General features: G+C 51.9%; 24 protein-coding genes across 24 annotated transcripts; 13 read left to right on the top strand and 11 right to left on the bottom strand.

Moving 5' to 3' along the window:
• The first annotated feature begins 20,056 nt into the window (after positions 1–20,056).
• Positions 20,057–22,029, top strand: P884DRAFT_252155 (RTA1 like protein-domain-containing protein). Its single transcript, XM_069440717.1, has 4 exons — positions 20,057–20,090; positions 20,206–20,495; positions 20,709–21,260; positions 21,431–22,029. Exons 2-4 carry the CDS (start codon positions 20,277–20,279, stop codon positions 21,776–21,778), a joined length of 1,119 nt encoding a protein of 372 aa, XP_069293471.1. The 5' UTR covers positions 20,057–20,090; positions 20,206–20,276; the 3' UTR covers positions 21,779–22,029.
• A 180-nt stretch (positions 22,030–22,209) lies between these two features.
• Positions 22,210–23,529, bottom strand: P884DRAFT_212319 (Lactonase, 7-bladed beta-propeller-domain-containing protein; the record flags this gene model as incomplete). Its single annotated transcript, XM_069439140.1, has 2 exons — positions 22,210–23,017; positions 23,144–23,529. The coding sequence occupies 2 exons, from the start codon at positions 23,527–23,529 to the stop codon at positions 22,210–22,212; spliced, it is 1,194 nt and encodes a 397-aa protein (XP_069293472.1).
• A 1,746-nt stretch (positions 23,530–25,275) lies between these two features.
• On the top strand, positions 25,276–26,067 carry P884DRAFT_169296 (uncharacterized protein; the record flags this gene model as incomplete). The annotated part of the gene is made up of 3 exons (XM_069437299.1): positions 25,276–25,437; positions 25,561–25,790; positions 25,923–26,067. Coding segments are annotated over 3 exons (537 nt in total), but the record flags the coding sequence as incomplete, so codon positions are not given.
• Positions 26,068–27,254: 1,187 nt separating this feature from the next.
• Positions 27,255–28,491, top strand: P884DRAFT_319389 (uncharacterized protein; the record flags this gene model as incomplete). The annotated part of the gene is made up of 2 exons (XM_069445354.1): positions 27,255–27,332; positions 27,456–28,491. The coding sequence occupies 2 exons, from the start codon at positions 27,255–27,257 to the stop codon at positions 28,299–28,301; spliced, it is 924 nt and encodes a 307-aa protein (XP_069293474.1). The 3' UTR covers positions 28,302–28,491.
• On the bottom strand, positions 28,419–30,716 carry P884DRAFT_265152 (sugar transporter-like protein). Its single transcript, XM_069441915.1, has 3 exons — positions 30,204–30,716; positions 29,113–30,046; positions 28,419–28,959 (listed from the first exon to the last, which is right to left on the bottom strand). The coding sequence occupies exons 1-3, from the start codon at positions 30,628–30,630 to the stop codon at positions 28,704–28,706; spliced, it is 1,617 nt and encodes a 538-aa protein (XP_069293475.1). The 5' UTR covers positions 30,631–30,716; the 3' UTR covers positions 28,419–28,703.
• A 580-nt stretch (positions 30,717–31,296) lies between these two features.
• P884DRAFT_273341 (uncharacterized protein) lies at positions 31,297–32,245 on the top strand (the record flags this gene model as incomplete). Its single annotated transcript, XM_069442580.1, has 4 exons — positions 31,297–31,338; positions 31,483–31,663; positions 31,703–31,752; positions 32,036–32,245. The coding sequence occupies 4 exons, from the start codon at positions 31,297–31,299 to the stop codon at positions 32,243–32,245; spliced, it is 483 nt and encodes a 160-aa protein (XP_069293476.1).
• Positions 32,246–33,105: 860 nt separating this feature from the next.
• Positions 33,106–34,517, bottom strand: P884DRAFT_252168 (uncharacterized protein). Its single transcript, XM_069440718.1, has 2 exons — positions 33,991–34,517; positions 33,106–33,878 (listed from the first exon to the last, which is right to left on the bottom strand). Exons 1-2 carry the CDS (start codon positions 34,326–34,328, stop codon positions 33,437–33,439), a joined length of 780 nt encoding a protein of 259 aa, XP_069293477.1. The 5' UTR covers positions 34,329–34,517; the 3' UTR covers positions 33,106–33,436.
• A 558-nt stretch (positions 34,518–35,075) lies between these two features.
• P884DRAFT_100610 (uncharacterized protein) lies at positions 35,076–37,004 on the top strand. Its single transcript, XM_069437020.1, has 2 exons — positions 35,076–35,125; positions 35,185–37,004. Exon 2 carries the CDS (start codon positions 35,417–35,419, stop codon positions 36,872–36,874), a length of 1,458 nt encoding a protein of 485 aa, XP_069293478.1. The 5' UTR covers positions 35,076–35,125; positions 35,185–35,416; the 3' UTR covers positions 36,875–37,004.
• Positions 37,005–37,752: 748 nt separating this feature from the next.
• On the bottom strand, positions 37,753–38,902 carry P884DRAFT_265155 (uncharacterized protein). Its single transcript, XM_069441916.1, has one exon. The coding sequence runs from the start codon at positions 38,446–38,448 to the stop codon at positions 38,047–38,049; it is 402 nt and encodes a 133-aa protein (XP_069293479.1). The 5' UTR covers positions 38,449–38,902; the 3' UTR covers positions 37,753–38,046.
• A 2,737-nt stretch (positions 38,903–41,639) lies between these two features.
• On the top strand, positions 41,640–42,247 carry P884DRAFT_273346 (uncharacterized protein; the record flags this gene model as incomplete). The annotated part of the gene is made up of 4 exons (XM_069442581.1): positions 41,640–41,676; positions 41,772–41,922; positions 42,015–42,094; positions 42,135–42,247. 4 exons carry the CDS (start codon positions 41,640–41,642, stop codon positions 42,245–42,247), a joined length of 381 nt encoding a protein of 126 aa, XP_069293480.1.
• A 90-nt stretch (positions 42,248–42,337) lies between these two features.
• P884DRAFT_281121 (uncharacterized protein) lies at positions 42,338–45,422 on the top strand (the record flags this gene model as incomplete). The annotated part of the gene is made up of 7 exons (XM_069443502.1): positions 42,338–42,382; positions 42,735–42,994; positions 43,115–43,918; positions 43,959–44,186; positions 44,241–44,318; positions 44,447–44,705; positions 44,754–45,422. 7 exons carry the CDS (start codon positions 42,338–42,340, stop codon positions 45,420–45,422), a joined length of 2,343 nt encoding a protein of 780 aa, XP_069293481.1.
• A 1,029-nt stretch (positions 45,423–46,451) lies between these two features.
• Positions 46,452–47,447, top strand: P884DRAFT_319421 (uncharacterized protein; the record flags this gene model as incomplete). Its single annotated transcript, XM_069445355.1, has 4 exons — positions 46,452–46,695; positions 46,802–46,890; positions 47,067–47,185; positions 47,220–47,447. The coding sequence occupies 4 exons, from the start codon at positions 46,452–46,454 to the stop codon at positions 47,257–47,259; spliced, it is 492 nt and encodes a 163-aa protein (XP_069293482.1). The 3' UTR covers positions 47,260–47,447.
• Positions 47,448–47,742: 295 nt separating this feature from the next.
• On the bottom strand, positions 47,743–48,352 carry P884DRAFT_252169 (uncharacterized protein; the record flags this gene model as incomplete). Its single annotated transcript, XM_069440719.1, has 2 exons — positions 47,927–48,352; positions 47,743–47,827 (listed from the first exon to the last, which is right to left on the bottom strand). Exons 1-2 carry the CDS (start codon positions 48,157–48,159, stop codon positions 47,743–47,745), a joined length of 318 nt encoding a protein of 105 aa, XP_069293483.1. The 5' UTR covers positions 48,160–48,352.
• A 767-nt stretch (positions 48,353–49,119) lies between these two features.
• P884DRAFT_265160 (uncharacterized protein) lies at positions 49,120–50,365 on the top strand. Its single transcript, XM_069441917.1, has 3 exons — positions 49,120–49,142; positions 49,202–49,744; positions 49,937–50,365. Exons 2-3 carry the CDS (start codon positions 49,407–49,409, stop codon positions 50,112–50,114), a joined length of 516 nt encoding a protein of 171 aa, XP_069293484.1. The 5' UTR covers positions 49,120–49,142; positions 49,202–49,406; the 3' UTR covers positions 50,115–50,365.
• Positions 50,366–52,068: 1,703 nt separating this feature from the next.
• On the top strand, positions 52,069–52,812 carry P884DRAFT_265162 (uncharacterized protein). Its single transcript, XM_069441918.1, has 2 exons — positions 52,069–52,520; positions 52,597–52,812. The coding sequence occupies exons 1-2, from the start codon at positions 52,342–52,344 to the stop codon at positions 52,700–52,702; spliced, it is 285 nt and encodes a 94-aa protein (XP_069293485.1). The 5' UTR covers positions 52,069–52,341; the 3' UTR covers positions 52,703–52,812.
• Positions 52,813–54,266: 1,454 nt separating this feature from the next.
• Positions 54,267–56,209, top strand: P884DRAFT_303578 (uncharacterized protein; the record flags this gene model as incomplete). Its single annotated transcript, XM_069445046.1, has 2 exons — positions 54,267–54,720; positions 54,783–56,209. 2 exons carry the CDS (start codon positions 54,267–54,269, stop codon positions 56,207–56,209), a joined length of 1,881 nt encoding a protein of 626 aa, XP_069293486.1.
• A 1,349-nt stretch (positions 56,210–57,558) lies between these two features.
• P884DRAFT_319427 (concanavalin A-like lectin/glucanase domain-containing protein) lies at positions 57,559–59,295 on the top strand (the record flags this gene model as incomplete). Its single annotated transcript, XM_069445356.1, has 4 exons — positions 57,559–58,895; positions 58,984–59,007; positions 59,127–59,142; positions 59,222–59,295. Exons 1-4 carry the CDS (start codon positions 57,654–57,656, stop codon positions 59,293–59,295), a joined length of 1,356 nt encoding a protein of 451 aa, XP_069293487.1. The 5' UTR covers positions 57,559–57,653.
• A 327-nt stretch (positions 59,296–59,622) lies between these two features.
• P884DRAFT_252180 (Pyruvate/Phosphoenolpyruvate kinase-like domain-containing protein) lies at positions 59,623–61,203 on the bottom strand. Its single transcript, XM_069440720.1, has 3 exons — positions 60,710–61,203; positions 60,561–60,613; positions 59,623–60,399 (listed from the first exon to the last, which is right to left on the bottom strand). Exons 1-3 carry the CDS (start codon positions 60,962–60,964, stop codon positions 59,808–59,810), a joined length of 900 nt encoding a protein of 299 aa, XP_069293488.1. The 5' UTR covers positions 60,965–61,203; the 3' UTR covers positions 59,623–59,807.
• A 1,671-nt stretch (positions 61,204–62,874) lies between these two features.
• P884DRAFT_303581 (uncharacterized protein) lies at positions 62,875–64,714 on the bottom strand (the record flags this gene model as incomplete). Its single annotated transcript, XM_069445047.1, has 2 exons — positions 62,875–64,587; positions 64,658–64,714. The coding sequence occupies 2 exons, from the start codon at positions 64,712–64,714 to the stop codon at positions 62,875–62,877; spliced, it is 1,770 nt and encodes a 589-aa protein (XP_069293489.1).
• A 1,429-nt stretch (positions 64,715–66,143) lies between these two features.
• Positions 66,144–68,381, bottom strand: P884DRAFT_212333 (uncharacterized protein; the record flags this gene model as incomplete). Its single annotated transcript, XM_069439141.1, has 2 exons — positions 66,144–67,153; positions 67,322–68,381. 2 exons carry the CDS (start codon positions 68,379–68,381, stop codon positions 66,144–66,146), a joined length of 2,070 nt encoding a protein of 689 aa, XP_069293490.1.
• An 898-nt stretch (positions 68,382–69,279) lies between these two features.
• Positions 69,280–70,529, top strand: P884DRAFT_252191 (uncharacterized protein; the record flags this gene model as incomplete). Its single annotated transcript, XM_069440721.1, has 2 exons — positions 69,280–69,749; positions 69,861–70,529. The coding sequence occupies exons 1-2, from the start codon at positions 69,642–69,644 to the stop codon at positions 70,527–70,529; spliced, it is 777 nt and encodes a 258-aa protein (XP_069293491.1). The 5' UTR covers positions 69,280–69,641.
• A 114-nt stretch (positions 70,530–70,643) lies between these two features.
• On the bottom strand, positions 70,644–86,138 carry P884DRAFT_232674 (non-ribosomal peptide synthetase). The gene is made up of 6 exons (XM_069439857.1): positions 86,103–86,138; positions 79,830–86,037; positions 79,652–79,725; positions 71,598–79,584; positions 70,950–71,534; positions 70,644–70,849 (listed from the first exon to the last, which is right to left on the bottom strand). The coding sequence occupies exons 2-6, from the start codon at positions 86,025–86,027 to the stop codon at positions 70,709–70,711; spliced, it is 14,985 nt and encodes a 4,994-aa protein (XP_069293492.1). The 5' UTR covers positions 86,028–86,037; positions 86,103–86,138; the 3' UTR covers positions 70,644–70,708.
• Positions 86,139–88,489: 2,351 nt separating this feature from the next.
• Positions 88,490–90,205, bottom strand: P884DRAFT_212375 (L-lysine 6-monooxygenase (NADPH-requiring)-domain-containing protein; the record flags this gene model as incomplete). The annotated part of the gene is made up of 3 exons (XM_069439143.1): positions 88,490–88,567; positions 88,647–89,238; positions 89,313–90,205. The coding sequence occupies 3 exons, from the start codon at positions 90,203–90,205 to the stop codon at positions 88,490–88,492; spliced, it is 1,563 nt and encodes a 520-aa protein (XP_069293493.1).
• Positions 90,206–90,963: 758 nt separating this feature from the next.
• On the bottom strand, positions 90,964–91,700 carry P884DRAFT_273356 (uncharacterized protein; the record flags this gene model as incomplete). Its single annotated transcript, XM_069442582.1, has 6 exons — positions 90,964–90,999; positions 91,091–91,154; positions 91,195–91,259; positions 91,302–91,356; positions 91,431–91,597; positions 91,638–91,700. 6 exons carry the CDS (start codon positions 91,698–91,700, stop codon positions 90,964–90,966), a joined length of 450 nt encoding a protein of 149 aa, XP_069293494.1.
• Between the last annotated feature and the right edge of the window lie 13,071 nt (positions 91,701–104,771).

Here is a 104,771-nt window from a genome sequence, read left to right on the forward strand (position 1 = left end):
ATCAACGGAGAGAACAGCTATTGGCGGTTTAGCTCGTTCCTCCTATCGTAACGTCGGTGTCGTTATACCGCTTCTTCTAGAGTCCGTAGTGGTCTATCTACCACTACCTATCTCTTACAGTAGATCCGTAGGATATGCCTTCCCTTAAGTATCGTCTGCTCGCGATCCTTGCGTGCTCCTTATCTCGCTAGTCAAATATAACTCCATTTAGGGTTATAGGTAGCTACTATTCTTCTAGCTAATATCCGGGTCGTAGTCTTTGTATTATAGTAGTCCTAGTATTATGTCTTTATCGTCGCCTATATTTATAATACTAAATATAACTACTATAGTCTTCCCTACTATAGTGATATCGATCGGTTTGGTCTCCTTATATACCTATTACGTTAAGAATGGCCCTTTGACTATACTATACTTCCGTTTTATCCTCTAGGGTATCTATAGCTAATTTATAAGTGTCGGCAAAATCAGGTTTATCTCTGCTCTACTATCTACTAGTATAAGCATTTCGTACTGCTTCCATTATACTATTATCTATAGTCGCTTATCTTGTTGTCGTCGTCCAAAGATTACAGCGATTTCCTATATTTCTGCCGGGAGGTCTTGATATAGTAGTCTCTTACGCTAGTTCCTCCTATATTACGCTACCACTCGCTATTATATAGGCGTTAATAGTTTTTAGGCCCCTCGAAGGGCCCTGACCTATTTCCTAGGTTAGTACTAACCTCTTCGATTGTTCGGCTAATAGCGGCTTCGTTAATCGTTCTCATTTCCGTAAGCCATTAAGTACTTACAGCTTCCTACCATTAGGTCCGTTCTACTTTTCGTCATATAGTCTATAGCTTTATCTGAAGCTCCCGAACTCGCGATTTCTTTTCGTCCGTGTAATAGAGACAATCGTTGCTCTAGTATAAGTCCTATATGTCTTGTCCTATTCTATAGTACCTAGGCTAGGCTTATCTTAGAACTACCATAATGCCTTCTAGACTTTAGGTTTCGATCTTCCAGAGTAATTTGGCCGCTCTATTTCCTGTATTGTAGACCTATTCCATAGGGTATAAACTTCCGTCCCCGTTTTCCTATTAGGTCAGCTAGTAATTATTTTCGAATTTGTCGCGGAAGTAGTATTAGCATTCGTATACTATATACTAGAACTAGGGTACTTATATATATACCTTATATCAAGGGTATAATCGCGTAACGTCGCTTAGAAGGTATTAGAATTCTCTTCCGAATCCTTCCTACTATATATAGACTATAGGTACCCTAATGCTAAAGTAGGAATGTTTCTTCTAATAGCTTTCCTATATATATTTGTCTTTTCCGCGGTTCGTATATATAAACTAGTACTCTAGGTTCTATACATTATAGCTAAGTTACTAATCGTTAAAGTACTTAATATAACTATTAGGTCTATTATACGTCATAGGCTATTCCCCTTTAATAGTTTCTATAATATATTAGAGTTCCCTTATTTTATCCCTTATCTCGTTACTCTACTAGGTAAGTCAAGTTAGGCATCTATCTCATTTACGTAGCTCTGTATTAAGCCGAAAAACTTCATTACGGTACCATTCGATCCGTTCCTAAAGGAACAAGATATTTGGTCCGGGTCAGTCGACTCCTTAGGTATCGGTCGTCTATAATCTATCCTATCTCTATATAACTATAAAACCCTATTGCCTCAAGGCTAGGAGAATCGAAATCGGTGGCGTATACTCCCCTGCTATATCCTATTTGGTAATGCCTGTCTCGGGGTCTATAGTGACTAGTTCGGAGTACGGCGTCTATTCGTCTTTACCGTTATTATCATATTCGAGACTATCTATATTACTATCCCTATCTTTATAGCTTGTAGCTACTACTTCGACGATGTCCTTGGTTTTGTTAATAACTGTAGTTTCCTTTCCTAGGACTGGTTTCTAATCTTTCTTCGGGCTTCGACATTCTTGCTTATAGTGTCCTTTCTTTCTATAGTTATAGTAGGTAGCGTTAGACTTGTCTTTGGCCGTCTTCTTCTTGTCTTGTTTCTATATTACATCTATATCTATAGCTCCAGGATACGTCCCGTACAAGGTACTAATATACGCTTGCTTTTTCTTGTCGTTAGCCTTAATTATAGTTTTGTTCATTTGACCTCGTTTCTACTATTCCTATATATAGAGCCGATCGTCGATTCTAATAGCCTATATGATATATTTATCTAGAGTTTTAGGCCGGTTATACTTATATAGCTTATCTTTAACCTTTTCCTTTAAGCCGTTATAAAATAGTTATATTAATGCCTTATTATTAAGCTAAGACTTAAATATATCCTATCTAAACTATATAGTATAGGAGGCTATTAACTTAGTCTATCGGAGATTGGTAAGCCTTTCTTACGTGTAAATCTTCTTGTCTTTGTCGCTAAAGACCTTTCGAAGCTCTTCTTCGAAACGGTCGTAGGATTAAAAGACTGCCTATATAAAGGCGTCTCGGTCGTCCTCGTCTTCCTTAGTAAGATAGTCATTCTATATAGGTTCGAACTATCTAAGTACCTTGCCCTCTAGTCTTGTAACTATATAGAGGACTTTGGCTTTATTATCTAGAAACTTGTCGTTATTAAGCCGGAAGTAGGATCGGAGGTTTATTAAAAACCCTATAAGATCCTCCTTGGTTCCTCCGTATTTACTAAGTGGTTCGATCTTAATATAGCTTGCTTTGGCAGTCTCGAGCACCTTGATTTTGGCGTAGGCCTCGTTAACCAATCTCTACGAGTGCTTTTCGCCGTTCTCGAGTTCCTTGATTCGAGCTTAAGTAGTCTTATCTCTTTAGTCTAACTCCTAGATTCGCTGCTAGAGCTGACCAAGCTAGGCGAGCAGTTATTCGGCTGTGACGTTGGTAGCCATGTCGATATCGAGGTCGAAGTTACCTCCGTTCTGAACCATGACAGAACAAAGGGAGTAATAGTAACGTGTGACGAACCTAACTTAGACTTCTTCTAAAAGGGTTTAGACGAAGGTAAGTGATGTAGGGCAAGTATATAGATCGTCTAAGGGATTTGGTGAAGCTAAAAGGTTTATAATAATAGAGTTGTCTCTTATAATAGTGTAATGCTGTTAGAAGTACTGTAATTGTGAGGGCGGTTGCTATCACTGGTGAACTCTAGAGTCTACTATAACGAGTGACTATCTATATATATATATAACCTTCCTGGATTACCTTGATCAGTCCTTGGTTAGTAATCCTAGTAAGCTGCTTATCGCGATTAGTGACTTTACGCTGATCTTGGTGATCGTAAGCTAGCGTATGGTAGGGCTTATAGTGCTCCCTATGTTATAATTGGTTCTTCCTGTCCTTTCGGCTTGATTGGCCTATCTATGCTGGTGGCCTAGGCGGTATCTATATGTATATTTCCGTGACATTATAGTAACTATAGATAAGCGTATAATATTTTATTTAACTACCTTAAGGAAAGAAAGAGGGGAAAGTAAGTATAGGTGCTGGAAGGGGATCTATTTCCTAATATAGGGGGTATATATATGCTCCGGTTAGGGTTTGGTTAGGCTTCGGGTTAGAGCCTAACCGGGTCCTAAGCGCGTGCCCTATAAACGCCTTACGAACGTATATAGGTCCGGTCCGAAACCGGGTATAGCCTGTTATCGATTAGCCTAGGTAGAGCCTAGGCCTATAATAGGTTAGGGCTTTAAGGTCCTCCTATAGGCTCGTATTCTATATTATGACCTCCTATAAGGCCTATAACGGTATTACCTTAGCTAATAGTAGGCCTCCCTAGGGGCTTATTACCCCCTATTATAGTCCTATAGCTACCTATGCCTAGGTAGGGCAAGGGGTAGCCTTAAGGGCTTCTTTAAGCCCTTTTTTGACTTCCTTGGCTATAAGTTCCTATAGGTTTGGAACTAGGCCTATAATAGTAGTTATAAGGCCCTATAAGAGCCTATTAGCGAGGTCCTATACCTTACCCCGTTTAGAGCTTAGTATAAGGTCAACTAGTTATACGATAAGACCCTTTAGCTCCTTAATGTCTAGGGTAGGGTAGGCCTATAGTAGGCCCCCCTTTGATTAGCTCGAAGCTATAGGCCTCCCTACTTAGTGGCTTGGCAGTAGGCTTTAAATCGACATTACGTTTAGGGGCGCTAGGTGGTCTGTACGGTGAAAATTTTAACAGTCGTATGAGGTACAGTCGGATTGTGGTCGGGTCTAGTTCCTACGCCTGCGATGCCTGTTATATGCCTGTAACGGCTCGCGCGTGGTTGAAAGTGGTACCGTTGGATAGCGTTTTCCGAGAGCTTTCCAGCGATGGTAGTTTCGTGTGTTTTGGTAGGGTATTCGCGAAGATATAAGAGTTCTCCTTTAGTAAACCCTTTAGGATTATATAAAAAGCTTAGAGAAGAACTTAAGTTTATTAGAACTAGAATAAAGACTTACTATAATAAATATAAGCTTAAGAGACCTTGCCTAGAGAGGGGAGACAAAGTCTACCTAATCTTATAAAATTTATAAACTAAATAACTAAGTATAAAGCTAGACTTTAAAAAGATTAGACCCTTTGTTATTAAGGAACAAATCTTAATATCTAACTATTAACTGTTATTACTATTATCTATATAGTTATAAATAGACTTTTTTTATATTTTACTTCTTAAACTAGTACTAAAGAATGCCAAAATTACTATAAATATCAAAGTAAAAGACGAAGAAGAAGAATAGGATGTTAAAAAAATCTTAGATTTACAAATCGTTAATAGAGAACTATAATACCTAGTTAAATAGCTTAATTTTAGACTAGAAGATAACTTATAGGAACTAATTAAGAACCTAAGTTACCCTAAGAAACTTTAGTAATTCTACTAGAGGAACCCTAATTAACTAAAAGTGATAGACTAGAGACTAACCTAAAATCGGCTAGTAAGGACAAATCTAAAGGAACTTTAGGATATATAGTATCCTAAAGCTACCTGAAATCGGCAGATAAGCGAAACAGGGTTAAAGAAGATATAGTAACCCTAGAAGCCTCTATTATCGCTACCTTAGCCTCCTTATATTCTACCTGCTCTAACTCCTCTATATTATTAATACCCTAAGCGATAGCTCTTATTATCTTCTTAAACTATATTTATTTCTATTTCTAAAGACGAAAGACCTACTCTTTAGTAATTATAAGCTTATCCTTAAGTTTCTAATATTAAGCTGTAATAGACTAAAGCTATATAGGAGAGATACTAAGAATATTATAATTTAAACGTTTATTATAAATATACTTTATATACTAAGAAGAATCGGTTTTTGAAACCTCGTATAAACTAAGGCCTTTAGACTTATATAGTATATAAGGATATATCGTTAAAAGATTATTTAAGGAAAGAATCGTAGCTAGGAGATAATTAGTATAAAGAGTTAATATAATAGGCTTAGACTTTGACTTCTTTCTTATATAATTAGTTATCTTAGTAATATTATAAAAGGAAAAGAGGAAAGGGACTAAGGAATACCACCCTATATAAGCAGGGGGTATTAGCGCTATTTAAAATAGACCTAAGTCTTTCAAGGACAGAAGACCTAGAAGAGGGGCATCGTATTACGATTTAGCTATATAAGGTAACCTAACAAGGTATACAGAGCTAATCAGGAACTATATTATTATTATTATTATTATTATTAATCCTATACCGCTATGCTAATAAGCATACTAGAGCCTCTCTAGTTATATATAAAGGAAACCGTACCTAATAGGCCGGATAAAAACCTCTATCCCTCCTTTAACGCCCGATCTAGAATACTAATACACTATAAAGAAAAGGAGAAGTAGCTAGTATAGCCCTAAAGAGGCCTTCCCTCCTAGTCTAGCCTCCTCGTAAGGCAATATTCCGGGAGCCTCCCTAGGTCTATTAGCCACTATAGAACCCTCCTTACCAAACGATAGTTACAGGTCCCTATACCCCGTAAAACGAGGTCTAGGTCCCTTTGCGACCGTATTTCCTAGGATTCCCACGTTTGGCTTCTTAGTGGGTTCGGGCACCAAATAACCAGGTGCTCTATAGTCTCCCTCCCTTGGCTATAGGCATAGTAAGGGGTACTAACCCCTAGGACTTGAACCCTAAAAAGGAAGTCGTAGAGGCTAATAGCCCCTATACGGGCCTATACTAGTAGGGAGCTCTAGGCCTTTGTTAGGCCCTAGTACCTTTATAGGCCCTCCCCTATAAAAACCAGATACGGGGGGTCCTTATTAGATATACATTATATCCTCCTACCGGCTTGGTCAGCCCTCTAATGGTTGCTCTAGCTAGCTACTACGGCTAGTTCCGTAGCCTGTAGTCTTCCTTGTATAGTCTATAGGGGGGGTCGACCCCCTCTATAGCCCTCCTGTACCTACTACTAGACTATTAACCTTGCTACCTCTAGGGCTATAGGCTTCGGCTCCTAGCCCCTTGCCCCGGCCCTTTTCTTCTAGAACCTCTAGCTAAGCCTATTATAGGCTTGTTAGATAATAGCCCTTGTAGGGACCCGGGAGGCCCCTGGACCTGCCCTAGTCTATAAGAGCGGCCGGTCGAGTTTAGCTTCGAAGTCGGCTAACCTCTTGTTAAGATAGAGGTCGAGGGGTAGTACCTAGGCTTCTATCTCAAGGTACCGGATAGGGGTAGCCTTATAGGCCCTAGTAACTACTCGAAGGGCCCTATATTAGGCCTTCGATAGTTCCTTGGCAGGGCCTTCCGGCTTACCCCCTAGCTTAGTAGGCTTATAGAAGTTCGAGGCCCTATAAGCTAGGGTACTATAGATACACTTAGTATAGACCTCGCGGGCCCGTAGCAGGCTAGGGCCTTAGGTCCTTATAGTAAGCCTAGTTAGGGTAAACTCTTAGGTTTCTAGCTTCTTGGCTACCTTTATATAGTAGGGGCCCTATTATAGCCTCTAGTCTAGCTAGACCCCTAAGAATCTAGCTAACTTCGAAGGGGCTATAGTAGTAATATCCCCTCCGGGCCGTAGGAGCTCTAGTGGTTACGACTATTGTTTCCGGCCCCTATTAAAGTAGATAAGTTCGTACTTTTCCGGGGCAAAGGCTATACCCTAGGTCTTTGCCTACTATAGGTAGGCCTCCTAAGCCCTCTATAGCTAGCCATTATAGGCCTCCTCGGCCCTCCCGAAGGCTAGAAGGTTAGTATCGTTAGCAAAGCCTACTAAACTGACCGTAGGGCTAGCCTAGTAAATGGCCTAGTAGAGGGAGGCTATATAGAGGATAAATAGTATAGGGGAGAGGGGTAACCCCTAGGGGACCTTGGCCCTTACTACTATATCCTCTGTTTTCTAGCTATCGAAGTAAAGGATAGCTACCCTATCCTATAGCTACTCCCTAACCTAGACCACTAACCACTTCGGGAAGCCCTAGCTCTATAGAGTAGCTAGTAGTCAGGTATGATTAATAGTGTCGAAAGCCCTTAAGATATCGAGCTATAGGAGGGAGGTAGCTACCTTATACCTCTAAGCCTCTTAAACCTAGGCCGTAATAAGCCGAATAGCTAGTTTAGTAGACCTATATTCCTAGTTACCTATCTACTTGGCTAGGAGAAGCCTATAGGCCTCTATAACGGCCGTTACCTTCTAGGTAACTATAGCCTCTCGTACCTTACCTACTATTAGTAGGAGCGCTATAGGCCTATAGCTACCTAGGGTAAAATAGGCCTATAGGGGTTTACTAGGCTTATAGAGGACTACTGTCTTAGCCCTCTTAAACTAGGCTAGGAAATAGCCGAGCTATAAGCTCTCCGAGGCTAGTATAGCTAGTATCCGGTAGAGCGGCTACCTATAGGCCTTTAGTAGGCCTATAGGGAGGAGGTCCTCCCCCGGGGCCTTCTATAGGGCCGTTCTAGCTAATACTACCCTAACTTTACCTATCGTAACCTCCTAGCTTATTTCGAACTTCGGCTCCTAGTAGTCGTTTAGATCTAGGTTGTTAATATCTAATAGGTCTACTTCCGGGTTTAGGAAGAACTTGTTAGCCAGTGTCCTAGCCTTCTATTAGTAGGTTATAAGCCTTCCTTCGAAGGCTAGGAGCTTTGGAGGGTTAACCAGTAGGTGGCTTTATAGCCTTACCTACCGCTCTAGCCTCTATAGTAGGTCCGGCTAGTTAGTTACCTCCTATAGCATAGCTCTCTAGCTCTTAGTCTTTATAGCTATAATAGTCTTAGCCTAGTCCTATAGGGCCTGCTAAAGTGCCTCCTATATATAGGGGTTTAGGGTACCCCTATAGGCCCTCTCTACCTCTTTAGCCCTCTTCTAGGCCTCCCGAACCTCCTTCGTCTACTATCGAGCTCGTTTACTACCTATACTAGCCTTCTTTGCTAGAGCCGAGACTATAACTATCTCCTCGAGGGCCTCTATAAGCCTGTTAAAGGCCTATAGGAGCTCTTCCGGGCCCTGGAAGACGGGCCTGGCTAGGGCCGATACCTACCTGCCGAGCCGGAGTAGGAGATAGGCTACCTTGGCCCACGCGACCTCCTCGTCTAGGCTCTTCTAGTCCTACCCTTTGCTAGCCGGTACGGGCCTATTGGTCCCCTAGAGGGAGACGTTTAGGGCCTATAGGTAGTGGTCGGACTTCCTACGTTCTGCGATATCCCTATAGGTTACTTCTAGCCTAGCCGAGGCCTAGAATAGGTCTATTATAGAAGGCCGGCCGCGTTAGTCCCCTTAGGGGGCCCTAGTAACCTATCACGGAAATATACATATAGATGCCGCCTAGGCCACCGGCACAGATAGGCCAATCAAGCCGAAAGGACAGAAAGAACCAATCATAACATAGGGAGCACTATAAGCCCTACCATATGCTAGCTTACAATCACCAAGATCAGCGTAAAGTCACTAATCACGATAAGCAGCTTACCAGGATCACTAACCAAGGACTAATCAAGGTAATCCAGGAAGGTTATATATATATATAGATAGTTACTCGTTACGGTAGACTCTAGAGTTTACTAGTAATAGTAACCGCCCTTATAATTATAGTACTTCTAATAGTATTATACTATTATAAGAGATAACTCTATTATTATAAACCTTTTAGCTTTACCAAATCCCTTAGACGATCTATATACTTGCCCTGTGTCACTTACCTTCGTCTGAACCCTTTCAGAAGAAGTCTGAGTTAGGTTCGTCATATGTTGTTATCACTCCCTTTGTTCTATTATAGTTTAGAACGGAGGTGACTTCGACCTCGATATCGACATGGCTACCAACGTCATGGCTAAATAACTGCTCGCCTAGCTTAGTTAGCTCTAGTAGCGAATCCAGGAGTTAGACTAGAGAGACAAGACTACTCAAGCTCGAATCAAGGAACTTAAGAACGGCGAAAAGCACTTGCAGAGATTGGTTAACGAGGCCTACACCAAAATTAAGGCGCTCGAGACTACTAAAGCAAGCCGTATCAAGATCGAACTACCTGGCAAATATAGAGGAACTAAGGAGGATCTTATAGGGTTTTTAACAAACCTCCGATCCTACTTCCGGCTTAACGACGACAAGTTTCCGGATGATAAAGCTAAAGTCCTCTATATAGCTACGAGACTAGAGGGCAAGGCACTTAGATGGTTTGAACCTATATAGAACGACTATCTTACTAAGGAAGACGAGGACGACCAAGACGCCTTTATATAGGCAGTCTTTCGATCCTATGACCGTTTCGAAGAAGAGCTTCGAAAGGTCTTTAGCGACAAAGACAAGAAGATTTATATATAAGAAAGGTTCGCCAATCTCTAATAGACTAAGTTAGTAGCCTCTTACGCTATATAGTTTAGATAGGATATACTTAAGTCTTAGCTTAACGACAAGGCGTTAATATAACTATTCTATAATAGCTTAAAGGAAAAGGTTAAAGATAAGCTATATAAGTACAACCGGCTTAAAACTTTAGATAAATATATTATATAGGCCATTAGAATCGACGATCGGCTCTATATATAGGAATAGTAGAAACGAGGTCAAATGAATAGAACTATAGTTAAGGCTAATGATAAGAAAAAGCGAGCGTATGTTAGTACCTTATATAGGATGTATCCCGGAGCTATAGATATAGATATAATATAGAAGTAGGATAAGAAGAAGATAGCTAAAGACAAGTCTAACGCTATCTATTATAACTATAGAAAGAAAGGACACTATAAGTAAGAATGTCGAAGCCTAAAGAAAGATTAGAAACTAGTCCTAGGAAAGGAAACTATAGTTATTAACGAAACTAAGGACGTCGTTAAAGTAGTAGCTACAAGCTACAAAGATAGGGATAATGATATAGATAGTCTCGAATACGATAATAACGGCAAAGACAAATAGACGCTATATTTCGAACTAGTCACTATAGACCCCGAGATAGGCATTGCTAAATAGGATATAGTAGGGGAGTATACGCCACCGATTTCGATTCTCTTAGCCTTAAGGTAGTAGGGTTTTATAGTCATGTAGAGACGGGATAGATCGTAGATAACCGATACCTAAGGAGTCGACTAACCTAGACCGAATATCTTATTCCTTTAGGAACGGATCGAATAGTACCGTAATGAAGTTTTTTGGCTTAATACGGAGCTATATAAACGAGATAGACGCCTGACTTGACTTGCCTAGTAGAGTGATAAGATAAGGGACGAAATAAGGGAACTCCGATGTATTATAGAAACTATTAAAGGGGAATAGCCCGTGATATATAATAGACCTAATAGTTATACCGAGCACTTTAACGATTAGTAACTTAGCTACGACGTACGGAACCTAGAGTATTAGTTTATATATATAAATTACGGAAAAGACAAACGTATATAGGAAAGCTACTAGAAGAAATATTCCTACTTTAGTATTAGGGTACCTATAATCTATATATAGTAGGAAGGATTTAGAAGAGAATTCTAATACCTTCTAGGCAATGCTATATAACTATACCCTTAATATAAGGCATATATATAAGTGCCCTAGTTCTAGTATATAGTATACAAATGCCGATACCACTTCTACGACAAATTCGAAAATAATCACTAGCCGACCTGATAAGAAAACGGGGACAGAAGTTTATACCCTGTGGAATAGGTCTACGACATAAGAAACAGAGCGGCCGAATTACTCTAGAAGATCGAAACCCGGAGTCTAAAAGGTATTATAGTAGTTCTAAGACGAGCCTAGCCTAGGTACTACGGAATAAGACAAGATATATAGGACTTATACTAGAGTAACGATTGTCTCTATTATATAGACGAAAAGAAATTACGAGTTCGGGAGCTTTAGATAAAGCTATAGACTATACGACGAAAAGCAAAACGGACCTAATGGTAGGAAGCTATAAGCACTTAATGGCTTACGGAAATGAGAACGATTAACAAAGCCGCTATTAGCCAAATAATCGAAGAGGTTAGTACTAACCTAGGAAACGGGTTAGGGCCCTTCAAGGGGCCCGAAAACTATTAACGCCTATATAACGGCGAGTGGTAGTATAGTATAGGAGGAACTAGTATAAGAGACCACTATATCGAGACCTCCTAGTAGAAATATAGGAAATCGCTATAATCTTTAGACGACGATAGTAAGATAAGCGACTATAGATAACGGTATAATGGAAGCAGTATAAAATGCTTATATTAGTAGATAATAGAGTAAAGATAAACCTAATTTCGCCGACACTTATAAATTAGCTATAGATACCCTAGAGGATAAAATAGAAGTATAGTATAATCAAAGGGCCATTCCTAACGTAATAGGTACATAGGGAGACTAAACCGATCGACATTACTATAGTAGGGAAGACTATAGTAGTTATATTTAGCATTATAGATATAGGCGACGACAAAGATATAATACTAGGACTACTATAGTACGAAGACTACAACCCGGACATTAGCTAGAAGAATGGTAGCTACCTACGACCCCGAATAGAGTCATATTCAACCAGTAAGATAGGGAGCATATAAGGATCGCGAGTGGACGATGCTCAAGGGAAGGCATATCCTACGGATCTACCGTAAGAGACAGGCAGTGGTAGATAGACTACTATAGACTCTGGAAGAAGCGGTATAATGACACTAACGTTACAATAGGAGGAACGAGCTAAACCGCCGATAGCTGTTCTCTCTATTGACAAATACGGAGTACTATAATTAGAGTAATAGGTTAAGATAGGAGAAATCACTAGTATTACTATAGACGGAACCAAATTTGTATACTATTAGAAAACCAAGAAACGAGATAAGACTAGGGAAGTACCAAGGGAGTACGAAGGACACCTAGCATTCGAACCAAAGTATCTAGAAGGATTACTAGAATACGGCCTATAGGATTACGAGATCAAGCTTAAGGAAGGAGTACGACTAAAGTTCTTTAAGATCTATTATACAAGCTAGACGTAGAACGAAGAACTTAAGTGATATCTAGAGGAGAACCTTCGAAGAGGATATATCCGCCCGTCGATATCGCTAGCAGGCTACCTAATCCTATTTATGCCCAAGAAAGACGGAAAGCTATAGTTATACGTCGACTATTAGTAACTTAACAAACAGACCGTAAAGAATCAATACCCGTTACTACTAATCTTATAGCTCTAAGATTAGTTAGTAGGAGCCTAATATTTTATACGTCTTAACTTGCCATCGGCCTATAACTATATATAGATTAAAGAAAGCAACAAGTAGAAAACGGCCTTTAGGACACCCTATAACCACTACAAGTACCTCGTTATGCCATTTAGACTTACGAACGCGCTGGTAACGTTCTAAGCCCTAATCGATCAAGCTATCTAACCCTTTCTTAACAAATTTACGGTATATTATCTCGACGATATACTTATCTTCTCTAAGACGATAGACAAACATCGGAAGTACGTAAGAGTAGTATTAGATATATTATACGCGTATAAGCTATTAGTTAACAAGGAAAAGAGCGAATTTTACGTTAGGAAGACGGTATTTTTAGGATATAAGATATCCCTAGGATAAATTCGGATAGAACCCTTAAAGGTTAAAGCTATTAAAGATTAGCTACAACCGACGTTAGTTACAGAAGTACGAAGTTTTATTAGGTTTACAAACTTCTACTAGATGTTTATCAGGAATTTTAGAGCGATCGTATAACCATTATACGAGCTTACCAAGAAAAATGCTAAGTTCCAATAGGAAGAGTGACACAAGTAAGTATTTACGTAGATTCGCGATACTATCACCAAGGATCTAGTGCTAGTACTACTAGACCCTAAGAAACCATTTAAGGTAGAAACGGACGCTTTAGACTACGCTATCGGAGGATAGTTAGGATAACGAGACAAGCAAGGGAAGCTATATCCTATAGCCTTCTTTTCAAAGAAACTTGACGGATTACGTCTTAACTATCTAATCTATAACAAGGAACTACTTACGATTATTAAAGCTTTTAAGGAATAGCGACTATATCTTAGTGGTACGATCGAACTAGTACAAGTGTATATAGACTATAAGAATCTACGATACTTTATAATGACGAAGGAGCTTAATAGACGATAAATACGATAGGTAGAATTCCTTACGGAATTTAATTTCGAGATCCGCTACAAGAAAGGCAAAGAAAACGTACAAGTAGACGCTTTAAGCCGACGAACGGATCATATAGAAGGACGAACGGAAACGACGCCACCGTTATTTAAGGAACAAATAGACAGAACGCTATACCACGAAACGTAGATACCTATAGAAGATAATCTACTCGGCTCGTTCCTAGAATATTACGTAATCTTTCGAGAAGAAAGGATTAACGAGGCATAATATTAAGTAGTACTTAGACTAATGGTACCTAGCAAAGTGGAAGAAAAAGATAGGAAACTCTAGTACCGAGGTAAAGCGTATATCTATGATAAAGACTAATAGCTATAAATGATTTAAGAACTCTACAAATCGAAACTCAGAGGATATAAAGGAGTCACGAAGACTATTGCACAAGTTAAGAAACATTACGACTTTCTACGGTTAACGGTACGAGTTAAGGAAGTTGTATAGAGCTACGACATCTATAATCGAAGCAAGACGGTACGATATAAGCTATATAGGCTACTTTAGCCACTACTAATAGCTGACAAACCATAGAGTTTAGTTATAATAGACTTTATTACGAAGCTGCTAGAATCTAAGGACATAGCTATAGGAGTGATCTATAATAGCATTCTCACTATAGTAGATTGCCTAACTAAATAGGTATATTTCTTTCCCTATAAGGAGTCTTAGATAGCTAAACAGCTGGCAGACGTGATCTATCGGCAAGTTACATTAGTATATGCTTGGCTATAAGAATAGATCACCAATAGAGACACCAAGTTCGTATCAAAGTTTTGGCAAGCGTTAATATAACGATTAGGCGTTAATAGTAAACTGTTAATAGTATATCACCCGTAGACTAACGGACAAACGGAACGACTAAACCAAGTTATTAAGTAATACCTTTATTCCTACGTTAACTACTAGTAGGATAACTAGGTCATACTATTGCTAATAGTATAACTTGCTTATAATATAACGCCAACGGAAACGACCAAAGTTATACCGTTCTTTGCAAACTACAGATACGAAGCAGACCTAAGGCAAGGACTAGAGGTTATAATGCCAAGAGCAGTAGTCAAAGTAGAATAGATATATATACTATATAAGAAGCTTAAAAAGGAACTCGAGTTTATTAGGACTAGAATGAAGAACTATTACGATAAATATAGGCTCGAGGGACCTCGCCTAGAGAGGGGAGACAAAGTCTACTTGATTATATAAAACCTACAAACCGAACGACTAAGTATAAAGCTAGACTTTAAGAAGGTCAGACCCTTTATTATTAAAGAACGAATTTCGACATCTAACTATTAACTATTATTATTGTTATCTATATAACTACAGATAGATGTTTTTTATATTTTACTTCTCGAACTAGCGCCAAAGAACGCTAAAATCGCTACAAACATCGAAGCGGAAGACGAAGAGGAAGAATAGGACGTTAAAGAAATTCTAGATTTATATATCATTAATAGGGAACTATAATACCTAGTCAAATAGCTTGATTTTAGACTAGAAGATAACTTATAAGAGCCGGTCAAGAACCTAAACTACCCTAAGAAACTAGAATAGTTCTATTAGAGGAATCCTAACTAACTATAGGGGCCGACTTAGGAACCTAACCGGCGTCTAAGAAGGAAGAAGTACCGGTAGGAGCCGACCCTAGGGACAAGCTAACTACTTCCTAGTTAATCACGCCGAAGGCACCCGACGCCTACGCCTAACCTGTCAAATCCTATTCGTCCGATATCAGAGCTACTACCCTATCCTCTTTATCCAAACCCTATATACCTCGGTAAACGAATTCATTACTCTAGTCATATAATATTCGCTTTTAACGATATAAACGCGTAAGGCGGCTTAAAGTTTGCTAAAGCAGATCTTCTGTCGCTAAAATTTCCTCCTCTAGCCTATCTTGCTTATACTAGTTATATAATATTACGATAAGTTAGAACGGAAACAAGAGGACAAATAGAAGTCACTTATAGGAATCCGCTACGTTCGGCCCGTTATAAGACTTTCCCTTATACGTATAATTCAAGTACCTCTTGGAATTTCCCGACATAATATAACGCTTCTTAGGCGTTACACGCTAATAGTTAGAATATAGCATAGTTTCGGAACTATCTCGCTTAATCGTAATGACTAAGATACAACGTTCACACGTTATATCACGACAGCGCTTCTTTACACGGTCAGTCATGGTAAACGGCAAAAGGGAGCAAGGGGAGGGAACTTATAGGAGCAAGTTACGAGAGGGAGTTAGCGTTATTTGAAACGGCCTAAGAGGGCTTTCGGGTCGAAAGCCTCGGAGGGAGGGTATCGTATCACGGAAATATACATGTAGATGCCGCCTAGGCTACTAGTACGGATAGGCCAATCAAGCCGAAAGGACGGGAAGAACCAATCATAATATAGGGAGCACTGTAAGCCTTACCATACGCTGGCTTACGATCACTAAGATTAGCGTAAAGTCACTAATCGCGATAAGCGGCTTACCAGGATCACTGACCAAGGACTGATCAAGGTGATCCGGGAAGGTTATATATATATATAGATAGTCACTCGTTATGGTAGACTCTGGAGTTTACTAGTGATAGTAACCGCCCTTATAATTATAGTACTTCTAATAGTATTGCACTATTGTGAGAGATAACTCTGTTGTTGTGAACCTTTTGGCTTTACCGAATCCCTTAGACGATCTGTACACTTGCCCCGTGTTACTTACCTTTGTCTAAACCCTTTTAGAAGAAGTCTAAGTTAGGTTCGTCACATGACCTGGCTATATGGCGTATATAGGTCGAGGTCTTACTGGTCTATAAGGTTAAGGAGGTCCCTAGCCCCCGGGCTAAGCCTATTAAACAGGTCCTAGACCGGGTAGTAGAGGTTAAAGTCGCCTATAAGAACTAGGGGGTAGGTTAGCCGAGGTAGGGCTAGTAGGTCCTATAAAAGGGCCTGTTTGCCCTTGCTATTATAGATTGACTAGAGTTCAAACCCCTTCTCTCCTAGGGTCGGAAAGGTTACCTTGTACTAGTTCTCCTCTGCCGAATAGTCCTATTGGCTAACCGGGAACCGTTTGGCTACTAGAATAGCTGCTTTGCCCTTAGGCTTGTGAACTAGGTGGTATTTCGAAGCCCGGGGGCAGTATATTGACCCTATAAACCGGTTAATCTATGGTTCCTAGATGGCTAGTAGGTTGTATTTAGCCTCCTCTAGTAGGACCTCGAGGGATTAGGAACTATAAGACCTAAGGACTAATTAGGGAGTGATTGTAATGATCGTACTTCGATCAAGGCAAGCACCTAAATAACGATCGAAGGATTGTAGTAGCAATTATATGATTAGAATCTAAGGAGGACACTTAGGAATAAGAGAACTAGATAAACTATATTAGATAGCTAGTTACTTGTTCTAGTAGACTCTAGAGTTTACTAGTAATAGTAATTATAATTATAATACTCCTAATAGTATTATACTATTATAAGAGATAACTCTGTTATTATAAACCCTTTAGCTTTACCAAACTCCTTAGACGCCTTATATATATACTTCCTACTTAATAACCCTTATCTAAACCCTTTTAGAAGAAGTCTAAGTTAGGTTTGTTATATTATTATAGAAGTAATATCGGTATATATATACTATATATTAGAACTAGGGAACTTATATATATACTTTATTTTATAGGTATAGTTATATAGCGTCTCCTAGGAGGTATTAGAACAGTTCTCTATACCCTTCTTACTATATAGTTACGTTAGTTTCCCCTATACTATAGTATAGACGTTTTACCTAATACTCTATCTATATTTATTTATCTTTTCCCTTTTATATATATAGGAACTTATACTTAGGGTTATATATATCGTAGTTAAGTTATCTATCGTCTAGATACTCGTTATAGCTATCTAATCTATTATATATTATATACTAAGTTTCTTTAATATATTCTACCGTCTATTAGAGTCGCTTAGACCATTTATAGAGTTCTATACTCCGTTGTTCTATCTCTTAGGTGTACTTGGCGAACTTAGTTAGATATTTATCTTACTCTTCGAGCTCGTCCTTAAGCTCCTTTGCTTAGTTCCGGTACCTTTTAATCTATTCTTAACGGAATAAGATATTTAGTCTAGGTTAGTTAACTCCTTAGGTATTTATAGTCTATATACCATTTCGTCTCTATATAGTGGTAATTCCCTATTATTTTAGCTATATTACAATTATATAGGGTAGTATATATTCTCCTACTATATCCTATATAGTAGTACCTATCTTAGGATCTACTATAACTAGTTCTAAGTATAGAGGATCTATATTATAATTATTACCTTTACTAGTCTAGTTTTTAGGTATATCTTATTTATTAGTTTCCTTAGGTTAGCTACTTCCTTCCTTATAGATATATTCGTTACCTAAAGCTAAGTCTATTTTATTTTCTAGGTTATCCTAGGTATAACTAGTAATAGCGATTTCGATAATATCTTATATAGTTTCATTAATAATGGTAATTTCCTTTCTAGGAACTAGTTTCTAGTCCTTCTTTAGGTTCTAACATTCCTACTTATAGTAACCCTTCTTTCTATAGTTATAGCAGGTAATATTAGACTTATCTCTAGCCGTTCTCTTCTTATCCTACTTTTAGACTATATCTATATCTATAGCTCTAGGGTATATCCTATAAGACGTACTCTTATAAATACGCTTCCTCTTATTATTTGCTCAAGTAGCTATAAAGACTTACTTAGGTCCCCTCTTTTGCTATTTCTACTTATAGATCTAATCATTAATATAAATAGCTATTGTAATATACTTATCTAGTATCTTAGGTCGGTCTAATCGATATAGTTTATCCTTAATATCCTCCTTAAGCCTTATATAAAATAGTTTTATAAGTCCTTCTTTGTTAATTTTAGCTTATAAGGAGTCTTATCTAAACCAAATAATATAATCGGTAACAAACTTAGTCTATCGTAGTTAGGCAAGTCGTTCCTATATATATAGTTTTTCGTTACGATCCCTAAATACCTTTTATAACTCTTTCTTAAATTCCTTATACAAGCTAAAGACTCTCTTAATAAGGGTTCCTCTTTCTTTGTCTTTATTATAGAGAAAATCCTTCTAGGTTAGCTTAAACCACTAAAGTGCTCTACCTTCTAATCTAGAAGTAGTAAACAATACTCGTTCCTTATTATCCTCAAATTCATCCTTATAGTAATAGAGGTAGGCTCTTATAGTAGTAAGGAATCTAGGTAACTTCTCCTTACTCCTATTATATTTACTAGGTAGGTTAAGTTTAACTTTCTTCCTACTATAGGTAGATTCTAATTCTTTAATCTTAATATAAACCTTATTAATAAGTTACTAATAGCTTTAGTTCTTAGCCTCTAGTTACTAAATATACTAATTAAGTTTAGTAATAACCTCTTAGACTTAGGCATTATAATATTTATAATATTAATAGCTATAACTATATTACCTTTATTCTAAACTATAATAGAAATAAAGGGAGTAATAATAATATATAATAAATCTAACTTAGACTTCTTCTAAAAGGGTTTAGATAAAGGTTATCAAGTAGGAAATATATATATAAGGTATCTAAGGAGTTTAGTAAAGCCAAAGGGTTTATAATAACAGAGTAATCTCTTATAGTAGTACAATGCTATTAGGAGTACTATAATTATAATTACTATTACTAGTAAACTCCTAGAGTCTACCAGAACGAGTGACTATATATAATTTCCTATCCTCCTAGTCCCTTCTTAGATCGTATAGATCGTTAATCGTTCCTTACGATCTATCCTAGCCTTTATAGATCGTTTGCTTTCTTTGACGATCCTTAGTGGATCGTCGGTTTCTCTGAACGATCCTTCTCTGGTTGGTCCTGTTGCGCCCTACCAGGTCGCCTTATGCGGCCTAATCGTAACAATGAGCAGTTCGCTACGATTGAACAGATCTACCAGGCCCAGGTTGAAGCCGGCCGTATAGAGGGCTCTATAGCTAAAGAGAGTGGGTCAGAAAGTACGGATTCAGAGGCTTCCTATATTGTGGTGGGTTGAACAGACTGTTGTATGGAAGGTTGAAGATGATGGGTGGGTGTGGGTGCCAAGATTTGCTAAGTGGCCCAAATGGGGGGTGGCCCAAAAACAGGGGTCCCGACTTATGCCTTACCGACGGAGGGCATTGCACCTGGGCCGTCCGCCCATCAGGCGCGGAATGAAACCACCTCGTCGAGCGGGTTGCGCCATTGCATCTCGTCGACGATGGGAGAAGAAGCAGAACAATTCGGTGCCAGGATTGCATGTTAGGCAGCCGCTGCACGAGTTTCTGGGGGGAAACTCTTCCTTGGCTGGCCAACCAACGAGCGGTCGGCTTGCGTGGACATTGCGTGGCCCCAGGGTGCGGTTGACCGTTGGCCTGTTCTTGGCCAGCATGTTCTGGTGCTGACAGCATCACTATTACCATCCGTCTTGAATCCTTCACTGCAGGTTCCAGCCATCGCATCCTCTATCTCAACGCCGCCTAATTATAGGGCATGGCGTAGAGTGATGATGGCTTAGCACTCTCGTGAGTTCAAAAGGGGAAGGGTTGGTGATGGTAGGAATCAGGGGTTCTCCAATATTTACATAAGGGTGTCTTACAGGAATTGACAGACAATTATTAACTTAATTAATTAATACAGCGCCCATCACAGCCTTTCTCGCACCTTCAACAAAGCTTCGAACGAGCTGAACAAAGCCCAAACTACCGCAGATGTCATTGACCCAAGCGGCCACCCGACTTCTCCGGCGCGACGATGACGAAGATTGCGTCTGGGTCGAGCCCGGCCCCAACGGCTACGTGCCCCCGAGCGAAACGGCCTGCAACTCCTACTACAACTTCAACCCCCAATTTGCCCCTGCCGTAGCCGTCGCCGTCATCTTTGGCATCTTTACTGGGATCCATGTCGTCGAGGCCTTTGTCTTTAGAAAGGTCTGTCCTACGTATTTCCCTTTCCGTTGTTTTGTTGTCGGACTTTTTGGTCTTCTCCCGAAGGAAACTTCCACACCCACCCACACCCACCAAAGAAAATATAAAATATAAAAACCAAACAACAACAACAACAAAAAAAAGAACAATAAAATACAATAGATAAAGAATGGTTCCCAAGATTCCTGCCCCCTCCCTCTTGCTGACCAATGACAGCGATACGCCTGGGTCCTCATCATGGGGGCCTTGTGGGAGACGCTCGCGTTCGTGCTGCACTCGCTCGGGTCCCGGGACCAGCAGAACCAGGGCTACTCCACGTCGTGGACGCTGCTGTTCCTGCTGGCGCCGCTGTGGATCAACGCGTTCGTCTACATGACGTTCGCGCGCATGGTGCTGTACTGGCACCCGGAGAACGGCGTGGGCGGCCTGCGCTCCATCGTCATCGCCCGCTGCTTCGTCTTTGCCGACATCCTCAGCTTCGTCGTCCAGCTCGTCGGCGGCTCCATGGCCACCGCCGAGCTCCACGGCAAGCTCGGCCTCGCTGCCGTGTACGTCTACATGGCCGGCGTGGGCCTCCAGCAGTTCTTCATCCTCTTCTTCCTGGGTCTCATGATCGCCTTCCAACGACGGTGCAGCCGCGAGCCGCTCTACGACGATGGCGACTCCGACTACGACTCCGACTCCGACGCCGCTGCTGCTGCCGCTGCCGACAAGCCAAGCTGGAGACCGCTGCTGTACGGGCTCTATGCCGTCTTGGTCTTTATCACCGTGAGTGTCCCTTTCTTCCTTTCCTTTTTCTTCCTTCGCACAGAACAAGGGGGAGACAAGATATTATTCGCGGAAAGTAAAATACCCGATTGTTTTGTTTTGTTTAATATTATTCGTTTACCTGCCTACTATTACCCTGCCTACCTGACACTCGATGATCGCAAATACAGATCCGCATCATCTTCCGGCTGATCGAGTACTCGAGCGGGTTCGGCCTCGACAACCCCATCCCGCTGCACGAGGAGTACGCGTACGCGCTCGACTGCTTCCCCATGATGGTCGCCCTCCTGATCCTCGCCGTCCTCCACCCGGGCCGCTATCTGCGCGGGCCCGAGAGCGAGTTCGTCCGGCTGTCGCGGAGGGAGAAGAAGGCCCGCAAGCGGGAGAAGAAGGAGGCACGGCAGGCGGAGAAGGAAGCACGGAAGGCGGATAGGGAGGCCAGGAGCCAGGCCAGGAGGGAGCAGAGGTCGGCGGAGCGGAGGGCAACCGGCGAAGCGAACTCATCCCTGCTTGCTTGATCGGACGCGACGGTGGTGTTGGCTGGCTGGCTGACTGGTTTGACCATGATCTCACAATGCCAGTGACGTTTTGGGAAATTGCTCTGTTTTGTCTCCTAGGGCTAAAGAAAGACGAGAGTCCGGGGTTAGTTATTATCAAGAATAATTACGATGAGTGGAATTTGGGAGGGACTACTAATTCATTATGCCAACCAAACCTGGTAATGGCTTACACATACATCATAATTACACAGATAATATATATATCGAGGTTTCAATTCAACTTGTGCCTAATTATAATTAGTGATAATGGTTAATTATCTCGTGTATTTGTGTGACTTTGTTTTTATTAGGAATACAACATAGGTCTGGGGTCATTGACTCCTAATAATTAATAATAACCGAAAGAGGCAATAATTCCCCCTTTGCCCCCTTTGCCCCCTTTGCCCCCTTTACTGCACCCAGACGACTGCGCTCAGGCCGTCCTCCTGGCCGGCGCGGCCCTTCCGGCCGACCTCGAGGTTGGCGACCAGCTTGCCCAACTTGCCGGTGTCCGGGTCGCGGGCGATGATGGCGACGTTGGACGAGGTCTGCCCGCCGACGGCGACCAGGGTGCCGTCGCGGTTGAACTCGAAGGTGCGCGGGTAGTACGAGTACGAGTTGGCGGCCTCGAGCCAGGCGAGCTCGCCCGTCTGCTCGTCGATGGTGTAGGTGGCGATCGAGTCCTGCCCGGGGCCGAACGTCTCGTCGGCCCGGTTGCTCGCGTACAGGAAGTTGCCGACGACGCGGATCTCGGCCGCCTTGGTGGTCGGCCCCCCGCTCGTGCCGGGCTCGTAGGTCGACAGCGTCTGCGTCTTGTTGAGCGCGAGGCACCCCGCTGCGGCCGCGTCGTCGTCCTCCGGGTACTCGACGTCCCAGGCCGAGACCGAGTTGCCGAGCTCGTTGACGACGTAGGCCTTCTGCAGGCCATCGGCATTCTTCCAGAACACAACGTGGCGCGGCCCGTCGCCCGGGCCGGCCTGGCCCTCGGAGCAGGCCGTCAGCTCGCCCGTCTCGGCGTTGATCCGGAACACGCGCAGGAGGTCGGCGCCCAGGTCCGGCACGACCATGTAGTTGCCCGTCGGGTCGACGTGCGCCTCGTGCGGGTGCGGCACGTCCTGGCGCGGGTTCGGCCCCTGTCCTTCCATGGTGAACTTTTCCAGCGCCAATCGCTGGCCTCCCCCAAAGGGCATCTTGTACGTCGTCAGCGTCGAGGGGGTGCTGCAAAGCCCAGCCGTCAGCCCCTTTGTTCTTCTTTCTCTTTTTGTCTTTCTTTCTCGGTGAACGATAGAATTAAAAAGAAGAAGAACGAAAACAAAATTAAAAAAAAGGTGGGTATTAACGTACTACTCGACCGTGGCCACGAAGCCCTTGCCGTCGGCGCCACCGTACAGCGCGCCGTGGACGCTGTTTCCGGTGGTCTGCAGGGTCCCGGTCAGCGTGAGGCTGCCGTCGTCGGCGATCTCGTACTCGGCGCTCGAGCCGGAGCCCAGCCACGACTCGTCAAAGCAGTACACCTTGCCCGTGTCGGAGTACAGCTGCAGCCAGGCGGGCGTGGCGCCGCACCCGTCCGTCTCGGACGTGACGGACAGCGTGCCCGTCGAGTTGGATGAGCTGGTGAGGGACAGGCTGTAGACGGTGCCCGAGAAGTGAGACGCGATCAGATTGGCGCCCAGCGCGCCCGGCGCCAGCGCCAGTGCCGCGGCGGCCAACGGTTGAGTGACTGGCGACATGTTGTTCTATGATGTTTTGATCTATTAATTACTCACTCCGTTACCGCCGAACCGAGGGTTTCGCAGGTCTCAGCCCCTCACTTATTTCTCCTTCCCGTGCCTCTCGGTTCCTTGAAGGACCGCAGTGAATTATTATATACAGGCAGGAGCGCTGTGCGCATGGGATGAGACCAGGGGCTGTCCAGGTATCTGTCTCTTTTAGCCGGAACGCGCTGCGGAGTTCCATGCCAAAGAAGGGGGGGGGGGGGGGGGGGAGAGCAGGAGGGCAAAAGGCCATGGGGCTGTGGAGCTGGGGTAGTATGCTTGCAGTATGTATGTACATAGTAATACGGAGTGCTCTGTAAGGCAATCAGCTTCAAACATGGATTTAAACGGCAGCGCCTACCCCGCGTCTCCTCCGACTCCTAGGTGGGTTATTAGCCGGATCGGCAACGGCCACGGTGCCATGCCGGGCTGCTGCCCCACGGGGGGGCGTGCCGCGATCGCGGCATAAAGCGTCACCCCTGGTCGCTGGAAAGGGAAACACGGAGCTGGGATGACAGAAGCGCACCACTCGCATTTTTTGGAGGGTTTTTTTTGGGGCGTAACCCTTGGCTTTGCCTCGTAGATGCTTGCCTTACCAAGGAACAGGGGCCAGTCGGGTAAGATATGCTGACACCAGCCTGCGAGGGCGTGATAATTGATAATTAACCGGACCAGATGCCACCACGGACTACACCTAACAGTAGTAGCCCGTGAAAACACACTACTATGGACTCGAACAAATGGAGCATATCAACCATGCCCGGTTAACAGTAACAGCTCTCTGCGTGGGTCTACTGAGCATAAGCATCTGTCGTGAGACTCGATCCTTTCTACAGTGTGACGCAAGCTCTGAAGATAGGTATCCTAGCATAATATTACGTAGGAAACCAGCTCACGGTTCATATTACCTTGAAGTACCAATACCAATTATTATTGATCAGATCCTTCTAGAGGATGCATGCATCCAATCACTACGGATAATTAGTTGATTATCGTGGTCAACAATCGGACAGTGCTTCTATGTCTGGGTGCGCCACAACTGCAACAAGCGTACTATCAAGCGTCATCCTTCCTGCTAAACAATCCGCATTAGGTTCATGAGACACAGCCCGACTAGCAGAACCGTCCCAGACGCCAAATATGATCCCCAAGACCAATGACGCTTGCTGAACAGTAGTGCACGACAAATGCGGAGAAAAAAACCTGGTTGAGGGCGAGGCAGCCCTGGGCGGAACGAGGCCTCGGGTTTGCAAAGGCAATAGTAGACATCCGTCCCTCTGCCAAGATAAAAGATTCGGTCTCCAGCAGTGGCGTTTCTTCGTCAATGGCCCATCCGGAGGTGAGCTCCGCACCTCACCCTGTACATGCCGACTCGAACGCGAGCGTAGCGGAACGGCGAGTTGGCAGGCTACTCACAAACCAAGCGCGAGATTTGCCGTCATCCTGGCATATTCATCTGATTCCGTACAACCGAGCGTGGTGCTGCTTCGAGTACGCCGATAACGTCATGCCCCCATTCCTCCCGTTTCGGAGATGCCCGAGAGCGGCTTATGACTGGGTCCGTGATCATCTACTGGAGTAACGGTATAATATAATTAGTATGCTTCGAGTGCGTGTATCCCATCATTTCCTGGTCCTTCCTTTTGTCGTCCGTTGGTGCTTTTCCATATCACATACCGACGATATTATATTATTCCACAAGAGTTGCATCGTGCTGAGAAAATGGCGACCAGGACCGGCCTCTTCAGCGGCCGCACGGCGCGATCCCTGCTGGGACTCAACAACTTGATGATCCTCTCCTCGTCGGCAATTCTCACCGGTATCCTGTCGTACTTTCTCCACCGGGGCTACAGATCAACCCACCTGGTGTACAACGAGGTCATTGTGCGTTTTAACCCTAGTCCGGCTCTTGAGGCAGGCAGTCTCCAGCCAGAAATGGGATGCAAACAGCCGGATGAGTCTATAATTAAAGAGTCTAATTAACTGATTGACCAACCGCCTCCACAGGCCGTCATCACCCTCTTCTTCTACCTGTTCGCCGTCGTCCTGCCAGCGCTCAAATCGTACCGCGGATACATGCTGCCGCTCAACCTACTCCTGACCTACCTGTGGCTCACGTCCCTCATTTTCTCGTCGCAGGACTACAGCGGCGGCCGGTGCCGCTGGAACGCGGGGATCGGGCGGATCGCCCACTGCGGGCTGAAGCACGCCGTTCAGGCCTTCCATATCATCGGATTGTGCGTCTCCAGACAAAAAGACCCCCTTCTTCGCCCAGATCATAATTAAGACAAACAATTACAAAACGCCTGGCGAGACAGAAGGAACGGTTTCGCCATCTTGCTCTGCTGACCGTCGCCGAATAATTACAGCTGCTTCCTCCTCTTCAACACCATCCTCGAGGCCCTCATGTGGGCCAACCACTGGCGCAGCCGGGAAGGAGGTGCCGGCGATCCGGAGAAGGACCGCCCGCTGGCTACCACTCCGGGTGCCAGTACCGTCGGCGGAACCGGCGGAACCGGCGAAGCGGGAGGAGCGGGAGGAGCCGGCGCCGCGCAGGCTGCGGCGTCATAAAGGGGGTTGTAGTGCAGCAGTGTTTGTGCGGGCGAGAGGAAAGGCCGAGCATCGGCTCTGGCTACTAATATCATCGTGTGGAGCAATCAGGTGCAACGTCTGTTGAGACTGCTTTCAGCCAACCGAGGTTTCCCCCTCTTCCCCCCCCCCCCCCCCCCTCTTTCTCCCTTTCGGGCCCCGTGGGGATTCGTACCGCACCGCGGCAGCCGCTGTCGAAGTACTGATTCGTGATTCGGTTTTCTTTTGCTGCTGCTGTGAGCGACGTGCTGCGGGATGGGCCTGGCCTGCGTAATAATAACGGAGGGCAAAGATATCTGTTATAATTAATTGTATCTTATCAAAGTGGCTCCCCAAAACATAAAGTCGACTCCACAGTCAGAACCATAGTAATCTATCTACGGCTAATGGAAGTGTCAGATGACGACGACCTATAACTATATTATTATGCCACAGGCTGCTATGACCAGTAGCGCTACTCTAATAGGTGCTCTGTTGCGCAGGGGCTGCCCGTGTATCTGGACGCTTTGGTTTGATCATCACCGGAATCCGGCCCGTTATTGTTGTATTTGTTGGTCGCATACGTTTGTGGAGAACGTAGCAAGGCAAGAAGAGCTTGAATGCGGAAAGGCTTGCACCTCCTGGACTCGCACTCGCATTTAACTCTGCAATGGGTAAAAAGATGATTGGTCCAACAACAACCGCGGGGTTCTCTCGAACGGAGCCCAGAACAAGACTCGCACTCGCATTTAACTCGGCAATGGGCAAACGATGATTGGTCCAACAACAGCCGCGAGATCAACAAGCCGACCATGGACGATCATTGGCATCAAACCGGCGCCGGATTGAACATTGATGGGTACGACCTTGGAACTATGTGCACTCCGTAATTACAGAATATAAAAATTGGTAGAAATGCCAGAGCCGGTCGAGCTTTTTTACTGCCCGAGTTTCGTCTCCTCTTCGACTCACCTTTTCAGGGGTATCCCGAGAAAAGAAAAAAAGTCAACCAGACCTTCTTTCTGGAGGTAATATTGAATTGTTTTCGCAATAACACCAAGCATTCACAGTTGTACCGCCATACCTACTCTCTCTATACAACACCGAGTCCCGTACTCGACCATCGAGCGGACATGGCTCCCGCAAGCATCAAGGCCATTTTCCCTCCGGCCAAGGAGCACTACCCCCACCCGCCGACAGGCGGACTCGCAGTACGTTGGCAGATGCGATTCTGCCCACCGCCCTTAACCTCCTTCCCTTCCCGTGCCTCTCGAGAGCGAGCGAACGAGCGAGAGTCTAGCAGGTTCGTCCGACTGACAAGACGGGCTGCACAGAGCCTCTTCAAGGACTCCTTCTCGCTCCCGACGCTGCTGGCGCTCGGGGGCCTCGCGCAGGCCGTCCTCTCGCTCGTGCTCCCGGCCCGGTACGCGCTGCTGCCCCTCCTCTTCGTGCTGCTCCGCACCGTGGTCGTCACCGTCCGCGACGCCAACTCGCTCCCCGCCTACACCGCCCGGCTCGGAGTCATCCCCGGCCGCGCCTCGGGCCAGGTGCCCAACCCCAGCTACGACCCCCGGGGCCCAGAGGGGAAGGAGGGGGAGGGTGAGGGGGGTAGATCGGCGACTCCGGCCTTCGGCCCCGCCCCGGCCGAGCAGGGCGTCGTGGTGCTCCACCTGGGCGCGCGCTTCAACCACCCGCTGGGGCCGCTGGGCCCGGGGGCCAAGCAGCTGGGGGACCAGTTCGAGGCGTGCAACAGAGACCTGCTGGCGCGGGCGCGCGAGTTTGGGTGCCTGGGGATGACGTCGTACCGGGGCGACGGCGCGGAGGCGCGCAACACGCTGCTGTCGGTCTACTACTTCCGCGACCTCGAGGGGCTCAACCGGTTCGCGCACGACGCCGTCCACCGCCGCGCCTGGGACTGGTACCACCGCGAGTGCCTCAAGCGCGGCTACGCCCACCTCGGCATCTTCCACGAGGCCTTCGTCGTCCCCGCCGGCGCCTACGAGACCCTCTACGTCAACATGCCGCCGACCCTGCTGGCCGCCGGCCAGGCCCACATCCGGAACGAGGCCACCGGCGAGGTCGAGCACCTGCCCACCGTGGTCGACGCCTCGTCTTCGCTGTGGCGGAGCCAGTACACGCGCATGAACAGGGAGATTAAGCGCGAGCACGTTCCAGAATGATTCGATGAGGTAGGATGCTGCTGAGGCAAAAAGGGGGGAGAGTCATTTTGTTTGTGATGGGTGACATATACAAAGAACGTCATAGCGGCAGTTCAGTACCTTACTTTGGGTACTAATAAGGCGGACACGAAAAGTCACACGCACACCAACGGGCTGTTGTTGACATTCGACAAACAACATGGATGGCATCATAAATAGCAGGACATCCACAACATGGGTGGTATCATAAAAACAAAAACCAGGATGGCCAGGGCAGACACACCTCGACTTTTGTTGGGCGTAAACAAGGGAAGAAAAAAAAAAAGAAAGAACAAAAATAACCCAGCGCCAGACTCCCCCAGAACAAAAAAGCATAATTATCCCATCATGCATTGCGCACGTCGTTGGAAATCGGTCATGACGTCACAGAGCCCTCCCCGGCAGGGTATAGGGATCTCGCTCCTCCATGGCGTAGATGTCCTTTTGGACGTCGTGCATGTCGATGTGGGCGACGGCGCCGTCGCCGTCAAAGATGCGCGCGATCTCCTCGAGGGTGGGGCCCTTGGTCTCGACGTAGAAGAACCAGACGAAGAGGAGCTCGAGGAGGTCCCAGAGGGTGTAGAAGAGCATGAAGTTCCAGTGGTGCGGCAGCCGCTCCCACGCGATCTTGTTGGTTTGGCTGCGAATGGCAGTGTCAGCACCTCCTCTCTCCCCTCCTCCCCCCTCTCTCTAGAGGAGGAGCAGAACTCTAGGGGAGCAGAACAAAAGAAAGGGGGAAAAAATGAAAAAAGAAAAAGAAAAGAAAAGACGGAGGAAAAAAAAAATAACATACTTGGATATGGCGAGGACGGCCTGGACGGTAATGTTCATGATCATCATGCCCTTGGCGCGCAGGTGGAAGGGCAGGACCTCGAGGGCGTAGGCGACGAGCAGGCCGGAGAAGCCGATGTCGTAGAAGATGCCAAAGATCCAGATGAAGACGAGCTGGGCGTAGCCGGCGCGGACGTCGAGCTCGGCCGACTTCTCGTAGACGGCGCCGGTGACGGTCCAGCAGGCGAAGGAGAGGACCATGCCGAGCATGGAGGCGAGGAAGAGGGGCCGGCGGCCGAGGCGGTCGACGGCCAGGGCGGCGGTGACGGTGACGAGGAGGTCCAGGATGGTCTTGCCGGTCGACATGGCCAGCTTCTGGTTCTGGTTGGTGATGCCGGCGCCGAGGTAGATGGCGTTCATGTAGTTGGAGAAGAGCGCGTTGCCGCTGTACTGCGAGATGACGCCGAGCGACACGATGATGGCGAGCCGCCAGCGGTTGCCGCGGGTGCGCAGGAAGTCGCGGTAGCTGGTCGAGCGCTCCGTCGCCTTCTGGATCCGGATGGTCTCGCGGATCTCGCGGAACTCGAACTGGACCGTGGCGTTGTGCGGGTCGCCGCCGGCGTGCCACTTGGTGAGGATGTGGAGGGCCTCCTGGTGGCGCTCCTTGTTGATGAGGAACCGGGGCGACTCGGGGATCCACCAGATGCCGGCGAGCTGGATGAGCGACGGCACCACCTGCACGAGCGTGATGGACCGCCACGACCACTCGTTCCGCACCGTGGCCGTGCCCCAGGCGATGCACGAGACCAGCAGCGCGCCCGCGTTCCACAGGCAGTTGTAGATGGCCGTGACCGGCCCGCGGTGCTGCGGGTGGCAGATCTCCGTCAGGAGGAGCGGCGAGGCCATCTGGGCAAGTGAGTTGCCGAAGCCGAGGACGAAACGGCCGCCCATGTACACTGCATCATCCATCATCAAACCCTGGTCAGTCGACTATGTCCCGCAGGAAACGGGTACCACTAGCGGATGTGTGTGTCCTTTTTTTTTTTTTTTTTTTTTTGTGTGTGTGTGTGTGTGTGTCTGTCTTTCTTTGTTGGCTGGGGGGAAACAACTTACTGCCGTAGCCGTTGCTAAAGGCCGTGAGGAAGCCGCCCGTCACCATGAAGGTGCAGCCGGCGATGATGGCGGTCCGGCGGCCAAAGTGGTCGGCGACGTAGGGGGTGATAAAGAAGGAGACGATGGAGCCGATGTTGAACATGTTGACGAGGATGGCGAGCTTGCTGTTGAGCCCGGGGTCCCCGGCGTTCCGGTCGTCCTGGAGCTCGGGGAAGAAGAAGCGGTTCCAGGCATCGATCTGCTGCGACGTGTTGACCAGCATGCTGTCGTACCCTGTCGTCGCGGAGGCCACCATGAGGATGACGGCCAAGCCATAGAGCTTCCGGAGATGCGGTTCCCTCGTCCAGTATACCCTCTGGAACCGCGGCGTCTCGTGGACGACCTCGAACTCGGCCGAGACCGAGTCCGGCCTGATCTTGGACTCCATTGCGGCCCGCACCCGTGTGGTTTCCCTCGAGTTGTCAGTGCGCAGCTGTCGTCTGTCCCGGTTCGCTCGACGTCGACATCGGCGGGAAAAGGTTGAGAAGCGTCCCAGAGAGAGAGAGCCTCACGGCGGACCGGGGCTGTGGGGTGGTGAAAGGAGAAAGGGAGGGGGGGGGGGGTAACATAAATATCCGGCGCAACATACCCCGAGGAGCCCACCCCGTCATGAAAGCCTGGAAAAAGGAGAGGGGGGGGGGGGGGGGGGTAACATAAATATCCGGCGCAACATACCCCGAGGAGCCCACCCCGTCATGAAAGCCTGGTTGGGAGGGAGAGAGAGGTATGTGTGTGTGTGCATGACATTGCCGTACTCCGGACTCCGTACGCGGTACGGATCCCATAGTGCATGCGCCTCCCGGAACCCCAGTGAAGGAATGGTGTCAACTAGTAACTAACGTTAGCGCCCTCCATCCTGGCTTTCCCAGGTCTCGGACCGCAAGGAGGCCAATGACGGCGGGCCGTTGGCGACAAGGAGGGTGACAGAATTGGAAAGAGTCCGGGGTGACATTGCAGAGAGAGAAGAGTGACCCGTGGAATCTCAAGCACCGAATGCGTGCTGGCGGCCAGTCTCCTCGCGCACCAAAAGGCTTGGCGAGAGGCCCAAACGGCGATGCGGACAAACCCTGCCGAGCTCAGCTACAGAAAAAAGGGGGTTTGTCAATGAAGCCCACTTGGTAACTACGGAGAACAGTGCAGATCAGCCAAATGACAGGGAAGCAAGAAGAGAGGATTCGCCTTCGCTGGCCCAGGAGGGATTGACTCGGTGCACTAATTAACTGCCTACACTTAGACTCAGTCCTCCTCTCTCTGGGCCGCCTTCGCTTCATCTCAGCCTCGAGACCAAGTTGAGGGCCGCCTCGAAATATCAGATATCAGGCATCTGCAGCCCTTTGATGGGGCCGAGTGCGGGGAGTGGCGCCTGGGCATGCGTGGAAGGGCGGGAGAAGAATCGCGGGGGGCGGAGAGGGGAAAGTGGAGTGGGTGTGGTGAACGTACTGTACCTAGTTATACGTTAGTGTACACGGTGCAGTTCCAGCTTGCAGTGCTTGATCGGTCAGCTGTCAAAGTAAGCTCGCAGACGGCCGTCCCGACAGAGCTCTCGGGACTTCCAAGTCGTCATGGTGCTGTTGATCCTGCCTTGTCCAGAGCATTTCGCTTGTGGAGGCGAACAGCAGGTTTGACGTGCATACGCACAAGGGGCTAATCTGTACAATTTACTACACTGTAGGAGATGGGTTCGTTGAGTTAATCAACGGCAAAATGCGGACGGGGTTCCGCAAGCAGCGAGTAGACTAGCGGGATCCTGTCGTGTAACTCCCAAGCCGTTTTAGTTGCGAACTTGTAACCAGCCATCAGTGCAACGGCACGGCGGGGTTGTGCGAATGAGCAACGACCAACGATCGAGGAAGTGGTCTGCCGCCAGCGCCGGTGTGCTTGAGAGCGGCGTGTGCGAGAAGGCATTCCGAGTCGCTGTCAAGCGCAGAGCACCAACGAGGGTGCAGTTGGCATGGATGGTGAGACATTTTGATGGCCTCGATTGGCAAATTGCGGCCGACTAGCGCTGTGCGCCACGGCGCGTTCCTGGGGCATGCAGTCAGCGGCCGTGGCGTCTGCAGGGGCGAGGGGGGGGGGGGAATCGAGACCTGCAAGGGCCAGACGGGCCGCTTCGTGCAAGCTGCAGTTGGCTGCGTGCATGCCGTGGCACGAAGGCAGCCAGAGTTTCGCAGTTCCCAGGAGCTGAAAAGATCGAGATGCCGTCGGCATCGAGGCGGAATGAGCTGCCTCGGGCCCGACTTTTTTTTTTTTTTTGGTAAAAGGCGGCGGGAAGCAGGGACGCTGAGCCGGGGCCGCGAGATGCCTCGACCCACTCTGGCGCCCCAAAATCGTTCAAGCAGTGCACGGATGCGATCCTTGGTCAGCAACACTAAACTAGCGTCTCGAGGACTCCTGAGTGAGATGATTGCTGCGTAAGGAATTGAAAGGAACTTTGCCCTCCACTGCTTACCTACGCTACATCGTGGAGTAGCATATGAAGTCCAATTATGTACGCTAATCGACTAATACTTGGTGCTATACGGACGTAGTATGTACAGATCTCCGGGCTTTTTCATGAAGGGAGGCTGCTGAGGGCGAAGTTCTTTTGCCTCCGTGGCAGCCAGCCAATTTCCCCTTCTAAAAGAAAACTACCGGTGGGGCTGAGAGGTCCCCGCCGCAGTGCGCCCTAGCGTCAAAAATACCTGGGGAAAAAGCAATGTGAATTCAGCCCGCTGGGTCGCTGCCCTGGCGTCGCTGGTACACTAGTTACTGTGCACGGATTACACACACGAACCCAACCCCTTGCTGTGCTCCAGAAAAGGTGAGTCTGATGGCACGGCGTCCGGGGGCCGCCTGGGGCGTATTTATCATCGAACCATCAATCCTGGATTTCAATCCTGCGATCTCCGAAGCAGAAGGAATGCACGAGTGCACAAATTGTTTGGGTAATGCAGCCCCACAGATTCTGCCAAATCTGTGGCCTGACAGGGAGTCCAAAACCGTTGGCGAGTCAAGCCTCATTTTCGCATCCTGGGCCGGGAGCGGAAACCCGGTTCTGCCAAAAAACACCACGCGGCTCGCGTGGGCACCATGTCATGTAGCATCTTCCTTCCGCGCAATCGTGCAGCATCGTACATGTACATAACGTTATGTACTGTACAGTACAGAGATACCACGACGGCGTACCTTCTTCTGTTGGGCGACTCTCGTATCATTCATATCCCACCACTCTCATCACCCTCATCACCCTCATCACTCTCCTCGTCGGGCAACAACAGCACGGCGAACCCCCAGTCGGGGGTGGCCTTGTGCGGCTTGGTCAGGTTCGTCTTCAGCCAGCACGTGTGCAGCGGGCCCTCGTCGCCCTGGATGACGCCCCATCCGGCTCCCGTGCACTTGGGCCGGGAGGCGCACTCGTCGACGCACCGGTCCAGGTTGCGCGTCTTGACGTTGCCGATGTCGACCGCCTCGCCGTTGCCGCCGTAGTCGATTCCGCACAAGCGCCTGAACCGCTTGCCGCCCGTGCTGGCCGTGTAGAAGGTGCCGTTGACCCCGGGGCACTCCACGTCGTCCGCCGCCGCCGCCCCCGTCGCCGCCGCTGCCGCAGGTGTGGTTGTGGTCGTCGCCGTCGCGTCCGGCACCCCTTGCGTCAACGCCCTGTGTCTCCTTAGCCTTGATGAGAAGAAAGGACAAGGCGGGAGGAGGAGGAGGAGGAAGAGGAGGAGGAGGAGGAGGAGGAGGAGGAGGAGGGCGTAATGGCCATATTTACCCAACCGAGGAGAGCACAGCCTGAGCGGCCTCGAGATCGCTCTTCACCTGCCGCAAGTCTCGCTGGCTCACCCCGAGGCCGGTGCTGAGCCCGATGGCGGCAACAAGCAGGAAGACAACCACGCCCAGGACGGTTAGCCCGACCCTCCGCGTAACGGTGAGGACGGTAGGGCCCGTCGCAGGTGCGCTCGTTTCTCCGGTTTGTGGTTGTTGGTACGGCACATAATACGCCGCCGGCTGGTACTGCTGCTGATAGAGCGGCGCGGCCTTGTCCTGCCGCGCGTCCGAAAGCGGACCATACTGCGCTGGGTGCAGGGGATGATCCTGACTCGACTCCATTGAGGGCTGTAGGAGGAAGATCAGCGTTGAGACGTCCACCGAACTGTGTGACTAATTAGTCCCAGGCGCTGGCGACGGCAAGTTAGGACGGAATCATGATTAATTAAATTCTACTCGACAGGAACCGACGATCGTCTCATATTTTAAAACAGCTGCTCGGGCGGCGCCGGCAGCCGAATCTCACGTCAGCACCTCAATCAACCTTAACCTTGTCTTATAGTGTAGTTACACTCCTTGTTCGTGGTAGCCTGGACCTGACCTGAAAAGCACCGCATTTGTCTCGTTTCAAGGGGGCACAGTACGTTGGTGTCCGTACAGAGTGACAGGATGGGTCGGCCAGGGCCGGAAATGTCGATAATAAGGGTGATGCGTTGTGCACTCACTACCAATTGTGTTTTTCAGGGGAGGTGTGGGCATGAGTAAGCAACCAGCTCTCTGGGCAAATCAGCTCTCTCAATTGGTGTGTGCCCTGGCTTAGATCTGTCGAGGCCTACGTTCATTAGTGGCATGGATGCGGCACAGGAACCCACGCATCCTCAAGGGTCCACAAGACGGTGGGAGGCTGCATTGGCAACACCCAGATTGGGCCACCTGCAATGAGGCCGAATCTGACTGGAGTAAAATCACACAGCCCGAGAGTTTTTTTGGAAGTCGTGTGCATCATACGGAATGTGTATGTACAGATTAATTACTGTACTTTTATACCACGCATTCGTAGTGCGGTAACCAATCACATGAACTAATGGGACAGATTAATCCATTCCTACTAAGTACTAACTACTTAGGAGAGCGACTCCGTAAATTCTTCGTGTACTAATCCGTACGACTCCGTAATAGCATTTAACAAACGTCACAGAGGAGCAACACCCCGCAGAGCGCACAGGGATCTCCGATCTCCATCTACCCTGCCTCCGCACATCACGAGAGACACCAACCAGCACGCACAGAGGTATATGTGCAGGTGTGTATGTCCGTACATGCATATATACAGATTTACGGATTAAGGACTACTGTGTGTACAGATTCATTACAATAATACGCCAGCAGTCACGCCACCATATTAATTAATAATAAATAAAACCCGAGCCATGGCGCTGCTCCTCGGCGCCAACATGCCGGCCGAGATCGTCGAGCTCATCGTGCAGCAGCTGGACCCAATCAGCCTCATCTCGCTCTCGCAGACGTCGAGGTCCTGGCGGGCCTTCATCAACCCGAACCGCCACGACTTGGTGCAGCGGCTGCTGGCCCTCGAGCTGACGCCCGAGCACGGCGGCCTGGTGCCCGTCTTTGACGAGGTCAGCCAGACGCTGTCGCCGCCCTGCGAGAGCGGCGAGTGGAAGACGGCACGGTACGCCTGCTGCGGCTGCATGAAGCTGCTCACCCACATGATGTTCGACAACCCGGCCATCCTCCGCCGCCCCTACCGCAAGCCGCCCCCGGGCAGCGTCGAGGCCCGGAAGGCCGCCGTCACGGACTGGGAGCGGCTCGAGCCCGCCGCCCGGTGGAGGCGCATCCGGGAGAGGGCCGCCCGCGAGGAGGAGGAGCGCGACCGGTGGCGCAAGGTGGTCAACCGCCGCCACGAGCCGCCCCCCAACCCGCCCGACCACCACCCCTTCGCCCTGGTGCCCCGGCCCCGCGATCCCGAGGCCGAGGCCGAGGCCATGAGGCACCTGGTCGGCACCGGCCGCCACAAGCGCAGGTGCATCGAGTGTCTGTACCGGAACGGAAACATGTCATCCCGCGGCAAGTTCCTGCACGACCCGGCCGGCGGAACGCCCGTCCCGGTGTTCAAGAGCCGGCACGCAAAGTTTCCCTACTTTCTCGAGAGGTTGTACCCGGGCCTGATCAGCCCTCCGGATCGGCTCCCGAGATACTGGAGAGCCCTCCGCATCACCTCGGACGCCATACACCACACCCTATACACCGTCCGCTGCCCGTCCTGCGGGACTTGGCAGGAGTACGCCGCCCTCCGGCAGTTCCTGTGCCACTACTACATGGGCCGCTTCGGCCCGACCGACGGTCCCGTCCTCTGCGACCACTGCCACCTCGAGACGCACCGGGACCCGGACCGGCTCGCCAAGGAGCTCTATTCCAGGGTCCGCGAATGCCTCCGCGACTACCGCGAAATGATGGAGTACTATATCCGGATCGGCTGGCGGCTGCTCTGTCGCGACTTTTACTCGCACAGGTCCCTGACCGCCAGTCCCTGGCTCGGGAAGCACCGGCACGTGGCCGACAGGATCCTCGAGGGTCTGCAGATCGCCGCCAGCTTTGACCTTTCCATCTCCCATTTCGACCGCGCCCTCGACGATCTCCGTCTCCGGTTCGAGCGCTACCGCGACTGGCTGGACACCGAGCTCGACCCGCCAACCAGGTCCGAGCTCATGACCGGCTGGTTCCGCGCCTGGGTCGAGGACTACGAACTTATCGACAGCACCTACCGCTGGGCAAGCGAGCAGATCGCCTGGCTGGACAGCCATCCGAGAGCCGTCCTCGACTACGTGCTGGAGAAGGAACCCCACCGGGTTCAGAGCCGCAAAGAATGATCAGCTCGTGACTTTGACACCGGAGGGAGTGATAAAGTCCTCCCAGCACTGTCACTTTTATGCTTGCCTGTCTCCAACGGTACCGTTAACCCCTACTCGGTTAGAGTTTAATTAACAAGTCACGTAAGTTAGACTAATTATTTAAGGTACCTACCATTTTCCGGGTGTCCGGATGATGTAACACCAGTATCTGGAGGAAGCCATCTAGGCAGGCTACACCGGCTGGCCAAGGTTACCCATCTGCTTTCCTGTCCGGCATCCCCGGCCTGCAGCGCTCTCTGCTCTTAGACCCCGGCATCCGCAATGAGCCGCAGAACCCGAGCCCGGCCGTCCGGCGCCGGAACCTGCGCAGGAACCTGCGCTGCCTAGGCTGGGAGATCCAACGTGGACAACGGACGTCAGCGAGATTCTCTGCAACGCCGGTGTCGACCTCGACGCCATAAAGGCCATCGACCGGAGCCACCACCACTTCGAACCACAACCGGCAACCCGGCCAGCGTTCCCGCCCATTACCTCGCTCATCGTCGGGCCCCGGGCTCCCCAAGAGCCATGCTCCTCCCGGCCTGCCCGACGAGACGCTGCTCGGACCACGTCGTCTTCTTCCCGGACGGCACCATGAACGACTCTGTTCGCAAGCAGCGGGTGGGTTAAGAGGGTTCGCAGGCGCTTCCTGCGCGACTTTGCCGACGGGCCGTATGGAAGGTGGATCATAGCGCGTGGGAGGCGCCACCGAGGACTCCAAGAGCCCAAGGGGGGGTTAGTGATAATAATTATTAGTGATAATTACCTTGCCTTGACCAGCGTCTCGGACCATCTCGAAACCTCCCTCTCACTTTGTGTTTGTGGACTATCATTTCATGGTCACAAGATAGAAAACGGGAGAAACAACCAAACGACTAATTATTCAATAACTAATTTACTTCCATGTTGACCGTACAGAGGAGAGCCCTGGGAAGAAACTTACGCCCTGCCCGGGACCCATGGCGATAATTATCGCACGCTTCACACGTAATTAGGTATATATCCCACAAATATGTACCTGGCATCGCTCTTTTTTGTTTATCCAGGCTCGTGGAGGTAGCCCAAAAAAGCCACCAGGCATCTGATTTTTCTTTTTAGGTTTGACTTGTTTTATTTCCAATATGACGGGGGGTGCAGTGGGAACGGGGGATCTAAACAAGAAAGAGGTATTTAGCTATACCATCGAGGTGATTGCAACAGGAGGAAAACACGGACATCAAGCCGCCCGCAGATGTGCGGTCTATCGAGGATCTGCGCTCCATCCAACACCATGCTCCGGTAGTCCTCAACCGTGCCCGGCTGCTTGAAGGCGGCCTGCGCGAGCAGCGATGTGATGGCAGCCATGACGTTGTGGTCGAACTCGGGAAAACCCGGTCGTCCGCCATGGCAACTAGGGCGTCGGGTCCGATCCTCCAGTAGTCGAGCAGCCACTCCAGAGGCACCTGGGGGGTCGCAAACATGGTATCCGAGTCGACCGTGACGACAATGTCGAATTGGATAAGCATCTCGCGTGTGAAGACAACCTCGGCCCCAGTGCGGAGCGCGGTCGGCATTGCTTGGGCGTGCGGATGAACTTGTACGAGTAGCCGTGTATCATGGCATAATTACAGGCAGCGCCTAAGAAAGCCGACGGCCGAGCTTGCTAGGTTCTCCCACGAGGGCAACCGGTTGGAGAAGATGTTCCCATCCTCGTTGAAGTCGCAGGTTGTCGAGATCAAGGATGCAAATCCGCTTCCCGAGCGGCCCGGCATGAAGGAGTTCGCCCGGCGGCGGCAAATGCTCCGTTTCGTCGTCAATGGTCGTGAAGACCGGGGCCGTAATAATTAATTGGCAGGACAAGGGGTGCCCAGATGGCGCGGATCGCGTCGGGAAGGTCATCCAAGGCCGGCGGCCCCTTTCCACACTTTTGGTAGAAAGGGTCCGCCGCAGGTTTGTCGAATCCCGCTTTTCGTCTGGGATCGCGGGTCGGGGGCAACGGAGGCTTAGTGAATGGGTGTATTGTTTGTGCAAAGCTACATACATACGGATGCAGTACGCAGTAAGGCTATCCACAGATGCAGAGATGTCTTGGTAACTATACAGTAATACTGGTGACTGCGCATGCTAAAAAGCAGTAAAAAGCAGTAATTAAATCAAGCACTTATTACAATGTTGGCTTCGTGATCGAGACCCTGTGTAGGCCTGCTGTGAACACAAGAGTGACGACCGAAAAAGGCAGGAGACGAACAGGTCGCCGCCAGGAATGCGCCATCTGAATCGGAAGCATTCCCCGTGAGTGTGCCGGGGCCGGAACGGTCCGGTCCCTGTCCCCGGCGAATGAAGCGAACCAACCGGGAAGAAGGGAAGTGGTGGCTATGGAAACACCAGTAATTACAACTAACTTGAAACTTGAAACAGACAACATTTTTTTCAATATCGTGGGCAGCGATCTGGTGGTAGGGTTGTTGTAAGGACTTGTAGAAAGTTGGCGAGGGAAGCGTAATTAGACAACTAGAACGTGATCCTGGAAAATTGGAACGCCTTCCTTCGTTCCGGGTAGTAATTACATAATTACTATAAGCAAAAAGCAAGTTGCGGCGGTTGGAGCAACGGGATTAAACCCCGGAGACAAGCCAGGCAAGTGCTTTGGCATGCACCAGCCGTCTAGTGACACAAAACCAGTGTATGGGCCTCCCTTTCATTCGTGCCCATGCGAGGTTTCCTACGGCGGGTACGTGGTCTCTACTCTGCAACTCTGAGAGGCCCATGTTCAGCACAAGTATTTGTTTGCGCCGCTATAATTACTCCGTAGAAAGCAAGAACCGGGCACGGGATCCGGCGATCCAAACACACTTCACGGCACGGCATGCTTCTCGACATAGCCACGTTAATTAGGGAAGATACCCAGGAACTCGACAATTCTCAGTAGGTTCTTATGTATGTACGGACGTACATTACAATACGACGAGGTCTTGGCATTTGACCCCTCTCTCTACAAGAGAAGCTCAGGATCGCGAGCTTTAAGAACCAGGGTTCAGACGGATTGTCGTTGACAGACGCCCTGCAACACCGCTACAGTCGGCATGATTCACCGGTGTGCCCCCGCTTGAGCAGAAACGAGCAGAAGCGAGCAGAGACCGCGTGGCTCCGACCAAGACATATGTGCATGAAACCTGAATTGAAAAGCGGTGCATGGCCGCCGCATGCACACCAAACCAACAAGTGGATTGGGAAGTTGCATGCAGTCATGTCTTAGGGTGCAATGGTCCAAATGTTGTCTCAGCCCCTTCATACTTACATACTTAGCCGAGCTGCCAAAACCATCTTTTCAAGCAGCCTGTGACTCTGGGATCGTCGGCTGCGTCGCTTCGTCGAGACCTTAGCTGACGTTCTTCAAGTCCGTAAAACTCAACAGAACAAATACGGGTACAATCACGGAAGGATGAGCGGTTACTTCAGGTACCTCGTTAGCCTCCTAGTTTTACGGCGTAGCCGGAACGCCTCGTCCAACTGTGCGGACGCCCAGTTCAACTTGAACGAGTAAATTAATCTCCCAATGCTATGGCTGACCATTTGTTGACTGCATCATCGCGCATTTGCCTACGTCGAAACTCCGGCTTGCCGGTGTGATCCTGCCATGGGCCAATCCGTAGAGATCTCGGGCTCCTGGCTGCAACATTCAAGCAATCGACGTCCTTGCTTAGCCCTTCGCTACGGGAAGGCGGTTCTGAGCTCCTTACTATTAGTATTAATTAACAGGCAATGTCGGGAACGCCTAGACACAGGATGGACCCTCCCAAATAGTCTAGAGCAGTAAAGACACGGTTGGGAATGAACGTGTGCTGAGTGCTTCGTAGTGTTAATTACGCGAATTATTTTATTCCTAGGCGCCGCTGACGAACATTAATTAGGGCACTTTCAGATGACCTCGGCCTTCGGGCTCCCTTTCCTCCGTCACCCTTGGTGGTCTTGCAGGCGCTCTTAGGCGCAGCATCAGCCGCAGCAGGGTGGCTGGGACCGAGACACCGGATGCCCACCCTGATGGTGAGGACCTAGACCCAGCTTTCGCTTGATGAGGCAAGCCTCTTGCCAATCAGATTTGACAAGACGCACGCACTTCCTCCGTACACAAGTCAGCCGGGGCCTTTGTAGCAACCAAGGGACGAGGAATTACATACTCTGCGATGGGAACGTGGAGACCATGGCGTGCGCTAGCTGTCTCCCGAACTCTTCTGCTTCTTATCGGTTTGATCATCGGTCTGTCCGAAGCGGGCTTCTACCCCGATGGCCGTCATATTATTTGGCGTCTTCCCAATTCATTAATCGGACTGGAAATCCAGATTAGTTTGTTCTTAGGGAGAGTAATTACGCCATTGCCAGCGCGTTTTCCTGGGCGCAATGTAGGTTTCGCACGATTCAGTTTTCCGCTTTTCCTTGCTGCACATGGCAAATTTCCTGATCCCTCATGACTCGCTGAACGCCTAGCAACTTTGGCTCATCGTCGAGGGCGCCGTCACCTGCTGACTAACCCTGGTCTCATGGCTGTGGCTTCCTGCAAGGCCCTACACGGCTTGGTTCCTGGCCAAACAGGAACGCGTCTTTCGCGGGATGTTGGTGTGAGAAATGCGATGTACTCGCAGATTTCGCCACCTGGCTTACGGAGAGAGAGAAAAAAAGCCACCCTAGAAGCTGCCAAGGACCGGAATCTGTGGTCCGCGCTGGCGTTCAACATCCGCGCCCAGCGCCCGCGCAAGTACCCTTGACCATGTTCCCCCCCCCTCTCCTCCCCTCCCAAAACGGGGGTGAGTGTCAGGCAATTGAAGCCAACTCTGTCCGAACGACTCATCCAATCCCCGCGAGTTTGCATGAAAAAGCGACTCCGCTAACCGGCCCGCAGACGTCAGTCCCTCCAGCCATGTGCGGCGCAGTTACCTGTTCGCATTGAGCTCGGATCGCCGCAGCGAGCGGGGCTACTGCATCACAGCTGCCATCATTTTCACGCTGACCGGGCTGATCGCACTGGTCACGGCATCAACCAATGCATCCAGGTATGCAGCCCTGTACGTCGTCCAGTATGTGTTCCTCATCGGCACCTGCGTGCCTGCCCCCCGCTCATCGTGGCTTGGCTCAGCGGCAACAGGCCGTCCCGGGGAAGCGCACTCTCGTCCTGGGCTCTAACGGCCGGGGTGGTCTCGGCGCGTCATCGGATCGCAGCCAGCTGTATGTACGGATTACTTGTGTATGAACAAACCGGCCCGAGTATGCGCCCCGGCTGCCGCGAGGGCCCTTCTTCATCCGGATGCACTTCGACGCGGCGGCGTTGGCCGTGCCACGCTGCAGTTCGGTGAGCCGGCAGAGGGCGGCGCCTCCTAATGTAAGATTGAAATCGGTTGGATCGGTATGTATGTATGTACATGTACAGTACATACAATGCCGTAGTACTGCGCAGTGTAATTACCCGACATGAATTCAAACTCTGCCGGAGTTCATACGCTGCAGATGACTCAGGTAGGCTGGTAGTGTATGCATGAGCCGAATCGGTGCCTGTAGCAAAATGCAAATGTCCTGATCGGGTAGATCGTCCCAAGCAAGTTAAGCGATGCTGATGGGCAGGTCCCCCACCCTGAGGAGCTCTGCCTTCCCAAGCCGCCCACCGACCAGCACAAAAACTTCCCTAAGATTGCTCGGGGAGGGGGGGGGCCCCTGCCTCGTTCTCGATGTTGAGCAGCAGCGGCCAATCAGCAGCTGCAACTCGATCAGTTTGGGGTGTGGGGGGAAAGGGCCCGGCTTCGTGGGGCAGGGGTCAGGAGGAGGTTTGGTCCCCGTTGGCCCCACCGTCTAACCTGATTTTCCCCGCCAGAGAACCCGACCTCGCCCCGTTCCTTCCTCCACCACGGGTACAGACACCGAAAGCTTAATCCCATCTGCCGCGCCATCATCGAGTCGCCCAGTCTTCTCGAACACCCCACGAATCCGATGCCAGAACATGCCGAGGCCGTCGAATTCGTCCGCAAACCCGGACAGCTCCTCAACCACGACGCCGTCGCCGTTTCATCGCCTGCCCGTCAATCCTCGCAGGAAGAAGGTCGCACCCGATGAGCGGAAGCGTGTGGCCACCGCGTAAGTGAGGGCCTCTCTGTTCTCTCTTGCTTCGCCCGTTTCCGTTCCCTTCCCTCTTTTTGCCACTCCTCTCTTACTGTTTCGCGCCCCGCTAACGGTGAGCCTGTTCCACGACTGCAGCTGCAATAGCTGTAATGTGCGCCGCATCAAGTGCAGCGGCGAGCGGCCATGCCGTCAGTGCACCACCGCTCAGCGCGATTGCCTGTACCCGGAGCCCGTTGAGAGGGTGACCATCCCCCGGGCCGAGCTGGAATCACTGCGGCGCCGGTGCGCGTCGCTTGAGCGTCAGCTGGCCGCGACGGAGCAGAGCGGACGCCTGTTGGATGCCGGCCAGCAGCTCGCCTCCCCCGCGGCATCATCCTCCCGCGCCGAAGCGGCCGACTCGCTGTCTCCCAATGGAGAGGTACAGCACTCCATCCGACCCGGCGGGATCGACGGCAGGATGCTTGCTGATCCAGCGGGCACTACCCGTTATCTCGGCGAGACTTCCGGAGCAACCTTCCTTGACACTCTCAAGGAGTTGATCGCCACAGCCACCCCTCTGGCCCAAGTGCTCGACGGCGAGTCGGGAGAGGGATCGGCCGGCTCCGCCTTTCTCGGCTCCGTTGGCCAGTACCAGACGCATGATTCCAAGCCGATGATGATGCCCGTCAATGTTGACCCGCTCGCTCTGCCTCCAGAGGCCGACATTACCGCCGCCCTGTCGCAAGTCCGCTACTTCGTACAGGACGGAAATGGCGCCTTTGCGAGCGGCGGCATAATGTTCTGGCCTTTTGAGGACGTGCAGCACATCCTCTCGCTCGCGTCCCTCCCCTCGATGCAGGGTCCCGGCGGCGTGACACATCCCGGCCCCCACCATCGTCCACTTGCCCTGTATCACACCGCCTTTGCCTTCGCCCGCTTGCTGAACTTGAGAGAGCCCGGGTCAGCCGTCGATGGCCAGCTAGGCGAAGTACTTTGCAAGGGCCCGGTCTCTTCTCGGCAACCTGCTGGACCGCACCACGTACACCATCCACGACATCGCCGTGCTGGCCCTCGTGACCCTGTACCTGGTCGAGAATAACCGCCGAGACGCAGCTTACATGGCCATTAGCAATGCCATGACAGTCAGCGTTATGCATGGCCTTCACAAGGGGGGTTCCGGCAACGAGATTGGCGTGAGGACCTTCTGGACCGTCTACGTCCTGGATAGGTAGGTGAGATTGTGTCGGCTTACGCATGGCCCGTATGCTAATAGTGCGTTTAGGTGGCTTGGCTGTGTCATGGGCCGACCGCCCTCAACCCCGGATGACGCCATCACACTTCCCCTTCCTCGGGAGTGCCCGTACGTATTCTCCCTACCGGTCCCGCCTGTCCTTGTGTGTGCTGACACGGTCCCAGCGGACTCCCTTCCCCTGATGGCCTCCGTGCCCACGTGGAACTGTGCAAGATCTCCGACTACATTGTGTATAGCAGCTACCGGGAGGCTGGATTGCCCGATCTCCTGACAAAGGCCACCGTTCGCGTCGGAAAGGCGCTGGAGATGCTTTCGCGGTGGCGGGAGAACCTCCCGCCCTCGCTCCAGCTCCCTGCAGACCCGTTGACGCTTATCCCGGTCGATCTGTTCACACAAGCTGCTTCATTTGGACAGGGTCCGGCCGCTCTACTGAGCGGCGCAGCCAGCTTCGGACACGACCGGGCCTGCTGGGCGTTGCACATGAGCTACAACCAGGTACGTCCTCAGCGCATCTCGACGGGAGCACGCTAACATTCGAGGCAGCTCGTCATCCTTGCCGTCCGGCCGGCAATGCTTATGGCGGTCTGGAAGGCTATTGCCAGCATCGTCTGCATCGATCATCCCTTCGATATCGAGGTTATGCAGTCGCAGATCGATCCCATCCGCGCCTGCAGCGATGCCGCCCGGCGCAACCTCCGACTAGGCCGGTTGATGCGCCTCCACAGCCCGCAGCAGAAGTTGCTCCTACCAGATCTGCACAACATCTTCAACGCGGCCATCGTTCTCACAATGCACCAGATGGTGTTTGTGAACCTCCGAACTCAGGACATAGACGATGTCGGGTGGGCCATTGAGGTGTTCGAGACGGAAGCCAAGACGGGCAACGAGTACGCCAAGGACTGTGCGCGCGTCTTACAGGACCTCAAGTACTTGGCCCAACAACTGCGAAACCCAATCCACGATCCCGACGTCAAGCAAGCGCTGCTGTCGGAAGTCGGGGTGCTCCGCGATCTGCGCCCGGACGACGCGGCCCCGGCCGACGTGATGGACGAGGGCAACGACGGCTCTGCCGCCCCCAACGGCGACCGGGACACCTCGCGGTATCAGGGCAACCACAAGGCGCTGTACCAGCGAGCGGCAACCGCCTACCAAACGCTGTCGTGCTGGTGGCATGCAGACTACATACAGTTCTACAGTTCTTTTCTTTCCTAGTCAAACCTGGCTTGGCAAGGTGTTGTTCAGTTTCGGCAAGCTAGATACCACGACATTTTCTGTTTTGTATTAAGCCATGAGAGGACTCCTGTTATGGGCGCCTTACAAGCCCCCAAAAGACCGCTTCTCCTCGACTTCGAATCTCGAAGAGTGCTTCGCATTTTGATGTACTATTGTCTGTCCATTCTCCGGACTCGATCACGTATGCGTCAGTCAGGCCGGTCGGAACCCAATCGAACAAGAATGCTCCGAATCACCACTTTGACCCGACTGTCTGGCGACTGAAGCTTGTGGAAAGTTGATGTCGCACGGCCGGACCCCACCAAACGCGGTTGTGTTCGGCTTGCTAGGCTCGACTGATTTGAGACTCATTGTTGTCTTTAACAACGTGATCTTCGGGTGGTCCTAGAAGGAGTCATGTTGTCGTCGGGATTGCCGAGCACGACGACCTGAGCTGCTCGAGACACGTCTTCCGAGCCCAGAAAGGTGGGCAGCGGGACTGTCCTTTCCTGGCGGCAGACGAAGCGGCAATGCGGTCCGTTCTTGGTACCACAAGGTCAATACCAACGGACGCTAGGGCAGAGAGCCGTACGAGTAAAAAGTGATTTGGTGGGATTGAGGTGCCGATGAACTAGAGAACAGACGTTCCGCCAGGGACAAGGCTATCGAGACATCCTTGTGTAGAGGGCGGGATTCCAGGATGCGGAGACTGGGGATTAAGTCGCGGATTAAGTTGCAGTCGAGGGCCATTAGGCGTGATCCTTAACGGATAGTTGGACTCTCGGATAGTGTGAGGACCGCGATGTGCTGGTTCGATGCCGGGTTTGACGGAAAGGGTCTCGCAATAGAGGCTTCGAGGGCCCCTGCGAGATCAGCCTGGTCACTTCCTGGTGTGCCGTGATACTGATAGTGTCCAGTCGGTTGAGAACCGCGCCCGGGCAGTGCATTCAGTAGGCGCTCGTTATCACGGCGCCCCGCCTCCTCCTCTCCTCCCCTCTCAAACTGCCACTCTTCCACAGATGCCACGCCATGAAATGCACTGTTACCCACCACTCACTCGTCGGCCCACTGCCCGGCGCTTCCATCGTAGTCGGAGCGATTGCATCCCCTGTTTCTTCCCAGGGCCGTGCTCGCCAGCTGCCGCTCACCACTCGCGTGGTCTTAAGCCAGGGCCTTCAGCTGGCCATCACACACGACTTTCACCCACAGCCGGAGACCCGTCTCAAAACCACATGCGGCGCGACTCTCGGGCCGGCCGCAGTACACGACTCGGGTCTTCCTCCCCATCGCAGGACCACCAGGCTGCCGGGAGCAGGGAGCAATCAACTGGGTCGATGCTCCCGGAGATTGGAGAGCGGTGGTGTCTTGGTGGTAGTGAGTTGCAGGGGCCCGCCCAGCGGAGGGGCTGAATTGGGTTCCAACGGGCTGTTATTTATCCTTTGACCGGATCGATGTCAAGTTCCCTACGGTATGAATGCTGCTTTGAGACTTCACTTTGTAGACACGGAATGAGCGAGCCAGGGAGATGCACATGGTCTCGACAATGAGTGGGCAAATCCTGGTTTCAGGGACAGGCTGCGTAATTACTGAAAGGTGAAAGGTGAATACACTGGGGTTTAATTAGGTGCTGTAACGCGACTACAGGAGTCGCTGAGATGGGTGGGCCTGCCAGTTCGCCGAGTTCCCGTGGTGCTCGCGCAAGCCCAGTTTGCGAACGCAAACAACAGAGTGCCGAGGAAAGCAGGCTTTCAGAGCGGTCCCGTGTCTGTGGCGGAGTCTAGACAATATCATCCTTAGCGCCACAATCACAATCTCTACCGCTTCGAGCACACCGTGACCAGCTGCTCAGGTAATGATGTTTGTGAATATGTGCATTCGTGTCGAGCACCGCTGGAAGTAGGGTGTGACGGAAATGAAGCAAGGAGGGATCCATGAACAGAGATTGGTATAGTTTCAACTGAGGAAAATAGAAACTCGGTCACGGCCCGAGAGTGTGATGGTTTAATCCCACGTGGCATAAACTCATAAGGAGCTGGCAGGCTTAGGGAGAATTTGCAGCCTTGGCATGGAAACCCCTAGCCATGGTGTTTGAAGGCGGTGTGCGCCAAGCGATTGTTACCAAGCCGGGTTCCCTTCAAGCTTGCCTTCCCCAATGTGACTTTCGTTGATAAAGAAGGCAATAATACCCTGGCACCAGAACTCCGATCCCAGACCCATGCCTGACCGAGTGGATTGAAACCGGTCACAATTCCCACTTCCGCCACCTCCGCCTTTGGGGTTTTTTTTTTTTTTTGGGGGGGGGGGGGGGGGGGGTGGGGCTTTAAGATAACCCGTAGTTGGAGCCCTCGGTGTGCAGGGGTTTCGCCGCAGCGCCGCCGTAGCCGCCGACCCCGTGGCTCGCGGTCCTGTCCCGGTCCGAATCGACGCGCGGGTCGAGGGCGCCAGCGACTCGCGACTTGTGCGGGCCGTAGGTGCCGCTGGCCGGCTTGGGACCCTGGCCAGACGATTCTTCTCCGGCCGCCGTGCTACCGCTGCTGCCGGCGCCCTGGGCTCCCTCCCGCTGGGCTGCCGATGCCGCTCGGGGCCGGGGCCGGGGCTCGGGCTGGGCCTGGCTGCCTCCGGCCGGAGGACGATCCGGATAGGGGCCGCGCGTGTGGGGGTCATAGGTCTCGGCCGTCGCCTGCTCGCGCCGCTTGGGGTTGAGGGCGTCCTTGATCGCCTCGAAGAGGTCTGACATGATTCGTGCGTTGGAATTGAAAGTCGGTTGCAGCCCGTTGCGGTCGAGGCTTGTTTTGTGAGACCCAGAGCTGTTTGTCGCGTCTAATTAACCGGATGTAGTGGACTCGTGACGTGATGTCTTTCGAAGAGAGATATAGTAGAAGGCACCTAAAATACTGCGTACACGCACATCGACCTCCCCTGTTATATCCAACTTTTAAGTACCTGTTCTTGCAAGTGCTAGTGCTAATTACTCATGTTTCTGGGATAAGTTGCTCTAGTACGGTTAGAGGAGGGGTTGAGTAATTACACAATTCGCCTATGATGTCATGGCAGATTCCGCCCAGCCCTGGACCTCTTCAAAAGTCTGGGGACCCCGCTTTGGCTCAAACTCGAAGTCGCTGACGGCGGGGGGTTGTGATGTCACGGCAGGAATTAATACCGCAAAATATACCATGCGCGTGAGCCCAGGTTGGAAGGGCATGTGATCGAAAATGGAAGGGAAAACTAAAGATTGGGAAAATGGAAGATGGGCGCTCCAAACACAGCTCAGCTGCACCGTTGCAATATAATATGCTACTTGTTGCAGGAAACCGACTTGTAATGACGAGGAATACCTCGACGATGCATTGCGTGCAGACAGTCTACGGAGTACGGATCCGTCCTTACAGAGTACAATGTGTTGTCGAAGGGATCTTCTTCTTACACTGTCCTTGCAGCAGGGGAACGGGCGGAACAGGCCGTCCAAATGCGCACGACCCGACTAAGCCCTGTCTGGCCATCTGGGCCGCATCGATGTTGGCCCAATCATTCGCACGCGCGTTAGCGCCGCGTCGGCCTGAGACATCCCCACTCGATATAACCTCAAACTGGGGCCAATGATCGTGGCACGGTCTGAGGAGGTAAAATTGACATAACAGGCATGGTGGGCTGAGACCCGATCCCTGATGGACCCTAATTCTCCCAAAGACCCCCGGGCATAAAAGTATATAATAACAAAATGTAAGTTTCATCCGCCATCTCGGTTCGATTGAATTAATAGAGTTCTCATGAATACATAGCATTGATTACTACGGATATATTAACAGAAATAGCGCTGTCCAGTCTCCTGGAGAAGTAGGGTCTACGGTTGCGTAAGTCGCGGTAATAGTTGATTACAGACGCGATTTATTAAAGTCCGTCGTTTTCCGTTCTTTTTTTTTTTTTTTCCCGTTAATTAGAGTCACCACGCGATCGAGGAACCACGCCCGCCATCAACAGCAGATAATGCAGCAAGAAACGCAACCCCACACAGACCCTGCTTCACACGACACCGACACTATCGAGACCGCACCACCATCAGTGGATACGCCACGTGATGGTGAAGGGTCCCAGGACGCCAACCACGCCCCCAGTCCGTCCCTTACGCCCGTCGAGGAGACGCCGGCGAGCCCTGTCGTGTCACAAGAACCGGAACCGTACCCGTACATGGAGCCGCAACCACCATATATCGGAGTCATCCCGGTCAATCAGCTCACCGGGGAACAACCCCAGTGGATCGAATGCCCCTTTTGTCAGCAAACAGCCCTGACCAGAGTCAGCAAGGAGGGCTCAAGGATGCAAACGTGAGTTTATTGAATCCATTATTAGTTCCCCCCCCCTTTTCTCCTTTTTCCTGGGCGGTAGCAGCAACCACCCGCTTTTGGGCTCTCTCGTGGTATAAATCATGATTACGGAGTGAAGGTTTCTGTTTCTCGTCCGTCGCCACTGACGCTTTCCCCCTCTCCGTCCCCTTCTCCCGTCCTCCCAATACACAGTGTCGGCGTCGTGCTCTGCTGCATCTTCTGCGTCCTCTTTACACCCCTCCCGTGCCTGTGCGGTTGGTGCGAGGTGTTGAACTATTACTGCTCAAATTGCAACAACAAGTTGGCCACCCGTCGAGATAGATACGAACCCCTCTTGGTGCTCGCCCCGGCCGCCAAGAAGCCGTCCTAGGGCCGCCCCGGGGTGACCCCAGGGGACGGTAGGAGCTGTCGCTCCTAGGCAGGGACACGATATAATAACGGATATTTTAGGTCTGCCATCCTGTTTGGTTAGAAACCAGAAGAGCAATATTCAGCATGGAAAACGGCATGTAGAATTGTATGTATGTACGGATTACACATCCGTATATAATGATGAAGGCCAAGGGTGATCGTTAGGTTAATTAGGTGCTTTTTTGTTCTTTAGGGATCGGTTCTCGTTTGTATAGGATAATTATCCAAAACATTGGATATTTAGGTTGATTTCACAGTAATTAATTACTGTTTGGCTTCTTGTATGTCTCCTCGATGCGGAAGGGTTTCATAAGGAATAGTTTAGACCAGGGTACAGCGGCAAAAAAAAAAAAAAAAATCACAGAATTCACAGACAAAAAGAGGACGAAAAATTACAAAAGGGCTACGTTTTGTTGGACCTCCGTCTGGTTGCTCTTGGAGAGGTCTCGCTTGCATTGCTCGGTTGATCGCTCTTAGTCACCCTGTACGAGCAAAAACAAGACTGACTTCATAGGTACTAATTACTAGGAACTCGTGATTGAGCTCTTGAATTTGCATCCGGTCATGAAAGGTCCAAGTGAAACCAGACAGACCGAGCACGCATGGCATTGCCGTGAGGATCGTTGACGGTGCTACCTACACGCCGAGAGTCCTGGCATTTCTTGACATAAGCGGCTCTGGCAATGCCTGACAAATAATCTACCGACCCCGTTTATGACATCCGGAGACCGAAATCCCTTAATACTCTGTAGATCAATGCGCTGTCTCGATTGCCGTGACACCGACGGATTGCGACCAGGGTCGTCGTGTCCGCCGTTTCAATTAATTAATTAGTGCTTGAGGCGTAAATTGTCCTGAAGCCAGTTCAGCTCGTGGCGTACCGCCAGCTCTCCTCGCTGATGTTTGTAGATTTTAATTTAACAATTTGACGACCATGTTATCATACTGGAGGATTCGAGGGGAAGACGGCAACAGTTGGGGCATTGCGATCGTGGGCGCGGACAAAATGAGAAATTGAAATGCGAACATCGCTGGCGTTTCCAGGGCTGAACGAACAGAAGGAAACCCAGTTTCAGGTGGATGTTGTGTCTGCAGGTTGGGTACGTAAGGTAACTTACCTACCTTAGGTAGGATGGACGTCGGCGCGACTCTACTCAGATCTCCAAGATGGAACCTGTGTGATGGGATAATTATCATCGCCTTAATTATCTAATTTTTCTTATGGTTAATCAGTTGATCGGCAACCATTTCCTTTCCTGCAACTCCTTGCACGTTATTGCTCTAATTAATTAATCAACAAGATGCTCTTTCCAGTCGGTTTGTTTTGTCGGGGGCGTTGCTCGGGTTGTGCTGCCTGAAGCTTCGGTCTCAGGTTCTTGCCGTGACTGCCTAAGATTCGGGGGCATTCCCATCACTGACAGGGCGTTGGTGGGCTGGTTTTCGAGCAGGGCCAGGTCGAGTCTCCCGTCTTCCGCACATAAATGGCCCCCACTGCTCAAACTGTTCAGCACGATGCACCTTGTTGTAATTATCCATGGCAGCCCGAAAAATACCGAAAGTCCAACTACTACAACAACCACCCGGAATCCGCACCACCTTGATGCAACTTCATCGCAATCCCAAGGTGCAGCATTAGCAACGTTCACGAGTACAACGCCCCTGTAGGGATCGACTCAGGATCGCCTGCGCCCTGCAACGCGATACGCTACCCACCTGTGAAGGACTCTGCCATCAGCGACTGGCAACGCAACTTGCATCCGACCATGGCCATCTGACGACTCGCACCCTGGGCCGTTTCAGTCCATTCAACATGCGGGAATTGAAACCTTTCGACGATCCTTGGCAAAGCCGTCGTCTTGAGTATGCATTGCTGCCGATCCTGACAGGTGCCCTCTCGTCGAGTGGGAGACACGGTCCGGGGATGCCATTTGAAACGCGCGATCCAAGGCAGGATTCCCTCCAGCCATCAAGGAGAGGAGAAATGGATGAGGAGCTTTGTTTGGACTAGTGTAAATCTCGGAAAGCCGTGCACTAATATCGAGGAGGAATATTGGCATATTGTTGGCAACGATCTCGATCTGGTGGCCGGCTCGGCGTCGCTGGATTAGGCAGCTGGCTCTGCCTTCCGGTAGTGGGGATCTCCTCGGACCATTGCAAGGTGGCCCCGGCGCCCGACACAGGGGGAGATGCCCATCCCAGGCCGACTGACGAGTGACGTACCCAACCCACAACGAGGGGCTGACGACACCGGCGACGCAGGGCTTACTCTGCACATTCGTTGGGGACTTCCCGAACGAGTCGCACCATGGACGAGCTGGACTGCCCCATGGCACGTCCGTACGCAGTATGGTCAGGCATACGCGGCGTAAGCGATCTATCCCAACGGCGACTTCAACACACCTTGCGTCATCCCCCAGAGCTGCTGACAACGTGCCCATTAGTCACAGCAAGCAGCGCGTCCCACGCCCTCCAGACGACGACAACCCTCCTCTCAGAGTCCCGCAAAGGGCAGACAGAGCGGTGACGACTGCTCTCTCGACGCATTGATCGACTCTCCGGCAGCTGCTGATTGGGTTGCTCTGCCCGGCGCTGGCGGCTCTGGCGTCCCACCCGCCCTCCACTGAATCAAATGAAGTTGGGAGCACCTGCTATTTCTGGGTCGTGGCCGCTGGGTCCGTCCCGGGTTGGTTGCGGTGGAGCGCCGCCCACCACTGTTAACTACACCTCCTCCAGGATAAATAATCCTAGTGCGATACATGCCCCACTTTTCTTCACTTTTTTGCAAGCCACTTACACAATCATCACACCATGTCACTCTCCTAATAATTTTCTATACAAAGGTACTTACAGATAAAATCCCTAGGTTAGGAGCCGAGTTTAGCCAGTATTCGAGTATAGGAATCCAGGTCCTATAGTGGCTAGCTCGAAGCCTAGATTTGAGCCCTATTGAGAATGTATAGCACTGGATGAAGGATTAGCTTGAACATCGCTACGATGTTCAATCGCTATGTCTTATAGGGCTTTGACTGGCTGTTCTGGAGGCGTGGGAGGCAGTACCCCCTAAGTGTCTTCAGTGCCTAGCACACTCAATGCCCTGACGGCTTACAAAGGTAATTAAAAACCAGGGGGGCAAGACTAGGTATTGATACTTTTATATTATAGAAATTTGTATTGGGTTGGTTGTATCTAGACTTCTTGGCCACTTTTCTGATTTGCGTTAGTTATGGGGCATGTATCGCACTAGGATTATTTATCCTGGAGGAGGTGTAATTTTTTTTTTCTTCTTTTAAGGATGGGCCCACCATGTGCACGCTTGATGAGAGGGCCAAACCGCCCCGACCGTCGCCGCACCGAGATCTGGGCGCGGGTTTGCCGTAGCCGAATGTTGCGCTGCGGCAAAATCTGCGGGAGCGCGCGTAATAAAAATGACTACATTGCGCAGCGATGTCGGCAACGCCGCGCACCGTTTAACAAGGGCTGGAGTTTCAAGCTCTGGGATCGTCTCTTTCCCAGAAGGGCGCCGCTGCAGTTGGCGTGTCATTGCCGCGGGCCTCCGTAACGTTATTACCTACCCCCTGTTCATAGTTATTCCCCCTGCCGTGTCAGCTGCTTTTCCTGGCAGCAGCCCGTCAGGCCGGCCAGCAGTGCGTGGCCCGAGATGACCGACCTCGTGCCCGTCCACTAACACTCGTTCTGAGCGAGCAGCTTCCCAAACCGTCCACAATGGTGATGAGACCGTCGAGCCTACCGGACAAGAGGCAGCAGAACAGGGCGCCGAGATCGGAACTTGCCGAGGCCATCCAGGCTGCTCAAAGGCCCCAAAATTGCCCCGATTGGCCGTAAGCCACCGCGTCATTGCGAAGAGAATCCCCGCCCCCAGCACCATCGAGGGACTGCCAGCGTCTCTGCGGGTCAACGCCCGATGCGGCTCAACCGGAGCTCACCCTGCAAAACGACTCACCTCACTGTGTCCTCTTATAACCGCATAGCAGCGGCCACCACGCCGTTCGGGCAGTGCCTACTCGGCATTCTGCGCGAGCACGGCACCCTTCTCCCTCGGGAACCGAGCAAGCGAGCCGAAAAAAAAAATTAAATCCCTTCTGCCCACCCGATGGCTTCGCCGAGTGCAGCCCTCGGCCCCCGGACGCCGGCGCCCGAGGGCCCCGGTCCCCTCCGCCGGTCCCTGGAACACCTCCCGACGGAACTGCTGCGGCCCATCGCCGAGGGCTTGGTCCCCGCGCGGCCCCTGACCACCCGGTTCGCCCTCCGCGACTCAGGCACGTGGGAGTTTCGAGACGCTAGCCATCAGTGGGTCGACTGGCTGGTGTGCCACAACAACCTCTTGTCCTTCGCTCAGACGTCACGGCGCATTGCCGCCATCGTCAAGCCCTTGCTTTATGACACGCTCGTCATCCCCACACCATGCGCCCTGGTCGCGCTACTTCGCCGCATGGAGAATAACCCCTCCATCAGGCCGTGGATTCGCAGCGTCACTTGCCTGGTCAACGTCGCCGGTGCCACCACCATCGACGAAGTGCACCGAGAATGGGAGAGACAAACCGGAGGTAGGTAGGGGGGCTTATCGCTGATGCACCGACCGCGACCTCGAGTGTTAACCCGCAGCCAGCCAAGTGGGACGGCAGTCGGCACGGCGGGCCCTACCAGTTCGCCATCGCCCTTAGCATACTCAAGTCCATCCTCTTGAATGCGCCGAATCTGCGGGACTTCTTATTGGCCCCCCCCGACTCCCCGTTCGGCGCCGAACACCCCGATCTGTTGGGGCCGGCTATCCGGGATGCCATCATCCGCTACCGCGCCGAGAAGTTCGCACCCGTAGCGGAAAGATTGTTCGACCTCTTCCCTTTCTCTCGCATGCGTAATCTCACGTCATTACGCATTTACTGCCACAGGGAGGATGGCGATCGCCAATTAACCCTATCCCGCCTGATAGCCGACCACGCCGTCGAGATTCTGCCGCGGCTGACGCACATCAAGACGCTGGAGCTTTGTTGCGCGTCTGCCGACCCCGTCACCGGCTCCGACATCGCGCTTCCTCCGCTACCGCACATCGAGCACCTGCGCATCTACGGAAGCCACATCCACGAGCCGAGGTTGGTTGCCCTGTGTCTAGCCTGTGTCAACCTAAAGACGCTGGTCGTACATTTTGAGACGAGTTCGACCGACGAGGACCGCGACCTATTGCCGGAAGGCAAGACCCTGAGCGATGCCCTCCTCTCGCTCTCGGGATCGCTGCAGACGCTCGAGCTGGTGTCGCTGTCAGAAGGCCATTACCTGACCCGTGGCAAGGAGAGGCCGAGGAAACCCGAGAACCACCGACTACGATGCATCCCCGAGCTGACGCGCCTGAAGACCTTGACGCTCGACTACCGCGGCGTCTTTGGCACGCTGGGCATCCTGGACGAGGATGACGGGGAGCGCTTATGCCAGCTTCTTCCCCGTTCCGTTCGCGATTTCACCCTGGTATGTGAGTGGGGTACTGCCAGGGACTGGAAGCAAACCTACCTTGCAAACCTGGACATGGTGCTCCACGGCGTCGAGTGTCTCTGTGCGGCCAGGTCCCACGAGCTGTCCAGCATCTCGCTCGCGATTCACTCGTGGCCGGCCGAGAGCCGGTTCCACAGGCGCTTCAGGCGGGAGGTGGAGAGCGCACGGCAACGCTGCGCCAAGGCGGGCATCACGTTTCGGACGTTTGATTTGCTGCCGTCGTATCAAGACGAGGACGAACCTCCCCCCACCGAGGATGATGAGGAGTTGGAGTTTGAAGAGGGGCGCGAGGAGGAGGAAGAAGGAGGAGGAGGAGGAGGAGGAGGGTTCGAGTATGCTCCCGCAGCGGAGGAGCTCGAGCTGGAGGAGGAAGACGAGGCGTCCGAATACTACTTTTCGGGCGATGAGGACTCGGACCCAGAACGAGAAGCGCGCCGGCCACCGACATTCAACGATTTTCTGCAGCAACTGGGCGAGGACCACGGGCACAGCATCGACGAGCTGTTTTATGCCTACCACGAGGATCGATGGGACGAATATCTCTTTTGAGAAAACTTTGGACGATTTCCCTCTGGACGGCCTCATCATCACGAGAGCCTTCCAAGAGAAAAGAACGAAATTATCTCGGGGACGGATGTCTGCCTTTGAAAGGCCACCATCATCACTAATTAGAACATATCCCCTCTCGGCAAGGACATTTTGGACAAGCGCTTATTATAGCACCTGCTCGTGCCTAGAAACAGGGCGGGGCTGCTTTTGTATGAGCAATCGGCGCACTTCGAGTGAGAACAAGAGGGATACCGCGTGTGGGCACTCAAATGTTCCCTCTATTGCAACCTAAACGTATGGTTATGCAAACCAAAGAGAGGAAGAGCTACCCACTTGTTTAACACCCCGCTATTATGATTCAGCACCCCGTGTGCATAAGAGCTACGCATCGAGTCATGGGGCTCGCTGGGAATTGGAAATCAATCAATCTCAGGGACCCGTTCCGAATCTAATTACAGCTAAGGAAAAGAGCACGAGCGTGCGCGAGAGGTTGCGGGGCCCCTAAACGCAGGGGGCGCCACTGCCGTACGCACATAATAACTAATAATTGACATAACTGCATACCCACTTATGTATGGTGAACGCTGTATTTACGGGTGTTTCTCAGGTCTTCGTCGCTTACACACAGACTGCGCAAGATTGGCACTGTCGGAAGAGCCAGGACTCTCTGTTTTGTTCCTGGCCGATGTGGGGAGGAGGATGGGCGGTTAAATACATAGAGCGTGGAGCGCGCGAGCAATGGGACAACCGCTAATTACGGCGGCTAATGCCAAACCGAGCTGGCGAATCTGCTCTGTCCACTGCCGACCTTGTCAATGTGGTATTAACTCGGCTCGTCAGTGACCTTTTTGTAAGGTTTCATGACATATTCCCGGCCGTCTATCACCCTTTGCGGATGAAATCCCGACTCCCTGAGCAACCCTTTAACCGATTTCCTCTGCTTGATTCGGTTCATAGTAATTAATTAAAGAACAATGAAAAAGGAAAGTGGTAGCCAATCCCATTCCTGGCTGGCAAAGCTCCTCTATCCTGTTCTCAATATAAGACTGAAATGCCACCTTCATGATATAATTATGTTTGGTACTGTCAACACGGGCACGGTATTAATTACTTCGACCAACTGCCGGGCTGTGTGTTGGATGCGCACATTCCAACGGGGACCAAGATTGTGCGAGCTAGAAGGGACCTGCAGTTTGTATATTCAGACTCCCTCTAATTATTTCTGTCCCACTGCCTTTATTGAAGCGGCTGAGCTGGCGGCCTCTTGCAGCGTTCCTCCAGGAATGCCTCGCTTAATGAATTATTAATTAGGTACCGAGCTGTGGAATGCTGACGCGCTTTTCAATTTTTTTTTTTTTTAAAAAATACCACCAGGATTCTACTTAACTAGGACGCCTGCAACACGGCGTCCGTTCCTCACGAGATTGATTTTTCTGTGCTAGCAATGGCGAAGGACTCAGCTCGCCATCTTGCCGCCGTTCTCGCCGCGGCCGCCTTAGTCGCGGTGGCCCGGGGCGATAATAACAATAATAAAAATAATAATAATAATCCTCTGACGACGGACTCGGACTGCCAATGCTACAAAACCAACGGGACGGCAGCCAGCTACTTCTCACACCACCGGTTCTTCGACTTTGGCTCGCTCCACCGGTACGTCAATGTCACGAAACCGATCGACGACTTTCGGGCCAACGCCGAGGCGCCGCCCACGAGCTCCTACTTTCTGCGCCCCGAGTTCGCCGACACGTGGGACATTCAGAGTTGGGACAACACGGAGCTCATGGCGCTGAACGACGAGACGGTCAACGACGCGACCATCAAGATGGTCAACAGCCCCAACAACATCTACATCGAGCACGACGACGACGACGACGGCGGCGGCGGCGGCGGGCACGCGACGCACCTGACGCTGCGGACGGTCCGGCACGCGGCCGGGTTCCAGTCGGCGGCCGAGATCGAGTCGCTCAGCAAGGGGTTCCACTACCTCTCGGTGCGGATGCGGGCGCGCACGGGGGGGGCCCGCGGGGCGGTGACGGCCATGTTCACATACCGGGACCCGCCGCCGGGGCAGGGGCCCGGTCTCGACGGCTCGGACGACGACGACGACGACGACGACGACGACGACGACGACGTGGCGCAGGTGCAGGAGGCGGACATGGAGATCCTGACGCGGGAGGACGAGCCGGCAACGCGGGTGCAGTACACGAACCAGCCGTCGTGGGACGACGCCGGCGACATCCCCGAGGCGACGCGCAACGTGACGCTCCCGCCCGGCCGCCGCTGGACCGACTGGGTCGACTACCGGATGGACTGGACGCCCGGGAGCAGCACGTGGTACGTCGACGGGCAGCGGGCCGCCCGCATCACCTTCCAGGCGCCGCGCGACCCGCTGCAGGTCATCTTCAACGCCTGGAGCGACGGCGGCAGCTGGTCCGGGCGCATGCCCGTCGGCGGCGAGGCTTTCCTGCAGATCAAGTGGATCGAGATTGTCTACAACACCACGGACGAGCACCCCGGCGGCGGCGGCGGCAAGGCCAAGGAGGACGCGGACGCGGACGCGGAGGCGGGATGCCGCAAGGTGTGCAGCATCGACGAGACAAGCAGGATCGGCACGCCGGTGCTGTTGTCGGCGGGCACCAGCGCCGTTGCAGTCTCGGCGTTGCCCTGGCTGTCCGCGTTGTTGACAGTCTGTCTGCTTCATGCTGTGCTTATTTGATTTAATTAGGATTGAGAATTTTCTACGTAATTAATTATTACATTTGTCAGCCCGCCAGGCGAGCTGGCAGCTCGGTTGGCAAGTGAGCCTGATTGCTAGGCTGCTCCTCCGGAGTGATGGAAGTTTTGTATGCTGCTCTCCTCCTATTACGGTACGTCGGATATGAGTGTCGATAATGATCTTGTTAACCCCCGTTGAAAGTTGTACCGTGACCCAAGTAAGCCCTAACGACTTATTATAATTACCTCATTTGCATTGAGAATTGCAGACTCTGAGCTGTTGTAATAATTTCTTAGCCTCTTCCATTCTACCTTCCATCTTTTCGGGTTTCTACAAGGAACATACATCTATCCCAGTCTATGTGGAATAGATATGCCTCATCCGTGTGTAAAAAGGGTTGACTTAATGCTATAGCAAGCGAAAAGCAAAGGCAAAATGCTCTGAACTTTCTGTATCCTCACTAATATGTCTTGGCGGGTTCTCAACTTCCCTCTCTATCACTTATCAGACTAACATCCCTTTGGCTTATCAAAGACCAGGAGGGGCAGAATCACTAGCAACATGAGTTCGTTTTCTTCTTTCCCACTTTGATTTCATGCTCGCTGCATGATTCTGTTTCCCCCTGATAATCAAAGTATTTTTGAGAGCTCCTTAGTCAATGGCCCGTTCTACAATCAACTTCTCATTCTAATGAGCACAGATACATTCTTTTGAAAAGACAGATGTCCGGACCTCAGCAGTAATATATACAAAAGTATGTAGCATTGTTATGATCGGGCCTGGTGATAGGCTGAGCCCATTGTACTGTATTGTACAGCATGCAATACAACTTATCGTCTGCCTTTACACGTCACCCAATTTTTCCCGGAGTTGATAGTCAATTTACTTCTTGAGAGCAACGGCCTTCCTTGCCGCCAACAGCTGTGGCCCCATCTCATACAACTTGAGCACGTCAGCCGCATGGATCAGCAGGGCGTTGTCCTCGGCCATCTTGGCGAGATCCTGACCGCCGGTGAGACAGAAACCGGCGCGGGGCTTGTTGTGCTTCTTGACGGTGCTGTTGAACTTCTCCACGGCTGCCTTCCACTCGGGCTCGTCGCCCTGGCCATAGTTGGCCGGCAGGTTCATGCTGATGCGGCAGTCGAGACTACCGAGCCACACCACGTCAATGTCCGGCACCTCGGTCAGGATGGCGTCCAGGTTGTTGATGCCCTCGAGCGTTTCGATCTGCACCATGATGGCGGCCTGGTCGTTCCAGTTCTGCCATACGTCTCGCTTACCGTCGGCCGCCATGTCGGTGAGGCCGGGGACCAGGCGGAACGGGGGCGCCGACCGGGTGCCACGCTGCCGCGTGCCGAACTTGGCCGACGACACAACGTACTTGGCCTGTTCCACCGTCTCGACCTGGGGGATCACGATGCTCGCGCCGGCGTCCAGGGCGAAGCCGATGGCGGCATGGTCGTGGCCGGGTACTCTGCAGAGAGGAGGGGGGAGAGATGGCCCGTTAGCAAAGCGGGGGCCCGGAGGAAAAAGAAAAGAAGAAAAAAAAAGGAAAATGATTTGAGATGACGGGGTGCTCGGTCCGATGGAAGGGGAAAGGGGATTTCTGGCTTTGGATGGGATGGGCTGCCCTACCTGACGAAAGGAATGGTGCGGCCGCCGCTCATGAACATGGTCTCGTGGACCATCTGACGATCAGTCAGTCAGTCACTGCTAGGTAATACTTTCGCATGCCACTCCCTCCCAAGCGACTCCGCGACGGCGGGAGTGAGGAAATCACCAACCGTAGTCATCGTCTCGACGTCACAGGATGTGTGTTCCCAGTCGATCCACACCACGTCGTAGCCCATCGGCGCCAGGTAGCGGGTGATGGGAATGGAGCTAAGGCCGGCGTAGTAACCGATCAGGGTGGGAATCTTCTTTTCGTGCGCGTCTCGGATCGCCTGGCGAGCATTGTGCGGCTGGAAGAGAGAGGGCGCCATGTATGCCCTCATCCCTTCTTCGGGACCGGGAGCAATCGATTGAAACATGGAACCCATGGAGGAAAGCTTGGTGGTACTGTAACTCTTATTGGTAGCAACTGAGGGAAGAGCTTGCAGTTTTAAGACACTGGTCGAATAATTATGGACCGAGCTGCGGTGCTCTGAACTCGAAAAACCTTGTTGTGATCGCAGAATTTGCCTGTCGGGTGGTTGTGAAGAAAGGTGAAAAGGTTCTTATATTATAGCATTTCAAGGCTTCCAGATTGCCCAACTCTGACCTTGGGAACCCACTCCCGGCCGCCGCGACCCTTCCCTTGAAGGGTCTGTTCACCTGCTAGCTCCTTATGGCAGGAACTACCGTGTACACGTCACGAAGTAAAGTAAGATCCGGCATCAGCCAAACATAATCGGTCAGGAGCTCCTTCCGGCGTTACTTTCGTTGCTTGGGCCTGTCGGATCTGAGGAAGGAGTTAATTAGGGGTAAAATCCGACGATAGGAGCAATAGGAAGCGGCTACGTTCAGTCGCAATCTGTTACACGTGGATTATCCCCTGTGCACTCCTACGCCTCAATGCAACCCTAGAGTCATTGGCAACGCTACTTGTAGTCCGGGTGGCGGGATGGTTGGGACTAGATCTGGTAATTAAACGCCTGCTGACGGCGCACTGGTTGTCATCCTTGCTCACACAAATGAGAGACTACCGGAGCACACGTGGAGGCGCGAGAGCGAACTTTCCTGTGAGGCGGCGGCAAATTTCGCTCCCTCAATTAATATTAGTGACCAAACTGAACAATTCAGTTTGCGTCTCCATCTTAAGAGAGGGCAAAAAAAGCCAAGTTACCATTCTAACTCCTCCAGCAAGCTCCTTGCAGAGATTCTTTACTCCTGCCGAGGGCTGTTCCAGCTCACAGCTGCGTGCTAGCAGGGAAGAACATTGATGAGTAATGCCAAAGGAGGCGCGGATGGGCACTAGTGTATGTACACCGAAAAGGACCTTATCTCCGGAAGCATTACGTTATTTGGTGCCAGGCGCAGGGTTCCGAGTGAGCACGCGTCCGGTGGAGTCCAGAGTTGCGCTGAGCGGAGGGATGGCAGACGGAGCTTGTATGTAATCCATAATGTATGATATACATACCTACAAACATAGGTACGAATATGTTGTCTTCGATTGTGTATATTGTGTACCTTACACAGTACGATTTGTACATGTATGGATGTATATTCAACGTGTTGGTAGCTTACAACTAGTTAATTAATACTCACCCAAGGCCGGGCCTTCGCTTTGCTTGCCGAACCTTCCGGTAGGCAGCGAGCTGACGTCTTTTTGTCTTTAGTAATCCTACCCTCAGGAAGCGAGTGTATGTAGTGTATACCCTGGTCCATGGGTGGGCTTCCAGTTCAAGGTGCCGAGGGAGGTAGCGATCGTAGTGTACCAGTTTCTCGCCGTAGCACTGCCCCAAGCTCCTCGTACAGGAACCCAGCAATGATCAGTCTAATTCGCCGACCACAAGGAACGAAGGCTGACAGCGGGCCAGGATGTGGAAGTTCCTACGCGTTCACTCCTCGGGTCTTACTCATCCCGGGACACGGGCTGGCAAGGTTTGACACTGTGTAATATCATCGAGCTTAATATGGCTATTAGTGGAGTCTCGACCCCGCAATCAGGCGAGGGGAGATGGACGAGAAGGAGTCAATCTTGTGTCTCTTACACTGCTATAACGAGCAAAGATCTTAGCTATTCAAGGGCATTACGGGGTCCCAGAGTCAGGGCTCGTTCCCCTGAGTTGTATGCGATTAACCACACAGAGTATTTTTTGCCCAATTTTTACACGAACCGAAACCTTCCCTTCTCTTCCCTGGGACAATAAGTTTTTGAGCAAAACACAACAGACGCAATTGACTCCAGCCACCATGCAATGCCGAATGCCTAGTCATGAAACCAAATGATGCGATAATAATGAACGCATCAGACCAAAACAGAAACAGCCCTCCCGCGATCCTCCTTATCCTTCTTCATCTTGAACAGCTGCTTGATCATGTCCCGCTTCTTCTCCTTGGGCTTCCCGGCCGCGCTGCCCGTGTCGTCGCGCTCGCCGTCTCCTTCCTCGATGGCCTTGAGGCCGCCGACCTTGGACGAGTGCTTTGACGATCGCGAGACGGTAGAGCCCTCGTGACCGCGGCTGCTGCGATGGCTGCGATGGCTCCTCTCGCTCGCCGCCTCGCTCTCTCCGCCGTCTCGGTCTGTCTTCTTGCCCGAGCTGCTCTTGCGATCCGAGACCTCGGACTTAGCGCGGCTCTCGCGATACCTGCGGCTCGCGCTGGTGCGGTGGCTGCGGTGCGACCTCCGCGACCGGTCGCTGCGGGCTCGGCTGACCTGCGAGACCGAGTCGCACGGCTCCACCTCGTCCAGTTCCTGGTTGAACTGCTCCTGGAGCGCGCGCTCGGCCTCGCGGCTCATCTGCTCGATATCGGCCGCGTCACCCTCAAACGGCACAATTCCGCGCCGCCACGTCTCGATGCTGCTGAGCGCCTCGACGTCCTTCAGCACAAGGGCCTCGTCGTACCCGGCGGCGCCCCCTCCGGGAGCGGGGAGCGGAGGGAGCGCCTTGTCGTGCGCCACGGTTGGGTCGTGAGCGGGCGCGGGCGCGGGCACCGGGCGCATCTCAAGGGGCGCCTCGAGCGTCTTGGAGACGGCCGTGTCCTTGATGCTCTTCACAATCTTCCACCCGCCAAACATGACAACCGTGACGCCCATGGCGACGCCGGCGCCGATCAGGAACTGCGGGCTGGCGAGCAGGGCAAAGACCGCGGGGCTGCCGCCCTTGAGGAAGGCCAGGAAGGCGGGGCTCATCTTGCCGATCAGGGCGCTCAGCTCGGCGAGCGAGAGGGCCACGGCGGCGGCGGCATCCGGGTTACGCTGCAGGCTCTCGATCATACCGGATGCCGTTTTCTGGACGCAATGGGCCTCCTCAAGATATTCCTCGATGCGGTCCATCAGGCTCAGGGCTTTGGCTTCCTGCGGATCTTCCACCGGCGGCAACCGGGCGTCATCGTCGTCGTGAACCGGATCGAGATCTACCCGGGACTCGAGGTCGGGCGGAATGTCGCCGTATGCGAGATTCATGTCGATAGATTTCTTCTTGGCGAGCGCTGGATCAGAGCGCGGGCGGTGGACGAGCTGTCGGCGCCGATCAGCGCCGGTTTCCGACTCGGATGGTGGCGGGGCTCCCGTGGCGGGGCTCGGCCGCGAGAGCTCCATGTCACGCGGTGCCGTCTCGGTGGGTGGGCCTCGATAAATATGCGACGGTGACGTCGCAGAGATTTCGGAATGGGCCTTGAGGTTGCCCTCGGTCAGGGCGAGCGGACCCTCGGGGGAGCGGGGCTGGCGGGATCGCCGAGAATGGCGGCTGTAGCGAGACGAGGCGTACGAGCGGGTGTCACCGTCGTCGTGCGACCTCCGCCGACTGAAGCTGTCACGGAGGGAACGGCGGTCGTACGCATAGTCGGCGTCGTCGGGGTGAGCGCCGCCGTGGTAGTGATAATCATCGTAGTACGGATCGCCGCGGGCCACATCAAATGTCTTGGCTCGCTGGATCCCCGCACGCTGGGCCTTGACGGCTTCCCGTCTGTCGCGGTAGGCCGCGTGTGCCTCCTTGAAGATACCTACAAGCTGCTTGCCCTGAGAGGTGTCAGTGTCGTCCAAGTATGACCGCCCTGTCCCCGAAGCGAGGATTAAAGGGGTCACATACTGTGCTGATAACCTTCCCCGAGTTGTTGATGATGGTGATAATCTCCGTGGCTGGCATTGTGGCGGTCCAAAAAAAAATAACCGAGGAACGAGTGTGGTTCGAGTTCAATGTCGGGCTATCAAGCCAAGCGTTGCGGGCTTTCCATGCCGCGGGGAGGGGAGAGAGGTCTTCTCGGATTCTTGCTCAGCTCAGTTCGGCAGAGGCTTCCTCTCTGAGCCGTCCAGTTGTCTGTCCGTTACTAAGGCCGGCTTTCTCAGGAATGGCTTTGAAACGGCCGATGAATTGGAGAGCTTAAAGAGATTGTGAGAATGCGTCGAGATGGGGGCCGGTGCCGTGCAACATGGCGCCGGTCTACCCGGCGGGCGCTCATCGGGCTAAAAATGGCGGCCAGATCGAGACTTGTTTCAGGCGTTTCTCGATGCCATGCTGGCAAGCAAACGCTGTCGCATGCAGGGCGGCCGGCATGATTGGACGGTCCAGCATCGGGCATGAAGCAGCAGGAACCCCACCACGTCGCTGCATGCTGGGAAAGGTTCCGAGCGGCGGCGCGCTGTCAAAGGAGGCAGCCCTTCCTGCTCACCGCATCGCGCCCCGGTCACTGGTCGCGCGGGGCGTTAATGCGGGGCACGGCTGCCTCTCCGAGAGCTGCAATAGGGCGGTGACCTTAGTCTCGTGTAGTCGATGAGGTCGCCAGCCGCCGAGCACGGGACTTCGGCCGTCGGGTGGCTGGGATGAGCGGCATAGCAGTGATGAGTTGGCGCTGTCCCAAACAGGGGCATCGAACGGTTCCAATTGTTCCGTTGTCTTCTCCGGAGAGGAAGGTCTTCTCGTCAGTCCAGTTCAAGGAAAAGACGTGTGGAGCAACTGCCAGTTCATCAGCATTAGCGAGCCCCACCTTAAGAGAGTTCCACTGCGACATCCAGCCAGTTCTCGCAGCTGTCAGCCAGCATTCGACAGCTGGAACAATCTGTGCCTTATGCGGTGATGAAGGAAGGAGCCGGGAATCATGTGGGCAACCGCTCACCACGATCCCAAAAATCGCCCCATTTCAGCACGGGAACCTCTTCGGATCAACCCAATGATTCGTGGCCCTTTAGCGGCTTCTACCATATCTTGAACTGTCGGTTGGGATGTCAAGACCGCCATTCCTTGGTGGGAAAAAGAGGTCGAGCTCGAACTGGAATCATGAATCAGATCTTTTCGGTAGACATACTGCGTTGGACGCCACCGCTCCAGCCCGATGCTGCTATCTTTCATCGAAGCAAAAGAGTAATAAACGAGGAAGAAAAAAGGAAAGGTATCCAGCCAAGCACACTCAATCCATCCTACATCCGTGACCACTCCAAGTTGAACTATCCAACCAGCCCCCAAAAAGAGAAAAAAAAAAAAAATAAAATAAATAAAATAAAAGATGACACTTGTCGACGCCGAGCCATATGCCAACCTCCAGCTGCGTTGCTACGGGCGCTAAACAACACACACCGGGCTAAGCAATATAAACCGGCAGACGGCTGCCGAGAAGTTCGCTCTTAGGGAACTCCTGCACGTCCTTCTTGTCGAAATCGTGTAGCAGCAGCCAGCACAGCATGCGCAGCACCAGGGTGCACCAGATCGCCGCGGCCTTCGACTCCATGAGGGGGGTGTTATTCCCGTCGTCTGAATTAGGGCCGCCGCCACTCGAAACTTGGATCGTGACCTGAAGTTTATCCCTCTGCTGGCCGCTCCCTTGCTTCTGTAAACGGGGCACCGGAGAAGTCGTGGGGCCGGGGGGCGGCGACGACGCGGGGTTGGTGATTGTGGGCCTAGCGGACGGCGCTGAAGCTGTCCACCCCTTCGCGCCGCTATCGCTCTCGATGTCTTTGACCGAGGGCTCCCGGGAACGCATCGAGGGGGCGTATTGCGTGGTCTGCCGACGGCGGCAGTACCACTTGACGGCCTCGGTCTTGACATGGCGGAGCACCTTGAAGAAGTAGAGTTCCATGAAGGCCTCCTGGCGCTGCTCGGGGTTGGCGGCTGTGAGCTCGTCGAAGTGCTCGGCCCTCCGCTTGTCGCCGCCGCCGCCGTTGACGCTCCTGATGTCGTGACCGCTCTCGGCGGTGCTCTTTTCGTTGATCAGGCGCATTACTTCCTGAAAGTGCTCGCGGAGGACCATGCGGACGAGGTCTCGGTCGCACTTCTTGAGAAAGTCATCGCACTGGTCGAGAACCTCGTGCAGCTTGCTGAGCAGGGGCAGCGAATTACCCGGCGTCTTGGACTTCATGTCCTCGCTCAGGGCGTCGACCAGCTCCTTGGCGACTGTCTCCAGTTTCTGGATCTGCGCGTTGGGGAGGTCTAGGGCGTCCGTATCCGAGATCCTGTTACGGTATTCCTTGACCAAGCGGCGTAGGTTGAAGAACTTCTTGTCCCAGCGATACGGCGTCGGGTTCGGCAGCATGCGAAAGCCGCTGTCGCGGATGTGCAGCGTCTTGCCGAGCATGCCCAAGAGCTCAAAGGGGACTGGTACCATCGTGTCAGAAACAGCAAAAGCAAGAAAAATAAATAAAAAATAAAAATAAATAAAAAATTAAAAAATAAAAAAATAAAAAACGTTAGGACACCAGGGGGGGAAACGGGCATGTGCTTTTCTCTCTCCCTTCTTAACAAAGGGGCCAGGGTGAGGCATACCTGGGAATAAATGACGATGCTTGGCTTCTCTCGACCGGAAATAGTTGGCCGTGTCGGTGTTGCACTGGATCTGCACCATGGTCTCGGCGATCTCGTCCATGCTGCCGAGCTGCAGAAAGCCCATGTCGTTTGTGGCCTCGTTGGGGAGTTCGATCCTGCGAGGGTCCTTGCTCTCGCGGAAGAGGGTGGAGACGAAGCCGCAGCAGAGCTCCTTGACCTCGTCGACGGGGATCACCCTGTTCTCGCGGAACCTGCTCTTGCCCGTGACCTGGAGGGTGAACATGACGCCGAGATCGGGAACGTTGACGCCGGTCAGGAGGTAGCCGTTGCCCTCGGCGCGGTAGCGGTCCCGAGAGCGGTCAAACTCCTTCCAGTATATCCCCATCATGGCGGCGATCTCGAGCAGGTGGCATATGGTGGTGGTGGCGTAGGGCTTCTTGACGCCGGCCGGCATGGTGTCCCAACTTCGCTCCTTGGGCTGCAGGGCGACGGCCAGGGTGTGCTGCTGGAACGTGACGGGAGACGGCCTGTACGGCCAGTTCAGCTTGTAGTGCTCCTTCTGCCACTCGGCGCTCTCATTTTCCATAGTCTGCAGGTGCGAGAGCAGGACAACCCACGAGGCCCGTTCGTTGTCGGCGGTATGCACCCTGCTCTCCTGCGACCGGCGTTGCCTCTCTTCATCGTTGGCCAGCATTGCACGCGTCTTCACCAGGCTCTCCTTCGTGCCGTCCACAAAGCATATCGGCTGGCCCATGATGGGCCCTCGCAGGTTATTGGTCGGACAAACGAAGATGACGGGGGTCTGGAAGCGGACCTCGAAGCGCAGCTCTGTCGGTCGGAACTTGCGCTTTTTGGACTCGTGCCACTTGCCCATGACGTTCTCGCCGCAGTTTGCGTACCCGGCGGCCGAGGCGATGTATTGCTGGAGAACCTGTGCGGCGGTGCCCAGGAGAGCCACGAGCGAGATGACGAGGGCGGCCCAGTTGACAACACTGTCGTCGCCGTCGCCGCCGCCGCAGCCGCAGCCGCCGCCATTTTGGGCGCTGTTGCTGTTGCTCATGCCGGCTCTGGTTGCGAGATGGCTGTAGCTCGGGTTCTTCGAGGGGGGGAAGATTGTGGTAAAGGGAGTGGCCAAGTCAGGGTGGTCGAGGGCGCCCACAAGGCTCTCTGCGCAGGCGGCAACGTCGAATATCGTCGAGACCGGGGCGGATTATTCGGTTTGGGCACGTCGGAACACTTGGACGCCGGCTCGACCTTGCGTGAACAGACTTTCCATTGAGTATGAGAGAGAATAAGAAGTTCAGCTGTGGACGCGCCGTTCTGGCCGATCTGGCCATTCTGGCTGGCCCAACCGCGCCTCTGGCTCGCCGTCCTCGGGCATCGCGACTCGCAGAAACTGGATACCGCGGGGTTGCAGTAACTAGGCACAAGGCCACCAATGGCACAGCGTGGTGGTACGGTTAGTTGGGAGCTTGACGCGCCAGCCTGACCAGGGTTTCGCACACTGCAGTCGTTAGCGGGGCATAATTAGTTCGGCTGAGCGGGGCAAGCAACCGGGGCATCATTCCCGAAAAAAACAAATCCAAAAAAGCCCAACAGCTGCAGAGCAGACATCCATGAGGCATCCAAACCCGAACTCCCGAGTCGCAACATCAAGGAGAGGTTGATGGACGGCATCGGCTCGCTTGGGCTCATTAATGTGTGGGGTGTGGGATTGTTGATGACTGCCTTAAGCGGGAGCCTTGTGTCGCTGCAGGGAAGGCCCCGTTCGAGTTCAGGTACAGTACTTGACTTGGCAGGCGTGATTGGCTTTCCAGCTCGATAGGCAGGAAGCCTGGAAACGCCAAGCCCAAATTACGTGCCTCCAAAACAAGGGCTCATCGCGCTTGGAGGGCGGAACCGCGGAAACGTGGTACATGTTCAAAATTATCGAATGCACATGTATGGGCAAGTAAAGATTCATGTGCAGTAATGGCACGATGCTCTTATGCCCTGATTTTGAGGCGTCGTCCCTGATTGTGCGGGGCTTTCCCATTTCTGCTTCCTGCAAAAGGTCCCTTGAGCGATGGTTGTGATTAACGAAGGGTAACCATGACGTCACACCATCACCGAAGAGCAATAATAGCAAGATCGAATGATGATATCGGTCTACAACGGGGCACAATGACTTCCCGAGTGATTTATTTCCAGTGAAGGTACAGTACATACATACAGATATCTACCTGCCTGAAATTCTACGCAGTCCAGTCTCTCGCTCCAAAAGAAACCTCATCCGGCGCAAGCAGAACCTGATTGGTTCTCTAAAGCAACGAGCGACACGATGGCTTCCGCTACGCCCACAAAGGACCGCGATGCTGAGCCCAGAGTCGAGGGTGAGCAGCGCAGCACAAAGAGCACCGTCCTCGAGACGGGCGCTGCCATGACGCAGGCAAGACACCCTCCACCCCCCTTCTCTTTCCCTTCTTTCCTTTGAACCCTGCCTTTTCATTGGCTTCCCGCCGACAGCGGAACGACAGAACTGACAAGCCGAAACGAACAGGACTTCTCGCCCCTGCAGAACGTGTGCGCGCACCTCAACGCCTTCCACGTCTACGCGTCCGACCCCAGGCGCTTCGTCGAGGCGAACCACTACTGCGGCCACCTGACCGAGGACGTGTGGCAGTGCCTGCTGTACGACAGTCCCTCGCCGGGGGCGCGCCTGATTGGCGTCGAGTACATGATCAGGCCGCACCTGTACGAGAGCCTGCCGCAGGAGGAGCGCCGCCTCTGGCACAGCCACGTCTTCGAGGTCGAGTCGGGCATGCTGGTCATGCCCCAGCCCCCCTCCGCTCTGGTGCCCCAGGCGCTCTGGGAGAAGGCCGAGACGGCCGAGATGGGGGAGGTCGTGCAGCTGTACGGCAAGGTCTACCACCTCTGGCAGGTCGACCGTGGCGACAAGCTGCCGCTGGGCGAGCCGCAGCTCATGACGAGCCTTACCGCCGCCGACCAGCTGCCCGGCCTGGAAGCCGTCCTGGACGAGCGGGATAAGCGGTTCCCTGGATGCGACTGGCGGAGGAAACGGGAGATTAGGAAGGACATCAAAGAGCCACAGATACATCCTGGTGAGTGCTCGTGTAGATTTACGTCTGTGGATCAGAAGCAGCCCGCTTACAGAGTATTATGTACTGTACATACAGATGCCGACTACACGTGGAAGAAGAAGGCATGAAGGGCCAAGGGAATCGGAATGGTTTCGGGGCAGAGGGTGCCGTCATGAGCCGGAATTCACATGCAAATCTTGTATCTCTTTTTCGATACCTATCTATCTCTCCACTATTAACGTGAACCCAAGATTCATCCTGCTCGACCACCTGAAACAAGAACGTCCCTTGAGCCAAGACGGACTGATCACAGCACGCCCGTCAGCACTTCCACAATACCCTCGAGGATTTTAGCTGCCCCATCAACTCCTCGCAGCCTTTGACCCGGCCCGAAAACACCAATTGTCATTTCGTTATCTTGCAGCGAAACTTCCACGTCAATGGCGTCCTATCGAACCATTAGCAGCCGGATCCCTAGGATGCTTATCTCATCCTCTTGTGCGTATGGAGAAGACCTCAAAAAAAAAAAAAAAAAAAAAGGGACTTACCGGAAATGCATCCCGCACGGGATTGCTGGAAAGTTCTCTGGCGATATCTCCGTTAAACCCGTCTCCCTTCAGGTTCTCAACGACAACAGCATCGTCCGCTGCTGGCTCGCCCACCAACTCCCACCGGACCTCCTTGCCCTTTCTCTCCTCCTCCTCCTCCTCCTCCTCCTCCTCCTTCTCGTTCTCGTTCTTCGCCTCCCCTTCCGTGTCACCCGAAGAAGCGGGCAGTGGGGATGACGCAAGGAAGTTGACAAACGAGTCGATCGTCACTCCCGTCCAGTCCTTGATCTCCCAGAGCGCCACTTCCACGTTGACGGGCGACGAGATGGCGTGAATGTCGGCCTGGACCTCGGCGGCGACCTCGAGCAGGCCGGGCCCCGGTCTCGGCGCGACTCGGAGCGGCACCAACCGCAGGAACGGGTAGACGCTCGCGCCCGGTCCGTCGTGGCCGCCGGCGCGGTTGGCGAGGTAGATGCCGAAGACGACGGTCTCGGGCCGCGGCGATCCGCTCTCGGCCGCGGCGGCCGAGGCGAGGAACTCGGCGTAGGCGGCGAAGAAGAGAGCCTGGAAGCTGACGCCGCGTGCCTTACAACGGCCGACCAGCGTCGCGATCCCCGCGGCCGGGGCGACTTGCTTGACGAGGCCGACTCTAGACGGGGGCTCCTCCGGCACTTCCTCCTGCGGCGCCAGCAGCGGCCGAGACGGGGCGTTGGCGAGGTACGCGGTCCAAAACTGCCGCCTCGTCGTCTGGTCCTCCGCGGCTGAGGAAGGGGAGGAGGAGGAGCAACGGAAGGAGGGGACGCTGTCCCGCCGACCGGGAACAGGGCGCCGCACCGACTCATTCTCTAGGTCCTGTGCGCCGCACAAGGCGGCGAATCTGTCCATGATCGCCGACAGGCTGACGGCGTCGTAGAGAGCGTGGTGGATCCTCAGCCGCAACAGCCACTTTTCTCCTTGCTTCTCCGCGTGCAGGGAATTGTACGGCTGTCGAGGGTGCTCCGCTGCCCGGCTGCTCCAACTGTTGTTGCCGTCGGCGGGAGAAGGGCCATCGCCCTGATCGGCGGTCGAGGGACGCAGGATGACTTGGAGAACGGGAGTTGCCCGAGACTCGGTTGAGAGGAAGATAGTCCTGAGAGCGGGCGTCTCGGCAGTCAAGACTTTCCAGGCCCTGGCTATGGTGTGTGCGTCGGCGTGTCCGGATATCGTGTATCGGAAGCACGGGTAGAAGACCGCTCCGCGCGTGTTTTGCCAGGCCGAGAGCATGTGTACCTGCATGGGAGTCGCAGGCAGGACGTCCTCCACCATGGGGGTGCTCATCCCAATGCCGGCGAGGGCTGCGTCGAGGTCAAAGCCCGGAGGGACAGTCACCACCTCGGTCCGGGGTCCATTGCCATCACTTGTCCGCGCCGAACCGACCGGTGCTGATCCAGCTTCACGGGCACACTGGGCCATCCGGGAGATCGACCCTGCCTTAAGCATGTCCCGGAGTCCTATTTTGAGACCGCTCTTCCGGAGTAGCGATACCGCCTTGATGGCGCTGATCGAGTCCAGACCGAGGTGGTAGATGTTGTTGCTCTTGAGGATCGTCGCGGCCGGCACACCCGAGACCTCGGCCAAAACCCTCCTGATGGTCTCCTCGGTCGATGACCAGGAAGGATCACCGCTGTTGACTGCCTCGTGGGCGGCGGCGGCGGCGGCGGCGGAGGAGGAGGAGGAGGAGGAGGACCCTTCACTGATATTACTTTCTCGAGCCTGGAGGACGACGGGGGGCTGACCACATATGGACACCTGCTCCCCCGAGAACTCGAGCACGCTTGCTTCGGGAGAGCGCATCATGCGGCCGAGGAGCTCATCGAGATCCCGCAGAATCCGCGACGTTTCGTTCCGGGATGCGAACGCTCCGTCGCAGGCGATTCGCCAAATCAGTCCCGAGTCCGCCGTCACCTCCATCTCCACGCACACGGGATATTCTACCGCCAACGTCCCGCCGACGGACCTCAAGAGCGGCCCGCTTCCCTGCTCGTCGATGACGTGCCCCGGGAGGCCGCGCTGCTGGATGAACAAGGTGTTGAAGAGCGGGCCGTTGCTCCTGGCCAGTCTCTGGGCTTCTCTCAGGGGAAAGTGCTGGTAGGAGGCGATATTCCCCATGTTTTCCTGCATGTATCGCAGCCACGAGGCGACCGTGCCATGGAGAACGGTCCTCACGGCCACGGTGTTCATTGTCGGGAACAGGAAGCGCTCGAGGGTCTCGTCATCGCGGCACGAGAGCACCACCCCGAACGTGACGTCCATCGACGCCGTCTTTGCGGCCAGCAGGGCTGACCAACAGGCCTGTCCCAGCGTGTGCATGGTGATCGCGTTGGCTTTGCAAAAGGCTGCGATCTCGGAGACTTGGACGGAAGACGCCGCTTCATCTCTGTAGATCGGGTGGTGCGCTTGGTCCGGCGACCCTTCTTCTTCGGGGAACATGGTTGGTCGGGCGCCCTGGAGGAAACCCGACCAGAAGGACGGAGCGTCGCGATGCTGGGGCAACAATACGTCTCGTAGCTGGTTGACATATGATGTCGTGTCCTGCGGCTGGTATGTTCCGTGGTAGGCCTCGTGAACGTGTCGGTGCAGAAGGCTCAGCGACCACCCGTCGTACAAGGCATGGGCGATGGAGAGAACCAAGTATCTCTTTTGGCCCGCCACGGATGCAAAAGCGAGTTGCAAGAGGTCGGACCTCCCGGCACCCTTGCGAGCCCGGAGGGTCGCCGTCTGGCAGACTTTGGCCAGCTCGTCGGGGGAGTTCAGGCTGACCTCGGTCATGTAATAGGTACTCGAGGCGCTGCTGACGACCTGGCAGTAAGACGCGTTGAGGCAAGGGCTTTCGACCTGTAGAAACCGAGTTCGGAGGATCGGGGAGCCGCCGATGACGGTTGTCCACGCGTTCTTGAGCTTGGCAATGTCGACACAGGGCGCGATTTCCAAGATGTCGTGGTTGAAGTACAGCTCGAAATCGGACTCGACCATCTCCGCCAGCATCGTCTCCTGGAGCGGAGTTGCCGGGAGCACAACGTCGTCTGCTGCGAGCTCGGCACCCTTGTCAACGATGTGCTGTCGCAGGATGGCAGCGAGCCGGGACAGCTCGTCGACGTCGACGTCGGACGCGTCTTTGATTCCGTTCTGGCCGATGTGGTGCTGATGACGTCTGGCCTGAAGGATCTCCGCGATGGTCGCGATTGTCTGGGCTTTCATGAGCTCACTCGTTTTGAGTTCCATCTCCTGTTTCCTGAGAACTGCAGCCAGCTTGATGATGTCAATGCTGTCAAGGCCGAGACCAAAAAGCGGTGTCGTTTCCGTCACCGACTCCGGATCTGTGCCGGCGAGAGAGGCTATCTCATTGCGGATCGTGAGAGCTTCTTTGCTCCAGGTGAAGCTCGACTCGGCAGCAGGAGGTGCGGCATGGTTGTTGTTGTTGTTGTTGCCATTCACCAAAACATCATTTCCTGCGCGGGCAGCTAGGGTCCCGCCCGCCGCAGCCTCGGTGGTGATTGAATCATGGCTCCCGGATTGTAATACGAGCCCATCCGGGTTCTCGACCATCGCCTCCAACGCTTGTTCCAGGTCGCCCATCAGCGCCAGAACCCGATCCTTTTCCGCCTGCGCAACAATGAGCAAGCGCAGGTGGCCATCGGCGCCCATTGTGGCTTCCAGGGCTAGCGGGTAGTCGGCATTAGGCTCCGAGTCCTTTGCTGTCCACAAGTCCTCCCCATGCTCAGCCAAGGTATGTTCCTCCAGCTGGAAGGAGAAGAGCGTGTCGAACAAGGGCCTGCCCCCAGAGCACCACTTCTGGATGTCGCGGAGGGGCACGTGCTGAAAGGGGAGCACCGCCGTGTTGTATTCGTGGCATTGTCGGACGAGGGACGCCCAGGTAGATCCTGCTTCGGACTTGATGACGCGCGCGTGGAACGGGAGCGTGTTGAAGAGGGGCCCGACGACCGTCTCGGCACCGTCCAGATCCATGCTTCTCCCGGAGACTATCACCCCAATCGTCGGGTCGGCGGATCGGTGTTTGGCTAGCACAGCAACCCACGCAGCCTGCACCAGCGCTTGGTGGGTAACTCCGACGCGGGTCCTCAGTAACTCAAGGGGCCCGAACGGAACTCGCTGCTGGTGGCTGGTAACGGACGAGTGGGGGGGAGTGATATCGCTCGGAGGGATCGGGGTGACGCCTTCGAGGTGCTCGAGCCAAAACGACTTGGTGTTGCCGAAATCCCGGAGCGGTCCGTGGCACAGAGCCTCGAGGAAGGACGGGGCCGGAGCAGCACCGTTGGTGCTCGCCGCGAGCTCGCCGTTCAGTGTCCGGTACTCTGCTATCGCGCGGTCGAGAACGAAGTTGATGCTGTTGGCGTCGTACAGGGCGTGAAATACGTGCAAGACGAGCAAACGAGCCCCCCCTGCGCTGGTAATGAGGGCAGCTTCCAGGGGCTGATGCAGGCCCTTTCGGTTCCGCTCGATCCATGCACCTCTTGATTCCCGAACCGCGTTCGTCAGTGATGCTCCAGCTTCGAGCAGGACATCAGCCCAGGGAAGGGGATACCGGTTGACAGCGACCTGGACCACCCCGTCGGCTGTGCCTACAAACTTGGTCCGGAGGATGGGAAGGGCGTCGACGGTTCTCTGCAGAGCATCGCGGAGGTGCGTGGTGGACACCTTCGGCGACAGAACGAACTCGAACGAGTTGAAATAATACGCGGCGTCCATGGCTGTGCGGGAGATCATTCCCTGCTGCAAAGGCGAGCACGGGGCGATGTACTCGACTTGGTCGGGAGTGACGCCGAGCTCGCGACAGACGGAAGCGCGGTGCTTGTGGGCACACGCCTGGACGAGCTGCCGTGCGTTGGCAACCGACTGGGAGACGTCGACGGGGTTGGGATGATGTTGGGCCTCAAGCGCGGCGACGAGGTCTGCGAGCAGCGGGTGTTTCAGGATCAGTGCCGGGCTGGCTTGTGCAAGTCCCTCGCTCTTCAAGGCTCGGGAGAGCCGGAGGACGGTGATAGAGTCGATGCCGAGTTCGAAGATGCTGGTTCCGGGGGTGATGACGCTAGCATCGACCTTCTGCATCGCCGCGATGACTCTTGCCACTCTCTCCCCGGCCGCCCCGAGTGTGCGGTTCGACACTCCTCGAGAGGAAGACAAAGACTGTACCAGTGTTTCGGGCTTCAAGGACGCAAAGAGTTGCCTGAGTTGCCTCAGCTCCGCCTTGTTGTTTGCGGAGAGGGGGATGAAGGGGACCTGGAGGATGTAGGTCGGGACCATGTAGCCCGGGAGCTTGGAGCGGCAGGCGTCTCGAGCACGGCGGCAGAGCTCGACTGCCTCTGGGCGGACCGAGACCTCGAGGACGGCGCGTCCATCCTTCCGCGCCGCCCTGCCGCTGTCCGTGGCGATGAAGGAGACGAGCACGTCCTTGTGCTGCTGTGCTTCGCTGCGCACGACCAGCGTGGCCACGTCTCTGACCTCTTCGACGCCTTTCCGGATCGCGTGGTTGATCTCTCCGATCTCGAGGCGCTGGCCGCGGAGCTTGACCTGGTCGTCGGCGCGGCCGAGGAAGTCGAAGCATCCGTCGTGGAGGAGGCGGACGAGATCGCCGGTCCGGTAGACGCGCTCCCCAAAGTGGCCGAGGATGGGGAACCTCTCAGCCGTGAGGTCCTCACGCCCGAGGTATCCCCTGCCGACCAGCCGGCCGGACACGCAGAGCTCGCCCACCCCGCCGCGCAAGACGGGATGCTGCGTCCCCGGCTTCAGGACGTAGGAGCCGACGTTGATGAACTGCCGGCCGATGTTGGACGCTCGGCCGTTGGCGGGCACGCGAGGGAATGCCGTGACGCCGATGGTGGCCTCGGTCGGGCCGTAGAAGTTGTAGATGACCCGTTCGGAGCCCCAGGCGTCGAGAATCTCCTGCTTGAGCGCCTCGCCGCCGGTGATGAAGACGCCCCGGCAGAGGCTCGGCACGTCGTCCGGGCGGAGCAAGCGGGCGAGGCTGGGCGTCAGGTCAATGTGGGTGACTTCGAGGCGGGAGATTGTGCCGGCCAGGTCTTCGAGGATGAGATCCCGCGGCGCCGCCACAAGGGTAATACCGACGGACCAGCTCCAGTACTGCTCCAATACGGACACGTCGAAGTGCAGAGACGCGAACTGGAGCCATCTCGAATCGGCTTGCCAGTGACCTCGAAAGATGTGTTGGAAGGCGAGCATGCATTGGACCGCGTTGTCGTGAGTGATCTCGCATCCCTTTGGCGTCCCGGTCGTTCCGGACGTGTAGAGACAGTAGCAGACGTCGTTGGGCCGGAGCTCGCGGCGGAGCAGTGGAGGCCCGGCAGCTGCTGCCGAGGACGAGGACAAGGACAGCTGTTGGTCGACGACGAGAGTCGGTAGGGTATCGGCAAAGTCGGCGTGGTCCCGCAACGCGCTCGACGTGATCAGCGCCGAGGCGCCCGAGTCTCGGAGGATGAACTCGTTTCGGGCCCGCGGCGCTGTGGGATCCAGGGCGACAAAAGCGCAGCCAGCCTTGAGGATGCCCAGGATGGAGAAGTAGGCCTCCGGGCATTTGTCGAAATAGACGGCGACGATACCTCCGGGTTCGGCATGGGGAAGTACCATGTGGGCCACGCGGTCGCCGTTGTCGTTGAGCTCCTTGTAGGTCCACCGACGCCCGACCGGAGCGTCTCCGTCGAATCTCTCCACGAAGTGGAGGGCTGTCGTGTCGGGGGCTTGGAGAGCCTGCCGCTCGACGAACTGGTGGAGAAACCGAACCTCTGTCGGTATCTCGGGCATTTCCGGGGGCAGGATGGAGAAAAGATCGGGGTGGGTTCTGAACAGATCCGTCTCCTGTGCGAGGGGCTGAAAAGCGAGATGCTGGACTGCGGCGTCGAGTTGTCTCAGGAGCAGGAGGGCCTGCTCGCTCGCGAGAACGTCGCTCGGGAAGGTAGCTCGGTAGGCCAGATGACAGTCGTGCCCGGATTCGACCTCGACCGACACGGGGTACTCGACGTTGGCGCTCTCGTCGACCACCCGCCAAGGGTGTTCTGCGCTCGCGACTCGGGCCGACTTCTGGTAGACCAGCAGCGTGTCGAAGAGTTTGGAGTCTGGGCGTCCGAGCCACTGCTGGATGCGTGTGAGAGGTTGGTGCTGCTGCCTGTAGAGTTCGGTGCCGTACCGCAGCATCTGGGCCAGCAGCGCCTCGTTCGAGTTCGTGTTCGTGGCGATGACTGGCAGCGTGGAGACGCAGGGGAACACGGCGTCCCTGGTTGCGTCCGTGTTGCGGCCGGAGAGCACCACGCCAAAGACGACCGAATCCTCGCCAAGGTAAGCAGACAGGACCCGTGTCCAGGCCGCCTGTAGGACGACTTGCAGAGTATGGCCAGATCTCGAAGCAGCCTCTTCTAGGTCCGTCAGGCGAGTGGTGCTCATTACGGACTCGGTCAGCATGCGGCGCTCTGTCTCTTGCAGGGGCGTCAATATCGGGAACCTGTTGATGACTACCTCCTTGGCCTGCCGCTTCCAGAAATCGGCTGAGTGGTCTCTGTTGGCCGAGACTTGACCAAGGATATCGGTGACGGCCTCTTCAATGGAGGGCCCTTCAACGATGCCCATGACATTCGATGCTGCCTTCGACAAGTCGTCGAGAATCGCCTGAAGCGACTGGGCGTCGTATAGCGCGTGGTGGATGGCGAGATGCATTTCAACTCCTGCGCCGCCGTCGACAACGATAACGCTCCACAGCCGAGTGTGAGGATGTCGAAGAGCAGCCCGGGAAGCGTCAAGGCGCCAGCCGTTGAGGTCGAGCTTGTCGGATGAGCTCCGAACAATGTCAACCGCCATGTGCTCCGACATGTCTGCACGATATTGGATCATGGCAAACATCGAGTCCTCATGCTCGACTGACACAATCGCCGTTCGGAGAATTGGATGAGCTCTAATGACGGTATGCCATGCCCCAGCGAGTGTTGCTCCATTCACCCTATCATCGTCCAGCCGAAAGTGAACAAAATTGAAGTAGTCTCGACCTTCCGATTTGATGAACTGTGCTACCATGGCGGACTGGAGAGGGGTGCAAGGGAGTACGGCTTCGATTGTGTGCGCCGCAATTCCGTGGGCCAGCACTTGCTGCTTGACATGCTCCTGGAACCTGGAAATGTTGTATGTGGCCAGGGGCCTCATGTCTGAGCTGCTAGTGTCGAGGTATCTCGCGAGACCGGCACAGGTTGGGTGCTCGAGGACATCGCTCGCCGTTACCTTGCTGTAGCCGCGTTTCCGCAGCTGAGAAGCAATCTGAACTGCGCTGATGCTGTCAAGTCCAAGCTGATATATTGTCGTGTCGTGTTTGATGTTCTCTGAAGCATGCGAGGTCAAGCTTGCCAACACGGACCGAACGGTGGCTTCCATCGTTGTCCACTGTTCAGACGTGGATCTTTCCTGTGCTGCAGCAGAGGCCGACTGGGTAGGACGGTACTCGATCTGGCGCAACCTTTCCGCGAGACCGGGGGGAAGATTATCGCGATTGACATAGGAGCTCGGAAACTGGAGGCAGTCTCGTATCGCGTACAGAAACAAGTGGCAGGCCAGTTCCGCGACTTCGCCGGGGACGGATTGACTGCGAGGGTGTGTGTGAGCAAGAGGGAAAGGGGTCGAACGCGCTAAGGTCAGGCGGGCATCATCACCTTGGATCGCTATGCATCCGGACAATGAGACGGTCGAGCTGCTCATCGGGTATCACTTCACAAACAAGGGGTACCTAATGCCGTCAGCGCGTCACACACACACACACACACTCTCTCTCTCTCTCTCTTTTTGTCCACCCAGAGATGTAATTGTTGCCCAAAAAAACAAGAAGCTTACATCCATCTCTCCTTCGTCTCGCTCAAGTGTCCAGATGGACTCGTCCAGTGGCCGAGGGGACTGCTGAAGAAGCAACAGGGTGTCGAACAAACGCCGGGTACCGCTGTTCTTGGGATCTAGGGATTGAATTCGCCTGAGAGGGGTGAATTGGTACTCCATCATTTCAGTGTTGAGGGCCTGAAACGCCCCGACTAATTCGAGGTTCCTCTGTCTGCTGGAGAGATCCATGCGGATGGGTATTGTGTTGAAGCACGGGGCCACCAGCTCATTGATGCCGTCGATGGGCAGAGATCTGCCGTTCACAACGTTGCCAAAACACACGTCGTCGGCCTTCAACATGCATCCGAGCGCGGTTGCCCACGCTGCCTGCACCAGCGCCAGAAGCGAAACCCCGAGTCCTTTGATCCGCGTCTTGACCTCGTTCAGGGGCATGTCGAGTTCCGAGCTAGACAAACTGGTTGGCGTGCGAGCAGGCTCAGGCTCCGCAACCAGATGCGCCGTCAGCTTTGGTTCGTAGTCCCTCAGGTGTTCGAGCCAGAAGCTGTCTGTAGATGCCGGCAGTCGGAGGGATTCGCGGAGGAATTGGTCGTAAGAGGGAGTCTGCGGAAGCGTAGAGCCGAGGAACTGCCGCTCAACCTCATACAACAACCTCTCGACGGCCACGCCATCATACAAGGCATGATGGCACACCAACGACAGGTAAACCCTGTCGGCCTGTACGATGGTTGCAAAGGATACCGCGGGCTCCAGCGAATCGATCGCGTTTGGGACCCCTAGAGCGTGTTCGGACATACAGTCCTCGAGACTGGAACCGGACGCGTCCAAATGGATCCACGACGGTTGCCATGAAGCGAGCACTGCCTGCAGAATCGGCCACTTGGCATCGTCCGTTTCCACGAAGCACGTCCGTAGGATATCGTGACGGGCAATCATGCTGCTCCAGGCATCCTTCAACTTCTCCAGGTCCCCGTTGACTCTGAACAGCATGCGGTTTAGATATTGGCCGTTGCCAGATGACGTCGCTAGCATGGCTTGCTGGAGGGGTGTGCAAGGAAGCAATCTGCTGAATGACCTTCCAAGATACATCAGTCGTGTGGTAACATTGTCAGCGATGTCTTTTGGCAGAGGCCCGGGGGCCTCCCCTAGCTGCAGATTCCCAACATCTGTATCTGACAACGCCTTTGCAAGCCTTGCCACGCTCGAGTTTCGCAGGATGGTCGATATCGGAACTCGTTTGCCTAATGTCTTGTTCAACTGCCTAGACACTTCAATCGCCGATATGGAGTCCAGCCCGAGCACGGCCAACGGGGTCCACCTTTGGACATCGGCCCTGTCGACGTTTAGAGCACTGGAGACAACGTCGGCGATCCGCGTTTCAATGCTGGACCATTCCCCATCCGTCTCGACTTGGCTGGGTCCGTGGGTGACGAGGGCAAGGCGCTCCTTTCCGAAATCCCGGTATGCCTGTTCCAACCGCTTCCTGTCAAGCTTGCCCGACGCGGTGACCGGCAGCACCGAGATTGGGATGATGGCCGAAGGGAGCATGTATGCCGGCAGCCGGGACTCCAGGACGTGATGTAGGGACTGGATATCCTGTCTGATCGTGTCATCCAAGTCCACCACGTTAAACTTGCTTCCCTCGGTCGCGTCTGGGACGAGGAAAGAGACGATCTGAGCTCGGTTCCCTGTCTCTTCTGCCCCCAGGAGCAAGGTGGCGCAATCGGCAGCCCCCGCCTGCCGTATCGCCTCGGTGATCTCCTGGAGTTCGACGCGCTGACCCCTGATTTTGATCAGCTCATCTGCTCGGCCAACGATGACGATGGAGCCGTCCGGAAGCATCCGCCCGAGATCACCCGATCTGTAGATCCGGCCGTAAGCGGGATGGCTTATGAATTTCTCTGCCGTGAGCTCGGGCATTCTGAGATAGCCAGCAGCCACCTGGTCGCCACCGAAGCACAGCTCCCCCAAGCAGCCGTACGGAACGACCTCTGAGCCGTCACGAGCCAGGACAATGGTCGAGGTATTCTCGAACGACCACCCGAGATGTCGTATGGCCTGACCGTGGCCCATCCTCTTGACGCTGCAGATGTTTGTGGTCTCAGACGGACCATACCCCTGGTAGAGCTTGTCTCCCCAACTCCGAGCCACGGCCTCGGTCATCGGCTCGCCGGCGGTTACGAGAAACTCGACGAGGGGGACCTTGTCCGGGTCTACCAATGACGCGACGGTGGGAGTCATGCTGAGGTGGGTAACCTTGAGCTTGCGGATCGACCCCTCCAGGTCCTCGAAGAGGGTATCGTTGGTGCCGGAGCAGAGGCACATTCCCCGCGTCCAGGCAAAGAATATCTCAAAGACGGAGACGTCGAACGCCTGCGAGCAAGACTGCAGGAGCCTAGAGTCCTCCTTAACCGGGTAGATACGCGACAGCGCGTCGAGGTTGCTCATGATGTTGAGCTGGGTGATGCAGACACCCTTGGGCACCCCGGTGCTGCCGGACGTGTATATGATGTAGGCCGGCCGGTTTGGGTCAGCTGGCGGCCTGGCGCTCAGAGTAGGAGCAGTCTGATCTCGAAGGTCGAGAGACTGGAGGTCGATCAAGGTGCACGGCAAACGCTGCTTCAGCAGGTCGTGAGTAGCATTATCTACTAGGCAAATTTCGACGTCGGCTTGTTGAAATATGGTCTCGATTCGAGCAACAGGGGTGTTGGGCAAAAGAGGCAAGTACGCGCAGCCGGCCTTGAGAATGGCAAGGATGCCGGCATAGAGACTGATGGACTTTTCCATGACGATGGCGACTACTTGCCCCTCCCGGACCCGATGTTGTTCAAGGCGCCAAGCGATCCGGTTGGCAGTCTTGTTGAGCTCGGCGAACGAGATCGTTGTTGTCGTAAGAACACCTGCCGAGATATGGTCCGCAAAGCACAGCGCATCCTTGTCAGGGAAGTTCGCAGCTGTCCGCTCGACCGCCGTGGCCAGATCCGGAACCCCAGAAAACGTCGTTGGGTATGGGTTGTAGACGGAGAGAACATGCTGCGGCGATGATGCCCGGAGCGAGGAAACCTCTGCTTCCAAGTTCTGGAGCATGTGGGAAACCAGAGCCGGGATCACGCTCTGAAACACGCCAACTAGAGGATCTGGGAAAGCGTCCGAATGATAAGTAATCCGGCACTCAAAGTCCTTGTTTCTGGGCTCGACCTCGACTAGGAGCTTCGTCTCCAGGTAGTCCCGATGGGCAACTTGCTTGGCAACATTCACCGCCCTCCGTCTGCTGGGTAATGACTCCTGATAGACGAAAAGAACATCGTAGATCGACTGTCCGGGACGGACTCCTGCGGCCCGCTTAATTTCTGCGAGGGGTAACACACCATGCGGGAGCGTTGCCCGATTACCTGCGTGGACGCTGACCAGCAGATCTCGGATGGTCCGCACCTGAGATAGATCTGTTCGTAGAGGGACGGCCGTGATGCAGGGGCCGACAATGCTCTCTATCTTGGGAACAGGAACAGTCCTCCCCGAGTGGATTGAGCCAATCACTACGTCGTCGGAACCAATAATCGATCCCCAAAGCCATGCGAGTGCTGCCTGGAAAACCGCTTGCGGTCCACAGTCAATGTTTTGGAGCATTTCTCTGAGGTCTCTCGGGCCAACATCCAACAGAACCGTTGACGACTTGACGTCAGGTGTCCTGTTCGTCTCCCGACCGAGGATAGGAAACGGTGGCGGTTGAAAGCCAAGGAGGTTCCCGGCCCAGAATTCCCGCGCGGCATCACAGGCACGACCGAAGGCCGCTGAATGGTAGTAGGCCGAGAGGTGCCGAAACTGAGGCCGAGGGGCAAGCTGCTGACCTTGTGCGAGTATTTCCAGATCCGAGAGAATCAGATCGAAGGACCAGCCGTCGTAAATCGCGTGGTGGAGTTGTAGGACAACTGTTGTGTCCTCTCCGCTTTGTGAGAGGGGAACCTGAACACGAAGGGGAGCGAGAAACTCGGCCTCGTCACGGAGCTGGAACTCCCTAGCGGTAGAATCGACGACAGCGGAAACGCTCGATTGGGGGAGCTGCTCGAATATGACCTGGAGAAATTGCCCCTGATGGTGTATAAATCCTGTCCGTAGGATCTCGTTGCCAAGGGCGAGTTGGGAAAACCAAGAGCGGAGCGTGTCTATCGAGAGTTTGCCGGTAAATTCAAGTTCGACCCAGTTGCAATAAGCCCGTGGATCGTTCATGGTTTCAGCCAGCATCGAAGCTTGGAGCGGCGTGCACGGGACGATGGCCTCGATGGGCTCTCCGTGCACCGAAAGGGCAGAGTGGCAGGGCACGACGGCCGAGATGTCCGGTTCTAGGTTCGCAGGAATCAGGTCAGCCGCCTCGGTCCTCGACCGTACCCTTTTGCGGATCGACGAGATGGTCCGATGTTCTAAGAGATCGAGAGCTCCAACCTCGAACCCGGCGTCTCGTAGGACTGAGGCAAGGCTGATGGCGCTGAGCGAGTCCAAGCCCGCCTTGAACAGATCCTGGTGCGGGGTGGCTTTGCGTCCTAGACACGAGCCGACGAGCTCGCACAGCAGCCTCTCCAGCTCGTCCTCGTAGGTTACCGGTTGTGTTGTCCCGGCTGTTTGAGCTGCGTAATCGGCGACCAACCGCGCTCTATCCACCTTTCCTGATGGAAGACGAGGAAAGCTCTGCACCAGCACAATATCGCCGGGGACCATATAGCCCGGAAGCCATTGCCTGCACGACTCCAAGATCGCACTCGTCGAGTCGCCACCTCCATCTCCATCGACACCGCAAAAGAGGACTAGCGTCGCGCCCGTGACGGCAGCCACCGCGCTGTGACAGCCCGGGGTCCGGAGGGCGGCGTGCTCGACCTCGCCGAGCTCCATCCGCTGGCCCCTGAGCTTGACTTGCCCATCTTTTATACGCCCCAAGCACTCCAGAGTGCCGTCTGTGCGCATCCTAGCTTTGTCTCCGGTCCGGTAGAGACGTCCATACGGGGTGTCGATGAAGGCCGACGACGTCTGCTCCGGCCGGTTGAGATAGCCGTCGGCGAGCTGGAATCCCCCGAGAGCCAACTCTCCTATTTCCCCTTGGGGCACGATTTCGATATCCCGGGCGTCCTCGCCCTGTTCAGGTATCTTCAAGACAAACGCCGAAACTGTGTCCAGCGGGATGCCGATGTTGTGGACCGCAGAGCTGCCGGAGAATGCGGGTTGTAGCGTGCAGTGTATTGCAGCCTCGGTTGGCCCGTACATGCCCCAGAGCATGCTCGGCTGCCCTTCCTTGCTCCCAAACTCGTGGACCACGGGCAGTGTGAGCATCTCCCCGATGGTCAGCAGCAGCCGCAGGCAAGGGGCGTTTTCTCGCTTGCGCAGCAGGCTACCGGCAACGGTCGGCGTCAGCTCGCAAGCGTCCACGTCCATGCTCCGGATAATGCCGGGCAAGTCGTTGAGCATTGCCGAGCGGCTGCAGCTGACGAGCGTCTTCCCCCTGAAGAGCGGGAAGAAGATCTCAAACACGGAGACATCGAATGTCGGAGCGGCGAACTGGAGGAAGCGTGAAAAGTGTGGGATGTGGCGGTCGTGCGCGAGCAGGCTTTGGGTTACGGCATCGTGCGAGACGCTGACCCCTTTGGGCGTTCCGGTTGAGCCTGATGTGTACATGACGTACGCCAGGTCGGAAGGTAAAAGCTCTCTGTGGTTTACCGTCGAGGGCGACTTGTCCAAGTCATCTCGGTCCACTGTCAACACGGAGTGCTCGCCTTGCGGGAGCTTCGGCAGGAGCTCAGAAGTGGTAACGACAATCTTGGCAGAGACGTCCTCGAGGATGAACTTTGCGCGGTTCAGGGGCACGTCCAAGTTCATGGGGCAGAAGGCCCCCCCGGCTTTCAGGATGGCTAGCAGAGCGATATACAGCTCAGGGCTTTGCGGGAGGAGAACCGGAACGACGAACGGCCCCGGACAGCCCGATGCCCTGGCGAGAGCAGAGATCCTCAGTGCAAGAAGTTCCGACGCATGGTGCAGCTCAGCATATGAGAGAGAGGTCCGACGACCGTCTGCTCCGAGGAAGTCGATCGCATCCAGTCCGTCTATGGAGCTTGCTTGCACCAGGAGGTGAAGCAAGTTTGGGCCCTCTAACCGTGTTGCCGGGTGGTTGATGATAGACAAAGCGTTTGTTGTTTGGGGGTAAGTAGGTGTGTCCATGATGACGGATCTGAGAACTTGAATTAGTAGACTGATGTCTCGGACACTCAAATCAATCGGAGAGGTGTCACATACTTGGTACGTTGCAGTACGTGCACTAATTACCTAATTATTCCTCACCTCGGGGACCCTGACGATCGTCGTCGTCGTCCAACTGCACCCACCACCCAATGACTTTTTCTCAGGCAGTTACATGTAGTGGTAAGTGAGGTACCTATCGTACTTGTACTCTCTACTCTCGCACCATCAACAAGCGGGTGTGAAGAGCGACGAGAGACTAGAATAAGCTACCCCTGATTGGCCGGCGAGACAAGTGAGTCGAGTTGGAAACAGGCGATTTGATTCTGGGAGCGGGTAATTGGTCGGTTCGCGATGCTTCTGCCGTGTCCCACCTGGCGATGCGGGTCGTCTGCACGGTGAGGAGATGGTCATAGGTTAGGTACCAGACCTAGTGTGCATAAGTACCTTTACCCACAGGCCGCGATGCAGTGTCGCACAACACCAGTGGGGGCACTTTGTTTGAATATACCGCCCTCACTGAACGGTACCATGCAAAGGGGAAGGAGGGAGATGTTGACCTTGTGTTCGTTGTTACTGCAGCCCGCCGGTCTGTGCAACGCTGAGCTTGTTGCTGCATGCCACTGAGTGGGCTGGTGAATTACTAGTAGTCGAGATGGGCGGAGACTCCGAGCTTCAAGGATAAGTTGCCTGGAAAGTCAGTTGAGCGAGTTGAGTGGGTGAGTGAGTGAGTGGAGTGGAGGCAGGTGCACCACTTCGCTAGTGAGCCACCTGGAGCCGGACCATCACACAACCCGCGGACGCTCCTACCAAGACGGGGGCCTCTTAGAACTGTCCGAGATTGGGAAGGCGCGGCTTATAACGGGGCGAACCGAGCTCGCCGCGGGCGGCAGGGTATTAGCAAATGCAAAACCCAGAGTAGGTAGGAGCTTCCTGGATGTGTGGGTAGCTCTGGCGCCAAGGGGTCCCATGGTCACACACCTCCAGGCATGCATGCCTCCTCAAGTTGCGCAAATCTCCTATGACCCACGAAAACATCGAGGACAAGCAGCTGGCCTGCCACGTCGGATCTAACCCCATGTCCTGCTCGGCGACCGAAGCGGCGGAATCGCCCGCCCCCTCACCAGACGATCCGATGTGGTCATCAGAGGAGATGCGATTGCGTCATGGCTCGGTGAACCCCCGTCCAGACCCCCCTCTGACACCCCAAAAAGCGGCGTTTCCAGGGGCACAGAGAGGGTTCCTCCCTAGGTTCCTCGGAACCCCCGCCCGCAACGGTATGGTTGTGTGCCATCCGATAGCCGGTGTGAACCGCATCCAGTCTCGTGCAGCCAGCAACCTGGGCTGTGGAGATCCGACGGCGTTGCCCACCATAGCCCTCGTTGCACCCCACGCTGCTGACACACAGCAAGGCCACCCGCAGTTCCAACCTGAAAGCAAGCCCCGCCGGCTGTGTCCCCACGACGGCGACGCCTGGCTCGTAGGATGCCCTGTTGTGCTGCTAACTACATGCACTACATACAGGCCATCACGTCCGGCATGGGCTCGTAGAACTCAGATGACTAACTCCTTACGCTATACGGCGCTTGCTCTGGTTCTCGACATATTTCCCCGTATGATCATGTTTTTAATGCACACCGTGCCTAACCAAACCAACCCTCTGCTGACATCGACACCGCCCCTCTCGTGCTCATAACGGCCAGCCATGGCCAGGGACCACAGAGTGTTAAATTACTTGAAACCCGGCCATCACCAGCCATTTCAGCGTACACAAGCAACAAACAGTGTCTTCCAGCCCGAGAAGTTGGCGACAGCATGTCTCAACACAATCCTCGGCTCACAAAGTCCAGTGACTGTATGATTCAGGTAAACCCCAGGTCCTGATCCGCCAGAGATTTCCTCCCACCCCCGCGGAACATGCCGTTAATAATGGCCGCTCTTCTAAGAATTGGTGAGGACGATTACCCGCCAGCTTGTTAGCGTGATATGGTGGTGACTAGCTCCTGAATCGGACAGTTTTCCCTCTTCTCCTAACCAGGGTGCTCTGCAATGCCTTGTGATAGTTGGTATAATTACTGTCCCGTCTCGTTCCGTCCCTTTGCATTCCAAGATTGACCTGACGTTAAAACCTCCCAAATAAAAAAAATGAATTGCGCAGTCCTGCCGCTAAAATTTCGCCTCTTCCGGTTCCAGCCTTTCCAGCAAAGGCGGATTCCTTCGGTCTTCTGGCGGCCTAGTGAAACCCTCGGTTGTATCCTACACGTTTTGAACGTCCTCCTTTGTATTCCTCCCCATTTCGTTTCTCTTGTTCTCGTGCACTGTTCGGTGATTCTTGTTTTGGTTGCGAATCAGAATGCCCACATGCGCATGGTAAATAGATGCCTAATTAAATGGCAGAATGCATAATTACAGATGCAGTTTCTAGGCAAAGGTACAAGATGATATCACGCCGAAGCCCCGAAAATGGACTGGACTATCTCGCCAGAGCGCGTAGAGAGAACGGAAAGAAGGGTATCACTCAACTACAACGCGGTCAGCTCGGCGCCTGGAACTAGCATGGGGCTCCGGAAGCAAAAGGGGGGAAAGCGAGAGTGCACTCACACCATGGGTTGCCTCGCAGCAACCTTGCAACCAGATACCGGAACCAGGGGCAACGGCTCCGGGGGTGAAGCGGACCCCGTAATCACGACCAACTTGCATCACCCTGGTGGACGAGCCCGGGGCCTCGCCAGTCTGCACCAGCCAGCGGTCATTGATAGGCACGTCGGCCTCGCCGCACGGGCTCGGAGTCTCCGGCAGAAGATGCCATGTGTCCTTGAGCATGTCCACGTGGGCGGTGCGCTTGTAGCCGGTGGCGCAGATGATCAGATCGACGTCCAGGGTCTCCTCGCCCGCGAGAGGCCCGTCGTCCGTGCCGGGAGCCGACAGCATCGCGACTCTCAGGCGGAGCGTGTCACCCTTCTCCTCCACGGCCACAACCTCGCGGCCAGGGAGCAGCCGGAACGGCCACTTCTTCTCGTCGGGCCCAAGCGTCCGCTTCTGGTGGTACATGATCTCAAACAGGTGCTCGATGAGCTCCAGCCGGACCACTCCGTAATTCGTGGTCCGTGCCTCAGCAAGAAGGTTGGCGCGGTAGGCAGAGGACTTGGGATAAATAGTGTCGACGAATTCCGGGTTGAAGATGCAGTTCACGCTAGAGGAGAACATGGTGTTAGTGCCTAGAATGTTTTCGCGGCGGTTGAGACAGTTTGCGTTCGTCAGACATACAATGGTGAATCGTCACTCGGCTTCAGAAACTCGGACCTCATGACCATGAAGGCGTTGCTGTTCGGGTACAGGCTCTGGATGTTGCTGAAGATCTCGGCCGCACTCTGGCCGGCTCCGATGACGGCTACGCGGTAGGCCGCCGTCTTGTCGGCCAAGATCTTGGGGACCAGCTGGGCGTACTGCGACGAGTGTATGACGCGAGGGTGGTGCGCCGGAAAGAGCTTGGGGATGGACGCCTGGCCGCCGACGGCGACGACAACATTGCGCGCCAGGGAAGTGGTTGTGGCACCAGTCTTGAGGTTGCGAGACGTCACGGCAAAGGTCCTGTGCGGGCCCTCCTTCTCGACGGGCGAGACCGAGAGGACCTCGGTCTGATAGCGGACAACGTCGTCAAAATGCCGAGCGCACCACCGGAGATAATCCTCGTACTCCGCACGCGCGGGAAGAAATGTGTTGAGGTTGATAAAGTCGAGGAGCCGGTTGCTCTTGTGTAGGTAGTTGAGGAAGGTGAAGTTGGACCGTGGGTCCCGCAGCGACGCGAGGTCCTTGATGAAGGAAATCTGCATCTTGGCGCCCGGGAGCAGCATGCCGGCGTGCCAGGCAAACTCGGGCTGCTTCTCAAGGAACAGCACTTTCGGCGCCTGCGTTATCTTGCCGGCTTCCATGGAGTCATGGAGTGCGACTGCAATAGCCACGCTGGCGGGCCCGAAGCCGACGCAGACCAAATCGAGGACCGCGTCGGCATCTGCGGGCCGGAGATAGGGGCTTTTGGGGAACTCTCGCGTTGAAGAGCCGTTGGCGGCGCCATTCACCAGCCTCGGGACCGCATCGGTATCTTCAGCGCCGTTGCTGAGCGCCGGGTGCTCCATCTCGTTCGTGCAGTGGGGTGACATGATGCCTGGTCTGTCGGATCCCAACAGACCGTCTGCGTGATTTTTTTTTTTTTTTTTTACCCAGAGAGGACCGTTTTGGATCACAGCGGGTAAGCGCGCCGCAGCGTTTAATGGTACGCCTGCCTGATAAACCTCCTCAGGTTGTGCCACAACCCACGGCGGTTCGGAGAGCGCGTGGACTGTCTGTCACACACGGCCTGTTTGGCACGCTGAGCGGGCTGGCGGAGCTTCGAAAGGGAGGGGAGGGGAAGAAGTCAGATGAATGTTTGGGAGGGTAGGGTAGCGCCAGACAAGCGAGCTCCCGGCTGTACGGAAAAGTGAGTCTGGAAACTGAAACGGGAGAGAAGCGAATGCAGCAGAGGGCGGCGGGCAGACGCCATTTGATCGATTTTCATCGTCCCGCGGAGCGCTCTTGGGCCGGGGTGAAGCGAAAGGCACTCCACTGACCATGAGCCAAGGTTGCCGAAAAACCCATGGGCGGCCCCATTCACAAGCTCGTTGCCGTTCGGATCCGGCCCTCAGCCATCCAGCCAGGCACAGGGGGGCGCCTGCATCCTTGCGGAGTTTCTTCCTTTTGGGAGCAATCGCTGACACAATTCAACGCCCACGGAGTGGGGGAAAATGAAAATTTTTTGGTTCTGCATCGTTTTGCCAGGCTTGTGCCCTGGAGGGGGAGTCTTCTTCTAACGCGGCACGGCGTCCTCGTGGTGGGGTGTTTTGTGGGTGATGATGCGCTGATGACAAGCCCCCTGTACCCCTCAATGCCCTGGCCGACGTTCCAGGATCTGCATGGGCTAAACGGCATTCGGCTTTATCTACGGATCAGATAAGATGAAGAGGCGAACGCTGAGCCAATCGTTCAAAGTCCCCCCCAAATAGCCGAACCTTCTCCTCACGCTTCTCCGAGAAACGGAGGCTAAACTGGGCTAGCTGGGTCCGCGACCCACGTCTGCAAGAAAAAATAACTATTGTTTATCAGATCGTATGACAATGAGGTCCTGGGACCCTTGAACGACTGGAACAATGCATGGTGGTCCCTCCGTGCTTGCAGGTGCTGTAGCGTAGAGTACGGATTAATTACAAGTACTGTGCATACTGATGAGTCGATGCCCTTCATGAGCACGCCATTACTCCCCAGGTTGGGCAGGTAGCTAGGGAGTGTTCCCACGAAGCTAGGAGGTCTCCAAAGCAACAATGTGTATGCCTTATCCGACTTGAGGTTCACTAAACCGCGAGAGGCGGCAAGGCGCGGGGATGGAAAATGGCCATGGCCTGTTCTCTGACAACGGAACCTGGAATCGCGGCCTTCTTGGCGCCGAGGTCCATGGTGCGCGTTTTTAGTTTCATGGCCTGCGACCCATTGATGATCTGATAAGATTTCGCAGCCGAGTTCTTGGCATGGGAAAAGTCGGACAGGAACCGAAAAACTAACCGCCGGGATCCTCAAGCCGATTTCGGCTGCCTCCACCTCAGCTGGCTGAGGGAAACCTAACATGCTTTGGGATACGACATTTAAGAAGTGTGTCGGACTCGAGGTTCCCTGACAAAGGAAAAGTCAAACAAAAACATATAGTGTAGGGTTTGGCATACGGATGGGTGGAGGGCAGGCGATGGATCTCCCTAGTATAATTAACCCTAAGCCCCACCTGCCAGCATACTTCACTAGGGCACCACTGCTGGTTCTTGGGCGGAAGAGAATTCTAGCTCAATTCTTATGCTTCTCAGAGCCTCCAAGACGCGAAAATACGCCTTATGATATTGTTGCTCGGGCTCGTCCATCGCAACCGCCCTCGACGTTGCCGACAATTTTCGCAGGTTCCTCTTTCAAGGGAGCCGGTTTCTCCGTTTTGAGGAGCAATCGCAGATACGGGGCTATAGTCAAGGCATCGCACTTCTCCTTTACCAGTGGTGAACAACAGTCTGCCAACTAACCAAGCCGTGGTGCTCTTTTGCACTCGGACGCCTTTTCCTCGTGACTGCGTCTACTCTGCTCCGTCTCCTCATCGGGCCTAATACCTCACCTGTACAACGCTCACATTTCTTACCTCATCAGAGTATAGGACCTGCATGCGCTCCCAGTTCTTGATATATAAGGCCAATGGTATCGCTAGATCTGGTATAGTATAGAGTGTAAGAGAGCAGCTCCCAATGGTTTCGGAGTCAGAAGGTCATAGCGAACTGTAATTCTAAGTGAATAAAAACGGTACATGGAAGCAGTATCGATACTAAAGTAGCAGATTACTATAGCCCGGTTCTGGTGCTCTTTTCTGCTAAATTTATCAATCTGAGTTAACAGTCAGACCAACTGTTACAGCATATGGCTATCAGTGGGTCAGATCCGACGGACCTACCAACAGGGATGATAAGCCAGGGGTCATAGACATATATTTAGACAGCATCCCCAAGTGCCTCTAGCACTTGGAAGAATCAACGCATCTTATCACCACTTCTGCAGACCGTACTAGTTAGTCCAGGAGTACCGCCTACGGCACGTATACCGCTATAGTGTCGTATCTTGTAGCTAGTCCGAGCTATAGTCGTTTGTAGCTATCGAGCTATAGCAAGTGGTACCTACTACCGGTTTAAATCTATAATCTTCGTTACTATTCGCGTTCGAACGCTATAGGAGACTATTTACCTGAGTCAAGCGACTGTGCCCCTCTGCTCCGAGTAGACGCCTAAACGGTTAAAAACAATGGTAATAATAACATTGTCAAGAACCGATAAACGAGTCTAAACTATAGTAAGCGCGTTAGACCTACCGCTTCGTCGTCAGAAACGCCTACCAGCGTTAGGTTTAGAAGCTCTCTCTAATAGACCTCCGACTCCTTAAGCTAGTAGTATCTCTCGAGGAGGCCGATAACCACTCTACTTACGCTTAGGACTTCTATAACTACCCGATAGACGAGGATTACCTGGAATCGTAGACTCTTAATGACTATACCCTAAAAGGACTTGTTAGGCACTTTATAAGACTCCTTCCCTAGCTCTCGAACGAAGCTCTTATTTTATTGTTACCACTAGTAGCAAGAACTACACCGGAAGTGTAAGTTTAGGAGGAAGGCTAGTATAGGGGACCCTTAGAGACCCTAAAAATGCTAAGTCCCAAAGACCTAGTTTAATAATTTACTATATTACTAGAAACTGCCCTATAAAGGATAACCCTACCTATAGGCCTACCGGATCTACTAGAGACCCTAAGGCCTAAGCTAAACCTAGTAGGTCTAAGTAGATAGGGTGACTAGATACTAAGTAGATTTAGTAGAGCCGTTTAAACCACGATTATAACTAATATACTAAGGGAACTTCTAGAAAGGGAAGAACCCTAGTAGGGGCCTTTATAAAACCCCTAGTTAATGGTCTAACTAATAGAAGGATCGCTAAAGATAACACTAATATTAGTAGGGGATACCCCTATAAGGGGATATATATTCCTCTTACCGTTAGACCTAATAGAGGAAACGATTATAAGACTACTCTAAAGGGTAATAATTAGACTTCTTTAGAACGTTATAACTAACTAAATAGACATTAGTTCCCCTTAGCTATAGCTAGTATATATAGCCCTATAACTAGTAATAGACTAAGCCTAGAAGATTACTAATATTAGCTTACTTTAGCTAGATACTAATTAAAAGATTATAAATAGCTAGCCGATCTTTTATTACGAGAAGATCTATTACTATACTAATATTAATCTCTAGATCAAATGTATCTATAATATAGTTAGAAGAAATATTTCTAAGGAACTTCTCCTACGAAATGACCTATAGGTATTATTCTATAGGTTAGCCTTATAGTAATATAAGTAATAACTATCGCTAACCAAGAAGGAAACCCTATACCTAAATTGTGACGAACCTAACTCAGACTTCTTCTAAAAGGGTTCAGACGAAGGTAAGTGATACAGGACAAATGTACAGGTCGTCTAAGGGATTCGGTGAAGCCAAAGGGTTTACAACAACACTATAGTTATCTCTCTCACAGTAGTACAAGGTTGTTATAAGTACTATGATTGTGAGGAAGAGTTACTATCACTAGTAAACTCCTAGAGTCCACCATAACGAGTGACTATCTACATATATATATAACCTTGGTAATCACTCCTAATCACGGTGATCGTAAGTAAGCGTATAGTAGTGATCACCCTGATCACTAGTGAACGTAGTAATCATAATGCTTCCCATGTTGTGATTAGTCCTTCTATTCCCTCGGTTGATTGGCCCGTCTGTGCTAGTGGCCTAGGCGGTATCTACATACATATTTCCGTGACACGATGCCCCTCCTTTAAGGCTTTCGACCCGAAAGCCCTCTTTTGGCTATTTCAAATAGCGCCAACATCCCTCGCGGTCCTTGTACGTGTTTTTCTCCTTAGTTCCTTGTTATTCTTTGCGCTATCAACCATACCGTCTAACGTACATAGGTCCCAAGCATCTATTCATCGTAAGCGTCTAGCTTAGTTTATTTCCGATCATAGGTTTGTAGTGATGGTATGTTCCTATTGCATAGAGCACAACCAAGTATATAAAATGATTAAAAAATCTCGTCGCTACGAGGCTTATATACGTCAGGGTCGTGCTTACGATGGTTCCGGCGTTCTAGTTTCTTCCTATAGGTTCTTATTCCCTTTCGAGGGTACGTCGCTAATCACGATATAGTAGATCGTATTATACGCGAGCAATGTCGTTTGAAGGCTAAAGAAAAAGAGGCTAAAGCCTTGTTACGAGAACACTAACGCAAAGCTTCTAAGGCGTTAGCCCGTCTGACTCGGGTTTATGAATAACGAGAGTTTCTGGTAGAGAAGGGGGCAGATATGGTTACGCGGGGTTTATCGAATCTAGACGAATTAGAGGCGGTAGAACAGTAGGAATTGGAGGCCGTTCTAGACGTATAACTTAATGGTGGCGTCGACGTTATTAACTAGGGCACTATTTTCGGTTCTGTTCTAGGTTTGCCTTTGGCCGATCCGGGTTCTGCCGATAGAACTATTCGAGTTTCTTAGGGCAGTTCAAGTTCTTAACTAGTTCCTATAAGTTATCTTCTAGTCCGAAATCAAGCTATTTGACTAGATACTATAGTTCCCTATTAATAATATATAAATCTAGAATTTCTTTGACGTCCTATTCTTCCTCCTTGTCTTCTGCTTCGATATACGTAGCAACCTTGGCGTTTTTTGGTGCTAGTTTGAGAAGTAAAATGTAAAAAACATCTATCTATAGTCATATAGATAACGGTAACGATAATCGGTAGTTAGATATCGAAATTTATTCTTTAATAACGAAGGGTCCGACCTTCTTAAAGTCTAGCTTCGTACTTGGTCGTTTGGTTCGTAGGTTTCGTACGATCAGATAGACTTTGTCTCCCCTCTCTAGGCGAGGTCCCTTGAGCCTGTGTTTATCGTAGTAGTTCTTTATTCTAGTTCTGACAAACTCGAGTTCCTTTTTGAGTTTCTCGTATAATACGTATATCTACTCTGCTTTGACTGCTGCTCTTAGCACTATAACCTCTAGTCTCTGCCTAAGGTCTGCTTTGTATCCGTAGTTCGCAAAGAACGGTATAACTTTGGTCGTTTCTGTTGGTATTATATTATAAGCGAGTTATACTATTGGTAATAGTATAACCTAGTCGTCTTATTAGTAGTTGACGTAAGAGCGGAGGTATTGCTTGATAACCTGGTTTAGTCGCTCCGTTTGTCCGTCGGTTTATAGGTAATATACTATTAACAGTTTGCTATTAATGCCTAATCGTTACATTAACGCTTACTAAAACTTCGATACGAACTTAGTGTCTCTATCGGTGATCCATTCTTATAGCCAAGCGTATATTGATACAACTTGCTAATAGATCACGTCTGCTAGCTATTTAGCTATCTAGGACTCCTTATAGGGAAAGAAGTATACCTATTTAGTCAGGCGATCTACTATAGTAAGAATACTATTGTAGATTACTCCTATAGCCGTGTCCTTAGATTCTAGCAGCTTTGTAATGAAGTCTATCGTAACTAAACTCTATAGTTTGTTAGCTATTAGTAGTGGCTAAAGTAGCCTATACGGCTTATATTGTGCCGTCTTGCTTTAATTATAGATGTCGTAGCTCTATACGACTTCCTTGACTTGTGCCGTTAATTATAGAAAGTCGTAGTATTTCTTGACTTATATGACAGTCTTTGTAACTCCTTTATATCCTCCGAGTTTCGACTCGTAGAGTTCCCGAATCATTCGTAGCTATTAGTCTTAGTTATAGATATACACTTTGCCTCGGTACTAGAGTTTCCTATCTTTTTCTTCTACTTTGCTAGGTACTATTAGTCTAGGTGCTACTTAATATTATACCTTGTTAATCCTTTCTTCTCGAAAGATTATATAACATTCTCGGAACAAGCCGAGTAGATTATCTTCTACAGGTGTCTACGTTTCGTAATATAACGTTCCGTCTATTCGTTCCTTAAACAACGGTGGCGTTATTTCCGTTCGTCCTTCTATATGATCCGTTCGTCGGCTTAAAGCGTCCACTTATACGTTTTCTTTGCCTTTCTTATAGCAGATCTCGAAGTTAAATTCCGTAAGGAATTCTACCTATTGTATTTGTCGTCCGTTAAGCTCCTTTGTCGTCGTGAAGTACCGTAGATTCTTATGATCTATATATACTTATACTAGTTTGATCGTGCCGCTAAGATATGGTCACCATTCCTTAAAAGCTTCGATAATCGTAAGTAGTTCCTTGTTATAGATTAGATAGTTAAGACGTGGTCCGTCGAGTTTCTTTGAAAAGAAGGCTATAGGATATAGCTTCCCTTGCTCGTCTCGTTATCCTAACTATCCTCCGATGGCGTAGTCTAAAGCGTCTGTTTCTATCTCGAATAGCTTCTTAGGGTCTGGTAGTACTAGTACTAGATCCTTAGTAATGGCATCGCAAATCTACGTGAATGCTTGCTCGTGTCGCTCTTCCTATTAGAACTTAGCGTTCTTCTTAGTAAGCTCGTATAATGGTCGTACGATCGCTCCAAAATTCCTAATAAACATCCGGTAGAAGTTTGCAAACCTGATAAAACTTCGTACTTCTATAACTAACGTCGGTCGTAGCCAATCTTTAATGGCTTTAACCTTTAAGGGTTCTATCCGAATTTGTCCTAGGGATATCTCGTATCCTAAAAACACCGTCTTCCTAATGTAGAATTCGCTCTTTTCCTTGTTAACTAATAGCTTATATACGTATAATATGTCTAGTACTACTCTTATATACTTCCGGTGTTTGTCTATTGTCTTAGAGAAGATAAGTATATCGTTAAGATAATATACCGTAAATTTGTCGAGAAAGGGTCGGATAGCTTAATCAATCAGGGCTTAGAACGTTATCAACGCGTTTATAAGTCTAAATGGTATAATAAGGTACTCGTAATAGCTATAGGGTGTCCTAAAGGCCGTTTTCTACTCGTCACCTTCTTTGATCTATATATAGTTATAGGCCGATGGCAAGTCAAGACGCGTAAAATATTAGGCTCCTACTAACTAATCTCAGAGCCGTAAGATCAATAGTAACGGGTATTAGTTTTTTATAGTCTATTTATTAAGTTACCGATAGTTAACGTATAACTATAGCTTTCCGTCTTTCTTTAGTACAAATAGGATTAGGTAGCCTACTAGCAATATTAATAGGCGGATATGTCCTCTTCGAAGGTTCTTCTCTAGATATCGCTTAAGTTCTTTGTTCTATATCTAGCTTATATAGTAGATCTTAAAGAACTTTAGTCATGCTCCTTCCTTAAGCTTGATCTCGTGATCCTATAGGCCGTATTCTAGTAATCCTTCTAGATGCTTCGGTTCGAATGCTAGGTGTCCTTCGTACTCCCTCGGTACTTCCCTAGTCTTGTCTCGTTTCTCGGTTTTCTAATAGTATACGAATTTGGTTCTATCTATAGCGATATTAGTGATTTCTCCTATCTCAACCTATTACTCTAATTATAGTGCTCCGTATTCGTCAATGGAGAGAATAGCTATCGGCGGTTTAGCTCGTTCCTCCTATTGTAACGTCGGTATCGTTATACCGCTTCTTCTAGAGTCTATAGTGGTCTATCTACTACTACCCGTCTCTTGCGGTAGATCCGTAGGACATGCCTTCCCTTGAGCATCGTCCGCTCGTGATCCTTGCGTACTCCCTATCTCACTAGTCGAATACGACTCCGTTTAGGGTTACAAGTAGCCACCATTCTTCTAGCTAATGTCCGGGTCGTAGTCTTTATACTATAGTAGTCCTAGTATTATATCTTTATCGTTACCTATGTCTATAATGCTAAATACGACTGCTATAGTCTTCCCTACCATAGTGATATCGATCGGTTCGGTCTCCCTACGTACCTATTACATCGGGAATGGCCCTTTGACTATACTATACTTCTATTTCATCCTCTAAGGTATCTATAGCTAATTTACAAGTATCGGCGAAATTAGGTTCATCTCTACTCTACTATCTACTAGTATAAGCATTTCGTACTACTTCTATTATGCCATTATCTATAGTCGCTTATCTTACCGTTGTCGTCTAAAGATTATAGCGATTTCCTATATTTCTACCAGGAGGTCTTGATATAGTAGTCTCTTACGCTAGTTCCTCCTATACTACGCTACCACTTGCTATTATATAGGCATTAATAGTTTTCGGGCCCCTTAAAGGGCCCTAACCTGTTTCCTAAGTCAGTACTAACCTCTTTGATTGTTCGGCTGATAGTAGCTTTGTCAATCGTTCTCATTTCTATAAGCCATTAAGTGCTTACAGCTTCCTACTATTAGGTCCGTTCTACTTTTCGTCGTACAGTCTATAGCTTTATCTAAAGCTCCCGAACTCGCGATTTCTTTTCGTCCGTGTAATAGAGACAATCGTTGCTCTAGTATAAGTCCTATATATCTCGTCCTATTCCGTAGTACCTAGGCCAGGCTCGTCTTAGAACTACCATAATGCCTTCTAGACTCCGGGTTTCGATCTTCCAGAGTAATTCGGCTGCTCTATTTCCCACGTTATAGACCTATTCTATAAGGCGTAAACTTCCGTCCCCATTTTCCTATCAGGTCGGCTAGTGATTGTTTTCGAATTTGTCGCGAAAGTAGTATCGGCATTTATATACTATATACTAGAACTAGGGCACTTATATATATACCTTATATCAAGGGTATAGTTATATAGTGTCGCCTAGAAGATATTAGAATTCTTTTCTAAACCCTTCCTACTATATATAGACTGTAGGTACCCTAATGCTAAAGTAGGAATATTTCTTCTAATAGCTTTCCTATATATATTCATCTTTTCTACGGTTCGCGTATATAAACTAGTACTCTAGGTTCTATATGTCATAGCTAAGTTACTAATCGTCAAAGTGCTTAGTATAACTATCAGATCTATCGTACGTCATAGGCTATTCCCCTTTAATAGTTTCTACGATACGTTAGAGTTCCCTCATTTTGTCCCTCGTCTCGTCGCTCTACTAGGCGAGTCAAGTCAGGCATCCATCTCGTTCGCGTAGCTCTATATTAAGCCGAAAAACTTCATTATAATACCATTCGATCCGTTCCTAAAGGAACAAGATATTCGGTCTAGGTCGATCAACTCCTTAGGTATCGGTCGTCTATAATCTATCCTATCTCTATATAACTATAAAACCCTACTATCTCAAGGCTAGGAGAATCAAAATCGGTAGTATATACTCCCCTACCATATCCTATTTAGCAATGCCTATCTTAGGGTCTATAGTAACCAATTCGGAGTATAGCGTCTGTTTATCTTTGCTATTATTATTATATTTAAGACTATCTATATCGCTATCCCTGTCTTTATAGCTTATAGCTACTACTTTAACGATATCCTTGGTTTCGTCAATGACCCTAGTTTCCTTTCCTAGGACTGGTTTCTAATCTTTCTTCGGGCTTCGACATTCCTGCTTATAATGTCCTTTCTTTCCGTAGTTATAGTAGGTAGCATTAGACTTATCTTTAGCTATCTTCTTCTTATCCTACTTCTATACTATATCTATATCTATAGCTCTAGAATACGTCCTATACAAGGTACTAACATACGCTTGCTTTTTCTTATCATTAGCCTTAACCGTAGTTCCATTTATTTGACCTCGTTTCTACTATTCCCGTATATAGAGCCGATCGTTAATTCTAATAGCCTATACGATATATTTATCTAGAGTTTTAGGCCGATTATACTTATATAGCTCGTCTTTAACCTTTTCCTTTAAGCTATTATAGAATAGTTACATTAATGCCTTATCATTAAGCTAAGACTTAAATATATCCTATCTAAACTATACAGCATAGGAGGCTACTAACTTAGTCTATTAGAGATTAGCGAGCCTTTCTTATACGTAAATCTTCTCGTCTTTATCGCCAAAGACCTTCCGAAGCTCTTCTTCGAAACGGTCATAGGATCAGAAGACTACCTATATAAAGGTATCTTAGTTATCCTCGTCTTCCTTAGTAAGGTAGTCATTCTATATAGGTTCGAACCATCTAAGTACCTTACCCTCTAGTCTCGTAGCTATATAGAGGACTTTGGCTTTGTCGTCCGGAAACTTGTTATCATTAAGCTAGAAGTAGGATCGGAGGTTTGTCAAAAATCCCGCGAGATCCTCCTTGGTTCCTCCGTATTTGCTAGGTAGTTCGATCTTGATACGGCTTGCTTTGGCAGTCTTAAGCGCCTTGATTTTGGCGTAGGCCTCGTTAACCAATCTCTATAAGTGCTTTTCGCCGTTCTCGAGTTCCTTGATTCGAGCTTGAGCAGCCTTGTCTCTCTGGTCCAACTCCTGGATTCGCTGCTAGAGTTAACCAAGCTAGGCGAGCAGCTATTCGGCCATAACGTTGGTAGCTATATCGATGTCGAGGTCGAAGTCACCTCCGTTCTGAACCATGATAGAACAAAGGGAGTGATAGCAACGTATGACGAACCTAACTCAGACTTCTTCTAAAAGGGTTTAGACGAAGGTAAGTGATGTAGGACAAATGTACAGGTCGTCTGAGGGATTCGGTGAAGCCAAAGGGTTTATAACAATACTATAGTTGTCTCTCTTATAGTAGTATAAGGTTGTTATAAGTACTATAATTGTAAGGAAGAGTTGCTATCACTAGTGAACTCCTAGAGTCTACTATAACGAGTGACTATCTATATGTATATATAACCTTGGTGATCACTCCTGATCACGGTGATCGTGAGTGAGCGTATGGTGGTGATCACCCTAATCACTGGTGAACGTAGTGATCACAATGCTTCCTATATTATGATTAGTCCTTCCATTCCCTCGGTTGATTAGCCCGTCTGTGCTAGTAGCCCAGGTGGCATCTACATATATATTTCCGTGATATAAATATAGAGACGTAGCTCTAAAGGATTAAGGAACGATTTGGTATCTAGTTTAACTAAGTAGGTCAATAGCTGGTTTAGAATAGCTATACTAAAGATAACCTAGCCTTAGGCAAATCTATCTATAAATTTGCTATAGACCTCTTCTACTATACCCAAGTCTAGGGAGATAAGACGAATCATTAGCTCTTGACTAGACTCTAGTTAGCAATGACTCCCTTACTCTATAAGCTCTGCCCTAAACTACACGAGATAGATACCATTGACTAATACCTCCTCTATACCTCTAAAAAATAGGAAGCCCTCTTAGAGGAACTTAGAGCCGAAAAGAGGTTAAGGAAGGTAGCTATATTTAATGTTAATAATACCTCGGACAGGACTAGCGGTAATGATAGTGATAATACTAACGAGGAACAAGCTAATTAGTTATATACTGACCCCCGAAAGGGTAGTCAAGGCTAGTAGTACTAGACCGACTATTATAGGAGAAGGGAGGAATGGAAATGTAGGTATCTCCTATAAGAGGAGCGATTCTAAAGCCGTAACTAGGAGTCTTGACCAAAGGAGCATAACGACTAAGTTAGAAATGACCGTACCGGAGCTAGAAAACACAAATAGCTAAAACTACCTATAGGACCGTTCGAACTTTCGAACGGACTACTTTTCTATATAGATTTTGATGGTACTAGAAGACTTTGTTTACTAGAAAACTATATTAACCAAGTCCTTTAGATGGTTTATAACGATATATACTACTTTGGCGAAAATAAGATAATGAATAAGCTTGTGGCTATTTATTTCCGTAGGAAGGCCTAGAAGGTTTTAAAGTTCGTATGGCATTATAAGGTATATTAGGCCAATTCGACCGATCGTAACCTACCGCTAGGGGAACTCTAGCCAATTTGTACCTAGCCTATACCATTCTATACGGTAGCTATAGACTTCATTACCGACTTACCGCTAGTGCTAATAACCGGCACCCTCTGGTCACTCGAAGGCCATGCCCTGGCAGATACACTCTATACCGTGACGTGCAAGTTTAGTAAGAAGAAGCTTCTTATGGCTGGCTGCCGGACGTATATGGCTAAAGAATAGGCAACGGTTCTTCTAAGGACCTAGATGTTCACCGACTAGGGAATACCAGCCTAAATCATTAGTGATCATAACCCTAAATTTACATCTAACCTGTAGAAGGAAATCTTCTTACTACTAGGAACTAAGCTACTGTTTTCTATAGCCTACTACCCTTAGATTAATAGATAGTCCGAACGGACAAACCAAACTATAGAAATTACCTTATAGATAAACTTTACGGTAAATTCTGACCGCTTATAGGTTGAAATCCTACTAGCCTTATAACATTACCTTAATAATACGCTAGTTACTAGCATTAGGAGGTCCCTAAACGAGCTAGTATATAGATTCAAACCGTACTTAGTGCTAGATATCCTAAGCAAGAAAACCGCTAGAACTAGCGGGCGTAAGGCCTTAGAAATCCTATATAAGTAATACCAGGCCGAAGCTAGTGAAATGATTGATCGGGCTATAGCACTAGCCAAACTATAGTATAACCAGAGATATATACCTACCGAATTCGAAGTTAGGGACACCGTTTAGCTATAGCTATACAAGGGATACCATTTACCTAGTAAACCTAATAGGAAATAGTCAGCCTAGAGAGTAGGACCATTCAAAATCAAGCGAAGGGTAGGAAAACTAGCTTACAAGCTAGATTTTCCTAAATCCTAGAAGGTCCATCTGGTCGTATCTATTACCTAACTCTACCACGTTAAACAAGGTCCTAATCCATTTAAAAGAACCGTACCACCACCATAGCCAATTCTAGTTGACGGTAAGGAATACTAGCAGATCGAGAAGATTATCGACCACTATATACGTGGAAAGAAGCGCCCGAGGGTTAAATACCTTGTTCGCTAGCTTGGATTTGACGTAAAGGACGATTAGTGGCTTCCCTAGAGTGAACTAGAGGCCACTTCTAGCGAATTGATCTAGGAATATATGAATCGCCGTTAGATTTAACCATTACCTAGAAAGAAACGAGGCCGACCCCTAAAGTAGAAGACTTCTAGCTAGACCTAGGGTATTATACCTAGCTAGGAAGAAGCTAAATAACACCTAGAGATACGTACCTTTAATAGGCTACCCTAAATCTATTTTAATACTAGAAAACCTATTACTATTCCTTATACTATTATCTTTATTACTACTTTCATTCTAAACTCTACTATTTACTATATATAGGCTACTTTAAACTACATATCTAGCTTAGTTAGCTACCAAACAACCTAACTATTTAGTAAATAGGGCTAAATAACCTACCTATTTAGTATAGTAAGGCTAAATACTAATAGCTTAAGCCTTCTTTTATCCTATCTTTAAAAGCCCTATCTAAAAACTATAAAAACCCCTAGATTTCCTACTATTTTCTAGCTTTTCGAACCTCTTCAATTCTTCTACAATTTCTTTAATAACTACCTTCTTTTCTAACCTTTAAACTCTTTAATACTAGCCTTTTCTATTAATGTAACTATATAGCTATCTCCTATAGCTTACGTACTACCATTTCTATCAAAAGGAGGCCTTAAAGAGTATTTTCCTACTACCTTTTGCTTCATTCTATCGCACGCGTAAGAAAACCACACTCTTTCGCGACTTTTACTAAGTTTGTCGACCTAGAACAGCTCAGTTCTATCAGTCACAATGGCCAAATCTAGAAGTAAGGCTAGAAAAAGCGATAAACAGGCTACTAAAGGCGCCTAGGGCTCTATAGTAGCAATAGTAGCTATAGTAACAAGCCTAGCCACCGGAAACAAGCATCTGGTTGGCTAGTAAGATATACCTATATCGTAGTTAGCAATAGCGACCGAAGCAGCCGATACTCCGGCCACCGCGTTTATGCCTATCAATCGGCGGAAGAAGTAGACGGCCATAGAGGCGTCTAACTAGGTATAGGCTATACCTACGCCCGTACTAGGCGTATACTCTGGCCCTGTAAGCGAAAACAATACTCCGGCGGATAGCAATGTCCAAGATCTCCTTGAGAACCTAGATATAGTACTAGAAAGCGGTATAGGCTTTACGACTAACCTAGGTGCCGAAGAGGAATTCTATAATGACCTGGCAATAGGTAGCCTGGTCTGAGTATACCGTAAAGATATAGCTATAGCCTTCGAGGGCGAAGATCCTAATATGC

Source organism: Thermothelomyces heterothallicus, assembly GCF_042370625.1.
Source record: "Thermothelomyces heterothallicus CBS 202.75 unplaced genomic scaffold P884_scaffold_41, whole genome shotgun sequence".
Taxonomy (NCBI): Eukaryota; Fungi; Ascomycota; class Sordariomycetes; order Sordariales; family Chaetomiaceae; genus Thermothelomyces; species Thermothelomyces heterothallicus.

Excerpts from the sequence above, each read along its gene's own strand:
- P884DRAFT_100610 (XM_069437020.1), top strand. The coding sequence starts at position 35,417 with ATGGCGCTGCTCCTCGGCGCCAACATGCCGGCCGAGATCGTCGAGCTC.
- P884DRAFT_252155 (XM_069440717.1), top strand. The coding sequence starts at position 20,277 with ATGTCATTGACCCAAGCGGCCACCCGACTTCTCCGGCGCGACGATGAC. Across the intron at positions 20,496-20,708 it reads AGGCCTTTGTCTTTAGAAAG|CGATACGCCTGGGTCCTCAT; the intron begins GTCTGTCCTACG and ends GACCAATGACAG. Across the intron at positions 21,261-21,430 it reads CCGTCTTGGTCTTTATCACC|ATCCGCATCATCTTCCGGCT; the intron begins GTGAGTGTCCCT and ends TCGCAAATACAG.
- P884DRAFT_265152 (XM_069441915.1), bottom strand. The coding sequence starts at position 30,630 with ATGGAGTCCAAGATCAGGCCGGACTCGGTCTCGGCCGAGTTCGAGGTC. Across the intron at positions 30,047-30,203 it reads CTTTAGCAACGGCTACGGCA|TGTACATGGGCGGCCGTTTC; the intron begins GTAAGTTGTTTC and ends TGGATGATGCAG. Across the intron at positions 28,960-29,112 it reads GCCGTCCTCGCCATATCCAA|CCAAACCAACAAGATCGCGT; the intron begins GTATGTTATTTT and ends TGCCATTCGCAG.
- P884DRAFT_265162 (XM_069441918.1), top strand. The coding sequence starts at position 52,342 with ATGCCCATCCCAGGCCGACTGACGAGTGACGTACCCAACCCACAACGA. Across the intron at positions 52,521-52,596 it reads TATGGTCAGGCATACGCGGC|TCACAGCAAGCAGCGCGTCC; the intron begins GTAAGCGATCTA and ends CGTGCCCATTAG.
- P884DRAFT_232674 (XM_069439857.1), bottom strand. The coding sequence starts at position 86,027 with ATGGACACACCTACTTACCCCCAAACAACAAACGCTTTGTCTATCATC. Across the intron at positions 79,585-79,651 it reads CGGATGCATAGCGATCCAAG|TCAATCCGTCCCCGGCGAAG; the intron begins GTGATGATGCCC and ends ACACCCTCGCAG. Across the intron at positions 70,850-70,949 it reads CCGTGCGGGATGCATTTCCG|GACGCCATTGACGTGGAAGT; the intron begins GTAAGTCCCTTT and ends ATGGTTCGATAG.
- P884DRAFT_252168 (XM_069440718.1), bottom strand. The coding sequence starts at position 34,328 with ATGGAGTCGAGTCAGGATCATCCCCTGCACCCAGCGCAGTATGGTCCG. Across the intron at positions 33,879-33,990 it reads GCTGTGCTCTCCTCGGTTGG|GGCGTTGACGCAAGGGGTGC; the intron begins GTAAATATGGCC and ends AAGGAGACACAG.
- P884DRAFT_252180 (XM_069440720.1), bottom strand. The coding sequence starts at position 60,964 with ATGGGTTCCATGTTTCAATCGATTGCTCCCGGTCCCGAAGAAGGGATG. Across the intron at positions 60,614-60,709 it reads ACGTCGAGACGATGACTACG|ATGGTCCACGAGACCATGTT; the intron begins GTTGGTGATTTC and ends ACTGATCGTCAG. Across the intron at positions 60,400-60,560 it reads CGCACCATTCCTTTCGTCAG|AGTACCCGGCCACGACCATG; the intron begins GTAGGGCAGCCC and ends TCCTCTCTGCAG.
- P884DRAFT_265160 (XM_069441917.1), top strand. The coding sequence starts at position 49,407 with ATGCAGCAAGAAACGCAACCCCACACAGACCCTGCTTCACACGACACC. Across the intron at positions 49,745-49,936 it reads GAGGGCTCAAGGATGCAAAC|TGTCGGCGTCGTGCTCTGCT; the intron begins GTGAGTTTATTG and ends CCCAATACACAG.
- P884DRAFT_265155 (XM_069441916.1), bottom strand. The coding sequence starts at position 38,448 with ATGCCGACCGCGCTCCGCACTGGGGCCGAGGTTGTCTTCACACGCGAG.